This window comes from Ostrinia furnacalis, unplaced genomic scaffold (genome assembly GCF_004193835.3).
Source record: "Ostrinia furnacalis isolate ACB-3 unplaced genomic scaffold, ASM419383v2 OfSCF7454, whole genome shotgun sequence".
NCBI lineage: Eukaryota > Metazoa > Arthropoda > Insecta > Lepidoptera > Crambidae > Ostrinia > Ostrinia furnacalis.
In genome coordinates this window covers 543,497-687,675 of record NW_021137693.1, presented here as the reverse complement: position 1 = coordinate 687,675, position 144,179 = coordinate 543,497, and the positions used below count along the sequence as shown (strand labels likewise).

Here is a 144,179-nt window from a genome sequence, read left to right as displayed (position 1 = left end):
CGTTTTATAACCGGTATAGTAATAGAAGAAATGTGAATGAATTTCATATAGATGAGTAATAACTTTTAGTACTTATTTCTGGAGCCTGAGTTATGACTGAAACTATTGGAAATCGTCCAAACGTCAATAGAGCATGAATTACTACAAAAATCCGTTCAAAACGACACCCATTATGCACTTGCTTTCTTACGACCGACATAAATCATATTGGGACAGATCCGTTTCGTATCAATCATCTGAATAGCCCTTATAGCTGTATTATAGCTATATAACTGCTGTAATACCGCGGGTGGAGCGAAAACTTCGAATTTACATAGAAGAAGGCCAAGCGCGCCTTATTATGTAAATGCCTCACGTAGGAACCTCTAAGATATGGTATCCTAGCCGAGATTTCAACTGCTCAGTGTTGTGACTGCTTATGGTAATCTGCCGATACCGACCTTTCGGTACTATCTACGTAGGGCAGGTGGACCAGCTTATTCATATTTCCAAAATTCCAGTCTCTTGCTCTTGCAATCATCATCATTTCAGCCATAGGATGTCCACTGCTGAACATAGGCGCAATGATTTCCACAATGGCCGGTTGGTGGCGGCCTGCATCCAGCGCCTTCCCGCTACCTTTATGAGTTCGTCATAACACCCACCCACAAGGTGGACCGACCTCTGCGCTTTCCGGTACTTGGCCTCCACTCCAGAACCTTGCTGCCCCATCGGCCGTCAGTTCTGCGTACTATGCCCTGCCCATTGCCACTTCAGCTTGCTGGTTGCATTGCTCTTGCAATGGCTATAATTAATATAAATTATCGTCTAAATAAATAGTCATGTAACCATACCACGCACAAAACTGTACCAATTTTAAATTTCGTAAAGCAGTCTGTCGGGAAACGAAATGCCTGAAGTGTTTTACTTACTAGCTTGCTAGTAGTCTATCTTAATTTTGCGTTTAAATATAGTTTAAGAAACTAATATAAAATAAATATATTCTTGAACATTCTTTTTATACGTTGAAGTCCTAAATTAAACAAAGTTTATATACCTAGTAAACATAACAGAAAAGATCTATGAACATACTATTACCAACTTTTTGTCAACACATTATCTTTTACTTTACAAAGAAAACACTCAGGCCATTACAAACACACAATGTTTTCATTGAGGAATGATCGAGCCTTTGAAGTCTGGCGTTTTTAACCACTCTGTACCAAATCAACCGTAAACTCATTCTTTTATTTTTTCAATAAGTACACATCTTTATTTCCACAATTACTTCAAATAAGAATCTCATCAGAAATCAAATTCAAACACCAAATCTCTAGAGGCGGTTTTCGTTTTACTGTGCTATCGTTCATACGATCTTTGGCAAATATGTTAAGGGCATACGGAGTAGGCCTGTTTTGGAATTCGGGTTTTGTTTCAAAATCCCAAAGGCGCTTTTGTGGTGATGCATGGGAGAATATCATGTTTAAGACGTGGGCTTTACGCGTGGTTGGAGAGGATTATTGCTTTTACATCAACAGGAGGTTATTTTGATGATGTACGAGTGAGTTGTTCGAATTTGAGATCGATGGTTTATTTAACCCTTAACTGGTTTCGTAAATTGGACATACGTAACTGGCATCGTGGGGGCCGCGCGGCCCCCATACTATGTTTGCTTCTAGCAAGCATGTTTTACCTATATATTATTATTATTATTAATCACCCCCTGATAGGTATTTTGAAAATATATTTCATGTACAGAATTGACCTCTCTACAGATTTATTATAAGTATAGATTTGTGTACTGTCACTAAGGTAACATCTAATACTCTTATTTTATCAGTCTTAGTTTTGAGGCAACAATAGCCAGAACGGTGTCGATGTCGGATTGGCTCACTCGAGATCCGAGGGACGCGGGTTTGAACTCCGTCATTGCTGGACTATTGTGATGAACCCACTCGTAACTTAAGCATATTATAACTATCCAGAGTTCAAAGTAATGTTTATACTATGATCAAGTGAGAAGTAGTAGCATAAAGTATAATCGTTTCTCGTTGCGTATTACATAAATTTCTTTCCATATTTCAGAAAATAAACTTAAAATATAGACAGACGGGTTAACGTAGCTAGGCACTTTAGCTCATTGTTCTCAACTTGACAAGATCAACTAAAACTCATACAAACTTCCAGCTCTCAGCGAAACATTTTAAACTTTCAATATTAATTTCTACATTTTCGAAGTAAGTCGCCCGTTAAAACGGATTAAGATTTTTATTAAAAATTCCGACAGATTTGTTCATTAAAAAGTCAAGAAGTAAACTCAACTAATTTGTTGAGGACTCAAGATTACGTCGGCCTTTGGATTAAATACTGTTTTAATTTTACGTCAATTAATCTTTCTTATTTTGTTTTTATTACGTTTTAAATGAGTCATCTCGGCTGCGCTCGAATATAATTATGTTTATCAGAACAACATTTTCTCTGTCGGACCGTTTATTGTGATTGCCCTTTTAAAATGGACAATTTCACAGTCCCTTTTGTGTTTTTACTCGTAAGTCAATTTAGGCTTGGAAATCTCAAGTGCGGGAATAAAAGAATATGAAAAGACGAATAACACAAACAAAACACAAGCGCGTCAAGAAAATCAAATAAAAACAGCAAAATGTTTGGTTGCATTAGTATTATTTACTTTTCTGGATAAGATGAGCAGTGTATTATCTCGAAAATTCTGATTTTCAGGGGATGAATTTCAGAGTTTATTTTTACATTACTTCAGACCTATTTTATGAGTAATTTATTCATTTCATTGAGCCGTAAAAATAAAAAAAAAAGCAACTTATCGTAATAATTTATGTGTCGATTTTTTGCTCCGTCTTAACGTAAACTAAATAAATTATTATATTGTTAATAAAAAATATTTTCAACCGAGAGAGGATAATGTAAATCGTTTCAATATTTATCTGAAATGACCAATCCCGGAATGACAGCATAATTTCCTACGAACGTGTCAAAGTGACTAGAGACCCTTACCATTTCTTTTCGCGGAAATGTCATTCCATGTGTCCTTAAAATGTACGGCTTGACATTCTGCAAATGTGAAGTTGTTTGTTTTGATTTGGCGAATGGAGATGAATTATTTTAACTTCAAACTAAAGTGGCAAAAATACACCTTATAGTAATAATAATAAGCAATGTTAGGCTGAGTTGCACCGCCTAACATTAACCGTGGCTTTTTAACAATAACCGATGTTTTTAGTATGGAGATTAACAGATTTTTGACGTTTGTTATAGTAAAAGTAAGATGGTGAAACCCAGCCTTAAAGTTTTACAATAGTCGTTCCAATACATTCATTTTTTTATTTTCTTAAGCCACATCTCAAAGACGTAACGCATTCCACTTTCACTGTTTTTTTATAACACTACTAATGACTGGGTGGGTCTTCCTCTTGAATCACTCTATTTAATTGCTGAACTCTACATTAAAATTCATTGCTTTTTTTAAGCGCATAGACCGCGATAGCGTCTTTATTTTACTTTTAAGATGAAGTCAAAATTGGGGCATAGACTGCGGTTTAATTATCAGCAACTGGATATTGGCAAAATTATAAAATCTATACTAATATTATAAATGCGAAAGTGACTCTGTCTGTCTGTCTCGCTTTCACGCCTAAACCACTGACCCGATTTTGATGAAATTTGGCATAGATATAGTTTGAGTTCCGGGAAAGGACATAGGATAGTTTTTATCCCGGTTTTTGAAACAGGGACGCCGCGATTAGTTTTTCCGTGACAGACAAAATTCCATGCGGCGAAGCCGCGGGCGGAAAGCTAGTGTATAATAATTTCAATCGATCGAATCCATGCTAACAGTATTATCAAAGATAAACATGTATGTCAGTATAACACACAAAAAAAAATTCTGAGTGGGTAAAATTCCACGAGCTATGCCATTTCATTTACAAAAGAATAATAATCATTATGTAGCCTTGCGAACTGAAACACAGCGCTGAAAAACAACAGCAAAGGGGATTTCTGCCGTTTCCATTACCTTTGATATCCATCACATCACATCTGAAGCGTTATAAGGCTTAGGGTGCACTGCCGGTTAAGGCTAAACATTTTTTTCTGTTTAGAGACGGATTTTTTTATTGAATGTTACTTTTTCCGGACTAAAAACTGCAATAACTACTTGAATGACCGATTCGGCATAAAGGGTAAGAACTCTGCTAATATGTACAGTCGCGGAATGAAAAGGTTCGTCACCTTAGTGTCGGTTTTCGCTTGCACTAGGTACTGTAAGAGTCAAACCTGCCAACATAGCAGTGCAAGAAACAGTGCTGCTAACATTTAAATAAATATGACGTTTGCTAACGAATAAGGTTTTGCTTGTTTATTTTTCTATCTCATCAGTGCAATGCAATGATGACATTGACCAATTGACAATAGTTTTTTTTATTTAATAGAAATAATAATGGTAGGTTGAATCAATAAGAAGGTTTTAGTTTATCAATCATAACAATCTTCTTGGCAAGATAAATCGTCAAACAACTTTGATCTGGATAATTTTGAACTTTACTGACGAACAGTTAAAGATTATTTTCTCTAACTCGAGATTATTCTGTAACATAGTTTCAAAAGGTAATATGTGCTCGCGATTCGTTGAAGGAATCAATTTGAAAACTGACGAACCTTTTCATTCCGTGACTGTACATTGGATTTGGAGGTTCACTTATCTCCAATAAACGTTATTATGCATACGTACTTACTGCAGCAGATAGGTAAGCATAAGAGAAGTCTAGGTTTAGTGTGTTAATTGTGTACATATTATTACGTTAGGATATATATCTTATTATGTAGATTTTTTATTTTGAGACATCTTCGGTAGCCCTTCAAATATCAGCAAATCGAGACAATCGAAATCAATTGATACTACGGTCTCATGCAACCACTTAAGGTCCCACGAGATAAATCAATGAGGAATGTTTACTATCACATATTCGGGGTTTCAAGATGGATAACTACCTTTTACCCGCGGCTTCACACGCGTGAAATTTAGTTGGTCACAGGTCGTCATAAATTATAAACAATAATACTGTAAAACTAACCATTTTCTAAGTGCCTCAAAATCCTCCTAACTTTGCAACTTTTATGTGACCTCAGCCTAATTCTTTGTCTGGCTCACTGCAGCTGTCATCTGCACAGTCACTTTCAAACACTCAAAAAACACACTAAGTATGTAGATAGGCTGTTATGTGAAATATTGTGAGCAAGGTTAATCTCTTTATTTATTACACAAATATTAGGTAAACGGAAGCTAAAAGATGAAAATGTTACTAATAATGGCAATATTTAAAAAAACAAAACGAACGATTGGTAATCGTCGTTTCGGCCAACTGACGTCCACTGCTAGACAAAGGCCTCATCCAAGGATATCCACAACGACCTGTCCTGTACTGTCCGCATCCAGGCACTTTCTACATTAACCAGATCGTCGGTCTTCCTAGTGGGGGGCCTGCCCACATTACGTTCCCGGCCCGTGGTCGCCACTCGAGAACTTTTCTGCCCCAGCGGCCATCAGCTCTGCAAAAACTATTTGCCATCACTAAGCAGATCACAATACTACATAGTTTAAACATCTAAAATGAGCTACTTTAAACATTATTTCCCTTCCCAAACAATACTTTAACAAAATTCAAACTAACAGGGGACATCAATTTTTCTTTTCAGCAACGAGCCGCTGCTAAACGGACGAAATTGTTTTCTCGCCTTGGCCGGAACAAAAGCATTTTTGTTGCGCATCCCAAGAACCTAAGGAGGACATAAATTTTAACGGGATTTGTTGTTTGCAATTATTTAAGATCGTAAATAGCTGTTTCATTAAAGGTTTTTTAAGATAACCATTTTTATCTTGGAAGATAGCATCGTTATTGTAAGGCGTGTTGAGTTGTAATTATTTTAAATTATGACTGCTCAGGTGGACCGACGATCTGGTGAAGGTCGCGGGAGGTGCCGGTTTTTGTGGAAATCCTTGGGGGATTGGGAGGCTTTTGTCCAGCAGTGAACGTCTTTCGTCTAAAACGAACGAACGAAGACTGCCCAACATTATTTTTAAGGTTCCCTAAGATTGTACGTGGGACACTATTTAAGTTGTGAGCCTAACTATGAAAATAAAGTAGTTTATTATTAAAATGGTATTGATCGCGTTTATTGGTATTGTCTTTCATGATTTATGTACTTTTTAATGTGTCCGAAACACTTTTCATAGCATTTTTTCCACTCAGCTTGAGGCACCTCCAAAGTATGTTTTTTGACCGCACCGACAGTTGCTTCTGGCTACATAAATCGCTGTTCACGCATTTAATTTTAATATATGGGTACCAAAAGAAATGTTTAGATTCCAAGCAAGAAATTTGTAGCGTTGGACCTGTTTATTTCATATTTTAAGTGTTTATTTCATATTTTAAGTGTTTAAATAGTCAGTTGTTTGACGAGACGTGTAAAAGCTCACATTTTCGTCACGAATGGGGATTCGACTATGCTGGTCAGTTTCCCTTATTAAACTGAAGACTTTTGGAAAAAAGTGGCTGTTTACTATTAAGAATTAACCATTCTAAATTTCTCTACTGACGTTTCTGTCATATAATCGGATATTTCTGAAAAATAGGCGACCGTAAGTTTCAAAGTGTTCCGAGCGCAAGGGACTTTTGTTGGAATTGGTTCATCTTAAAACCCCTCCATATTCGATAGCTGTTTATTTTCAGGATCATTATGCATAGATCCTTAATTCGTCAACTGTTACAATTTTCAAAACGGGTTTTAAAGCTTTTTAAACGTATTTATCGAACATTTCCAAGGACTAAACGACACAAGCGTCCTATTGAGCGTTTGAAAAATTTTGTGACATCCAGCGAGAAAAAAACGTATTAACCATAATATGGTCATACAATATATTATTACTGCTAGTGGAATTAATGCCTAGGATTATCTCAATCATACGATACATCACATGACGAGGTTTCTCTTCCATTTTTCTGACAACATCAATGTGTTCCGCCACTATTAGTCATTTTGGACGACTTTCGCAAAGTTCACTGGTGAGCCAATGACACACAATATTATACTTCCTTAACTAGCGTTTTACAATGGTAACGGACAGATCTTTATCACCAAAAGTGAAATTTAGCTGACCGCTTCAGTTTTGTATTGATTAACCACGTCGAAAGTCATAATAAATCTTCGCGCGAAAATTGCCGCAAGTCAATTCCATGTTTTTGTAGTCAAGATAATTTTCAATTCAATGTTAATAGTACAAAACGTGCTCAAATGATAAAAAGTTTTGAATAAGGTTGTAGACAAAAATGTCAAACTTTTCATTAAAAGTATCAGATGTTGTCTAACAACACGTTATGTTGTCGAGGCTCACAACTTAAATAGTGCCCTAGTATTTGTAGAATTATACAATGTAAGTAATTTATCTGTTACCATTCTGTAATTATTCAGCGACACAAAATAACTTATTATACCCAGAGAAGAAGGAAGGGAAAGCTGATGGAAATACAATAATTCAATTATAAATTATGTGTTTGCGATGTAACCTTACCTTATAATAGAGCAGAAACCCTATTAAATCATTTTAAGCAAAATTGCATATGTGCCGAATTAATAAATCGTCCAAAGCTGTAGCCAGTTACCTAAAGCTTTATAAATGAAACAAAAACATATTGGAAAAGCTTTTAGCTCTAAGCTGTAAAGAAATTCCCTGCCATTCCAGCGCATATGCAGCGACCAGCTGTCACTGGCAGCTCATTTCGCATCCGCTGCAACCGCTAGCGTATGTGGATGCATCTTTGCATCTTTGTCCCTTTCCTCTTTGGAATTGTCCCGTTTAGTTTTGCGTTTGATAAAATAATTATGCTGTTACTGTCAGATTTAGATTAACTTCGTGAATGGTTTTAGACACAGACAGTTTTAGAAACCGGAACTTCGTACCCTACTTATGTTCATTGGAACTAATATAGGATCCTAATAGAGAAATTTATCAAATCAGTCCAATAGTTTTGGAGCTTATTTAATACAAATAATCAAATCTTCTCTTGAGTTTTATTTAGATACAAATAGTCCTAAAAATAAAACAATCAATATTAACTAACCATAAGCTTTCGCCCTTAATCCAAAAATAAACCCTTACCTTAGAAGAAGCATGTTTCCAAAATACTCAAGAGTCATGAAGGTTTTTATAACGACAAAAATGGCTTTAAATCACATCAAAATTGAACCCAATAAGATTATTATACGGATCTTTTTTACCAGCGATTCGTCAATAATATTACCCTCATTTTATACCACGGGAGTCTTTAAATCAAAATGATATTCGATTATTCTGATGCGACTTAAAAGCTTACGGGAGAATACTGAGGCTGGGGATGTATTGATACGATTCCAGCCTTATACCTGTTGGTAAGCCACTGACTGACGTATTTCTGTATTGTAAATAAAATAAGACTATAAATGAAGTCTCCTGGGTGAGGTCCGCGATAGTGTTAATTTCAATTAAGTCATTCATTCGATTAATATTTTAAAATTAGATTAAAAATTGATATTCAAATCAAACTTTGCTATTTAATTATGTAATTAACTAGCGGCTGCCCGCGACTTCGCACGCGTTTTCCCTAAGGGGTGGAGTTTCGTAAAATCCTTTCTTAGCGGATGCCTACGTCGTAACATCTACCTTCATGCCAAATTTCAGCCCGATCCGTCCAATGATTTGGGCTGTGCGTTGATGGATCACTATGTATTATTTAGATAGATACAAGGAACTAGTCAAAAGGTAGCAGGAAGGCGCTGGATGCACCGCTACCAATCAGCCAATCTGGAAATCAACAAACTGCTACCTAATATCGTTGATACGCTTTTATGAATTCACAAAATGATAGGAGTTCAAGGTAAAGGTCACCGAGAGATTTTATTTACCAACGTAGTTCGAAGCCGTACTTAAAGTTTTAGTTCGGTACTTTCTGTGTTGGATTTTTAATTCACTGTGTAAAGTACGTACTGCATTTTTTTTTACTTCTTTAATTTTCAATTCTTATTTCAGTCATACATAATTTACGTTTAATTTGATGATTCGTCTGAAAATACTCTTAGTAAAAGTACCTTATAAGATTTAGAAGCGAAAACTACAAAAACGAAGTTTCCCAATCTTACTTACACTTGTTTTTAAACAAACAACCAAAAACAGCGCGGCACTAAAAATTGCACAGCAAACAATTAAATTACGGGCTCTGTATAAATATACATTTCCGCCTCATTATTTATACTCCTTTGACATTCAAAAGGCAGAGTTGCAGACGGAATCGCGGAGTGACGGTGAATTTATTCGACTACAAGGAGAGCTGGTGGATTTAGGGCATCTTAAAGCTGACTAATTTTTTATAAGCCATCCCTGCATTGCTGGATAATTGGACGCAGTTTTTCTGAGGATCTCTTTTGGAAGTGAACTAAGTAAGAAAATAATGAGAATGCAAGGCAATTTTAGATGTTCGTTGTTGTGATCAAAAACTTTGTGTAGATATACTTATAACTAACAAAATAACTAGGTACTTAGGTAGGTACTGTTCATTTAAAATTATATGTAACTATTAGCGGCCGCCCGCGACTTCGTACGCGTGGATCCCGTTTTACCCCCTTCATATATCTTACGCGGTTTAGATTTTTCATACAAATGTTTTTTCCCGCTATCTGAGAGAGAATTTTGCAATATCCTGTTGTAACTAAGCTTTAAGTTCGTATCAATCACTAATCACCCCCTGATAGTTATTTTGAAAATATATTTCATGTACAGAATTGACCTCTCTACAGATTTATTATAAGTATAGAAGATATCGATAACCGGTGTTTTTTGTATGGAGTTTGACAGATTATTGACGATTCTGTCAAAGTTAAAGTAAGCTAGTGCAACCCAGCCTATGTGAAATGTTGCCAAAACGAGACTATAATGGCTTGCACTGTCAAAAAGTTATAATAATATCTCATGTAGAGCCAAGATCCTAACTCTAGAAATAACGCTCAACACCCTAGCCCTAACTTCACAAACTTTACACCTTAGTCAAAATATGTGTCTTAGCCGTTTCACTACACATAGACGTAAGATGAAAAATTAATGCTTTGTTCAGTAGTTTTCTGTTATACTTTATTGTAGTAACGAAAAGGCCAAGCCAGATATTTTGATTACGGTGTTGAGATATTTTAAAATCTTTTGTTATTATTAACCACGCGTCATCGCTAAAAATTGCACCAATTTTATTCCTATTTCAGGATTAACTGTCCATTCCTAATTGCCATTAGGTTATTAAAAGCAATGAATACTTGATTTCCACGTTACGTCGCGTCCATGTTGGTAGCAAGGCGGCAAAATGACATTCGAAATGTCCCCCATGGGACTGATATGGTCACGTAACGCGTCCGCGGCGACTCCGTGTTTATGACCGAGTATTATGGCCTCGGACATTTTGACAACAAACTGTACACTAAAAAATGTATGCAGCCCAAAAACGAACCGCTAACCGGTTTGAACTAGTTTTGACTAAAAATATGCGATGCGTATGAATCTTGGACAAGATGTGTGAATGAACTTCAATTCAGGAATAAGAAATTAATCTAAAAACACAAAATATGGACCAATAATTGGTCCTTACCGAAAACTAAAATTTTACATAGGTATTCAGCAATTCAGAAGGTTACGTTTAATGGAACGTTATGTTTATTTGAATGAAACAAACTTTTGCTTTTATAGTACACGTTTGCATCACGTTTGGCTGAAGTCGAAATGTCATAAGGGTGGGTTGCACCATCTTACTTTAACTGTGACAAATGTCAAAAATCTGTCATACTCCATACAAAAAACACCGGTTATCGTTAAAGTTAGATGGTGCAACTCAGCCTAAAATGACTCTCCGATGTTCCCGTTTTGTTCTAAGAATAGAGAGTCTGTGACCCGTTTCTTAAGTGATGGAAATTACATTCAAAGTTCTCTGGATTTTTGATGAAAGAAGACGGAATGATGCGTACGCTTCTCTGCATTTCTATTGGCTTTGTATTAATTTTAATTGAAAACGGCGATTGTCACGACCGAAAATGACTTCTTGCAGACTCATAATTTTGCTTCTATAAATAAATTTCCAAGAAGAAACGTCCTTAATCGTTTTTTAATGGAATTAGCTCAGTTGTGCAAAAAAAGCTTCGGCTAGAATATTTTCCTTGTTAATTGAAATTGTCGCAATGCTTAACTTTTCTAAAACATAATTTGTCACTTAAAAACAAAATGATGTTGATCCAAATCCCACGAGATCCCATTAGTCGATGTTTTAAAGTGAAAAATCGTGTCCAAAATATTAACCTTTATACACCACAGGGATTTAACCAGAGGGTTTGTTATACCAAATCTATTTAAGTAGAACAAAATCAGCTTATTTAATAAGCTGAAGTATACGTACACTAAACAATTATGTTGCGCTCATCATCTGAGGTGCCATTTGCCAAAAGGTTTCAGCTTTAGACTGAATATTCGAGAGTGGCCCGTTGATCGCTGAACTATTGCAATGAGCCCAATCCTATTTATTAGTTAAACTGGAGGGAGCTTAATTAAATGGAGTTATTGGAATAATAATTATCACAAACTAGGTTATCTAAAAAACACACATACTCGGAAACACAGGATTCATAGTAAAACCGATGTATTCTAATTTGAAACAATTCAAAACCTATATTTAAACACTAGATTCTGGTATCTGTTAATTTGTTCAACGAACCGTAACTTTAACGCGCCGTAACAAGCTAAAGTTAAACACAGTTATTTACCTCTAAAATTACAGTGGACACCTGCACATTAGCAGTTTGTTAAATCATTACTTTTGCAGACGTGTTCGGTCGCAGGGGACACAATACATTCTAATTTATTTTAATGGATAAGGCGAAACTTGGCGCTTTTTGCCGCACAACCCTTAGGCGAGGGCTAGACGTTGGGTAAATACTGTTGTACGCAGTATTACAAATAGCCAGTTACTCTGTGGTTGAGGACTCCGGGTAAAGTTTGCATTTTTGACCTGATCATCACTTTTTATCATGTGAGATGCAGGCCAAGATACACTCCGTTTCTTTTCAGTAATGTTCGTAATCTTTTGAATTGATATACATACGTCAATTTAATAAATCTATTCAGAGTAAGGCCTAGGTAATTGACGTTGTTGTAAATACGAGTTTCCGCCACATTGATCGGTCGTTCGTTCGTTTCAGCCAAATGACGTCCACTTCTGAACAAAGGCCTCCCCCAAGGATTTCCATAACGACCGCTCCTGCGCTGCCCGCACCCAGGCTCTTCCCGCGACCTTCACCAGATCGTCGGTTCACCTAGTGGGAGATTGTCCACATTGATCAGAAAAGTAGCTAGAAAAGTGGCAACCACGGGCTGGAAGACATAGCGTGGGCCGGCCTCCTACTAAGTGGACCGACGATCTGGCAAAGGTCGCGGGAAGAGCCTGGATGCGGGCAGCGCAGGACCGTGCATTGTGGAAAACCTTGGAGGAGGCCTTTGTCCAGCAGTGGACGTTATTTGGCTGAAACGAAGGAACGTACGAACACGATGGACCTTTTTTTTCTGATCGTGTAACCTTCCCTTTATGTTACGTGTGTACTGATTAGGAGCAACGCTAATGACTTTTGACACGAAGATGGGAAAATTGCTGCTTATGCAAATATCGAGTTATCGGGAAACTCCGTGAGCTGAAAGGTAGGTATGACGTAATTTCGCTCATGTTACTTTATGTTTTCGTTAAAAATGCAATTTTTACTTACAACATTGAAAAGTTATGACCGTGTGAAGAGAGATTGCTTAATAATTCAGGTCCTGGGAAGAGTAACTGCACCTATTACATTATTTGTAACTATGAAGTTCTTTAAAAATGTGTAAAAAATATTCTGATTACATTATAGAAATCAACATATTATTTGTTAAGCCACGTCTTGACAAAGTTAAATATAAGATTATTTTAAGATCGATAAGTACGATTTAGACATTAAATAGTCAGAAAAGACCAAAAAGAGAAAAACATGAATGTAATCATGATGAAACAATTTTCTTATACGAAATAGAATGCAATTTTTACAAGTCTTTGATAATCCATTTCAAATTTTTTTTTTCATCAGATGCGCGTTACTGCGTACACTACTTACTCTTCTTATCCGATAAGTAAAAATTCACACAAGCAGAGCCGCGTTAAAAGCCAACCATTTAATTAAGAAAACACACGCAAAAGGCAATATTGGAAGCTCAAAGGATTCCCAATTTACTGCCAACAAATTCACGCAGAACAAATGAAGAATATTTAAACGTAAGTGTACTAAATTGTTTTGAAAATGGCCTCGACTAAAATTACCGGTTCTCCCAAGGGCGCTGCCTTAAACTCGCTTAATTTTCTGATCAACATCAAAACATCGCTCGGAGGATTAGGGAATAAACTAGGCACTCATTAAACAGCTATTTGGAATACGGAATTTTTGGTGGAGTCAAGCGAAACTTTGGTAAATATTCAGAAACTTAGCGAATTAAGGAAGAAACGTCGAGTTATGCGTTTGTTTGTCAAATTAAGCTACGTGTCTGGTAATCCCAGCCTAAGTTTATGTTAAGTACACCCTACACACGGATTTACAAACTCGATTAGATTTTATAATTAATTCGCAAGAAAGCGTAAGATCATAATTCATTCATTTCCATGTTAGTCTAACGACCATGATGGTTGGGCGCCACTGAATTTAACAGTTTATTTTTAGATGTGAAAATCAATAGACTAATGAAACGATATGAGTGTGGAGTTTATTTTTTCTAATAGATTTACCTATCGGTATGTATAACAGCACCTACAAATAAAGAATAAAAACTATTTAACTCAAAAGAATAAAAACAAACATGCTTGAATAACTTGTACGGATATAACCCCACGTCTTATATTTCCACTTTATTCTCCTACATTTACGATTACAGGGCATCATTTTGCTTATGTCTTTTATTTCGAATAATATTATCCCAAGTTGGCGCATCTATTGGCAAATTTGCAAGTATATTGTGTTCATAAAAACAAAAGTGAACGGAATAATACAAAACAAAACGTAGCGAGCTTTAAGCTGCATCGTCAGGGATTTGCCGTTGTTAAACTGTGCATTCCAGGAGCTTTTGCATAATAAGTTTTATTAAGGAATTTACAGCTTCAAGACAGAGTGTAACTGTGCTATTTGCATTAATTTTATTATAATGGCCTGAAGGCTGCACATTTTTGTATTAAACGATGCATAAGTGAATGTTGTGGCACAATTTGCATGGGTGGTGAGTGCTCTTGGGGCATATGCGGGGAAATCTTGTCCTGGTGAATAAACAGCGGTCATTTGGCTTTGGTTACACGAATAAAATAAAAATTAATTAGAATAACTTCCCCGCATTCTTTTGTTTTTGGCTTCGTTTTATGTTTTAGTGTTCTAAATGTAGTAGTCTAGATTTATAGAACAATATTGTAAAGAGGAAGGATTTGATTATTTGTTTGATAACATTGAATATGCTCCGAAACTATTAGATCGATTTAAAAATTTATATTATTCCTAACGCACATAAGTGTAAAGTATTAAAAAAAAAGGATCCGTAAAAAAAACTTGGATAGTGTACCTACTTGTTTAAATAAATTAGGTGTTAACTTTACCATTTTGTGCAAAATACATCTCTGGTCACACATTAATAGACTGGGCGGTACGAAATTCGCCGGGGCAGCTAGTTAAGGATAGGAAAAAAACACTGCTATCTTGTGCAATTTTTACTTGTCATTGTTAGTCGCGTTATTTGAATTCTTTAAGAAACACAGCACCTCACCTTTTCTTTATTTTGTCACTGTAATCCTTCAAGGTTTTTCCCCTTTAATTTGTCTTCTCTTTTATTTTAAAACAACGACTTGATAACACACCTTTGTCTCTCAAAGGATATTTAAAAAACTATTTTTATCTAAACGGGACCTCTTTAATTACAAACACCATACCGTCTTGTTTTATATACAATAATAAAGTAAATGATTATTTAAATGATAAAAGTGCGTTCACCTTTTACAGATCTAGTTACATCTATGTATTAATTGAATAACCCTCCTTCTGGCGCAGTCGGGTAAAAATAGGCTGACAAAGTTGACTGAAATCAACTGGAATCAAACCAAAATGTTTAAGTGACTCCTATGAAAACAAAATTCCTGTTATGTGTTACCATAAAGGTAACTTAAAAATAGGAATTTATGATGAAAACGGGCTTGAGTTTCTTCCGCCACTTTCTCTCAGCATCAGCCCATATGTTGTCCCGAAATAGTGATAGGATAAGCTCTATTTGGGACGTGTGAAAGCGCTTTTTAAAAGCCTACTTGCATAAAATAAATTAGTTTTATGAGTTTTAAATATATTTTTATCCACAACGAGGAAGCTCTTGGCCTGTATCTCACCTGATGGTGGCCGAAAAGGTGGAATCGAGCTTCACCAGGAATCCTCAATCACATAGGAACTGCTATCTTACCTCTAACTGCTGAAACACAACATATTATTTCAATTCAATAATACATAACCACAGAAACAAAACGTCTAACTGAAATAAAATCCTGCTTTTCTGATGCTCCAATAATGCAATATCGGAACACAACTCAAGATCTGCCAGTCCATTACTTGCTCGCATCCCTTTGATAAATTGTTCCCGCTGGTTCTGCATTATCAGACTGGGCGTGGAATAAAATCCGCCGATGCATTTAATATGCCGTATCAAGGCGAGATATGCTGTCGGGACGGCGTGCTGCGCCAGTGCGATTTCCAGTGGGAGTAGAGTGGCCATGAGTTAGAGATACGGAATAAAATCAATGCATATTTAAGGCAGGAGGGCTTTTCACGTGGTCTGGTGAGCTGGAGTCTTGATCTCTGTACGCAATAAAGGTATTCAGGAATTCTACATACTGAAAACTTCTTCGTCATAAAGAGCCACAGTTCTGGATCTGACATGTAATTAGTGTTAATTGTGAAAAATCTAAAACGTTAAAATAGACGCATCGTTATAGCCAATGAGATGCTGTCGTAGTGACATTGACATGATGTCACACGAGCAAACGTGATAATAGAGCGACGCGCGGTGACGACTCCCCGCGCTTTTGTGCTAAGTGATGAAAGGCAATATAACGTGAAAGTTGAGTATTCAGTGTCTTATTTATGAGAAATGATCTACCGGCCTCTAACATTGGTTAAGTAATAAGCCTTAAGTCGAATATATTTATTTTTAACATCAATACAAACCGATGCAATTATATATCGGTCAATCTCTTAGTATTTGAGAACCGGCAAATAATAATATCACCACAACGCCAATGTGTTTTTTTTTTTCTACAAATGTGTCTACAAATTTATTTAGCCTGTTCTTAGCATGATTATACGAGTACTTCATCATACCAATTAATAATTATAAATACTGACAACGCCACTCTTGTGGCGGAGTTTTCGGCTGACGCTATGTGTGTGTAGGTTTGTTGTCGACAGAAGAAGAAGACACCAATTAATCTTCCTAGATTGAATGACTTCTGAGAAAAATGTTCTTCATTGACTTCATAGCCACCCTACTGCAGTGGGAATTTTTATTCAAGATCAGCGTATGCCTAAGTATGTGTACGTCTGAACTATAAATAGCTTTCAGCCTGTGATTCGCGTTGAAACTTTTCTCATGTATAAAATCACGGTAGAGCGTAGTGTTTGTTTCAATAAAACCATAAAGATAAAAGTTTAAGTACATGAGAAGTGTAATACTCTATGATATTGACATAAACCGACCGAGGTGGACCGATGATCTGACAAAGGTAGCAGGAAGGCGCTGGATGCAGGCCGCTAGCAACCGTGCGATGTGGAAGTCATTGGGGGAGGCCTATGTTCAGCAGTGGACGTCCTGTGGCTAAAATGATGATGATGATGATGATGATGATTGCCTAAAACGGAAATCATCATTTCAAATGAGTATCTCGTTTCGCTTTTATTTTTCTACTTACCTTCGATAACATAATAAGGCTGATTTGCACCACCTAACTTTGACCGTAACTTTGACGATAACCGGTGCCTTTTGTACAGAGTTTGACAGATGTTAAAGTAAGATGGTGCAACCCAGCCTTAGAGAGACAAATATTAAATAACTATATTGGATCATTGTATATATAGGTAATCACATACCAGTCTCGCGATCGATTTCATCATTGCTTCACATAGCGGTATTTATATACCAATATAGCGATTCTAAAAATAACTTATGTTGATATTTAACTAATAAAGAATGAGACATCTATAGGCTCCTTAAGAGCATTTGACGATTTGCAAGTACTAATTTAATTAGTCTAAACAAATAAAGATAATATTGATTTTGATTTTGAACTTATCGAGTGTGATGATAGAACTGACGTAAAAATATCAATTTTCAAACGAACCCCTAAAAATGTAAGTCTCAGTTGTACAACCTTAACTTTAACCGTAACCATAATTTTAACCGGTGTTTTAGTATGGAGTTTTATAAGCTTTTGACGTTTGTTATGGTTAATGTAAGATGGTGCAACCCAGCCTTATACATCTTAACCAGACAGAATAATTACGCTATTCTCTAATTTATTAACACCAGCTTGTTATACTGCAACTACATAGTACAAACAGACAAACGAACGCAATTTACCAAAGGGAATGAAAACAAAACGTTACATCTTATCGTGGAGGAGACAGTCACGCTCCCTGAGGCATTCTTAGCTAACTTTCCGATGACTCAACTTCAACCACGATCTAAAGTTAACATTGACGCACACTTAGCCATCAATTTCGTTCTTAAGTATGTATGTACTTCAGTTGGCTTTCTGCCTTTTGTTTTTATTGTAACTGGCAGTTTAGTGTCACAGAGAGTCTATAAATAAAGCATTGTGGCTATAAATAACGGTAAAACATATAGCCTTGAATGGACCGAAATATCAGAAAAAATCCTTACGTTAGAAGACACGTTAAACCCCTAATCCAATCTTTGGCGACGAATGGCGACCCATATTAAGGTGTAACGTCAGAATAAGGACAACAAGGAATAAGTTAATTCAAAGTTTCTTATTTTAGTTTTAAATAGCAATATTGCTTGGCTACCCAATATACCCATCGGCATCGTTTAATCCTTCAAGGCCCGCGAATCTAGACACAATAGATAAATCAATTGTTATGACATTAATTAATGCCGTCTGGGACTCAAGCGGTTAATTAGGTTTTCCTACGTGTTCAATCGGCATAAAATAAAATCCTTAAATTCTAAATAACTTTACTCAATTTTGGCTTACAAGGATAAGCTCACAAATCAGAAAGTACTTGGTAAATTCACTTCCGGGTCATCCGACCCGTCAACCCAGCAAAGCCTTAAAAGCACCGTAACGTAATCGGCTCAGCCCAGAACAATAGGCGTTAGAGGAGACAGTGACGTCAACATAATAGGTGTGCGATAACCTTTACCCACCTTCTAAGGCTAGGAACTCAAGAAGAGGTTTTCGCCCGCGCCTGCTGCGTTGAAGAAATTGCATGTTTTATGTAAAAACTCACAAGACTGGAATTCTTTTTTATTAATACTGCAATTGTTTATTATTAATAAGAAAATATATTGAAAATTTGACATGTAATGAACATTATGAATAAATTTCTTATTCTTATTCTTATTCTTATTCTATGCGGTTACGCAGCCGCCGCGGTTGCGATTGTCACTAGAGAGATATTGTCGCAAGATGGGTGGTTATTCACAGATGAGCCGTGGTCGCCCGCCAACCAATTACAGAGGCTAACTGGGTGCCCTCTCAGACGCATAACATTTTTCATCATAATTTAGTTTGGTATAACAGTATTTGCATAAAGTTTTTTCGCATAAACTTTGATATGCATAGTTTTCTAAATGCATAATGGTTTCTTAGGCATAATAATAACTTTCTCTAATTTTCAATACCATAATTTAAATAATCATAAATGTAAAGAACATAATTTTTATATACATAAAGTTTGTTTTTAATAAAATACTATAAACATAATTTAATTATTTATAACATTTAAAGTCATAAATGTTGTCTATAAGAGCAACCAACANTTACTGTTGCCATTAAAAGAAATTAGTACCATTAGTTTTCCGCAACATGGCGAGGGTTTTTATGTTCCTGGTCAGGCTATACTTTCCAACAGGTTGCCATTAAAAAAAAAACCAAACTTTGGTGTAAAAATTTTATAAAATTGTAGAATAAAATAAATATTGTACAGTCTATTACGATAATGATAAACTAGCAAGTGATGTAGAGTTAAGTAATTTAGGTGAATATACTTGTTAATAAATGGTTAAACGACTGGTTTAGGCGTGGCTTTACCAAATATTAAAATACGAAGGAATATGGCTTGAATTTGCTGTGGTACTTATAAGCGATAAATTGGTTATTGAATGGCACTTGCTTTTGGAAAATACGAGTATGTTAACCTTGCATTCTGTAATTGAGGGTTCTTTAAAAGCAAAATAGCAGCCACTAACAAGTACTAAATAAGTTTAAAAATTGCAAGATTTTAAAATATATTTGTAGTTTAATTAGGAAAAGTGTTGTAATTTGTGCAATCGTGAGCAAATCAATTAATTTGTACTTATAATAAGGAAGCCTATAATAGTTACATAAGGTACATACCATAGCTGGATGGACAGACGTCTGATCTTACTTTAGTAGTCTTATAGAAATAAGTAACTCTTTTCTTCCGAAACCTTTTCTAAGAGCTTTTTAATTATTCGTAAATGGTGTCATACCCAATTACAACTAAAATCTAAAGCATTTTTACTAGAACCTCATGTATTTGTATGGTAACAGAAATGCAATAAAAATAATTTTACATGTTTAGCCTCAAATCAAATCATCGCTGAGATTTGAGCGGCATTTTAGTACGAGGACCTTACTGGTTTACTCCTAGCAGGAGTTATTTCGGTACACGCCCACTGCGCATGACTAACAAATGCCCCAACCTAAAACGTCTATCAGCAACTTATTCACGAAGTTAGGTAATTACGTTATTTATCACAATCCTTAAATAAATACATTAGAATTTGACTGATCTGGAAGTATAAATTTATGTTTTCTGTATTTATTCGTAAGTTTGGTTTAATTAAATGTCGACAGCACATATCCTTCTATTTCTTGTAACAAATATCCTATTACGATAATATAAGATTCACTAGTGTCTAGCTTGATAAGCTTCATTAGTGTACATAGCCACGTCATATTTATACAAATCTTAAGTGCATAAATAGGTCAAGTTTGTTCTAGGACAAAGTACGAGTCAAAATTAAATTATTGACCGCTCAACGAAATTAATCAGATGAATATACCTACTTATGAGGTAGGTCTTCTTCTTCTTCTTTTAATGATGGCGATGAACTTGTGCTTTTTCGCCAGTGTTCCGCCAATGTCACGAAGAAGTAGGTCAAAGTTAAGAGCCAACTTCTCTCCTGTGGAAAGCGACAGTGACAGATGACATTACATATCTACAAGTCCTTTTCAGGTAGTAATTAGTAGAACCACATCAGTAGTTCTCTACATTCAACATCCGAATATCATGTTCTCTATTGTCAGTTGCATAATAGCAAACATTAATAACCACTTAAGTACAGCTCAGGTGTGCAGATCTTTGGATCTTTGTGGTCGAATGAGTAATGGCCGCCGTCGGATTTTCGACTGCCTCTATTTGTCATGTCATTAAAATGTCGGAAGGTTATTCTGTTGAGGAGCCACAAAAAATGCGAATGAATCAGTTAATCAGATTGGATTATTTAACAAGGGGTTTATTACGAATATTAGATGGATAAAGATAAGGTTAGACAATGGCAGCTTATTTTAATCGATGTGATGCTATTAACCTTCGGCAGGCAACACTTTTTTTGTATACGTAAAAGGCAACAGGGGTGACCAGTCACCCCACAAATTCAATGTGAAATAAATAGGTTTGTAATGAAAAATCAAACTAATTAATGATAAGATCTATTACTTTGTTTCATTATAAATCTAAAAATGCTTTCATTTAACAGTTTATATATTTTTAATAAATATTTTTTTAACATTAAGCACAGTTAAAGCAAATATCTTTACGATGTTGATGGAATGAGGTTAGTTGACATTTTATACGAGATGTCTTAACTTTTTTGTCCAGTTTTCTTTGACATAGCACTCACCTTGCCTGCTTCTGTAACTTTGCTGAAGGTGCACTCTCTGGAGGTCCCTAGTTCATATTTAGAATGTCATGTGTAATTGCTCTATAATTCTCGTATCTCTCGCAACAGTTACTATATTTCGTCGTGATGTTTGACTCCAAGGTGATGGAACCAAGAAGACCAAACATGTCCGTTCTTACATAGTAGCACGTTATGTTCGAATTGTGCTAGTAGAACGTCATCGTCGTAACAATTTTTCGATATTGGAAATAAAGTCTTCCTCCTCCGACTGAACTGAGATATTATCTTCAATTTTGGAAATCTTATCATCATCTGAGCAGCGTTTATCGTAGGAATTGACATCAACAAGTCTATAAATGTATTTTTCGATTTGACCATCCGAAAACAAAGCCATTTTTACTCCAAAACCAATCATTTACTTTAGCAACATGAAAAAATAAAGTATACGTAAAAGGCAACAGGGGTGATGAGTCACCCCAGCAGTGTCAAAATATCAAAAACAGGAACCTAACGCTATATGTTGACGAATGCCACTGATAGCTTTCCCTCCAATCAGAAAATAGACCAAACGACAGAAAGTCACAACATCAGCAACTAAACGTATCAAGACTTTTTTGAACTGGTGGGGTGACCAGTCACCCCTGTTGCCTTCCGAAGGTTAAAGGAGGATTGAATTTGAAATGAGACAGTGTCTGCGGTGTAGTGGTTAAGTTTGAATAAAAGCTTTATTTTAATTTTGGTACAGGGCATTTTATTTAACATAGGTAGGAAATCTAATCAAAGGTGACTGACTGACTCACTGACTGACATAGTGATCTATTAGCGCACAACCCAAAGCACTGGACGGATCGGGCTGAAATTTGGCATGCAGGTAGAAGTTATGACGTAGGCATCCGCTAAGAAAGGATTTTACGAAACTCCATCCCTAAGGGGGTAAAACGGGATCCACGCGTACGAAGTCGCGGGCGGCCGCTAGTAGATACATAAATGTAAATACACAAGTTTGTCTATTACTAAAAGGTATAAATCAATACTTGGCCTTATCAAAGTAACATTTGACCCCAGTTTTACTCGAATCCGCAACCGCAGTTGACAATGAGTCTACTACACGTACCACTAGGCCATGTAACTGTCACATAATATTTAGATTAGATTAGTCGCATCTTGATTCAGAAAAAAAATTAATTGATAATTTAAAAGATTTTCGCTATTAATTACGTAATTGGATGTAACATGTTAAAGTCTAGGAAGAGGACAGCGTTAACAGCGATTTTAACTATAACCAGAACTATTCGAATGGCATGAAGTGGTGAAACCTGCCCGCGGAAGCAATACCGGGCGAGTTAAGGTGGACTCACACTTAAGTATGTTCGCAAGCAGTACAGTGCGAGCGTTCTAATTCGACTTTCCGTGCTACATTCCTCCATACCATGTTCGTAAAATACAGTAACGGGAAACGTACTATTCATGGTCGAGCATAGAAGATTCTACTTGCACGTGAATTACTAGCTAAGTCCGCGCGAACATTTTAAATCAAATTATTTTTTTTATTTGCTAATATCTTCAATCTTTTGGGAAGACTTATCCTTTCAGCTTACCACCATCCACATAGGCTCGAATCGATTAAAGTTTATTAAAACTTTGACTGAAAAAGAGAAAATACTATTACTGAAAAATTGGTGCGATCCGCAATGTTCGTGCACCTACGCAAGTGTGGAAGCACCTTTACATGCAGAACTGGACCTAGTAAACTGTCCATAATGAGGAGATGCCTCGTCCGACCGGCCTAGCGTGTCACGAAGAGGGTTTTTGTATGAAATGTTGCTTCCTTGTTGCATAAAAATGTAAATGATAGTCATCCACTCTACTAAATAAGTTTTATGTGATGAATAGATCCTCCGTTCATAGATGATATGAGGAAGATCACTTTGAACATACTCATGGATTATTCAAATCCTACTGAGCGTTAATTTGGTTGGGATGAGCATAAATGAGTATTTATCCCTGAGTCAAAGACTGGAAAGCTTAATATTATGTGTAGGTACGAGATATGTTTTGACCTACATACATTATATTATACCTAGGTATTTATTTTGGTGCCTAGACCTCGTCGTGCAAGTTAACACTTTCCCGGACAGTAACCTAGACACAATAGACGTTTAATTGTTATGAATGATATAGCAGTTCACTGTCCATGAAAGTGTTAAGGGATGAAGGATGAAAAAAGTGATGGAACAATATAAAAGAAAATACTATCAATGAATTGCCTTCTTATTTCCTCACTGTTTAATTTGTCTAAATACTATTCTTACTTTAGTGTAATAGTAGTAACAGTTGTAAACCGTTCCCATTCAACTGCCACAGATCAAAACATCACGTACACAGCAAAAACGCCTTTTTTCATCAAACAGTCGGACTTAAACAATACTTAATTTTTGATGACAAAAAGACGATGTATTGGCCAGTCGTGCGTACATAGGCGGAAAGAGAAACTCGAGTATCTTGCCGGGAATCGAACTTGCGTAACGAACAGGTTGGACATCTGACAGACCAGGCGGGGACAGTTGTGGTTGGTAATAGAAATTAGTTTAGTAGGACCAAGCCCTGTATCTTAAAATAAGAGGCATAAAGAAGTAGCACAAAATCTTTTGTGGTGGTTCTATCGAGTCTTCCAGCGACTTGGCAATTTTAATCCTGCGACTTGGCCCGTGAACCAAGCTAAAAGTGGGTCAAGTAGCTGGAAAACTCGTTCTATCTAAGCATATTACCGGTGGCCTGACCTGATGGTCTTTAATTTTTTTCTGTTTAAGTATCTTCTATAATTTACAAATCATCTATGAAAAATAGAGGCGTTGCTTAGTATTTTGACCCTGCAGTACTTCGAGATTAGTATTGACATTGTCAGAAAAATAATGCGAGGCGCTCTACGCTTTTTAACGTAATAGTCCAGTAACAAAGATTAGGATTTGTTAGTTAGATGGGCAAGTCAGTCACCATTGCCTGCAAGCTTAAAAAAATAATAAAAAAGTCAAATAGTAACTATTACAGAGAGTAAACCTACTGTGTCTACTTCAATTAAGATTTCGGATTCTCAGTATGGTGTTGGATTAGATGAGGTGTGTTTAGCTTACGTTCTCACATTCTCGGATTTAAAACATGTGCACTGAGATTACGCAAAGTTACGTAAGTAATTAATTAGTCCTTAACTGATTACATTCTAGAGAAATAAATCCGGTTCTGGCTATGGGTGTTGATAAAACTTTTCTTTCTAGTTTCACCATCAAATAAGTCAAATCTTACACCAACTTTTTTTGCTTTTTGGTGTAATAATAATAAAGATTTACTTCTATTTCTTTCACTGTTTTACTTTTCATGGTGGTTCAGAATCATTGTATCCTAGTTACCCTTGCACTGTCATTAAGATACTGCTGGATATATTGCGACTACACAGTCTTACCCACTAAGAGTTAGAGAACTCTTTTTCTTTCCCCTATAATCAAAATGACAGAGTATTTCATATCGCATCCATCTTTAAAAAAACTTATTTAGCTTTCTATACATACTTGTAAAAAAAACGTAAACTTCCTTCTGGCGCAGTCGGGTAAAAACTATCCAAACCAAAAGGAGGTGATTCTTAAGCTCAAATAAAATAACTCTTTGTGTTGTACAGTCAGCATCAAATAGTTCGTGACTCCCAAAGTGGCCAAAACTTGACAACACAATCTTATTCCAATTGTAACAAAGACGTGTTACGAACTTATTGACTACTTTGGGTGTCACGAACTCTTTGATGCTGACTGAGCTAATCCATCCGTAACTAAAGTCCATAACATAGCGGCTAGCTACGCGTGGATCCCGTTTTACCCCCTTAGGGGTTTTCGTAAAATCCTTTCTTAGCGGATGCCTACGTCATAACATCTACCTGCATGCCAAATTTCAGCCCGATCCGTCCAGTGGTTTGGTGTGTGGTGTTGATAGATCACTATGTCAGTCAGTCACTCAGTCAGTCACCTTTGAGTTAGGTATATTTAGAAGATTAATTGATACAATTTGTCGTGCCATAGTTTTTTAACACCTTGTATCTATTACGCACATCAGTTTGGGTATGTAATGCCCCATGAAGCACCCAACTAACCATGACCGGAACTAATGCGTTCGTCGCATTGTGGCGGCAGTCGAAAACAGTGTAAGTGCTAATTAATCAATTTTGTATTCAGTTATTACGAAACTAATTGAGTTACACTGCAGTAACTTTGAAAGATGGTTGACAGAATAAACTTACTAGAATTAATCTATACCAACAAAAGTAGTGCAATCTTCTAACATGAATCCATATTGGAATTTTAGAGAAGAAAGCACTACGGCTTAAAACTTATTTGTGCATAATATAATGTATTTACAGGTATTAATGTATTATTATTTAATATTTTTAGAATACACATCTAATTGAGATACATAAGCATACTGCTCCTCATCTTGAACATAGCAATTGTCAGGATTGTCTGTAATTATCGTCTTTTTATTCTGATTTCATTAGATTAAACTTGATTAAATTACCTGTTTTTACGGACAATAATCCACAAGCAGTGTCTACTTAACTTCTCACGCTGTTAATTCCATAGTATTTCAAACAATCTAATCCAATTTTAATCTACAATCATTCAGTGCATAATAATCAAGTCGAACAAAATTCGCAAATAAGTGACTGAATAAGAAAAAATCTAATGAAGAATCATAATGCGTTATGTAAACGTAAGTAAGGTATTGTTTACTGAGAAATATCACAATCAAACTTGATCCAGTGAGACTAGGATAATGTATTGGTGCTTTTTAACTCGCCACTTACTCGTAGTTATAACTTATTCAAAAGAGTAACTTTTAAAATGGGATTTTAAGTTTATAGAGCTTAACAACTCCGGTGCCTAGCATATTATCACAACATCGTCCACTCATAGTTTTAATTCTGCCACAAAATAAAAATATTTGGTGATTTTGCTCACAGCCTATTACTAATGTACCTACTATATGGTTTGAGGTGGTGGGAGCTGGATGACCTGTAATACAGGTATTCGATAGCATAGGCATCAGACTCACACTAACATTGCTGACATTGTTTAAAATAATATAATTATTCTGTTTTGCATCATCTCATATGAAAATCAAAAATCAAAATCAAAATTATCTTTATTTGTGAAGACTAATTAAATTAGTATACATGTCTCATTATATTTTTGCCCAACCAACGCTTTGAGACAAACATTCAAATCAAACAAAACTGAATATTTTCAATGTATTTATGAGTAAATAAAGATTTTGATTGATTGTTTGACTTTGTGGTTCATGTGGATATTCTGTATCAACTTCCGCTGTATTATTGTATTAGAATAGCGTGGCTTATTACCCACAATAGTAACTATTCCGAGAAAGTGGTCGAATTATAACATTCGAGCGCTCGCCATCGCGACGTGGGAATAGAAATCATATTCACGTTACGTCACTTTACTACATTATTTTACGTGCAAGTTCATTACTGACAAAGTAATGGACTTTCTTACACTTCTTTATTGCAAAAATAAAACGTTGAAGCTTGTAAGGAAAGGCTTCAGACTAAAGACTAATGATTTCCGCAAAGAGGAAGGTTTGATTGAAATTCGCACGCTTAGAACATTTATCTATAGTTGACATCATTTACCAATAATTTACTTTTTTTTTGCTATCCCAACTAATATTATAAATGCGAAAGTAACTCTGTCTGTCTGTCTGTCTGTCTGTCTGTCTGTCTGTTACGCTTTCCCGCGTAAACCTCGCAACCGATTTTGATGAAATTTGGCATAGAGATAGTTTGAGTCCCGGGAAAGAACATAGGATAGTTTTTATCCTGGTTTTTTAAACAGGGACGCGCGCGATAAAGTTTTTCTGTGACAGACAAAATTCCACGCGGGCGAAGCCGCGGGCGGAAAGCTAGTAGAATATAAATATATGAATTAGTTGCTAAGAGAGTTAAGATATTTATTGCTATATGAAAGAAAGGGACTCTTGATTATTATTAATTTTCTTATGCAATATTATGACCTAAAATACTATCATTGACTCATTTGATTCTACTTGTTTTCCCAGAGCTATGTTTTAAGGGCAGTGTAATCATATTGTTACGTCTGTTTACACAACAAAACTAACTTTTAACTTCTGTCACGCATCTCAGATTATCTATCACCAACTGTAAAGCAATTTAAGGGCGTATCCACACGATGCGACGTTTACACTTTTGTATCTTTACTCTTATAAATGATTGAATAAAAACAGTACATTAACATTAGATACTCTTTAGTGAGATTTTGTGGGGGCCTGAGGCCTGAAAGAGCGTCTTCTAGCGACTTGCTTGACCCACTTTTACTTGGTCCACAGGCCAAGTCGGCAGATTGAATTAGGTGACTTGGCCCGTGGACCAAGCTAAAAGTTGCTGGAAGACTCAAAGAGTCACCCTTATGGTTAAATAAATTTCTTGAAGAAGCTCTATGTGTTTATAGCCTTAACTGTTTGTTGTTGGTGACCGAGTCAAACAGGGTTGCATCGTCTACATCTCTGTGACTTAGATAACCATCGTGTGAATTGTATGAAGTAAGCAGTGTGAGGCAATAGCAACGCATAGCGATGCAGCCCCCATTCAAAAGGAATATAGAGATGAATCGGTGCGATGGGGTCAGGGTCCTCGGCACTGAACAAACTTGCTGTGATGAATGGAACTTTGACTTAAAGACATTGTTATAGATTAATAGGTCGATAAGTACAATATTAATCTTACTGCCTGAATAGTGCGTGTTATATGTATTATGATACTAACTTAAACCAAATGCAACTTAACTAACATAGTAGTGTGTTAAATTATGCTATCGTTTCATTCGTGATGGTACAAAATAACCTTTTTAAGCAGTATGTAAGCTCTGTACGAGTTTAATAAAATATTTTTACGAGAAAATTCCTATTCCTCTTATCCTTACTTCTGAATATCGATCATCAGCGGCGAGCATCAGTTTTATTTTGGTTAAGGCAGTAGCTAAAGTTAAATCACTACCCATTTGCAACATGCACCGCATGCCCTTATATGATGGTGAACAGTCAAGTGCTTAGACAGGCAACAAAATTAATCAGATCAGTCAAAGTTTAGGATAGAAGTTATTTAACTACATAACTCTTGCCACAATAAGTAAATATACAGGGTGTTTCTTGTAAGGTGTCAAGCCGAAGGCAGGTGATAGGTGAGGACTAGACCTATCGATTTCACCCCCATGTATGTTTTACGATTTTTCATAGTTTAGAAGTTATCGTTAATTTTGTGATTTTTTCAAATTGTATGACCTTGGCTTTAAATTTTTTTATCTTTTTTTTGGGTCGACTTTTCTCAGATTTCTTTTTTTTGACAGATTCCCTATTAATTGCAGATTTTTGAAAAAAATAATCAACTTCAACTGTTTTTTGTAAATAAAATTTTAGTGAAGAATAAAAAAAAAAAAAAATCAACTTCCTATCTTTGATGCAAGATACAAAATTTTTGCTAGAAACATAAAAAATATGCTTTTAGCGGAACATTCTAAAATTTTCAACTTAAAAGTTTAAAAAAAAAAACAAAATTCCATAGGTCCAAAATAATTTTAAAAACTGCGCAGTTTTCTGAACTTCTGAATAACACAAAAAAACATGTACTTAATGAGCCATTATTTTCTGTAATCGCTCCACTCAAGTGGTAAGTCGGAGATTCCGTTACATGTTTTTGACTTTCTTAGAACTAAGTAATGTTTGCAATCCCTTAAGTTTACGTTATGTAGAACACATTTAGAGACAATAACTGAACAGAACATTGTTTTATCCACAACGAGGAAGCTCTTGCCCTTCATCTGACCTGATGAAAACTGATGGATGATCAGCGAGCTTCACTCGGAATCCTAAACCACAGAGGAATTGGCTGTCCTAAATAGGTGGCCTTACCACTAGACCACAGTGGTGGTTGTTACTTTACGATTAAATAGCATATTTTTTATGTTTCTAGCAAAAATTTTGTATCTTGCATCAAAGATAGGAAGTTGATTATTTTTTTCAAAAATCTGCAATTAATAGGGAATCTGTCAAAAAAAAAGAAATCTGAGAAAAGTCGACCCAAAAAAAAGATAAAAAAATTTAAAGCCTACTGGGTCATACAATTTGAAAAAATCACAAAATTGACGATAACTTCTAAACTATGAAAAATCGTAGAACATACATGGGGGTCAAATCGATAGGTCTAGTCCTCACCTATCACCTGCCTTCGGCTTGACACCTTACAAGAAACACCCTGTATATACAAGATTGCGCCGCAATCCCAGCTATACTGTCACACAAAACGGTTTATAATGTAGGCTGTGCAACACCTCCGTGTGCATAACGATTTCCTCTCGTCACGCTTGCTTCTGATGCGCAGTGATGCAATGCGTATGTGAAAAAGTTGTAAAAATGCTTCTGTGTTGCTTAAATGCAGTTTTTATTTGGAGATTACCTGCAAGCTTAATCCTTTAAGTACCAGTGAATCGAGAAACAAAAGAAGTCAATGAGGGTTTTCGCGATTGAAAAATCCGCCAGATGGCAATACGTAGACGCGAGGTCCAATTGCTGCATGATTGGTTATTTTTGAGATGACATTGACAGATATGTCAAAATCCACCTATCTATGGTAGAAGCAACTAGGATATGTGATGATCCATTAACTCGTGAAACCATAAGTGGTAAAGGCATGTACATGTACATGCCTTTCTTCTTCTTATTCGTTTCGCTCTTGGCAGAGCGGTCGTGGTCACGTTGAGGCGTTGTTCACATCGGTTGTAGAGGCGGATACAACTCTCCGCACGATCTCCCGCCATCTTTCTCTGTTGGTAGACTGTCTGGTGCAGTCACATACGCCTCCCACTGCCGTTTTCACTCGGTCGGTCCAGCGCATTGGTGGCCTGCCACGCGATCGTTAGATGCCTTTACGTTGGTTAAAAAATAACTAATTTGATTCCCTCTCTCTTCTTTTCTTTTCTTCCTCTTTGGTTTCTCTGTAGTTGAAGAATGACAAACAAAACAACCAGACAGCCTCGCAAGAGTATCTGTCACTTAATTTAGTAACTTGATACGGTAACCTAGAATCGAGTACAATGCTCCGATTGTGACAGACGATCTGTGCACTCGTAATTACATCTTATTACAGTAATTACATGTGATTATGCATTTATTACAATCTAATTTGACGTGATGACATTCTGTCGAAGTTATTGACGAGTTCGTTTCCATCGTGGCCTAGTTTTTTGATAACATTATGAAATATTCGGAACAGTTCTAATAATTATCATACGTTTAGCAAGAACTAATCTAGAGCTAATTACGTAAAATAGATTTCATACTTTTAGTTTCAAGCCAGCGATCTCTTAACAAAATAGGAACAATTGAGTCATCACCATCATCATTTCAGCCACAGGATGTCTATTGAAATAAATACAGGCCTCCCCCAATGATTTCCAAATTGGCCGGTTGATAGAAACCTGCATTCAGCGCCTTCATGCTACTTATAAGAGATTGACTGTCCACCTTGTGGGTTAATATCTAAATATATAAAAGGAGAAACTGACTGACTGACTGACTGACATATCAACGCACAGTCTAAACGGCCAAACGTAGGCACTTGAAATTTGGAAGGGACGTAGCTTAGGTACCGCAGAGGTGCACTAAGAAAGGAATTCCCGAAATTCCCACGGGAACGGGAAATAGCGGAAAAATCCTTTTGTATGAAAAATCTAAACCGCGTAAGATAGATGAAGGGGGTAAAACGGGATCCACGCGTACGAAGTCTCGGGAGGCCGCTAGTCAGTCATTTCTTATTTTATTTATCCCGAATGGGAGTCAAATCCAGAACCAGCACATAATTTCGAAGCAGTAAACATAAAGTGCTTATCGTACCTAATCTATAACTGCTTATCAAGTTCATCGCCTCACAATCGAGTTACGTCAACGTAATACACGATAATACTTAATATTTAACACCCGTGAATCAACAATTTAGTGATTCAACCGACCAGCCGAGGGTGACCGTGGCGTAACCGCGTATTTCAACCTTTACATACTTAACTGGTTCAAAGTGACTGTAAGGCTGAGTTGCACCACCTAACTTTAACGTTAACCGGTGCTTTTTGTAAGGAATTTAACAGATTTTAGACATTTGTCAAAGTTAAAGTAAGATGGTGCAACCCAGCACAAGTTTTACCACAGAATAATAATTTAAGTGTTAATAATTTTGTTTAGATTGAGGCTAGATGACTGTGTGTAAAATGTTCAAAGACATTTGTTAGTTTATTCTTGTTTATTTATTGCTCTTTCTAGCGAAAACAAACTAATTTAGAATTAAGCACATCGTCAAAGTCAAAGTCATTAAAGTCAAAGTCAAAGTCAAAGTCAAAATTTCTTTATTTGTTTAGACTAATAAATAGTTCTTACAAATCGTCATATGCTCTTAAGGAGCCTCTACATGTCTCATAATCTTTTTACCCTACCAGCGCTTCGAGACCATGCTGAGAAGAAGCGCCGCAACAAACTCAGTCACCACTGTCTGCCGGTTAATATAAATAAATAGAAATAGTAGTAGTAGGTACATTCGATTCAGGAGCAGTTCACTGAATTTACCATGCATTCTTGTATGGTGTATCTTATAAGAATGGGTACCTATACAAGATTGCGTGGTATATTAAACAAGGTAGTGACGTGCAAATATCTAGACTTCAAATGACGTCAAAATTAATTTCAAAGATATAGGATCATCGAGTAAGAAAAATTTCCCACTTTTTGATATTCTATAGAAATTAATCGGTCTGAAGGCTGTATTTATTTGTATCGAAATGTTTGTTTTAATTATGTACTTACTCGTAAACACAGTGAATAACTGGCACTCGGATGCACTATTTTACTTAATTTTAAACAAGCACTTTGTAAAAGAGAAACATTCGTCACTTAGTACTAAATATGTCGTCATAAAATATCAGTATACAAAACGCACTTCTCATTTGCAAAATAAAGAAACAAAGTGAACGCACTTTTTCAATTTTCATAACTTACCAAATACAGGGTGTAACGAACAGGTGTGCACTACACACTCTTTTTAATGTTTTAGTTCCTTTATCAGAATAGAATAGCTATAATAGAATAGAATACGTTTTTTTTGCTGCCACATGTAAAGACATATTTTGTGTTTATTATTGCAAGGTGTATATTCATAGATTGCGGCCGCCCGCGACTACGTACGCGTGAATCCTGTTTTACCCCTTAGGGGTGGAGTTTCGTAAAATCCTTTCTTAGCGGATGCCTACGTCATAACATCTACTTGCATGCCAAATTTCAGCCCGATTCGTCCAGTGGTTTGGGCTGTGCGTTGATAGATCACTATGTCAGTCAGTCACCTTTGAGTTATATTTAGATTGACTCGACTATGTATCATACAGCCTGTATAAACGGCACTTCAAAGTACATTCCTTCAGAACAAAAGTCTGTTATACAAACAAGTGACGGAGTTAATGAATATGTATTTAGTATTATGAAACAGTTAACTGGTTAAAATAAACAAGCCAATTTCAACTTTACGCTCCTCAACTTACGGTTTGAAATCTTTTATTATAATTTACAGTTATTAATGTCTACGAGGAACCAATTCGTCATAATAAGGTCGATTGTGGAGTGAATATTGAAGCCTAACGGGTAGTTATTAATTGCAGGCTGTCTATGAAAGCCCCGGAAGTCATTGTAAAGTAGAACAGCACATGACTCGTAGCAATTCCTTTGGCCCTTATAGAGGTTGCTTAGGAAAATTCAGGTTGAGGTTTTTAAGATTGTTGTGTTATCAAAATTGTTTTATACCTTTTGGAAAGTCCTTTAAAATGTCTTTTAAAAAGGTTAAAATTAGGTATGACTGTGGTCTAATACCTATCTTTTGCTGTAAAAAAACTCTGCTAGACTGCCTGCTTTTAAAAATTGTTTTGATATTTCGATGTGACATCATAGAATAAAGAAATGACCTATCAGGCCACAGATCACATGATGTTACAATCGTAAGTCTTTTTGAATACTGAAAGTAATATAAATATAATGCACGATTGGTTGACCTTTTGCTTAAATTGCAAACATGACGTTATATTAAATAATAATAATGAATAAAATTTCATTTCAGCTCTAACGTAGATGTCTGTGATATAAACAATTTAGACAATAATTATGTTCTTAAAATTATTTAATGGGACATCCTAGGTACAATTAAATACAATAATTAAAGCAAATTGTCATTCTTAATGAACTAGAATGAATAAACTCTTAAATAAAATCATTAGTTCAACAAAATAAGAAGTATAAATCTTGAAGCCATCGCTCGGTGTTACAAAAGACATCAACGCGCACAGTGCACTCGCATTGTAAATTCTTAGCGCCCGTAGTTACAAACGATGCTTGCTTAAGTGAAGCAGCAAATCGAACGCACAGCGACGAATAGAGCTCTGTGATTGGTTCGTGTGTGTGTGCGTCCACGCGTACTGTGGGACCTCATAGTAATGTTTGTGAATACGGGCATAAGTTTCATGAGTGATTGAACTGTCTTCTGGGGGCGTAATGTGAGTTTACGTAAAAAGCATTCGATATCAACTGCGTTAAAAAATATATGAAGATTTTAGTTCTTGAAAGTTTCCGCTAGAGGCGCTGTACAATCCGTCATACATTTAATGTGCACTTTTTTACGCAGTCGACATTGAATGCGTTTGACGTAAACATTAAATGTATGACGGATTGTACAGAGTGCTCCTAGAGGAAACTCTCAAGAACTAAAATCAAACATTATTAACGCGCTCACTAGTGAACTCACATTCAGCCCGCATTCAGTTATTTGGATTGGCATGGACTACTGTTTACCATATTATTCGACTAGATTAAGCTCGTGAAAATCAAGTGGCAGTGGGCGGGGCACATAGCTCGTAGAGACGATGGCCGTTGGGGCAGGAAAGTTCTCGAGTGGCGACCACGGGCTGGAAAACGTAGCGTGGGCAGGCCTCCTACTAGGTGGACCGACGATCTGGTAAAGGTCGCGGGAAGAGCCTGGATGCGGGCAGCGCAGGACCGTTCATTGTGGAAAACCTTGGGGGAGGCCTTTGTCCAGCAGTGGACGTATGGCTGAAAAGAAAGAAAAGAAGAAGCTCGTGAAAAGGCCAGAAGGTGTTGGGACCGAAATATTCTCCCAAACGAACAGCCGCAAGTTTGAAAGTTCTGTAAAAAAAAAACGGATATTTTATAAATCTATACTTATAATAAATCTGTAGAGAGGTCAATTCTGTACATGAAATATATTTTCAAAATAACTATCAGGGGGTGATTAGTGATCGATACTGATGCCAAAAATGCAATCAGTAAAATTTTTGTCTGTCTGTCTGTCTGTCTGTCTGTATGTTCCTTATAGAAACAAAAACTAATCGACGGATTTGAACGAAACTTGGTACAATTATTCTTCATACTCCTGGGCAGGTTATAGGATACTTAGGAATTCCCACGGGAACGGGCATTAGCGGGAAAATCCTTTTGTATAAAAAATCTAAACCGCTTAAGTTAGACGCTTGAAATTTGGCAAGCAGGTACCTTAGTAAACTTAAAGCTTAGTTACCTCCTGGGCAGGTTATAGGATACTTAGGAATTCCCACGGGAACGGGCATTAGCGGGAAAATCCTTTTGTATAAAAAATCTAAACCGCTTAAGTTAGACGCTTGAAATTTGGCAAGCAGGTACCTTAGTAAACTTAAAGCTTAGTTACAACAGGATATTGCGAAATTCCAACGGGAACGGGAGTTAGCGGGAAAAAACATTTGTACGAAAAAATCTAAACCGCGTAAGATAGATGAAGGGGGTAAAACGGGATCCACGCGTACGAAGTCGCGGGCGGCCGCTAGTAAAACATATACTTTTCTATAACCTTAATAAATGAACCAAACAAATTGACATAAAATTAAATAGCTCATCCCATAGATTATTTACATCGTACGAGCGAGGTGCGCACGCGTCGTTTTTGCGCGTTTCAAAAGCGCATTGTGTATGCAACAATGCACAATGGACGGTCTTTCTTGTCCAATTACAGGGGAAATGACAGTGTGTGTTTACGTCTTTTATTACGTTTGTGTGGGTATAGTATACAGGAAGTGCAGTATAACGGATACTTTTAAAATCATCCTCATTTCAGCCACAGGACGTCCACTGCTGAACATAGGCCTCCCCCAATGCCTTCCACATCGCACGGTTGGTAGCGGCCTGCAAGAAAGGAGATAACTTTTAAAATACTTTATAAAATTACCTTATTGAGAAAAATAGCAGAATTGTCATGAACCTTTTGTTAACTCAGATGTTTCCCATAAAATACTTACACTTAATCTCTAATTTGTTAATTTTAAAACTACGTAAATAATAAAATTTACATTCGTGCAAATGTGAATCGCAAAATGTGTTGGTAAGCGCATAATTCAAAAACGCTTGGACCGATTTTGCTAATTCTTTTTTTCTAATATTCGTTAAAGTCCAAGGATGGTTTTTACGGCGAGAAAAATTTGAATAATTTCCGGAAAAAACTCGAAACTTCACCCCTAAGGAGATAAAACGGGGTTTATGCGTAAAAAGTCGCGGGCGGCCGCTAGTATGAAATAGAAATGTTATAAAAATATAAATATCTCATTTTTGTTTTCATGGCATAATAAATCCTACTTAATATTATAATTGCGAAAGTTTGGATGTTTGGATGTCACGATGTCTGGATGTTTGTTACTCTTTCACGCAAAAACTACAGAACTGATTTTGATGAAACTTTACAGTATTATTGTTTACTAGCGGCCGCCCGCGACTTCGTACGCGTGGATCCCGTTTTACCCCCTTCATCTATCTTACGCGGTTTAGAATTTTTCATACAAATGTTTTTTTCCGCTAACTCCAGTTCCCGTGGGAATTTTGCAATATCCTGTAGTAACTAAGCTTCAAGTTTACTAAGGTACCTGCATGCCAAATTTCAAGCGTCTAACTTAAGCGGTTTAGATTTTTCATACAAATGTTTTTTCCCGCTAACTCCCGTTCCCGTGGGAATTTTGCAATATCCTGTTGTAACTAAGCTTTAAGTTTACTAAGGTACCTGCATGCCGAATTTCAAGCGTCTAACTTAAGCGGTTCAGATTTTTCATACAAAACGATTTTCCCGCTAATTCCCATTCCCGTGGGAATTCCTAAGTATCCTATAACCTGCCCAGGAGTATGAAAAATAATTGTACCAAGTTTCGTTAAGACAGACAGACAGACAGACAAAAATTTTACTGATTGCATTTTTGGCATCAGTATCGATCACTAATCACCCCCTGATAGTTATTTTGAAAATATATTTAATGTACAGAATTGACCTCTCTACAGATTTATTATAAGTATAGATAGATAGATAACCCAGAATAACATATAGGCTATAATTTATGACGATCCGTGACAAACGAAATTTCACGCGGGTGAAGCCGCGGGCAAAAGCTAGTGGCATAAAAAATACATAACGAATAAGAGATACTGATTGAACATTGAACTTAATAAATACTGTGGCTATGTCTCTGTGTGCGGCGAGTTGACAATGTTAGGTCATAGCCGTGTAATGGAAGTCCCAGGCATTGAGTTTTTTGAGCTTTGACAATGGGTAATAAAGTGATAGTAAAATAAGAGTGGCAGTAATAATTAAAAGCCATTCATCTATCTATCATAAAATATAATTATTATTACTGACGGGATTGCTACCATGTACCCTAATTTTGAGTTTCCGATATTTCGGCACTGCTGCAAGTGCCATGGTTACGGAGTAACTGAGGAAACTTGCGGATGAGATGTTATGGGTCTGCCCATAACATCTCACGGTACATGGTATGTTAGCAATCCCATCAGTTTTATTTTATAGTAATTAAATTAGTGACCATGAAAGTTTAAAACAATATATTATCATAAAACTACAAGAAGAAGAAAATAATAGAAACAACCTATTCTGTTGTTGGGATCCATTTCAGGTTAACCATTATACAGAATGTTCCGAAATTAGTCACATTGACAACGGAAATAGCTGGACCTAAGACACATCCAACAACCTAATATTATGGCATAGAAAAGTTTCATGAGGTTCTGGATTGGAGGCCGCGTACCGGAAAACGCAGCATGGGACGTCCACAAGGTGGACAAACGACATCATAAAGGTAGCAGGAAAGCGCTGGACGCAGGCCGCTACCAACCGGGTAACATGGAAAGCATTGGGGGAGGCCTATGTTCAGCAGTGGACGTCCTATGGCTGAGATGATGATGATGATGATGAGAAATGACTAAGGCTGAGTTGCACCATCATACTTTAACTTTAACGAACGTCAAAAATCTGTTAAAATTTTACAAAAAGCACCATTATAGCTAAAATAAGTTGGTGCAACTCAGCCTAATTTTAGTTATTCATGTTAATATGAATGTTTGATGAGTTTTTAATAAGACCATTTTAGTGAATTCTTAAAATGGAGCTGATTGAGTTGATCGATGCGTCTTGAGTCCATATACCTCCGTTGTCAGTTTGATGTACTAATTTTGGGACATTCTGTGTGTATTTATTACCCAAATAAAACTCGTTCTAATAAGAAAACGCTGAAAGAAGTTCATACATACTCGTAAAACTGTATGCATGTATGGGTATGTATTAGGGTGGTCCTTATTCCTAGGAAAAAAATTTTTTTTCTTTTATTTTGCGGGGCACCACGTAATTTGAATATATATATACCATACGAAAGTCTTTCATTATTATTTTTTTAATTTTTAAAAGACATTTAGGGGTCGCTACCAAGGTTTGAATTTTAAGTAAAAACACAAAATCTGTATTTGTTAGATTCATTTATTTTTAGCCAAAGCCAAATAAAAATATTACAAAATTTTTTTGTTGCTATGAACTAAGATATTATGTACAATGTACATTTGAATCAATTATTTTTAAGATATAAGAGTTTACTTGTTAGTATCTCGACGCGTCGGTACCATGGTCGGTACAGAAGAGGGATTGAGGGGAGAAGGGGACAAGAAGCGATTGTCTATTCTATCTATGCGATGTTCATTTGCACCTAAAATGTGATATAAACACTTAAATAAAACATTTATGAAACCATGATTTAAGATCTTCAAAGCTTTTTGTAAATATTTTGACAGCTGGTAGCGACCTCTAAATCTTAACAAAAAAAAAAACAAAAAAAGCTAATTTCATATTTAGAGGTAGGTATATAATCGAATGAGAAAGTGTCCCGGGGAGAATTCAAAAGTCGAAAAATAAGGACCACCCTAGTATGTATGGATGGGTCTGCGGGTGTCTATGGGCGACGATAATCACTTACCATCAGTGTACCTACCATGAGTTTACGTTAGGTGTGCTTGATCTCTATGAAGATTTTGTTTCTTGAAAGTAGCCGCTAGGGGCGCTGCACAATATATCATACAATTAATGTCATTTTTTTACGTAGTCGCTAGCGAGCTCACCTAACGTAAACTCATGGTAGGCACACAGGTGATCCGTCTGCTCGTTTGCCTCCTGTCACATAAAAAAAACACTACTTGTAACTGTTAATTACAATTAAAAGCAATCTGAAATCAGGATGGCAGCTTGACAACTTGATGACGCAACCGTGACGAGTTTCGTGTGCTTAATTGAACGATTTGTTTTGTTTGCTGTAAGATTAATAACTTTAATTGATGTTTTTGTACTCTACTTTTTAGTTACAAAATGTGTAGCACATAAATGTTGTTAATATTATAGGTGACCGCAATTACGAGGAATAGATATTATGTATAGATAGATAGATTTACTTTATAGTAGGTTACTGACATCTATAAAATAAATACCTATATTTTAAGTAGCTAATTTTAAATTTTGTAACATATGGAGCACCATCTAGATTTTACAGATTATTTAGGTGAGAAGACAGTTTATTTGAATTATGTCTGTTTTCACCATCAATCCCTAATTTTTAAGTGACCCCTATGAAAACAAAATTCCTATTATGTGTTACTTAAAAATTAGGGATTGATGGTGAAAATGGGCATTTTAAAAGCTCTTCAGGCTAATCATCACTTAATCTTATACCTATGTTAACTGAAATCCTTATTTTTTACTTACATAATACTAAAATATGTTTTTTTGTCCACAGAATATCACAACATGGCTATCATTAGTCATAGCCGTCATCGCCCTAGCAACACCAGGTAAATACATAGAATAGTATTATTTATTTATACCTAGTTTAAATAGTAAATCCTTTCACTACGCTACATAGGTCTACAAGACATTGTCTTAAGGTCCCTTGATGAATCATCTATGATTTCATCAATGATTCATAGGGTAACTATTATATTGTTTAAAATTAATTGTCTGTGACTTATTTAGAATGTTAGGCTACTTGGCAGATAAACAGTAACTTAAAATATGTAAATGAAAATAACATAATTTTATTTAAAATAAGCAACATTGCATTTTCTATAATCGTAGTTGTATTATGTGTTAGTTTAATCTTATAAACTAACACATAATACAACTACTTTAATCTTATAGTGGTTAACACTATGGAATCTTATGTTTATTACAACTTACAACTATGATTATACATACATTAAATGCATTATAGATTGCAACAAAAATATATAGTTTGACCTACGATTATTGTCTTCGGCTTTGATAGCATTTTTGATGTAAAACTAAAAAAAAACTTATACATATTTGCATAGAGTTGTTAGAAAAGTTCTCATTAACACTTGATCAAAGTAACCAAAACAAACTTTGATACCCGTGTCTAATTATCATTAATTAAGAGGCTGCAATAAGGCTGCGACGCGAAACAAGAGAACACAATGAGCGATTGTGAGCCCACACCACTACTACTACTATGGCCTTGGGTTGGTAGTTTGTGCAGAAGACATGCCCACACGCACGGTGCGTTGTATTGTATGTAGCATCACAAACGAGCTGCATTTTGTAACACCACGGCACACATTGGGATTAGAATTTCAGGGTAGATTTATACATTTTTTGAATTATCATTTTGAAGCATTGTTCCACAAAAGGCCTCGGTTGTATGTACAGTCTAATTTTTTAGAAATCAGCAGAAATGTCATCAAACATGGCCAACTGACATAAAAATATTTTTAGTCTGTGAACTAGTGATGCGACAAAACCTCTCGTTAATCGCGAAGTGAAATGTTGTAGTACTTGCGTATCATCACCGGGTGATCGTCAAAATACTAAAAATATGCAACAAAGTCGCAACATTGAATGTGANTTAGGTTAGGTTAGAACAGTGACCCTTAATGCGCGAAGGCGAGCGAAGCGTGCCGCGGCAGCGGCCGCCGAGCGCTAGAATCACCTCTATTGTTAATGAATCATATGGAAATTTCGATACAAAGATTGAAATAAGGTAATTAATGTATAACAAATTTTATATTAACTACCCACTAAACAAAATAATAACCACAAGCTAATTTGTATACCATTCTATGCACCAATCAAATTATTTTATAATAGTTTATCGTGAAATATTTTTGCCTAATGAAACATTTGGCAAACCATACTTTGCCAAAAAATAATTTGCTAAACAATAATATGCCAAAAAAAACATTTGCGAATTAAAAGTTTGCAATAAGTTGCTTTGCCAAATGAGAATTTGCCAAATGAAAATTTGCGAAACGTTGTTTGCGATGTGATAATTTGGGAAACGTTTTTTGGCCAAACATTAGTAATCCCTTCAAATCGCCAAAAGGATCGATTATTTAAACATTTGTTGTGTAAAAATTAATAATCTTCGCCAATGCCCATTGAGTATTCTAAATTCTTTACTGATTGACTTTAAAAAAATCATTAAACGAGGAAAACTAGAACAATTCAATCACTACGACTATCTGAAGATTTTTACTTCCGTAGTACAAAAGACATCAACGCGTTCTGCGCAAGCGCATCTTGTTTCTCTTCCGGGTGGTTTCAGTTTTTTTGCTTTTTTTATTAATTCTTAAAATATAAATAATTTTAAATTAGTATAAACTAGCTTAATTAAATTTAATTTTAACTTGTTTTTTTTACGTTTGCCATTTTAAAGTAGAAAACGCCATTTACGAGTAGTTTTTCCTTAATTCCTTCTTATTCAAACGTGGTTCAAGCAATAATTACATCTTCTTTATCCGTTTATATCCGTTGTCTAGTACCCATAGTACAAGCTTTGCTTATTTTGGGACTAGAAGCGTAATGTAAAAATATTCTTTATTTATTTATTACTAGCTTTCCGCCCCCGCGGCTTTACCCGCGTGGAATTTTGTCTGTCACAGAAAATCTTTATCACGCGCGTCCCTCCGTCCTGTTTCAAAAACAGGGATAAAATCTTTCCTATATTCTTTCCCGGGACTCAAACTATCTCTATGCCAAATTTCATCAAAATCGGTTCAGTGGCTTAGGCGTGAAAGCAAGACAGACAGACAGAGTTACTTTCCCATTTATAATATTAGTATAGATTTTATCCGTCCATTATCGGTAAATTCTTTAGCTATCTTCTGTTCTCAGTATTTATGATAATTTCATAAGCATTTACAACACTTCTGATATCTGATTGCTACATCAGATCAGCCGGTTCACCGCTCAGCAGCTGTAGCGAACGCATCTGTTCGGGTCATTACTTCCAGGTTTCGCCTAAATTTGAATACGTGCAACTATATTTGTCACACTGCAATCATTTGGTGATGTAAAGCCTTCTGTTAGCAAATTAAGGCGTTTTACGAAACTTACTTATAACTCTCGAACATAGGATTGATCCATAGTTGGTTTATTTATTTCAACCAATATTCAAATTCAAATTCAAATTCAAATTCATAGGTTAATTAATAGGGATGTTTCCTGGGTCAAAAAGCAAGAGTTTTAATTAGTCCGTCAGTTAACTTATCAAAAAATACTCTACACGTATTTTTCACTTTTTCAAACTAATGAAAATTTAAAGAGAGAAAGCGCGCCAAAGTTCATAAGAAGAGGCCCGTGACGTCAATGAGTGCATAAAAGTGCCGCACGTTGTGACGTCGTGCGGAACTTCAACGCACCATAACTATGTAATTATTTGTTAGATTGACAAATAAAAATATATGTGTCCAATATTTTTTGATATTAAACATTACGGACTAAAAAAATTTTTTTAAGGAAACTAGCCTATTATAGGCTCAGTGCAAGAAATAGTATTGTGTTTTGTGTTTTTGTAAAAGCGCCCTGACATACGCCCGTATTTACAAACGATGCTTGCTTAAGTGAAGCAGCAAATCGAACGCACAGCGTTGAATAGAGCTCTGTGATTGGTTCGTGTGTCACCCTGTGCGTCCACGCGCACTGTGAGACCTGACAGTAATGTTTGTGAATACGGGCGTTAATGTTTTTACATTACTAAGCGAACTAAAACACCGAAAATATATTCTCGGTGTTTATTGCACTAATATTTGCCCCTCCCTATTGAGATTCGAACTCGTAAATATAAGCTGGTATTGTATTCTAAAAAAAAATATACTGATGTAAATAACAGCTTAGCCGTGTGGTGACGGCAGAGTAGAATACATTTGTCACCAACCCCTACTCTTCCCGCGGGTGTCGTAAGAGGCGACTTAGGGACTACACATCAAACAGAGAATGGGCAGCAGCGCTCTCTGAAAAACATCAATCTTTTAAACTGCGATCTCCAACCCGCCTGCCAAGCGTGGAGATTATGGCAAAACCCTCCACTATAGTGGAGGAGGCTCATAGTCCAGCAGTGGACTGTAAACGGCTGTTGATGATGATGATGTAAATAACACACCAATGAGAGCGAAATTGATCGTAAATAATGATGAAAGTGAGAACGATGACGATGTCGCCGATTTCACACTTATCTTGCGTGCCATTTTACGTTACGATTTACATTTTACGATCCTATTTCTGAACCAATTTGAACGAAATATGGTACAAAATTTGGCCTAATTACCCCCTTGCAATTGCATTCCTTGATTCTTTTATTTTAGAAAACTATTTATAGAGCTTTTAGAGCAAACTTATCGTATAGATCGTTTCATCCACGAAGACACGCCCCACCAATTTTTGGTCGAGGGAAGCGCGGGGTGCGGGGAGATTGATCCGAGCAATCCGAGCGTCATTATTGTAGTGTGCGTATGCACTCATGGATAATTTAGCGTGTACCGATAACACTCAAACATTAGTGGAAGAATCTTCGTGGATGAAACGATCTATACTCGTAACTCGCTTTTTTGTACTAAGTATGTACTAAAATATGAATAAGAACAAAAAATGGGTCGCAGATATTTGACATTTAATTTGAAACTGCGCAGTAGTTATCTTCTGTAAGGCCCAGAACAGACGGTGAAACGCAACTGCAACGAAACTGCAACTGCTAGTTACTTTTGAGTTGCATCTAAGTTTCTGCCATAGCGTCCGTTGAGAGACCACACATGACGCGCCCAGTTTGAAACTTTCAGTTTCAGTTTCATTCATCAGAATCTTCAGATAGTTGCAGTTTCGTTGCAGTTGCGTTTCACCGTGTGTTCTGGGCCTAAGTGTAAAAACAGACGTGATCTCATTATTTGACTAACCAAACTAATTTGTCTCAACCAAGAAACTTTAAATTAAATACCTAGCCTCTATTCTATATCATGATGTATTACATCGATAGTTATAGTAATTTTTAAGTAACACCAAAATCTAGTTTCTGCTGATATAATAACAGGCGATCGGTTTAAATTGACTAGCTATTACTACATACACAATACAGTAAGTTTACTACGAAACACTTGGTTATTTACTTGCTTGAATAGTGTAATTGGTACTACCGTTTATTCATAAATAAATAAATATTTGCTATCACAGACGTAAAACTATTTGTATCAAGTATAGCTAAGTAGAATATTTTAGCCACGAAATAAAACTCAAAAATCAATTCAAATCCAAGGAAACTCTTGCCTTATGGTTGCTGATTCTAGTCATAAGTGTAGCCAGTATGTGTTAAAAAAATAAAACACAAAAATTAATTCCAGGATAATTCCAGCCTTTATTTGGTACTAAATCTATTTAAAAGTAATAGATTAATACTTAAGTTCAATATTATTAATGGGACTTAGGTAAGCCCCAAAAAAGTGATTAAAAAAGTGAGCCTTCTTACACGCCTTTATTTGTAACAATCTAGTGTTACAAAGTTACAGGTGTGTGATAGGTTACGTGAGTCCAGTGAAGATTGCGCAACGATTTAGTTATGCCACTGAGAAATTATCTTTGTTATACCAAATTGGAGCATTTCAGCAACAAATATCCAAAAGAAAAGACCTAAGTTTCGCCGGGTTCCGCCGAATTTACGCGTAATGCAGCATGGAAAACGATTTGTTGCATTTACATTGCAGTTAACTGGATTGTAATGTAATCACAATTTGTTTATGACAGTTTATTTTTTTAGACAAAACAAAAGATAATAATAGTTTGTAGAAATAACAATCTATTGGTGTTGGTAAAAAGTTAAATGTTTGCATCACGAGCATGAACTTTGTATCTGGATGAGTAGATCAACTTAATGCTTGTGTGAAGTTGTGTGTGCCAGCCTTTCGGATATACTACTTAAATACATACATATTATAAATAGTAACACCCAGACCCGTCACAGAAATTAAAATTCATCATTTCAATTTCTGCCCGGCCGGGAATCGAACCCGGGACCTCTCGGCATAGTAGTCCGTTCTGAACCACTACACCAAACGGCTGATATACTCGTAGATGTTTGAACATTTTCCAGCACATTAGACTATTCTTTTTTGTGGCTATTACAACTGCATATAATAATATAATGCTGTAGTACCTATTTACTTTAATGTTCTACCGTTAATAAAATACCCGCCATCTTGTATTGGTGGATTGAACTCGAACGTTTGATTAGTGACAAGGCTGAACACGTTTTATATGTTATGATAAGTTATTAGTTGTTCAAAACTGTAATTGTAATTTATATCTTGTGTTCACTGTGAAATACAATAAACTATTGAGTATGCAGTACCTACGTAGTATATTTCCAAATATATGGCTTTAAGGCCAAATTCCTTCATGTGCGAATCCAACTGGCTTTTGTCCGATTTATGTAACAACTACAGTCTGCTCGCCGAGCACGTAGAATTTCGTCCAATGACCCCAAGCTCCATCCTTATCGCTCGCGCGTAATTATATTGCTGTCGCGACTGTTCGCGACGGGCGCCCGCAGTGAGTGTGCAAACGCGACAGCAACATAATTACGCGCGAGCGATAAGGATGGGTAGCTTGGGGTCATTGGACAAAATTCTACGTGCTCGGAGACCGGGATTTAGCGGCCGCCCGCGACTTCGCACGCGTGGATCCGTTTTGGAGTTTCGTAAAATCCCATTAAATCCTTTGTAACAATGAACCCTTTTCTTTCCAGCACGATCGGCCGAGCCTCGAGTGGTGTGTTACTACACCAACTGGTCGGTGTACCGGCCCGGCACGGCGCGGTTCAACCCTCAGAACATCAACCCCTATCTCTGCACCCATCTGGTCTACGCCTTTGGGGGTTTCACCAAGGACAACACACTCAAACCCTTCGATAAGTACCAGGATATTGAGAAAGGTCAGTATTAACTACCTACATCATCATCATTTCAGCCATTTACAGTCCTCACTAGACTTTAACTGTATTCAAAGAGTCACCATCTACGAACATCATCTCATTTCATTACCAGCTGTCTCCTTGAGATCTTTTAGAACATAGGAGACAGAAAAGAGGTGGATCAAGGAATACGCTTCGTCCACCGTTTATGGCCAGTAACCCCAGTCATTTTAACCAACTATATTTTAGACTAGTTATTGTCAATTTTTTGGTCTTGTGCTGAATGATTTCTTTCCGGATTTGTCTCTTAAAGAGGTCCGAAGCAAACCTTTAAAGCTTTCACTGAACTGAAGTTGACTTTAGGTGTTTATTTCAAAAATAAAATAAAGTCATGAACAAAATCACATCTTAGATCTCGTCCATACGACCTAAGAATTTGTGACTTGTTTACTGATTGAACTTTGTCCACAGGTGGCTACGCCAAGTTCACTGGCCTGAAAACGTACAACAAGAACCTGAAGACCCTTTTGGCCATTGGAGGCTGGAATGAAGGCTCCACGCGCTTCTCACCCATGGTGGCTTCCCGCGAGCGGAGGAAGGAATTCGTCAGGAACGCCATTAAGGTAAGCCAAACTACGTTTATCATCATCATCATTTCAGCCATAGGACGTCACTGCTGAACATAGGCCTCCCCCAATGATTTCCTTAATGACCGGTTGGTAGCCGCCTTTTAATTGTAAATAATAACGATTTTAAAGATGTACTTTTCTGATATTAGTAGGTAAAAGGCAATTTCTACGATGATTGCTACAGAAATAATCCAATACAGCTAAGTAGATACGATTGAAAATAAATTGGACTGCACTTAAGCCACCTTTCCATAGGTGTCGAATTGTATCGGTAATAATTACCGGCCATTAAGATAGTATGACTTTTGTAAGTAGTATCTAAAACACTTTTATGAGTAAACCATAACTATGAGTGTTGTACAGACGACAGCATATTATGCTAAGTACGCAGCATCTTATGTACTTGCAATATATTCTATTTTGCAATAAAAATGTGTATTCTTTGATGTGCTTGGTTTAGGACTACATTTGTACTTGACGAATCACTAATAGCTTTGATTTCAATTATTTGAGAGTATGATATAATTGCCAGAATTCATTTTAAAAACCAATCAAAACTCTTTTACATAATTATTATTTTCGTTGTTTTGATAGAATATAACTTATATCGTTGTTGTCTCACATAATGTCGACTCCAATGGACACAAACACAATTCCGCGGTCCTCCACGGAACAACTTCTTATCGGCCCAGCACGAAAGTGGCTGCACTTTCCCTGCACTCGTAGACAGGCCACTTATTGCGTCATCACCGAATGGGCCCTAAATCAACTAGATTTATTTACTCGCTAGTAAATAAGACAAACTAGACCAATTATTATTACTGTCTAGCTTTGGTTATTATTTACTGAGCTATTCTGCAAAAGCTTCCTTAACGCAATAATGCGTCTTGATATATTGATACTTAAAACAGAAATATGTTCTATGAAAACACTTATCTACTCTAATTAATGTAAGTAGTTGTTTCTTCAATAATTTAACTAAAGGCACATGATTTTGTATTTCATAAAATAGACCGCATGCACTCACATGGTTAATCATAGAAACAACAGCATATCAAGTTAAACACAATAACATTATATATCACTTTTGAAACAGACATATCTACACAAAAACATGTATAGTTTGATGTACTGTTTACTATATTTTTTTAATAAGTAGGTAGGTAGCTGAAAAAATTGTTAGTAAAAATAAATTTAGACAATAATCCCACACACCATTGCTGACTGTCAGTATTACACGACCAAAAGATTCTCAACTATTCCTTCTACCAGAATCTTTAGCTATCATCCATAACTAACTCATTCCATTCTCTTCCACAGTTCCTCAGGCAGAACCACTTCGACGGTCTGGACCTGGATTGGGAGTACCCAGCCTTCCGCGACGGAGGCAAGCCGAAAGACAGGGAGAACTACGCCAAGCTCGTGAAGGAATTACGTGAGGAGTTCGAGAAGGAATCTCAGAAGACTGGCAAACCTCGTCTGCTGTTGACCATGGCGGTGCCGGCTGGTATCGAGTACATACAGAAGGGATTCGACGTGCAGACTCTTAACCAGTAAGTATTTAGTTCTTCTTCTTGTCGTGTAGACAACAAACCTATACAGTGTCATTCCAAAACTCCGCTACAAGAGTGGCGTTGTCAGTAGCGTTCATTAAATCTTCCTGCATGCAGTTGTTTGGGCACACAGGGCACGACACCATGTGCTTCATCGACTGGGGAACACAACCACACTCGCATTCCAAGTTTGAGCCATTCCAAGAAATGTTAGTGAAGTATTTATTTAAGCTCTATATTTTAAGATTATAGGATTTCGTTGAAATGACGTCGAAGAGACCAGGAATCTCCGCTTGCTCGTATCAGGTACTGCCGCAAAAGGATACAGAAAGTATAGTCTTAACTAAAATACATACATAAATACTTCAAGCGACATAGCCAATGGTGTGGATGTAGGACTGATTGAATCCAGATCCCTCGAATCGAGAATCGAGATATGTTCAAACCCCAAAAATCGTTCAACAAGAATTGTTTAAAACAATGTTTTAAATTAAGGACAAGTTTTATTACAACCAGTGTTGTAACTTACATGAGAATCTAAATTACCGTAAAACCAACGAGTGATGATGACAGCCTTGCAAAGCACATTCTTCTCACGACACAATACATAAAATTAAGGGCCCTAGTTGAGTTATTGCTCCATATTAATTTTCTTTTGACATGCACAAAATAACAAAGAAAACGTCATTAACACGTACAGTATGGTAAAATGGTTAAAACTTAAGCTTTAAAATTATAAAGATCGATATACTCGTAATTAATTTTAATTTTAAGGAGTTTAGAGCTACAAGTTATATTACAGCTTAGATACAATTTATACGAGTATTGCAAATAATTAAGTAAGATAAGTTAAACTAAACACATCAAAACTCAAAACTTGATGCAATCTCAATACTCAATAATTTATTGCATCCATCATCTCAAGCAAAGATAGAGGCTTTTAGTTGAAATTAACTTTCAGTTAATTTATGCCAATTATATAGTACTAATCTACTACTGAAATTAAATCGACTTTTGAGCATGGCGGTCTTGCTCTTGATGAACTTAAAACTGCATCTTAAACTTGAGTGTGACTGTACGCGTATGAATGCGCACGAGTTGCGAAATCGGACGTATTAGCATCTTAGTTGCCCAATCTACTAAGTCAATGTCGTGTTGCTTCATTTATTTGGAATGGTACAAGGAAGCGACTATTGCGATTGATTTAATTCAAATTCAAATGTTTTATTGCGCACAGATGATCTTTGAAATCACGAACATGAAATGATTTAGAACTGGAACTTTGACAAGTATGATTGACTAGGATATTGTATACACTCCAATAATAAAAATAGGGCGTAATTTACGAATACTCAATATCTTTATTGCTTTTAAACTTTCATGGTCACTAACATAATAATTATTATTGACGGGATTGCTACCATGTACCTTAATTTCTCGAAACTAAGAAAAGGAAGGAAACACGAAATTAAGGTATATGGTAGCAATCCCGTCAATAATAATTATTATCTTTATTGCTTCCATAATATTTTAATAATTTCAATTTATCAACTCTTCTCGTTGTTGATAACAATGCCCCAAACTTGAGTAGGTATAGTTTCAGTTTCATAACTTTTAAATTAAGAATTATGAATCATAATAAGTGATTAAATAGGTAATCTATAGTATTAAAATATCATTTAAGTTGATCTAAATGAATCAGCATTCATTTTGTCAATTAATTTTGCGTCATCTAAATTAAATTAAATATGTATTTAAAGTCAGATGGCATTATTCTTCCTTCGTTAATTAATTATACATTATAAACCACAGCTACATATTTCACGCTTAAAACTAATTGTCATTTAATTCGTATCAATGTTCAATTAGATAAAATTGGTTTTAGATTTACAAAAATTAACATACTTGTTTACAGACCATACAAATATTTAAATGATACGTAATACAAATATTATTCTCATTAAAATATCATTAATAACAATATAATATGATAATTCCAAGTCCACAACCGGTATAACACTTTATAGACCATATTAAAAGAAATTAAATATATTATGATAAGAACAAAATAGTTTAAATGTTAATTTTTATTACATATTATTAACTCTTGATACCTGAGTGTACGAGTAACTAAGGAAATTCCCCGTCGTGTAACACGTGCAAACCCAGTGTTCATCAAATCAAATCAAATAGTTTATTCAGTACATAACCCCTTTCCAGGGCGCTTATACACGTCCCAAATATAGCTTGCCCTACCACCCCTCCGGGACAACATATGGGCTGGTGCTGAGAAGAAGTGGCGGAAGAAAGTCAGTCACCTTTGTCAGCCTCTTTCATCAAATCCACAGATCACAGAAACTAAAGGGAGATGTGACAAGGGAGCGGGGTCTATCGCAGCAATATGCCCAAAAACAGAACACATTGCTCGTGACAGCAATGATGACAGCAGCGACCTCATAATGTAAACAGTTTACATTGCTTGCGTAGTACTAAAGATTATTCGAACGTTGAGTACTGATAACGCAGTGAATAATGAGCACATATTTTGTTTTCTTTGTGTGTGTGAATTTCTAATGCCACACTGAGTTTCGAACTCAGCGCATTAGTTAGCATCTCTCTATATCTCTATGATCAAATCGCTACATTATTTTTGTACTACACACAAACTAGTAAGTAACAAGTGGCCAATGTCACCGTGATCCCCATCGGAATGTCGCGACTAGTTGGTGCTGGACTAGTCGCTAACTGCTTCCAGTACCACCTGATAGTTGACACACTGCTTAATAATAGTCTAGTATTAATGCGCTCTAGTTGGCATATTGTATTTGAATAAATTACTTCAACGAGTTCTAGGAACTCTATCTATAGTGATATCGATTCCTTTACAATGGATTTCGCTTACAAACATGATATTTTCAGAACTTTTCATGATACACTTGATGTTTACAGAACCTCTATAATTTTATGAAACTTCTGTAAAAGTGACGCGATACTCAGGAGTAAAGATATTTCATATAACCGACGTCAAATTACGAGCTGCAATTTGACCATTAGGTCAATTTTATCAATATAACTAATTATCTTCTTTCTGCTAACGATTTCGTCCAAATATTTCGATGCACCTAACATGCTTTTGTTAAAAAAGCAATAAATTACTTTCCATCAAAATTCGTCCAGTAGTTTTTGCCTGAAGGAATAAAAAAATCCATCGATCTTAACTTTCGCATTGCTATTAATTAAATTGTTATTTAAAAGAGAAACCTACCATCCATCATAGTGTTATAATCCCAGCAATATTGTATAATGGTATGTGCTCCAAACCGCGGTAGTAGTGAAACAGTGGCGCGATGACCTAAATAGCGCGCACGCGCATTGCACGCCTCACTCGCGCACGCCACGCTATCTAGACGCGGTGCATCTTGTGCTAATCTTCTCGTAAAATTTACTACAAATAATGTTTAAAAAAACAATTGAAGCATCAGACATAATAACCTATTTTAAGCCGGCGCCACACATGTATATTACCACTAGGTCTATTAGTCTTGGATTCAATAAATCGTTGTGAAGAACGGTTAGTGGCCTTACGTTTATGTCCAAAAACCGTTTACGTTTATGTCCAAAAACCGATATTTATACTGGAGCCAAATGCCCAATGTGTGGCGCCGTCCTAAAAGATACAATAGACCCTGTGACGTTAAAATATTTTGGTTTAAAAATCTTGATTTCTTCTTCTAATCTTCTAATTAAAATCTCTTTCACAAACTGACTGCTCGTTGTGAGATAATAACATAGTTTTAACAAACATAATTCACGATGCTGCTGCTGAAGCTACAGTGGCCACATATCAAGGTTTTAGTGGGATTTTTATGCTCTTTTGTGATTTTCAGTCAGGTATAATAAAATATATCTTTAAAGAAAATTCCAATGACATACCTACTTACCTACCTATTTACTAATAAAATATATGGAGTTCAAGTAGTGCCTAGAAACAGGCCTAGACAGTCTAATTTTCAACTCAAGTCATCAATTATAAAAATAATCAATTAGAATCGCAGAAACCGAAGCTCATATATTAATATTCTATTCAACAAAGGTTTAGTTCTACAAATAAGGGTGTCCATGCAAATTAGTTTGCAGAAACACACAAACAACCTCTAATTTCTATTTTAAATGTGTTTTATTCAAGGTAAATGAATTAAATGAGCATACGATTTTGCAATAAATTAAAATGCTAAGTTCACTTGCGGATTTTACGGCCCTTTCGTAAACAATCGGCTCATTTACATGTGAGACAATGGCGGACGTTAGCCCATTGCACTGAATACACAATGACTGCATAGGCTAAAATATTGCTACTGACTAGGCTAGTTCCCTGCAGGCTATAATCTATATATATAAGGTAGGCTGTTACAATGCAGCCTAGAAACTGAACACATTTTAGAACAAGTCACTTATTTATTGTTTTTTTATTTTTGCTTATGCCCAGTTTTTTGATTCATAGTTAAAATAACTAATTGTTAAATTTTGCTATTAATGGTTAAATATTAACAAAACGTAAACTAATAGTTAAAATATATACGAAAAGTCTAGCTAACCATTGTTCCAAAAATTTTTTTTCTGTTATTTAACCACTTGTCATTTTTGACATCTGTCAAATTTGACTATAGGTTATTTTAACTACGAATTTTAAAACTGGGCCTTAGTAGTTATTAATTTCCTATATCAACCTTACATCAAATTCTTTATTTATTAGGTCACACTTAAGTATTAATTTGTCTAACTACATAACCAGTTCAACTAGTTCCACCTACGTTCAAAATACCTTACATAGCTTAAAATCATTATATCGTATATCTATCACATCGCGTTGTATCTCATCCTTATCTCATCATAATATAGTCTCCATTGCAGAAGCACAAGCAACCCTCTCTATGTCTATCACCAGAGGCCATTGGAGAGTTGTTCTTAGTAGGACTTAAAGCTACAACTTTTAGTTTTTTTTACTGCTCTGATAACAGGGTTTTAGCGGCATTAGTAAGCTTCAAATGACTGTCATTGCATTGATGCTAAGAATAAAACAGCAGGTTGTGTATTAAGCAATTGCTTACTAACTACTTACTGGATAATCCATAAATATTTCGCGCTCCATGGTCACTTCGTAAATAGTTACACACCTGCTAATAGTCCTACTTATCATATTTATCCGTGCAGCATGGTCACCCTACGAGTACTAAACAATGCAAATGTTTCAATCTGCTTATCCGCTCTGTTTGCGATCATTTCGGAACCTCTTTGTTCTAGCCACTCTTGCGCAATATGATAATCGCGCATTTCATAATTATCTTCTTGACGAGATAATGTTGTGGTTAAACTCGCGAGTCGACACATTATTGTGATGTTTAAATAACATGTTCACTTTTGTGGTTGCACCATGAACCATATTCTTTAAAGAATACACACACATTGTAATTTATAAGTATACAAACCATACCGAATTATGTAACCAGTAAATGTTTGTTCAAATGTTTGTCAATTCGATACTATTCAATTTTCTTTAATCAAACAGGTTCTGAACGCTGAGGTTAGGTACGAACTGAGCTTTTACGAACCGCCTAATGTTACAGACATGTCTTTTCAATTAGGTATATTGGCTAAAAGATTGCTTAGTGCCCTAAAGAATCGACGGGAAACATTAGGTATTACTCAAACTGACTTTATAATTTACTTGGAAATACCCAGGACTTCTAATGGACACTCCGCTCTCTATCTACAGATGCGTAGATAAAAAAACCTGTTTAAACACTATACCGGATTATTAGCCTCACTCCTTGACCTTTGCCACAGAATACATTATGTCTACTGTTCCTTGGTCCACTGCTTGTTAAAAATAACAAATTATACACAAACGATACGCTAAATGCAAATATCAACCCACGCGGATCTTCCTACATTATTAAAATACAGTAACATTAAAATAATATGTTTCGCGAACATCAAATAAATATGGACGTAGGCTCGAAGCGGATTCTTTTCATATTATATAACGAATAACGATGTTACGAAGCGAAAATATATGCTAATCTGTGTAAAGATACCATTAATATTTATAAAAACTATTATACGTGACTTAATAATAAAAAGTTGTTGATATACGACAGATTTAAGTATTTTTAGTGTAATAATAAAATAATGAAGTAATAAAACACTTTAATTATGCTACTTAGTTTTACCACTCTCTCCCATTCTATGCCCGTATTTTCATTTTCATTATAACTTATATGAGGAAAGTATGAAACTCCAACTTTCCTCTACATGTTAAATTTTTAATTAAATAAATATGAAGGTAAAAATCTGTATGTAACGTTTTTAGTGTTACATAACCAATTTTTACGAATATTGTAGTGTAGAATCTAATTGGTTAACTGGCAGAGAATGGCCAATGGCATTAAGTACGCCTTATGTACCAAATATATGGCATAGATAAATAAATAGAAACTCAGCACCAACCCATATGTTGTCCCGAAGTGGTGTTAGGGCAAGCTATAACTATTTGAGACGTGTATAACTAAGTGACCTGTAGGCCTAAGATGCGCGCCGTGATAACTTTTATTGACGTCAAAATGTATGGGCAAAATCGATAAAGTGGCGTGATAACCGCTTATCGCTGCGCGCATCTTAGGCCTATTGGAAAGAGTCTATGTACTGAATAAACTATTTGATTTGATAATTTTAGAATCTAAGGCGTGGTATAAAATTGTGTGAAATAATAAACTTACAAAGGGGACTTTCTATCTAAGATAGAGATGGGACAGGGCTTGTCTAGGAATCTTTTTTATTGATTTATCAAGATAGGCCATATTTCTTAAAAACTCATGCAAGTTCCTTAGCTTAGCGCAGGTAGAAAGAACAAAACAACTGCTATTGAACGAAAACCATTTTTATATGTAACTTCAGCTTGGTCCACGGGCGAAGTCGCTGGATTGAATTTTTAAATATTTTCTTCCTCCTGCTACAGACCGTGTCATCCACGAAGACGCGCCCCACCATTCTTCCGCTAATGTTTCAGTGTAATCGGTACACGCCTACAATAATGACGCTCGGATTGCTCGGATCAAACTCCCCGCGCCACACGCTTCCCTCGACCACAAATTGGTGGGGCGCATCTTCGTGGACAGGATCTATACTCTATACCAGTGTTTTTCAACTTGTGGGTCGCGACCCCCTGGGGGTTTGCGAAGCCCCTATAGGGGGGTCGCGAGAGGTCGTAAAAACTACCTCAGTAAAGTTTTAAAGATAAATTTATAAGAAAACTAATTATGTAAATGCATAAATGTTGTAGGGATTGAAAAATTCGGTTCCTACAACATCCATGAAACCTTAAAAACGCACGAAAAAAAAGCGAACGGTCGGGGGGTCGCAAAATATTTTTTCATACTAGGGGGGTCGTGTCATGAAAAATGTTGAAAAACACTGCTCTATACTGAGCCATAAATTAAGGAATTCCTCTCTTTCTCCTCAGATACCTGGACTGGATGAACCTGCTGACGTACGACTACCACTCGGCCTTTGAACCGGCAGTCAACCACCACGCGCCGCTCTACCCGCTCGAGGAGCCCAATGAGTACAGCGTTGATAACGAGCTTAACATCGTGAGTATCTATCTACCTAGGTCACTGACTGACTGACTCGCTCACTCATCACGAAATCTCGGAAACTACAAGTGCTAGGAGTCCCAAATTTTGCATGGGGGTTTCTTTTAGAACATAGGCGCTCACTAAGACGGGATTTTGCAAAATTAAACTTAAAGGAAGTAAAACGGAATCCACGCGTACGAAGTCGCAGGCGGCCGCTAGTACACTGTAAATACGAGTGAAATGCAATGCGAGTAGTCTGAATTTCTTAAAGAAGAAAATAAGGGCCAATGCCGCACCTTACTTTTTAAGCACCTTATTTTAGAAATTGAATGTAAGCATCAGTACCCCTGGACCAATAGCGGTATTAAATGTTTAGAAAATACCCAAATTCAATATTTTTAGAATAATTACTATTACTAACGGGATTGCTACCATAGTTAGTGTTGTGTGAGTGTGTCGAGAACAGTTGCGAGAAAATAGTGAGTTGGTGAACAGTGGTACCAGACGTGATCGTAATAAAAGACTGCGAAAGAGGGTAGACCGATATATCTGAAAATAACATCTCACCCGTTAGATCTTCAGTTATTCCGTGATCAAGGCGCTTGCAACAGTGCCGAAATATCGGAGGCTCGTAAATAAGGTACATGTTAGCAATCCCGTTAATAATAATTATTCTAATATTAATGACCATGAACGTTTAAAACTATAACCAATATCTTTCTGCTACTATTTGATACGTGACTTCAAATATTAAGTACTTCGAATGTTTATTACCTAGCGGTCCCGTTTTCTAAGGACCTACTGTCCTAAGAATTATTGTAGCAACGCAAACGTGGGAATAATCACATTGTCTTTTGTGTAAGGTATTCAAACTCATAAATAAATAATTTCAGTCCACGAAATACAAAAACACTTTTCCTAAACCACTATTCTCTAATTTCAGGACTACACAATCAAATTCTACCTCGAGAACGGAGCGGACCGCGACAAGTTGGTGCTTGGCATCCCGACTTATGGACGGTCGTACACGCTATTCAACCCTGATGCTGTGGAGATTGGAGCGCCCGCTGACGGCCCGGGAGAGCAAGGAGACGCCACTAGGGAGAAGGGATACTTGGCTTATTACGAGGTGAGTTAATTTATAATGAATAGGATGACTCTTGATAGTTTAATCCGAAAAGTTTGCCCAAAAAGATTTCACGTACCTTGAAGTAATAAGAATTAGAGAATTGTATGCCTATAAAATACACTAAACTTGCAAACTGTACACAGAAATTATATCAATAAATAAAATTCTATTCTATTCTAAACATAAGAAGTAGCACGTTGTATTTCCATTTGCAAGTGGGAATCCTTAGTGCTAGCATCAACAAGATGAATATTATGAAAAAAAAAGGTGCCAAGGATTTCTGGATTTAGGATACTTTGAAATATGTTACAACTGTTTTTACTAATTTAACTAGTACCCGTCCGTCAAAACGTCCTAGCAAATCGCAATGTGAAATTTTTGTGATAACATTATCTGCATTTGTTGTGTTAAATTCCATCTAGAACTGACTAACAAGGTTACCTGTTTACACTGGTTTTACAGATCTGCGAAGCCCTCAAGTCTAAACCGAACAAAAAGCGGAGCACATCTGACGAGGAATCTGAGGAATATTCGGATGAAGAGGAGGAGGACTGGACTGTGATGCACCCGAACCCCAAAGCCATGGGCCCCGTGGCCTACAAGGGCAACCAGTGGGTCGGCTATGATGACATCGATATTGTGAAGAAGAAGGCCGAGTATGTCGCTGAGAATGGACTTGGAGGTAAGATTTCAATCTGTCTTACGTTAGTCATACTACTAGGAGTTCTCACACCTTAATTAAATACATTTGTTTCTCATCATCTTTTTGTACACAAAAACGTTCAGATGTTGTGATGTATAAAGCCAATAGAAAAAAGTATTTAAAAAGCCTAAAAGGATGAATCGAATGAGGAGGATTTTTGTACAGGATATCTGTCAAAAGTGTTTAAAACAGCAATGTTGACGTTTTGCAAGTTATTGCTAAAATCTGTCCCATTTATTTCACTTAATTTAGCTAATATGCGTATATTTTTACTACCTATCCTTATTAACATATTTTATGTCTTTCACAGGTATTATGTTCTGGTCGATCGACAACGACGATTTCCGCGGCAACTGCCACGACAAGCCCTACCCGCTCATCGAAGCTGCGAAGGAGGCGTACATTGTTAAACTTGGGTAAGTAGTACAGTCACGGAATGAAAAGGTTCGTCAGTTTTCAAATTGATTCCTTCAACGAATCACGAGCACATATTACCTTTTGAAACTATGTTACAGAATAATCTCGAGTTGGAGAAAATAATCTTTAACTGTTCGTCAGTAAAGTTCATAATTATTCAGATAAAAGTTGTTTGACGATTTAACTTGTCAAGAAGATTATTATGATTGATAAACTAAAACCTTCTTGTTGGTTCAACCTGCCATTATCTATTAAATAAAAAAAACTACATTTTGTAACATTGCACTGATGGGATAGAAAAATAAACAAGCAAAACCTTATTCGTTAGCAAACGTCATATTTATTTAAATGTTAGCAGCACTGTTTCTTGCACGGTTATGTTGGCAGCTTTGACTCTTACAGTACCTAGTGCAAGCGAAAACCGACACTAAGGTGACGAACCTTTTCATTCCGCGACTGTACATCAACCAACCTCTAAGAACCAGCCCAGCACCGCGCAACTATCGCTGTGTCTGAACCAGACCTAGAGCCTAGCCTAGCACAATAGACAATTTCTGGGAAAGCTCGCTCCACCATAAATTGCATCTACACTCCTCTGAGAGTGAGATTGTTATCAAGAGCATGCGTAATGTAGAAGCATTGAATAGAGCTAAGTGATAGGTTCGTGTGTCACCCTGTGCGTCCACGCGCACTGTGAGACCTCATAGTAATGTTTGTAAATACGGGCGTGAAAGTTGAGGAAACACCTAGAAATGGGCAACGCAGGATAATTCGCTGTGGAAATTCTTGAGGATTACCTTGGTCCAGCAGTAGACGTCTCTTGAAACGTAACCGACAAACGATGGTGAACCTCAATATTTACTAATTAAGGTATCTTTTACAGTGCGACGGACAACTCCATCGTGACGGACCGCCCGCAGTCGGTCACTCGCGCCAGCAGCAGAAGGAGGAACCGGCCTCGCGTCACCAGCACCACCACCACCACCACCGCCAGACCTTCTTCTTCCAGGTATCTAAACTGCTTATGACAATAATAAAGCCTGGTCTGTGAGCACGTAGAATTTTGTCCAATGACCTACCCATTCTTATCGCTCGCGCGTAATTATATTGCTGACGCGACTGTGCGACGGGCGCCCGCAGTGAGTGTGCGAGCGCGACAGCAACATAATTACGCGCGAGCGATAAGGATGGGTAGCTTGAGGTCATTGGACAAAATTCTACGTGCTCGCAGACCAGACTATAGTCGGTGTAGGGGAAAGTCGGGTATATTGATAATACTCGTATGAATACGAACGAAATATTAAGGTGATACAATTTAGCAGCCGTTCGCTGGTTGAAATAACACGTAATCTGATTTTCTGTCAGATACGATTTACTGCTGCACTAGCTTCGTTGAATTGCTAAATCTGAATACCTAAATTTCTTACCCATCTTCGACTACCTCAGTCAATCAGTGGATCAATTTAGACAAATTTTGGTAGGTACACAACGTGTTTATACACTTTACAAAAAAGCCTTATCCTAGCAACAAATTACATAATGTAGCACCAAATTGCATCTAGGAAAAGGCTTTTATAAAGTGTAATCTCTACATATTATTATTATCATTGTGACAATATGATGCGCTTACACAGGTTACTATCTTTTTTGTAAAATATCCTTCTATACCAATAATGATGCCTAAGTTCTTTATCGGTTGCTGAGGCTCTAAATAAACACTAATTATTTTTTGTTTCCAGGACCAAGAGCAGCAAACGCAAGCCCTCACCAAGTGTTGTGAGCACGACACCCACCTGGAACATCGCCACCCCTGAGCCGCCCACCACGCCCGATCCTGGAGCAGGTACGAATACTTTTGAGGTCCTAAAAGCCAAAACTAAGAGCTGTTTCACACTAGTTAAATTCGTTTCAAATGCGATCCGAGTCCGTGAAAATACGGTCTGGAAGCCGTAGAATTTTTTAGTTTTTTTTTATGGACAGGACGCAACGAGCATACGGTATTTTATGATAAATCCGAGTTCGTCGAGACAAGATTCGACAAATCAGTAATTTATTTTCTAGATTTATATTTTTACGGATTCATATTTATTATGGGTCCAAAGGGTACATAACCAAAATCTAATACTAAAATACACTAATAATGTTCAGCAAATTAACAAAAATATATTTTTTTCCAGACTTCAAGTGCACAGACGAAGGTTTCTTCCAACACCCGCGCGACTGCAAGAAGTACTTCTGGTGTTTGGACTCCGGACCCTCGAACCTAGGCATCGTGGCCCATCAGTTCACTTGCCCTTCTGGTAAGAAAACCATTTATTTTATGCCATTATAACTTCAGTACCTACATTTCTATGAGCTACCAAAACACTAGTCAATTGACATACTTTTTACATGAGCGTTCACAACGCGATGCGTCCATTACATTGATTTTGTATGGCATATTCGAATAGGGTCAACTTTTCGCCAACTAAATATACGAGTGGATTACATTGATCTGTTAAGAGACTTTTGCCCGTTTTCACCATCAATCCCTAATTTTTAAGCGACCCCTATGTTAACACATAACAGGAATTTTGTTTTCATAGGGGTCACTTAAAAGTTAGGGATTGATGGTGAAAACGGGCATTTGTGTCCTGAAAAGGGAGTTAACAACAACTAAATTCGAAATTTATGAATAATATCATGATATTACTAAGTACCTACCTAGTTACTTAAATACCTGTACGGAGAACTGTAACCAATTCCTTCTAAAGAATCCACTATTATCATTATACCACATACACCACACCATATTCCGTCGTTGGCTGTCAAATGGCAAGTTAACCACATGTGGTATGTACCATACTAAAATCTGTCTTTGGCTATCAAATGGCATTATAAAACCCAATTTCAATAATTAAATTGTGTCCCAGGTCTATTCTTCAACAAGGCCGCCGACTCGTGCGACTTCGCCCGCAACGTGCTCTGCAAGAAGCCAGCGGCCACCACCAAGGCACCCGCCACCAAGGCCCCGTCCACCACCACCACCACAGCCGCCCCCTCCACCACGAGGAAACCCATCAAGCTTAGTACCAGGAACTCGCTCCTGTTCAGGACTACTACCACGACCACTACTACTCCTGAGCCTGAGGTAATTGGAACATTTTTTTCTTTTTTAATAGCGTTAATTTGAAGCTCACTTGTTTCGCCAATGTCAAGCTAATTAGTTGAGCAAAATCAGGAAAACAGTTTACGAAACATTTAGCTTTGAAACTGACAAGAAATAAGAATTTAAAATAATTGTCATTTCGGTAAAGCTTCTGTTGCAAAAAATATGAAAACACTATACCTTTCTGTTAGTTTAAAAAGAAGGGAACTTTCATCTTCCTCCAGCCTTCTAAGCAACTTATTCATTTTTGGACATTTTTAAGCAAAATATGTAATATTCTTTATTTTCAGAGTGAAGAAGAATACGAAGAAGATGTCGCAGAAGATAACGCTGACATTGAGGCTGAAGACCCGAGGGTTATCAAGGAGTTGATTGACTTGATTAAGAAAGTTGGTGAGTATTCCTTATTCTCTTATGCTAGATACAAAGCATAACTTTTCCCATCAACATTAACCTTTGATAAGGCAATGGGAATAATAGTTTCCATCATGTTTTTGACCTTGATATGCTCGATTCAGGGTAAACAAAAAGCTTCGAATTTTTATGAAGTCAACAATAGAAGTTTGGATATCACTGCAACGAGTTTTACTGTAATAAAATTACCTGTAGGATTCAGTTCATATTTAATCCCTACACATAAATTATTCCATCACTTTATAACTATTTAATTTCTACATAGCAATAATTTCTTCTCAGGTGGAGTGGAACAACTAGAGAAGCACTTACATTTCGGAGAGACGTCCGCCAGTACCGACGGTGCGATCACCACCACGCCATCCTCCTTCAACAAGAAGCTCTACCAGAAAGTCTTAGAGAGAACGAGGGGCAAGAGCAAGTGAGTATCTTTAGCTATTTTATACACCTAATAGGTATTTGAACCTCATTACACGAAACCAGCAGATGAAGAGTCGAATTTGAAACGAGGCTAATTTTTAATATGATCATGAACATAAAATCCACGATGGATGAACTTTAAGATGAAATGACGCTATGTAAAATGTCGCTTGTAAAAGTTTTTACTAATTTAGTAATATTTTTTTTCAGGTTTGGTAGCAACAGTATATCCGATTCTGGAACAGCCCAAAACAGCCGAAGAGGACCTCAGAATGCTGGTTTGGAACCGACAGCCGACAAAGATAAGCTATTGAGAAAAGATCGTCCACAGTAAGTTATTTGTTCCCATCCATCATTCAGCTAATACATTTATTTAGCATTTGTAGTGTAACAGTTGTGAGCAAATACTCGTAAGTATTTTATATAAACTATTATATCGTCCAGATATACAACAATCAACCGGTCGCGGCCACCAACAACAGCAGCCCCAGAGCCTCAAGAGGACAGTGACGAGAGCGAAGATGAAATCGAAGAGCCACCACAGCAGCTGTCTCGAGCCCGTACAGTGGAGGAAGACATATATGTGAAAACTTCTGCGAAGCCGCTTCAATATGTTAATATCCGTCGAGCGAGGCCTACAACAACATCAACTTCCGACACCGCTGATGATACTGCTTCAAGGTAACTAAGACTCGAATTTGAATACAAAGCCTCAAGTATTCTTAAAATGTCTACAAACGTTAGTGTAAATTTTAACTAATCACCTATCCATTTCAGAAACGCACTGTTTGAACGAGTAGAGAATTATGTCTCGGTTTCCGAGACACCAAACACACTGGATATCCTGAGCGCGAGACGAGAAAATGTACCTGAGTATGTCACTATTAGAAGGCAAAGACCGACAACAGAAGAAACTACCACTGCACAGTAAGTAAAGTTTTTGGTGAATTTTAAATAGAAATATTTCTTATAATAAAGTTATACTCACAGAAAACGCTATTTATTTTCCAGGTACGAGAATACTCAGCAAGAGGTAGAAACTCAGAACACTGCGCTTGAAAGAGAAATCTCGACTCAGCCTCAGTACACGTCAATCGTGAGAGTACGCTCCACTACTGAAGCTACCATCGAAGAACCGAGCAGTCCTGAACCTACCACTATACTTGCCGTCCAAATATCTTCCCTACTAAACTCGCCCAGTTCAGCTGAAGATGAACTGGAAACTTCTCCTGCCGATGAAGAGATTACGGAAGCTGCTACGACTACAACGACCACGACTTCAAGACCTACTACTACTACGACTTCAGCGCCCTCTAGCGCACCAACCCGGCGCACAGTTCTTCGCAGACGAGGCTCCACCTCAACCACCACCACCACGCCAGCGCCATCCACGTCCACACAGGTGAGTACTAGGAACTATTCATTTGTAAGGCGCCGTCGACCTCTGTCTCGACCAAACGAAATATCTTCAGACTCAGTTGAAGCAGATGAATTGTCCCGTAAAATAAGATCAACAACTCCAGACAGTCGGGAAGTCAACGGTGTTAGGACTGTAGAAACGAGCCAGTTCAGAAGGAATAGGATCAGAGTTACCCCGCAAACAGAAGACTCAGAGCCTGCTGCAGCATCGCCAGTCACTCGAGGAAGCTTCAGACCGCAGTTGACCCGGGACGAGATAGCCTCGTCGTTGACGCCAATAGTAAATGAAGAAATAGTTGAAGCTCCCAGATTTGTGCCTAGAGAAAACGCCGCTTCCAGAACCGAAAGGCGATTCCGTGGTAGGACATCGACTACGGCAGCTGATAAGGTTGAAGATAGTGAGGTTTCTGCCGCGACTGTTGATGTTAGGCGACCTAACATCTTGCCTAGGGGACGTAGTAGGTTTACAATTAGCACACAGCCTCCGGCTAATGAACTGTCTGAGGCAACTGAAGCGGCACCAATTCAGAGACGACCAGCTTTCACCAGGTTCCAACCCCGTCCCTTCACAAGAAGTAGTACCACGTCTACAACCAGTGACGATAATTTAGATAATGATGAACCAGTAGCTACAACCAGGGCTCCTATTCGTTTGCCTTTCGGTAGAAGTAGACCATCTTCCACCAGTTCCCCTCTCATCCAGCCTCGCAAATTGCCATTCCCTTCACGCCAGTCCACAACTGTACAAACTTTGACTAACGAAGAAGAAGTCGAAGATGACGTAGAAGAGAAAAATGATGACATTTCTCTATCAGAAAGTGCCATAGAGGAGAAAGAACATGAAGAAGATAACGAAGAAGTACAAGATATACCAAAACGGCGTGTGGTAATAAAAAAGATAAGGCCTTCTACCACTGCTCCAGAAGACGTTATTTCTACTGAAACAATTCCTATTCAATTGGAAGAATCTGGCAAGAAGAAATTTAGAGTCATAAGACGACGACCTTCTTCCACTTCCACTACGGAGGCACCAGAGCCAAGCGTTCCTTCTACTGAAGCCTCTACTCAAGTAGTTCCAAAAATACGTAGAATCATCCGTAAGAAAATCAAACCTGTTGAAGAAGAACCTTCAATTATTGCAAAATCAGTAGGTTCTCTCAACACTGAAGCCAAGGTCAGTTCGACAACAGAGCAGGTAAGTAACTATGGTGAAAAGACTAGAACCACCTTCTTGCCGTCTTCATCTGAAGCTCCAACAACGATTGCAACTGATGAAGAAGAATTAGTCAAATTCAAAGACACGTTTGAGGTACAGAAAGAAGTCGTTAAAGAAAGCGAAAATGATGATAAAGATGAAATCTTAGAACCAAGTGACAAAAATGCAAATAAGGAGGAAAAATCTGAGCTCGTAACTGAAAATGAAGTTAAGCCTACGGAGAGTGAAGTTGTACCGACTGAAGTAACAGCCCAAAATGACGAAACAGAGTCAAAACCTGAAGTAGTAATTGAGGGTGAACAAAAAACTTTGGACCTGTCAGAGAATCAAGAGAATGAGGCTTCTGAACCACCTGTAACCGAAGCAAAAGAATCTCAACCTGAAACAACTACAGTAAGTACTACCCAGGCAACATCAGCACCTACTCGAGCTAGATTGCCCTACAGGCCTCCAAAACGACTATTTACTTCGACGACTGAGTCCTCTGTACCCTCAAGTAGCAGGGTTTTCAGCCGTAAATACAACCCTGGAGTCTACACTAGTCCTGCTTCCGCTGATAAACCAGATTCTTTCAGACCTGCGGCTACTAGACGACCTCTATTCACATCAAAATTCACAAGAAGACCATTTACTACCGCCAGAACTACTAAGAAAATAGAAGAAGAGGAGTATTCAGATGAGGAAATACTGGACGAAGAGCCAGAAAATCCCTTCGTTTTTGTACCACAAAACCAATTATTTACCCGCAAACCTGATGTTCAGAATGAGCAAGATGTTGAGGAGGACTATGATGTTGAATCGGAAGAAGAACCTGAAGATGAACCTCTCGAAGAGGAAGAACCACCGAGCAGGTTTGTGCCCACAACTAAAAGACCAGGTTTCAAACCCAGAGTTGTTAACTCCAACACTTTCAGGGCAGCTTCAACAACCACCGAATTACCTAAGCGTCAATTCGGAGCAAACCGTACGGCAATATTCAATAGATTCGGAGGTAACAAACCCGTCAATGATACTAAAAAGCGAGTTCAAAATGTGCCTCTTGGGTATAACGTGCCAGTTGGTGCAAGCTCTAAACCAGGCATTGGGTCACAAAAGACCGAAGCTTCTACAACAACACGAAACAAGGATGATGATGTTCAAAGCACAACTACGGACTCAGAGTTTATGACTAATGCCGATGATGACGATTATCTCTCTATGACCGAATCCACTTCAACGTTATCTGATACCACAAATACTTCTGAAGATGCGACGGCCACTAACACCATTGAAGATAACGAGACTACCACTGAAATGGAAATTAGTACTGACGATTACTTAGAATATACTGAAGGTACTACCAACTACCCCAGCACTCAAGATTCAACAAGCGCTCAAACTGAAACTGAAAATAATACGCCTTTTGATATCAAAACCGAACAAAATACGGAAATCACCACAGAATCTTTACCAGAGACTACTTCAAATGCACCACAAGTATCACCAATAGTAAAAACACAATTTGATAAATTATTCTCTGTTAGTAGAGTCGTTGAAGTTTCCTCTAAATTAGACAAACACCGTCTCAATAAAAACAATGAAACTACTCTTATAGAGGAAGGTAAAATTATGGTTGAGAAGAAACCAATGGTAGATAAAATCGGTGAAGTCAGTCGATTTAGTCTTATTAAGATTGTTGAAGATGAAATCCCACTGTACCTTACAAAACTCGGCCACGTTTATCCTGTAGAGAATCCTCCTGAAAACTTGATTGTTATTGACGAAGCTAGAAACGCTAGAGCTTTGACTAACTTCGCCGATGCTCCACGTGAAAATTTAGTGGCTTCTGAGAGCATAAATGAAGCATACAGACATATAAAAAATACAAACAAAAAGGATGATGAAAGCAAGGATCACGTAGAACATCTTCTAAGTGATGATTTCTTAAGTTACATCAACGATGACAAAAAAGCTGACAAGTCTACAGAAGTGCCCGATTCCTATACTCCTGAATGGCAGTTCGTACCAGCAGCTTATGAAAATGAGAAAGTAACTCAACAAAAAACTGCAAAGAGCTTAGAATTGGTAACGCCACGAAGTGTGCAAACAAAACCATCGACATTACCTTTAGAAGCTCTATTTAAAACCGAAACTCCTCTAATGGCAAGAAAAATTAGCGATAATAAAGAAAACCAACCATTCCTAGTATACTCTGCATCAGTACCCACCCAAAACGAGGATGCTAACATCGTCAAGCTAGAAGTAATAAAACCTGAAGCTGGTCGAAGCATTGTAACATTCGCTAAAGGCCAAGAATTCCAAGGAGCGCCTATGGTTGAAGAGGCGACTATCAAATATCCTGTTAACATTTCAGTCATTCCACTAACATCAGAAGTCACAACTGAAACAACTGCTACAGCAACATTATCTACGGACAGTGTGACAATGGGCCCAGTCATGGATCTTTTGACCACTACCCAAGCGACAACTATAACTACCGAAGCTCAAACGACCACAACCGACATTCCATCGACGACTGAAACGATTCCCGATGAAACTACCACTCAAAAGATATCCCCAGTTGATGCTAAACGATCCAAATTCGCATTCCCAAGAAGAGCGATCATAAAGTCTTCTAACTTCACCAGGCCAGCACCTAAGGCTCTCAAAAAGCTCAACGCTACAGTTGTCTCGAATTCGAACCAAAAAGCGAACAAAACGACAGGATTCAGTCCAAGCAAATCCCGGTTCACTGCGCCACGGGCACAGAACGTCCCAGTAGACATAAGAAAAAAGGCAACCACAAAAGTCGCCAAAACCTTTACAACTGAAGCTCCAAGAACGACAACCGAAAGAAAATTGTATGTAAAACCTATCAGGCCTGCCTTCCGCCCAGCATTTGTACCTAGAAAATTATCAACAGCAGCACCACAGACTAATGGGGAAACCTAATAAGATATCCTTAAGAAAGCGGTTCCTTTGAACCTGGTTCACCTGGCCATATACATACTCTGATCGACTGATAAAAAGTAAATTATAATTAGTTCTACACGCTTCACTGAGTCTGAAGAAGACAAGCTTGCAATGTTCTTAGCGCTACCTTCAGTAGAGACACTCAGTGCCTAAAATAACTTATTTCTATATACGTAATCACTCAGGCATATTGTTGTACATAGCATCATCTCAACAACTCCTTTTAGTCATACTTTTAGAGATTCATAGCTTTAACTAAGGTATTTTAGGTTTTATGGAAGTTCTTTTGTACCAAAAATGTATATTTTATTTTGTTAGTTAATTTTGGTATAGCAAAGACTTTCAGTTACAAATTGTGTTAGGTTAATAATTATTTAAAGTAATAATAATATTAATCGTTACCAAGTTATGTACATACGAGAGTTAGGATCGGGCATTTTGTATTATGTGGATGAAACAAATTGTATTGTAACATTCAAAAAGAAAAGGTTTGTAATAAAGTATTAGTAATATACGACATCTCTATGATTTTTAGGATTAAGAATTTTGTGTGACTTATCCAGCAAAACCTAAAAACGGATTATTTTTATCTTGAGTTTCTACACAATTGTGAAAGAAGCTTTTATTTAGCAAATAAGCTGCATAAGCAGCTGTTATTCAGCTTTAAGCTATATAAAGTTTTAATCGTTGTTTTTGCTGCAAGCTGCTTGCCAAGACTGAAAGAAGGTAAGTGCAATTTCTATACATTTCGTACACTTCATACCAACTCCTTTATGAATTCATACTATGGTATCCTTCCGTTTGGCCAAATTACTTTTCGCCAAATTTCACTTCGCAAACAACTTATCGCCAAAGTTTCATTTCCCAAATGAACTTTTAGCAACTGTACTTTTCGCAACTAATTCATTTGGACAAATTATCATTTGGCCAAATTTTACTTGGCAAATGTTTATATAGCAAATGTTTTATTTTGCCAAATATTATATCCCAAATAATTTGTTTGGTCAAATCGACACTTCCCCACAAATCAAACTATAAGGCAGAGGCAGATGATCATGGTTTTCACAAGAATGTTATGTAAAACAAAGAGATTGCAGAAAGTAGGTATTGCAGAAAATAGTAGGTTAGGTTAGGTTAGAACAGTGACCCTTAATGCGCGAAGGCGAGCGAAGCGTGCCGCGGCAGCGGCCGCCGAGCGCTAGAATCACCCCTATTGTTAATTAATCATTTGGAAATTTCGATAACAAGAATGAAATATGAAAAATTTATATAGAACAAATTTTATATTAACTACCCACTAAACAAAATAATAACCACTTGTTAATTTGTACTCCATTCTATGCACCAATCAAATTATTTTGTAAATAGTGTATCGTGAAATATTTTTGCCAAATGAAACATTTGCCAAAACATACTTTGCCAAACAATAATTTGCTAAACAATAATATGCCAAAAACGGCATTTGCGAATTAAAAGTTTGCTATAAGTTGTTTTGCCAAATGAGAATTTGCCAAATGAAAATTTGCGAAACGTTGTTTGCGATGTGATAATTTGGGAAACGTTTTTTGGCCAAACATTAGTAATCCGAATTCATACTATACATATTTTTTCCATTGTGTCTCATTTATAGACATAGGTTTAAATAATGCGTTGTCTTACGAAACCCCCTCATATTTCCAATGACTGGAGTACTAGGTAGATTTAAATGCAATAAAAAAGGTTATTTTCTTCATCGTTTTTATGACTGAAAAAACAAACAAGTCTCAAAATAATCAATTAATGTCCAACAATACGTTTTACAACAATAGTTTCACACGGCTCATTACGGCGTACAAAAGCTGTGAACTTTCAAAGACTAATCTCTAGACATCGAGCTATTACTAGTTTTTGCTAACAAAGGTCATGAACGAGCTATTCTTAAACAAGAACAATGTGGTAAAGACATAATAACTACTTAGGCTACGTTTCTGGCATTTATAAAACGCTTATAAGATTTCACGGCTGTTATAAGATTCTTATAATTTTATTAATATTGCATTGTACCTAAGTAAATGATTGTGCTGAAAATGCGGTATATTTTCTCAACATGAAGTATTGTGTCTAGTTGGTTTCTCGCAAATATTTTGATATTTTACTAAACCGAGCTTTTAAGCTTTCAACAACTTTCTCTCAAGTAAACCTCCTAATTCTGAAATCCATTCTCATGAATAAATATAAATTGTTACCTATCTAAAAGTCACGTCGAGCACTAGTTGTATTTTCACTTAAGCAGTAGGCAGTACTTGCAATTCTCTAAGCTCTGATTTTCATTAAAAAAAACACAGTTTTCAGCCAGAAAAGCACTGCTTAACTGCCAATACGCAGTTATAACGTGTAGATACACGTCCCTGCTGACGTAATTTGGTCTTACATAACTTATTATTAAAGTCCGAATTCGGAAACCTTTATATTATCTAGGCATCAATTATGGAAATTTTATGATACCAAAATTAACCGGCTTTACGAAAATTTGTTGCGAGCTCTGCAATTTAAGGCACTTATAGCTATGAATATTTATATTTTGATGTTTTTGAGTGTATTTAAATGAACAATTATAAACAATAGTGTCCGAATAACCAATCTTTAAAATTATACAACTTATTTCAACAAATGGTTCAATTCGTTAGTAAATATAGGTCATTAGGTCATTAGTGGTTGAATACTTACAAACGAAAAAAACATTAATCTCATTGTGTACGCAGTGTGGGTTGTGACACATAAATATAGTGTTGTGACAATGAAGTCACGACCTTGGTGTCAGACTAATGATACGTTACAAGTGTATGACATCCCAATCAGTGGCTTTGCTTTCTCCATAAAATATTTACTTGTAACCTCTGACTAAATCATAAGAAACCTCGTGAGAAACCAAACCATTAAAACCTTACCTTATTAATAAATTGATTCATAAACCATGTTTTTATGTATTAATTACATAACGTTGGAAAAACACCCATTAAACGAAAGCTCGCTCAGTTACATCATATTCGGGTAGATCACCGGCAATCCATATACAAGTTGATTTTCCATGTAGAGTTATGTAAACTTTTCAACTAGGACACACGTGCGAGATACATGATGCATGGCTTTTGGTATGGATATTAAAACTACAACAGTTAACCATCAAATGAACCGATTTTCTCACCATTAAAGAAAATAATGTGATTTTTACACGCAATTGACAGAAGTACCTATTAATAATGCTTTAATTTCAATGAAGTAAGTCTCTAATAGTATAAAAACTATGGTGTAGTGGGTAAGGAAACATATCAGCACAAAGTTAGACTCATACAACAAAATGTCCTATACCTTACTAAATACATTAATTTGACCGATGTTGATTTATCAAGTAAGATTTTCCCATACAAATAATCCAGTGTGGTTCTCACAGGGCACTTTATACGACCTAAAATGAAATAAGTCTGTAATTACCTAATTGTATACTTAAATACTATAATTATAGTTCACATGTGGCCGGTAAGAAACAGTAATGACCCAGTTGAACCGCACATGTGGTTATGTGGTATATGTATACTATCATAGTACGGATGTATATTCTTACGTGGTATACATACGTCCCTGAAACCCCTTCCCTTTCGCTCACCGTAACATTTAGGCCGTTTAAACCCATTCATCAGTTTAGCAGAGGTTAAATCTAACAGCTTGTTAGATTGCACTAACATAGATGAATCATAGATTCGTTTGCTTGATCTTTGTTCCCTTTATAAGGTAACTTATCTTTGTATTTTTCACATGGAAAAAATACTGTTTCATGTCTTTTTAGTTGCCCGAAAGTTTTCTGGGATAGCTAGCCTATTTCGTATAAAACAGCATACAATGTCATACAAAGACTAATGATTCTTACTATTATCATTTCTTGCCACTTAATTTAGTGTGGTGTACAAAAAAGGTTCTATACATCTACCACAGATAATATACTAGCATCTACCTTCTCAGTGATATACTATTCGTAGTACAAATAAATCTGAATTAAAATTGTTCCGATTTAACTGATACAATCGCTACGTGCAATAATATCTCCAAAAAAATACTGTATTTTTGTACTATTCTTTCTATGGTTTGCCTCTTACCCAATACCAAACCACTATTTATAAACAAACCATCGCGCAGACATCCTAACTGAAGTACTAAGAGCTAGTCGTGACAGATGCGCCGGCGCAGGTCGTGATATGCCTGGGACATGATCACTCAATGCACATATTACGCAGTTGTAGCTACAGTTGTACACTATAAATGCAAGGGGCAATAAACTTGTAGCTTGTGTATTTCTTTGATACTTCCACAATCTCGTTATTTACAAAATATCAGTTCAAAAACTAAAACCCAACTACTGAAAAATCAGGCTACAGAATTATGAAAATATTTTTGAAACCGGAAAACAACGGGACTCTACCGTGAAAATGTATTATAGTATTTAAAAAGTAATGAATTCAACGTGAAAGTTTCAACCCTTTATGAAATACATAAGTCTTAACATCTAAATCGCGTAATATAAGAATTTTCATGTTATTAATGAATTTTTGTGGTGATGTTAAAAACATAGCCATGGTTTTAAGCCACCTTCTACAAGTAAACCTACTCAAATAACCTGTAATTACCCGTGTGTTGATGAACTCGACTCTTAACCGCAAAGCCATACAAATCTTTGTTTAACATCCATTAAAATACCTCGTCTTCATTAGTAACAAACAGTTAAGACACACATTCCTGATCCAAACGTTTTGTTGCACAACCCACATTCAGGGGTTACAACAGCTTACATGTCATTAGGGTATTGACATCGGAAGCCATTATTTGAAGGCATTGTGAAATAGAGCTAAATGACAACAACGGATCGTAGAGCTTAATCTGTTTGTGTAAGCTATAGCAGCACTTCTCACTCTCAAACTTTAAGAGGCGACTGACTTATCTATAATCTTCAGATCGATTTATACAGAGTGTAAACAATAAGTGATCTCACTCCATTCGATTTCTAAATTATACCAGATATCTGTATAGTAAGCTGGAAACATTAAATTTTCGGACAGTTCCAGTTTATTCTTTAACCTATTATTGGTACCATTTGAAAGAGCTTGTGAAGCACTTTTAAGCTCAGTAACCAGTTTTTCGATATCTTGTATAGTTTAGAAATAATCGAGTGAGATCACTTATCGTTTCTACCTTGTATGTATACATGTATAAACAAAGCTTGATCACTATAAGTCACTGGCAAATGATTTATATCAAGGGTCTCATTACTTTTACCCAAGTGAATATGTACTCGTACAATGCTAAAACAAATGACTACTCTTTTCATGATTGATTTAATTTTTGTTTGTAGCTGAAAACAATCTTAATATAGTTTATTATGTTCTTTGTGGCCATAAATACGGTAGGGAATATTAAATTGTTTAAGCCTACGGAAGTTTCCATATCAATTAATTAAATCTGTTGAGTTCGAGAATATACAGGTATCTTTAATAACCGAGTAGTAGCCACGTAAAGGGCATCAAGATCTACGCAATAGTAGAGTCATCATATACAGAAAATATACGATATAATAACCGTTTTGCGACAAAAATGGCTTGTTTAAGAAGCGCCTGCATAAGTATATTAAGAGACTTCATTTCTTTAAACATTTGCCCTCACAGCCACCAGTCTTTTTGTAGCTATTAAAAGCTTAGTTATAGATAAAACACAGCCATTAAAGTTCAGTCTTGAAGTTTTGAGAATATTTCATAAATATGATGAACATAACCACCTAAATTGTACCGTCTCTGTGTTTTCTTTCCTTCTTTTTGTACAATAATTAAGTCTTAACATTATTACTTAAAGTTGAGGAACCTTTTAATTTGAATGGCTTGCGATTAATAAAAATAAACAAGCACGCCTCATTCAACCACACCTAAATACGCGTACCAGCTACCTTGTACGTTTTCCTCAATGACTTGACAGATGGTCAGATATGGAAAAAAATACCTTGACAATACCTGTTTCTGCGGACGATACTGTGTTTGGGATGGCCATAAATATCGTGTTGGATCATCTTTGTTGCGCATACGCACCGGCTGGAAGGACCGGTTGGCCCTTATGTATATTATATACATATTATACTTTATAGCCATGTGGCGTTGCATAATGGAAATGCTGTGTTTCTTAGGAGATTTTAGCTAGTATTAGTGTTAGAGTAATATAGGTACTCGTAGAGTATTATTTTACTCTAAGTTTGAGATTTCTTACGCCCGTATTCACAAACATTACTTTGGGGTCTCACAGTGCGCGTGGACGCACAGGGTGACACACGAACCAATCACAGAGCTCTATTCAACGCTGTGCGTTCGATTTGCTGCTTCACTTAAGCAAACACCGTTTGTGAATACGGGCGTTAACATATTTTCAGGCGCTTCATAAGCAAGCCATTTTTGTCGCAAAATTATTAAGTCTTACATATAAAAGATGAATAACTAAGTGATGCCTGAAATAATTTAGATAATAGACAGCCTCAGGTGGGATTCGAACCCACCACCCTTAGCGTTCTGGATGACAGCTGTTTACTCTGATTCATAGAAACATTTGGACCTTCCTTCAGTTGTTTTTTGTTGAAATGAAATATTTAGGTGTATTTAACGTTATCAATTCAGAAATCTCAATAACTAATCTAAATATCGAATAAAGTAATAACTAATCATATTCGTTAAAAGAAACTAATAAGTAAGACCGTCTTATACCGTTTTAACAAAAGAAAATGCTTTCTCTTCGTCACAGTAAAATCAACATTGACCAAAACTGACATAACGTAACTTAAACCAGGCAGTGTTTAATTGTCTATGATTAAGATTTATTAATGTTTAATCATTCTTTATTCAGTATTACGTACGACAAAAGGAATTTAAGCAAGTAGGTGACTTAATACGGTCTCTAACGCTATTAATGATCAAGTAACCATTCTTACGTCGTGAGTCACTATGTCGCTAGTCAAGTGTTAAATTCCTAGATTAGTTAATCCACTGTTTAACCGGTAATTAATTGATAGAACTCGTGCTAACATTGTGTTTACAATTAGTCTGGTTTACACGCCCTATTTGAGATTTTGATTTGAAAATTCTACTCGAAAATCCTGTTCTATCGAAAAATATATACTTACTATCGATAATGTGGCTTTCTTTTTCCTTTTCACCATTTCCCGTTTTTCTTAAGAAGTTCTGGGCTAAAGTGGGTAATAAATGAATACTTATAATTATCACTTTGATTGTAGAGTTACTTCTAAATTGATCCATCCGGGAATCGAACCCAGGACAGGACATTTGAAATCTATTCTCTTCATGATATTAGTCTAATCTTGTTTATGTATCATTCAAATTGGTTGGAAAAAACCGGTCCTATTATTTTTCTATCGGTTGCCATTTTTTAGTTTCAAGCAAGAAGGAGCATGAATATGACTTGAACATCGTAGCTCTAATCTGGCTGAATCGATTAGGAGTCTAAAATTAATTAAGGTCCTAAAGATAGCAGTGTCAGGAGGAAAACTATAGTTGTACTAGGACGAGGGTTTAATTAAGGAGACACAAGAATAAACGTTTTTTATTTTACAACTTCAATTGTCTTCAGTGTACTTCTTTCTTCGATACGCGATGTGTGCTGGCTCGGTTAGCTGCTTCTGAAAAGAAAGAAAATAATCTTTCAGTATGAAAATCAAACGTACCATTAAAAATCTACACATTAAAAACTTAACTCGAAGGTTTCTCAGGTTACTTGAGTGAAAACCATTTAAATATTTAGGGGCATTCTCAGTTTATATATTATTTAAACCGCTTAAAAAAAAGAATGAATTTATTTATTCTAGAATTATACTGACACTTAAATCTTACTCTACATTTTGCCATTAATATCGAATCTCTAACGCTCAATAACTGAGCAACAAATCTCTCTACAAAATGACCATTAATCTTAAAACGCCTACAATCAAATTGCAATCAAACAGAATAATAACAGTTACATAAATTTGATTCAGAAGCATCGCGTTCACGGCAACTCGTGCGCAAAAAAACAATAAGCGATCGATCCGCACAGCATCCAAAGGAGAAACCCGCTTTCTATACGCGCGCAGCTATGCTCAAGTTGGAACTTCTAAATGAAGACGTTGGTTACGTAATACTTTACGTTTGTTTGTTTTTGCTTCTGATTCGGTGGGTGAGCAAAATTTTGGTTTATAGACACTAATTATAAAGAGGAAATTTGATTGTTTGTTTCTAACTTTGTACTGAATAGATTTGTAATAAATCTTTCACCAAATCCTACATTATTTCTGATAAACATAGGAAGTACGAAGTTCGCCTTGGCAGCTAGTATTTAATAGTAAGACTTTTAGTTGGCCGATAGTTGTGTCCGATTTTAAATTGTATGAAAAATCGGCCAAATCAAATCTGTGTAATGTGCGCACTTCCATACATACTCATACCGATCAACTGCCCGACTAAACTATCGGCCGACGAAAAATCTATGGTCTGCGCCTAGGCTAATAGCTACACAAATTATAGTTTTTTTATTTGTTGATTTATACATTATTTAAGCTCGACAGCTGAAAGCGTGTTCTGCCATTATTTAGAGAAAGTTTATTTATTTTTTTATATAAAATACCACGTAATAACCTAGGTTCATTATTTGTAAAATGCAATTTAAATGTAGATTATTTTTCAAGCACACAATTATTGTTTGTTCCTGATTTATTTTAATTACAAATAATGACTATTTTTATTTTTTTCTTTTTAAAGCAACACTGGACTTAATTAATACTATTTTCAAACTCTACTCGTACCAACGTAATAAATCATTTAACAAAGGAAAAAAAATCACTGAACATTTCCTGAAAACAAACACTTTCCCCTATTGAATGTAATGGACAATGCCAGCATCCATTATGTATAGTTCAACGCTTGCACAATACACAATGCTGTGCGCGTGGGCACATGTCGCGGTGGGCGAACGATTATGGTTTCGTTGCCATAAACGTAGATGAAAAACAATCGTAAAGAGTAGTTTTAAGAAGCCTCGGCTTTAAGCTAATATTGTGGGATGATATGATAACGTTTCTAGCTACAAAACTACACAACTACGCCACGTCTGAGATAAAGTTTTCGATACAAGTATACATAAATCCTTTTAATTGTAGGTAGCTAAATATAAGAATAAGAAAGAAACTAAACCTCTAAGCTTTAAGAGCTTCAGAATGGCTTTAAATAAGTTTTTAAAATTCAAGACTTCTCTGAGAATTAAGACAACATTGGATAAATCACTTCAATACAAAATACTTTGCTAAATTCTTCTGAGTTTAGTTAGGATTTCGTGTTTCGTGTTAGAGGGACCAGGTCAAACTATGTCGGTCCTTTGACCAAGTCAGACACATAGAGCAGCTTAAAATAGGACACCAGGGTTATGACCTCAATTATTACATCCCACACATAGCTGAACAAAATCTTCAATTAATCTTAGTCTGTTTTTTGCATCCTTTTCATTAGTTCAACCTTCATAAAACATACCTAACTGTTCTTCGCCAAGCAAAATAGTTATAACATGAGTCATATAACTAACAGAGTAGCTTAATAACGAATTGTAAATGCATGTTACCACATAATGTACGAGTAGAGTCAATCAGTATCACTCCCAAATTAGATGCAGCCTTTTAAGCTGGTTGCCGACAAGGTTCGGTCGATGAGTGTACTGAGTGGGCGTATGACTTATATGACCGCACGTCAAGGTACATATTGGCATCTTATGCCGTTGTAATACAGGCTATTTTGCAATGAGAATGTATAGCTTCAACTCCTGTCAACTGTACAACAATGAACGAATAAGCATGTATGACAAGAGTTACTTTGAATTGGTCTTCGTTAGGCTAAGTTTAAAGTAATTTTATTATAATGATCATTTAACTGTAGTAATTGTATGGGCTAGATTTTGATTATACTCTTAAAGCTTTGGTAAGCTACGCCCTATTACGGGCTTACTTAATAATCCTACGCCACGTTCCATTTTTATCCCTACAATACCCTTCTATACAATGATAGAAATATTGCTACCAATTAGTTTGTTAAAATACAAGTTAATTATTTAAAAAATAAAACGCGTTTTAATTATTCTTCAGTCATCACTCTGATGATATCACAATATAATTTAATTACAACTTGTATAACGTTCGTTGTTATTATACAACAAACTCGATTTGCTAATCTATCAAAATAGTTGTAATAACTACTACGAATGCCTTGTTCAAACATTAAACTAATGTTCCGGTCGCATTCTTTTAATTAAAGAAAGCTAACTGTGGTTTGCCTTAGTTTCGTGTAAAATAATGTATGCCTAACATAATTTACTTTAGTCTTTAAAACATAGTTCGTCAAATGCTTTATAATGTAGCTTTTACATCTGAGCTACTTACAATAGACTGGGGATCAAACTTTTACAATTATTCAAACCTACGATTGATTGAATTTCATGATTTACGTAGGTATTTCATACCTAGTAGGTATCGTGGAAGCTTATAAATAGATATTAAATACGTTTTCCCATTGTCTAGTTGCTATTAACATGCTCTACTTGGTTTATGGTTAAGAGATGTTTAAGTAGAGTTAGTTAACGATTGAAACGATAAGTAGATAGTGCCTATTGATAGGACAATAACATTCAAAATCAAATAGGGCGGCGCCTGATCGAGAAAGCCGACCCGTAGTACATAGGTAATAGATTTTATTTCAAATTGTCGGCTATTTTTTGTTATTTAATTTAAATCTTGCTTGTAAAAGCCGAGCAAGTATCATATACTCATTGTCAACTTTATATAAGAGCCCACGCCCTTGACGGCCTACTCAGTCAACCTGTCAAGTGGTTATATAACACAACAGGTATTTGAGCGGGAAATTAAGTCGGTGAAGTCGGTGAAACATTACCCTCTTTGGCGCAGTCGGTCAGGAAGCGGATATGTCGCGCAAAATGTCAGCTAAAGTAGTAGCATGTAGTAGTAACGGTATCAAAATGTCGTCTTATTGAGTAGTTTAAAATGAAAGGGCATAATTATAAGATACATGAAATAACACAGTTATTAAATATCAATAACTACGCCTAACACATTGATTTTCATATTTTTCATGACATTCTTTTCGTATTAAAGAATCACATAATTGACAAATTCTCACATAATATTATCATGTTTTAGAAGTGATATTTTTTGTTATTAGGTATAAATCGATGCTACAAATGATTAATAAATAATAAAAAAACTTTCAATAATCTGAAGTACCGAGCACAGGAACTGAATATCATTTTGGAAATTCCTACTTACGTGAAAACTTCCACCAAACTCGAATTAATATAATATGTGCCACACACTTCAGTTCACCACAAATCTTTTATTATGAAAACAAGTTAAATCTGTATAAAAAAACACTCTTCATCACTTATTAAAGAATAATAATATTTTTATAATAATTAAATACTGCGACTTGTTGCTTCAAATAACGGAAGTAAATTGGAAAACACCTAAAGCCACCGGCGTTCAATAATTAATTAGATATCCCGTTTAGTTACGCAAAAAGTAATTAGTTAATACTTAAAAGAATATCAAATAGAAAGTAAGTTAAGTAACTTAATGTTGTAACGGGTAAATATATTATGTGAGTTGTGTAAATAGTTTTTGAGAGCCAAGTAAGGTATACGCCATGTTCAATATTGGCACGCCCAATCTCGTAATCTGTGTACTATGTAAATAAATTTATTGGTGTTAAAAGGAAAAGTGTGAAAGATAATATTGATGTATGATTTTCACGAAAAAAAAAATAAGCGCAGAATACAATTTTAAAGGAAGGAAATGTTATTTTATGTAGCATAAGCTATAGTATTCCTTTGATAGTTAATTAATGTTTTGTTCTTTTGTTTAATGGTCATGGTTTATTAGTTAATGTTTTACCAAGTCTATGCCCAAGTTGAGTCTAGAATAATAAAAGTTAACTCTAGACAGAATAGCTAATATTTAAAATGAAGTTCAAAAAATCATTAATTTACATTAAATAAATATACAAAAAGCTGCTCAATGAAATAACAAACTACTTCAAATGAGTGACAGGCGACAGCTGTCATTCTGTGACATAGTTAATATCAAACAGTAAAGCAAAAAATGTCTAACATTTGACCTACTATACCTACTTACATACTGTTGCTTACTTCAAATTCCACTGTTCACCGTGTCTCTCTAAACACTCGACATTGGCAAAACCAGTGTGCTTTAAATTCGCACCATTGAAGCTATTAGACAGAATGATTACTTCACATAGCTTTATTGAATTCCAGAAACTCGTTTTCCTCATTCGATCACAAAAACCATCGATGTCTATAGAAATGCTAATTCTCGATATAAACCAAGTCAAGGCTATGAATTCCACACCTTAACAATGTGTTCACACCTTCTGTCTTGAGCAATAAGATTGAATTTGAAACGGTGTGTGACTGTTAGTAATACGTATAATATGGAATTCATAGAATTTATGTGTTAATGGGAAACATAGAGCTTTTGCTAACCAGTTCTTCTAAGAACTTTACATATTATACAAAGAGTTTAAAATGTTACAAGATATAAAAAATATGAAGCCATATTAAAATACATTTAAATTGTCAGTCAAAATCTATGCTATACGAACATTTTCAAATCGTGAAGCTTACATGTTCAACAACATTTTTGGTAGAGCCTTAATTGTATGGTACAAACACGTTTATAGTAATTTATATAGAATACTGATGGATAGGCATTATAGTAATAAAATTATTCGAGTCGTGACTGAGTTGTGCTATATTGGGAATTCAATAAAACAGGTTTTTTGTTAGTCTGCAACAAACGTACCTAACTACTTATTTATAAATTATTTTAATTAAAGAAGAATCATAAGATTTATACGGAAAATCAAAATATGTTTAACAATAGTGTTGCTAGAATCAAAAAGACGTATGACTCATAAGATAATGACAATTTAAATGTTAAAGGACAATGTAATATAATTTTTGTCCGGAGTTCGCATTAAATGCACTGACGTTTTTATCAAAAGATGTTTATCATTCTACACATTGCAAATACGACGGCACATCGAGGTAACTATGGTATCTTAAGCAGTTGTAATAGGGCATATTTTTTAATACAAAGTGTCTGATTTAATCTACAAGACCACATGAGCATAAAAACTCTTCATGGTCATCATTGCAGTCATACTGACAGGGTTGAACGAAAACACGTATGGTTAAAAGTTCAAAAATCAGTCAAGAATTTTGCCAATTACTTGAAAATGTCAGCCATTATAATTATTATTCCTGTGAATGCAAGTTTTTCTTCTTCGTGTGGGTTATACAAGTAAAGTCATAAACTTCATATAAAACTATCTGGTTAATCAGACAGGACTTATAAATAGGTAATTCTATGAGCTTTCCTAACTAAGAGAGTGGTGACTGAGTTTGTTGCGGCGCTTCTTCTCAGCACTTGCCAAATGTTGGTCTCGAAGCGCTGGTAGGGTAATAAGATTATGAGACATGTAGAGGCTCCTTAAGAGCAAAATGACGATTTGTAAGAACTATTTATTAGTCTAAACAAATAAAGATATTTTGACTTTGACTTAACATTTGATTCACTTAAATCCATTCAAGCTCTACACAAACTGATTCATCTAAATACCTCAGACATGATTCAACTGTAAAACAATCTGCACTAAAACCATTTCATAGCAAGGCCCTCTACGATGGGCCACGCGCGCTTGCGACACGAAAATTGGCGTTATTTGCCTTATGTTTTTAACATGCCGCGCAGGCTGTCGCAACCGCAATCAACTGTGAGAAAAATATATAAAATGAAGGCAAAAAACCATGTAGACATCATAGAGAACGGCTACCTAGGTTTCTACGTTGAGGCAAATGCATTTCTTGCGCGCGATTGAAATACGTTTCTAATTCACCGATATTATTAGCTTCAAAGTAAATTGTAGAGAAAATGTTTAATAAACTGAATCATTCTAATAGGTATCTTCGGACATTTTATAGTGCCAGTTAATTAGTCCTAAAAACTTGTACTTTATGAACCAGACAATACAATCAGATAGGTATGTACATAAATACAACAAAGTTTGTGTTAATCAGTGATCCGAAAAAACATAACACCAAATCGATTTTCGATGCATGATAATATACATATTTGAAAGCTAATTATTAATACCGCAAGCTCCAAGTAGGTAATATTAATTTTCCAATCCGCTATGTTGAATAACTTAAGTTTAAAGATGACGTATACCTACTTTCGACGAATCACACGGCTGCCTCGTGTGACATTTGAATACGCACGTAAATGCATGAAAATTAATTTTATAGAAACTTTATCAACACAGATAATTCTAGAGATGCGCTGTGTCACCAATTAACATATTTTTAATTTACATTTCCACAAGATTGTGCTAAAAAGTGAGCAAATGTAAACAAAGGCTACCTTAAAATTCCGTTCGTTTCTCGCTCAACATCGGTATTCCGCACAATCGTGACCTTTAACTCGATTGCTGATCGATTCACAATCGAATCACGTGCGATTGAGTGGTGTCACTCCTTTGTAGGTTTTTACTCGATTAGGCAATTAGGTGTGTAGGATATAACAAATGGCGGCTGCGACCTTGGAAAATTCTTGTATACGGAATAAATAGGGTTGTACACGCATTGAAATGTGTTTCAACAAATAGATAATTGAGGTTTCAATTGCAAAATCAATTTACAAACATAACAAGTAATCGCTCGAGGTTTCAATTGTATTATTTGTACAACATTAGGTAGTTATCTGTACTTGAAAAATTACATTTAAACGCTTGCTCTGTTAGGTGTAAAATATAACAACACATCAGGTTATGCACTGTGGGATCCTGTCTCATTATACAGCTGTTTTTTTGAAATAGTAATCTTATATGACATTTAGTTTCTCTCTTCAATCAACATTAATTAAATTATGGATGACTCTACAATTTCCAGAAGAATTCAGATTCTGGATTCTGGATTCAGAAGATCGAATAAATCATAATTACATAATTGAGATTTATTCGATGACATCAGCATAATTAAGATTTATTCGATCTTTTTTCTTTAACGACTAAGTAGAGGCTTAACGCATCACATAATTAACAGAACTTAATAGTCCTTTTTTAACCACAACCTACAGATTACCAGGAAGGCTTGTGGGCAGTATGTAATCATGATCGTTTATTAATACCTTACAGCCACCTGTTCGAGGCTTCGCCGAATTCCGACACAAGGGCGACCGGTCGATCACAATCCGGAACACTTAATTCTGTATAGTTTACTACCAATACTACGCAGTTATTTAATTAAAAATTCGATTTTTATCAATGAAAAAATTACAAAAAGTTTTCTATAAAAGAGATGGCGGTAAAACTTTTGAAGTGGTCATAAAAATGCCTACCTACCCTACACTAGTTACCTAGCCCTAAAAAAATCTAACCTACATTATATAATACATAATACCTATGTATTATACTACACTATAACGTCGAAGATTAAGAAAATGGTCGCGCCTAATCACATTAGTTAGAATGGATAAAATATGAGTAGGACCTATACTTTATAATAGTATACCACACAAAGGAGACACATGAAAGAAATACTAAACGAAACGGCATAGTTTAGGCAGTCTTATGATTAGGAAATTATCTCTTTCAGAGGCTTATTCCCAAAGGTCCCCAGCTCTGCTGTTTAGTTCATACTTTGATTCCCAACGGGTCCACCTCATTTAAAATAAAAAAGCATTTTCTGTGAAAATTTTAAAATTTCATGCTCCTGGTGAGAAATAAGAACAATAGAGTCGTGGACCTTTGGGAATAACCCCTTTCAGACAACCCGTAAGTAAGTAACTCTCCTTCTGCCGCAGTCGAGTAAAAACAAACCTAGTACGTAATTTCTTACTCAAATCGATATAGTATCAAGTTAGATACAGAGTCCAAGTCATCTTCAAATATTCAATAACCATCATCCATCACACCTCATCACGTAATCAATAATTATGTCACAAATTATGCAACATGTAGATCTCGAACTCGAAGTGACATAACGGATTCAGGTTACTGACCACATTTAAACCAAATCAGCTAGTTTATGCTTCCTTTTGCAAAAGATATCTACCTACTTTGCAAGGATTTTTTTTATAAAAGAATAGTAATCATTTAAATGGTAATTTTTGGTACATTTGTATACCTACTAAATACACCTAAAATTTATTTCAAAACCCTTTAAATTGATTTCTACGCGTCTTATTTTGAAAAAAAAAAGACAGTTTTGTGTAAGTTGTCAATTTAACTCTAGCGATAATTTACCCTTTATAGGATGTTACATAGTATTATTACTAATATCAAATCAATCCACCTAGTTTCTGAGAAAATACCCCGTAACAGAAGACCAGAACAAACACATGAGTGAACGTAAAAGATCATTTTAAATACGTAACTATATATTCAAATGTGACTGAACCAGTAATATTAATTTAATTCCTACCTTATGTTTATTAGATATCGAATGACACTCGTGTTCTAATACATAATATGCCTATTAAATATTCCTACAAGTTCCTTTATAAGTACCTACACCGATCCACCTAGTTCACCTTGAATTCAGAAAACAGGCAATTTCAAAGCCGTCATTATAATATTATAATATTATTTCTACGCCTACAGATTATCAAGTTAACGATTTTAACTGCCAATTATAAAAACGATTAAAGGTTTAGAAACATTTTGGCAATGATAACGTTTCTGAAACTAATTGGCAAAATGTTTCACAAAAGATACCACTGTTGACCAATAAAAAAGTTCAATAATTGAAGGATAAAATCATTATTCAGTAGGTAATCATAAGTTGACCTAGTGGCAATGACATTCTCACTTAATATTAAATTAAAATTAATAATACGTACCTACAATATATCACTTATTGATTGATTCATTTGAACAATACAATAGTATTGTTCAAATGAATCAATGATATATCAATATCTTGAAACTTAGAGCACAGGTTAAAGCTAGCGTTGTCTGTTATTTAAGTAGTACGCTACTAAGGTATATTGATGATGAAATAATACAAATCAAATCTTTATTTGATCACAAAGTTTATTCTGATTGACGTAGAGCAAAGTTAAGTGAAATGTATGTAAAAGCTCCATAAGCGCAAATTCTTTGTCGTCGTGTAAGCACCATTGAGCTCTGAACAAATAAAGACATTTAACTTTAAACTTTGTGTGTTTATCTTTGTCTTCATCAATATTGGCCAAGTTAATTTCAATCCCTATTTAATAATCCTTACACTACGCATTTGCTCCTAAACTAAACAAAGCTAGAACCATGGGTGCCTGACATATTACTTAATATCCATTCATAGTCACAAACTATTTTAGACCTCAATTTACGAGACATCATTTGAAATTCAGTCCCCGTCCGTAACACCTGCGTTACCACCTATGAGACTCGTGGGCAGAATTGAAAGTGACGGCAACTAGTGGCGTTTAATGTCATCTACGTCAATAGTAGTCAGTCGTTAGTGCTAATTAGCTGAAGCTATAACTAATGATAGACTTTTGAAATGTCAGTCTGAAGGGCTTTAGCGGGGGTTTAGATACCAGACGTGCAAAGATAAACGGAATGATGAGATAGTGGGCAGTATGAAGAAGTCAAACTAGTTTTGTACATGAAGATTGGAAATCGCTTTAATTTATTGATAAAAGGAAAAGAAAAGTCATTTCAATCCTCCTTATTCAATACCTTTATTACAACACAACTACCTATAGAGTTTATTAACTTACATTATGTAATAAAAGTTACGAAAAAAGGAAACAATTAAAAATCCAGTTTTTGGCAAAAACAAGAGAGAACCAAGTTAATAACTTCATGGTTTGTTTAAAAGTTTTGCAAAAGCTTTCAGAGATGGCAAGTGTAAACTTGAATTAAACTTTTCCCTTTATAATAAAACGAACTAGTACACGTGTATCCCGTTTTACCCCCTTAGGGGTTGAATTTTGCAAAATCCCATCTTAGTGAAGACCTACGTTCTAAAAGGAACCCCCATGCAAAATTTGAAACTCCTAGCTCTTGTAGTTTCTGAGATTTCGTGATGAGTCAGTGAGTCAGGCAGTGAGTGACCTTTCGCTTTTAAAGATATAGATTAAAGTGTGTAAATCTGAGTGCTGCATTTTATTCATGTAATCACTACTTAAGTATTTACTAGTAAGTTGTAATAAGGAAGAAATACTCGATCGAAGCAACGCCATTCCAGCTTCGCTTCTGTACAAGGCGAAGCGCGAAGGAAGCGCCGCGTGCGCAGCATATTTCCGTGTAATCTGACGTGTGCAAGCTAGACTTATTTAGTCACTAGATGATTACTACGTAATCAGTTTGAGGTATTTAGTGGATTGGATGATTGCTGTCGTATTTAAAAAGTAACTTACTATTGACGTTATGAAACCGCGCTCAAAAGTGAATCAAACGACAGAATATTAATGTACTTCGTATCAAACTAGCTAGTATCAAACATGAGATTGATAGTTCAAAATTTGTACCAACAACAAATTATACTTTTCTGTCACAATTCTTGACTTTGTAACTGAATAAGAAAGCCTTCAATCCACAAACTTTTGAACGGACATCTTTTGGGCAAGCTTGCTCTATTATAAAACTAATAACACCAAGTAATATTGCTTAAACTTCTATTATTACAAACATGTAATAACAAAAAGATCGTGTTTCCTGTTAGATCAATTCAAATCCAGCTATGAATGCAATTAAAACAAAAACTATATGCATTATATATGCATTAGTGATCTTAAAAACTGTATTACGAGTATTCTGGCATTTTGACTCGATCCAACATCAACAAAACATAGAAAACAAACGTTTTTGTATTCAGATTCCTCACAAAACAAAGATCAAAACCAGTTTTGTTCAAATGCTCTGGACCTCGACTCTACGCCATTTTCGTAACAAAAACAAGAATTGAATGCAAAGTGCAATATTTATCACGCATCGCTGTATGTAAATGTTTGAACTCTGCGAAATAAAAACAATGTGGGTATCTGACCACAAGGTTCATATGTCATCGATAATAATATTATTAAAAATAATAAATACTTAAATAAGCTTATAAACAGCTGGCTGCTTAAGTAGGTACTTTAGGATGAACAGTATAATTACAGGGAGAAAGATTTCTTCCTAAAGAACTACATACATTTAAGAAGGAAGGTTGTATGTTTACTTTAAAAGTAGAGTGCCTAAATCATACGTCTGGTTCTGTCTAGCATGTTTTATAAAAATCAAACATATTTATTAGATATTTTAATGAATTTTCATATAACTACGCATTTTATCTTCCCTTTAAAACCTTCTTTTACTAGTTTGTTAATAAAATTCTTATATTAAAACGCTCCCGCCCCGCTCATACCAACTACCGCAATTGTGATCCGGTCACGCGCATTTTGATCTGCAAGCGCCCGTGGTGGTCACGCTTCAGGTCACGCCACTGCCTCTACATCCCGCTGTACAGTGCGCCTCAATAGAACTGAGCAAAAATCGCCAAAACAGCTCAAGAAAATACTCCTTTTACAAATAAAATGTAACAGTTATTGGCTTAATGTGAACGGCATATTCGACACACCCTGAATCTGCCTGATAAAGGTGAAAGTCATCCAGAATGATGCAAGCCCCTTTCATTTCAATCAGTTACACAAAATTGATATAAGAAAGGGGTAAAACGAGAAGCTTTAAGATTAACGATACTTGCTTAAGGCGATAGGTGAGGCAAAACTGCAAAATAGACCTCTCTTTGAATCCCTACTCCTCCTAAATGGATGATCCAAACAATAAAAAAAAATATGTGTGAGATGTATAATATCTTAAACTAAAAAATTGTTGTTCGTTTTTTTTGTTACAACTATTAGTTTTGACAGGAAAAATTCTTAACTTTCTTCTAATTTCACCAAAGAAATTTCCTACTACTCCTAAACGGCNAGAATGAGGATCAGTACTGTTGTAGAAAATTCAATAAAACTAGTATCTACGTTAATCTTTAAGACATAAGAAAGATATATCTTTTTGAATTATCCAAATCGGACCATTACTTACGAAGATATTAAGTAATAAACATAGGCCGTTTTTGCCGCTAAAAGTCAACGTACGCAGGACCGCGTGACGTCATTATATCCGAATCGAGCGCAGCCGGCGTACTATTGGGATGGAAAATATTTTTTTCCAGCTAAACTATCAGTTTTAGAAAAAACTTTTTATAACATTTATTCATCAAAATAAAGTGACCTCTCGACCAGTAATTTTTAAAAATAAAAATTATGAAAAATAAGTATCGCTATGTCCAAAAACCACATTTTTATAGTATTCGATAGAATGCGGAGACGCGGTTGGGGCGAGCGTAACTTTATGATTGTTTGTATTGAACATAATATGAGTGCTAATACCCAGTTTCTATAGCCTGGGGGGAGGGGCAAGCCTTACCCAGCTTCTGGCCTTGGTAAGAGGGGGGGAGAGGCATGTCATACCCAGTTTCTGGTCTTGGGGGTTAGTCATACCTAGCTTCTGGCCGAGGGGGAGTCATACCTAGCATATGCTTATGGTTACCTATCGATAGCTTACTTTATTCTGATGAATAAATGTCATTACAAGTTTTTCTCTAAAACTGATAGTTTGGCTAGAAAAAAATATTTTCTATCCACGCAGTACGCCGGCAGCGTTCGGATCGGATATAGTGACGTCATCGGTCCCGCGCCGGGCGGTCAGTGAACTTTTTTAGTAATTTGGCCATAACTTCGTCAATTTTTGTCGTAGAACAAAAATTTTTGGACTGTATATTAAGGATTTCTTAGACCTATAAATCTGCATTCACAGCTAAAAATCGAAATGATCCTCATTGGCAGCGCTTCGCATCTGTATTCTGAGCGCACTTTGGTATCGGGCAGAAGCGCGGGCGCGCGGCGAGAGGCGCGTTGTCTCGCTCTAATGCTCAAGGTCGTTCGGCCATGTAATCGCCTTAAGTGAAGCAGCAAATCGAACGCACAGTGTTGAATAGAGTTCTGTGATTGGTTCATGTACCTACGTCCATGCGCACTGTGAGACCTCATAGTAATGATTGTGAATACGGGCATAAATCCAGTACTGATCACTTAATAAGAGAAGATTTTTGACAAAATCATTTGTTAGAGTGGTTGCCGAATTTTTTTTAAGCTGCCTGTACAATCTCATTGTATAGATTTCACCTGCTGATTGAATGTACGTCGACGATTGAGATAAAATCAACGTCAATCAACAAGAATAGAGCTAGCAGAAATTAAATGAAGTGACACACTGAATGATGTAATATTTAATTAAGTAATGCTCAAACATAAATATCAGCACGAATAAAAATATCAATATGCCAGGTGTTGAATGCATCTTGTCTCTCTCTACCAATCAAAACTATTAAATAATCTTAAAAATCAGACTAATTCTTCTGTATAATATAACCGTTAAATCAATTATGTAACTGTTACGTTACGTGTAACACAATGTAATAATGACCATAAATAAAATGTAACACGCGGAATACAATATTATGTGTTTTTTTAGATACAAGTTCCAGTTATGTTTCGTTTAATGACTCTTGACTAAACAAAAAAGTACGAGGTCACATAAAAAGTTACTAGTTTTATTGCTAATATCAATTTTATGATTATTATCAATTTTATTTGTAAAAATAATGTAAACAGCGATTTAAAAATAAAAGAATCATATAGCGCAATAATTTGAAATTCGATCACTTTTTTCTTACTTTTTTTTTACCAGCCAGTAGTAATATTGTCTATGTCCTCGAATATGTTTTTAGAAACAACGCAATGACATCGAAAATCACAGCAACCATATTATTTCTCTGTGGTTAGAGTCATGGAACTAATCCTGCTCAGTTTACCTTCACCGTAATTTGGGCTCATTAGACTGGATTTAAGTTTAACGAACCATTGAGCATAATTTGTGAATTGCTGTCATTTGCGGTGGGTAGAGCTTTCGTTTGAAATTACAGTTGTTAGAATGTAGAGACTGGTTTTATATCATCACTAGCTAACCCGGCGAACTTTGTTCCGCCTTAATGGCAATAAATAAGCAGACTTTTTTTTTTAATTTCGAACGGGATAAAAAGTATCCTATGTCCTTCTCCTGGCTCTAAACTACCTCCCTGACAATTTTCAGCTGAATCGGTTCAGCCGTTCTTGAGTTATAAGTGGTGTAACTAACACGACTTTCTTTTATATATATAGATTTTGTACATTTTAATTAACTGCGTCCATTTTTGAAAAGTTACTGTTACAAATTTATGTTATTCGTTTTTTATAATCGACAATATACATTATTTATCTATTAGTTTGCTATCGTCTAGAATGCTGTTTTATTTTTAGTCTTTGATTGAGTTGTTACAAAGTAAGGAATGTAATTTTAAGTGTATTGCATTATTAATTAAGTTAATATCGATCAAATGGTTTTCATTTGTTGTTGAGATGATGCTTAATGTACCGCAAATGGTTCAAAATATTTATTATTGTGTCGTTAGCAAAAAAAACTGTATAAAGTTTTATTTCGTTTAATTTTCAAAATGGTTACAGCAGGACAAATAAAAAAAAACACATTACTAACCGTATTTTCCTCCGCAGGCTCTCAAAGATCGCCGGAACAACTTCTTGCGTCGCACCAAAGCGACCGCTCCACCAGACACCACAGACACAGAAACTGAGACCACAGACAATGTAGAGACCACCACGAGCATAAGCAAGTTCACCAGGCGCGGCGGTTCCAAATTCAAGAGCCGAAAGGAAACCGAAAAGGCGCGAATTGAGAAACCGGCGAAGAGTAACCGGACCGACGAGCGGCGACCGACCGCTTCGAGGACCAGTGAGCGACCGACGCGAACGTTCGTGCGGAGAAGGCCTGGTGGGGCGAACTGTGAGTAGGGCTGCCGCCTTTTGTTTTTAACTTTTAGCCGGCTGTGCAATAAGTGGTCATGGTTTTATTTACAGAAAATCGAGTGAGGAGTTTGTTATGTGATTGACGTGTTATTGATTTCAGAATAGGGTCACAAGTATATTGATTGTAGGTTTTACAGGATTTCCTAAATATTCACAAAAAGCTAGTTACGAAGCTGCAAATTGAATTCGTTTAGGTTTGCCAAATATGAACCAAGTCTAATACCAAACTAAATTAGATTGTACTACACTTGTTCAGATAAATCCCTCTCACCGTTTAAGTATTTCGAAGTAGGTAACATCCGTGCGAAATTCCGCAAATTGGCATACAAGCCAGACGCTTGCGCAACCAACTGGAAGTACTTTCGTAAGAGTCGTTTAAATTGTTTTTAATTTTCACGATACACGAAGCAGCTGCCAATGTGTTGAAAATATTTTTCGTCGATTTATGATTTAATTAACTTCGTTAGCTCTTTCAATCTGAAGCTGAACACTGTTACATACTACTTCATTTATTTCTTATAATTCGTTATTATTTTAACAACTTGATACTTACAATGCAATTATTTTTCTTGTAATATTACTTTGATAAAATTATACATGATCAGTTCCAACATATTAAAACAATATCTTTGGAAATCATCAACAATTAAGTTACTGTATTTAGTAACTGACAAGTGCCAGCCCTACAGAGTCCGGTTTTCGCGCCAAACAGGCATTAGGCCTATCGCGGTCTATACTCTATGGAAACCGAGGGAAATCGCTAGTCTTGCCTGAACTTGTCCGTTTGAAAGTTAAGGTCAGCTGGACTGGGTCTGGATGATTTTAAAAATATAACGTAGCGCCTCTGTTAACTCTAGAAATAGGCTATGGCAAAAATCGGCGAATTTTTTTTTAAGCATTGAAACCTGCTCTAGGTAAAAAAAATGTTGATTCTACTTCCTATATTTTTTTAAATTATTTTTCAAACATTACTCATTTTGATTAAACACTTTATTTTTTAACTGTACGGAAAACTTGTATTTCTTATTCTTAGCACAAAATAAGTTTCTCTACTAATAATGACTGACAATTAATTGAAAAAAGTATTTTTGGATGTTCTTATTTTATTTTTTCACAAGTTTCATTAATCACACAAATAACGTATTCATATTCATATTCATTTATTTGCTCACTAAGTGTAGGCTGTGCAAAATATTGACGCCTTTTCCATACATCATTCATTACCCAGTTAGTTATTTACAGTTAAAAACGAATAGACAGATCAATGTTAGAATACACTGGGTGTTTTAATCCAAAATAATTCTTACCAGATTTATAACATGGGAATTACCTCTCATTTACTCGTATTGATAAATAAGTTTTCTATGCTCTACCACCCCGTATAGAAGCTCGCTTCCCACGAGAAGAAAGCTACAAGCCTGTAGGCTACGTTTCTCTCGGTTTCACTTCAATAGCTTGTAATTCGTGTAATATTATAGTGCATCGTAATCGCAGGCAATAGTCTGGAAAATCTGAGAGAACGTCAGTAGAAACGCGTAACCACAGTTAATATTACATCTATTGAAAGGAGAGACGGTTAGCAGTCCCCTTGACAAGGATGAAACACGTAAATTGGTTAAGGCACAAATTAACCAACATTGTTTATACACTTTACTTATATTTAAAGATGCGATGGCTTTTCGTCAGTCGCCAAGTTTGCTAAGACCTTTCGTTCTTAAGGAACTGTGTGTTATTGAGGAATCAAGGCGTAACTAAAATATACAGTCGACATAAATTAATGTGTGGTAAAAATAGCAAAGAAAAAATTAAAGTCTCTTTATGGACTCAAATAGTGTGCCATACATATGATTTGAGCCTTTAATTGACACGTCAAAAAAGTGTTTTTTAAGTATTTTTTTTTCTTATATGCCAGTTAATTAGTTTTTAAAACCACAAAAAGTATTAATGTCTCCGACCCAAAGAAGTTTTTTTTGTTTCGTGTGATTTGCACATATTATGGCCAGTGTCAAGTATTTATAATTTAAAAATAGTATTCAATAAAAAAAATATAAAAATAGGTAGTTTGCCATACGACCACTCTTCCAAGAGTTTAGCGACGAAGAAGAAGAAGGATATTTGATGAAATAATGAATGTTGATGGTAAATGAGATAACATAGATGATTGATTATTGAAACCTGACGCGGACTTCTTGAGAGAACTTGAAAAGTGATGTTGCACTGATTTTTTTCATTTGCCTGCTCATGCACGTTCACGAACACAGAATGGTTCATAAACTACCATTATTTATTTACTTGTATCAAGCATACAACCTCTGTGTTAATTGCGATCTCAATAGATGCTCGACCTAGACATTAAAATGCGTCGTCCTTAGTAAATATTGAACCTCTACCACACCTCTACTAAGGTCGTCCGGTAGTACGTAAGCAATAAAATGCTAGTATTCAAATGAAACAATTTATCAAACTCAATAGTTCAAAATCTATTGATAAATTATCAAGTTCATCATCATCATCATCATTTCAGCCAAATGACGTCCACTACTGGACAAAGGCCTCCCCCAAGGTTTTCCATAATGAACGGTCCTGCGCTGCCCGCATGCAAACTCTTCCCGCGACCTTTACCAGATCGTCGGTTCACCTAGTAGGAGGCCTGCCCACGCTACGTCTTCCAGCCCGTGGTCGCCACTCGAGAACTTTCCTGCCCCAACGGCCATCGTCTCTAGGAGATATGTGCCCCGCCCACTGCCACTTAATGTCGGTTACTTTGGTTCTCCTGCGGATCTTCTCATTTCTGATTCGATCAGGGAAACTCCGAGCATAGCCCGCTCCATCGCCCTTTGGGTGACCTTGAGCCTTCTTATGAGGCCCATAGTAAGCGACGAGTAAATTATCAAGTTAGGTACTAGAGTTTATTCCATAGCGCACCAACTAACGCCCATATTCACAAACAGACAAACAAACTTGAGTTCTGACGACCAAACCGTCTCTGACAAAAGTTCCCAACTAAGAAAAAGGAAATAATATCTAAGATGAGTTAAGATAAGAAGTCACAGGCAAAAAAAAAAGAAAAAACTAAGCATTAACATTGGATTTTTTAAAGGCTACCACTATTATCTTAAACAAATTACATAACTACGAGTATATCCCTGTTAACACGCGCTGTCAACCCTTTCACGAAAGCTAAATAAATAGGTATGTTATTATGTATTTTTGTGTTATGTTAAGAATACGGTTCACCAAGCGCTCCGAGCGGTCAACAGGATTAAAATAAAGCAGGACTGTAGATTACGTTTATGCCATGGGAATCCCATGCTAAAGAGAAAGGATGAAATAGTGATCGCCGAGCTAAATGTCGGCAATGAGTTGCTGGTTTTATTGGAATTGTCACTGGTTCTGAATGATACTGTAGCAACATTTTAAAAAGTTCAATAACTGTAGTTAATACTTAATTTAATTTAAGGTTTTTTGTTAAAATACCATATAATTAATAAATATAATACCTAATATTGCTAGATAAAACAATCTAACAACCCTAACCTTGGTTCTAAATCAAAACGTATTTCACAAAACATACTCATACACGCACATTGTGAACTTTCACAAACTCATAGAGTGATAACGAGCAGTGATAATGAAAACAAAGGCTACGGGATACAGCGAGTTAGCACTTACGATGCCGGTGGAAAAACCACGGCACACCAACCTTAACTCTGTTGCTCCTTAAGTAGTATGATGGTGCCATTTTGCAATAAAAATGTAGAGTCTGATGTGCAATTAACTGTATTTAGAAGCTGTTGTGGTTAGTTTAAGCTTCAAGGACATTGAAATTAAAGTTTTTCAAAAATTTTGTAGACTCCCATTTCACGATCACGAATATGTCATTTTAACCTCATCATTCGATTTAAGCTTTTTTAGTGTTTTTGTATGTATTTTTCTATTATTTTCTGAAAATTGACTTTTCAAAAGCGTTTTTTCATGTCCTAGTATTACTTTAACCCTGCCACTGCTTCGGGACAATAAATGAGTCAGATAAGTAGCTATTGTTATCAGTTGATCTCCAAAGAATGTTTAGCGCAACAATAACCGGCGGCCACGGCCATATCAATTTGCGGGTAGTTGCCAAACCCAACGTTTCAACACGCGATCATCATCAATCGCCACTGTTTGCTTTGGCAGATCATGTGGTAAGAGCAAGAGTCCTGCCTGATGGACAGACGATCTGATAAACGTTGCAGAAAACTAATAGATTGTTGAATCTATGATTAGATTGATCGATAATTAGTAGTCTCGTTAGTTGGTTCAATAGAGATCTATAAATCAATGAAGATACCTATAAACTGTTATGAAACACTTGAAGATCTATAGATAACACATAACTCGCATACAATTGTTTGTATTTGAAAGATATATAGTTCTACTAATTTTCCCACAGTCAATAAAATTTTAATTGAAATAGAAAAAGCTTTTCAATAATGTTTAATATCACCCATCATCCGCAAATCACCGTGCCCAATGACATCTTGAACATAACTTTCGGCTTCCGAGACTCATGACCTCTATGTTGCGCCAATAGAAACTGGTACTTCTATGATAAAACTCGACTCATACAGAGTTTGAACTTTCATCGTTAACATTCACTTTGCCATCTAAAATATTTTTTTACACACCACGGTTCTCAGTTGAGAGAATGCTAGGTTTATTTTCATAAAAGTCAACTTCGCAAACAAATAGAATCAAAAGAATACAAAAACTTTTCATCGACAACAACACAGGTTTTATTACAAAAAAATTGCCACTTTCCACCGACGCGAACTCTACTATGAAATACTCGTACTACATCCATTCATAAGTCTACGACACGTGGCTTTTGCTTAAATCAAAGCCAATTAGCTTTTCAATTGAGAAATTTCTCAAACAACTAAAATCAAAACATTTCGGCACCGTTCGGAATTAATAATTCGGCTTTTGAAAGAAAAAAATCCATTTTCCACCGAACTCTACTACGAAATACGGCATCCATTCATAGTTCACTCTTCGACACGCGGCTTTTATTATAAAAGTCAATTTCACAAGCATTTGATATCAAAAGACTCACTTCTTATCTACTTATTAATTGAAATAAACTAAGTATATTAGCCAAAGCTGTGTGTACCTGTTATTGGCATGCATACACACTAAACTTCTATATGTAAGATTTGTATGTAATTACTTTGTTGTAATGTTGTTGGTATACCGTAATAAATAAAAAAAAAGACCATGAACCGTTCGGTATCAATATTATTCGGCTATTTTTTTAATTGCCAATTTCTACTAGCTAAAACTTTACTCCATCCATTCATAAGCCACGCTGCGCACTGCTCCCGCGCAGCGTCTGAACAATGCGTTGCGCAACAGCCGTAACGCCAGCAGTTGGCACTGGATGTTGACCCAGAACTTTCTCCGCAGATAAAACAACGCTCTGAATACAATATGCATGAAATTATAATTCAATAAAATCCAGTTTGAAACGGATATTATTATCCTGAGAGTCGGAAATGCATAAAAATTATACTAAGAGGCATATGATATTTCTGTCCAGATCGAGACGATATGTTTCGTCTCCTTGCCTTGTAGATGCATTTTTACCAGTTTTTCAATCATTATTTCCATGTGGAATTTTGACCGGGACACGACTTACTTATTTTCGTTTGGAACATTGACTGGGACAGACTGTCATTGGCTATTAAGATCGCCTTTTGTAGCCTTCTTTATGTGTGTCTTAATGATTTTAACCAATTTTCAAAAAATCCACACTGATTAAGGTCTATAACTTGTTTGATCGTACTGCGAGTATGGTATTATTACGTGTATTATAACATACCGCAAGAAACATTAAGTAAGTAATCGGCGATAATATACGGTAATGCTACTTGTTTACTCTCACCCGGTACAGACAGCAAAGGCTAAGTTTAAAGGCTTTAAAAAGCTCATGATCTCTATGAAAATTTACTTCTGATTTTAATATAGTCTAGAAGATAATGCTTTATTTAAAATGTAAATCAAATTAAAATCCACTATTAGATTATTATCTAGAAAATCTAAAAATAACTCTTTTTGGACCTGGTCTTTACTTGAATAAAGAGTTATTTTTATTTTTTAGTTTCTGGTTCTGAAACCCGAACCACATGAGCCCAAAACACAAACAAAACACAGTCATTTTTAAAGATGCTGAGATTTTGGGCTCATGTGGTTCTGGTTTCAGAACCAGAAACTAAAAAATAAAAATAACTCTTTATTCAGATAAATACCAGGTCCAGAAAGGTCTTTATTCAGATAAAGACCAAAAAGAGCTATTTTTAGATTTTCTAGATAATAAATGTGTGGGTTTTCCTGTTAACAATTACTCGAGAGTTAATTGTCTATTGATGAGCCCTGGCTTACAGCATCAACTAGCAAAAATATATTTTGCACTTCAAAACAAGTGAACAATGGCTCTCACGTTATGCAACGCTATCGCTGGGTGTTGACCCAGAACTTTCTCCGGGGATCAAGCAGGTTGCGATCCGATGACATAGCAAATATTTCACGCTACTACCTCTTACATACAGGTACGCTAGATCGGGCCATCATTAAAGTTGAGTTTTTTCCGCCATACGGGACTATTCCCACCTCTCGTTCCCACTGCTGCAACTTCTGTGTAGCCAGGATCTACAGATTGACCACCAATAAAGACCCAACCAGTTAAGATCAAGTTTGTCCCGGGGAAAATTAAATTGTCATTTGACCCGCAACATTTAATCAGAAGAAGATAGGAGAAGTTCAAAGTTAAGGTTCGACGGTTTTTCCTCCATAGCGGAAAACAGAGGAGACGAGAGATGTGTTTTAAATAACCGACCAATCAGATTTCGTAATTTTTCCTCATCATCTCTCCACTCAATTTTGGATCGATTCAGAAATGGAAAGTGGGCCTTAAAGTCGAGTTTCTTCCGCCACTTCTTCTCTGTCGCTCTTGTCCCGAAGTGGTGGTAAGGCATATTATTTGGAATGTGTATAAGTGCCCTAACATCTAATTCTAGGGGGAGGTCTTGGTCCAGTAGTAGGTAGATGCTTTATGGCTGAAATAACGAACAAAAGCCGTACTTCTAGTATTAAAATAAAACTATACCTTTTTTAAATACCCTAAAAATTACTACATTCAAAATTAATATTTGAATTTGTATTCAAAAACTTTTAAAAATGTATCGTGAAAGTAAGGACTTTATGTAAGAGATTTTAATTGCAGATATCTTTCTTTTTAATTAGGTTTCCTGTAGCTACTCTGATTGAATGAACGTTTCCAAGAAAAACATTGAAGTTAAATCTCAAGAAACTACGGAACTTGTCTTTACTTTATTTTATATAAAATGATGCGAATAAAATGGATAAGACACGTTAAAGATACTATTTATGATGTTTCTTTAAGCGAGTGAATCTTAATCTTGCGCTATGTCATGGTAACTTACTACTATTGCGTAGTGTCAATAAGAGTAGGCGCACACCGTTGATTTTTAGTTGGCCGATAGTTGTGCCCGATTTCAAATTGTATGAAGAATCGGCCAAATCGAATCGGCGTAGTGTGCGCACTCCCATACATGCCCATACTGATCAACTGCCCGACTAAACTATCGGCCGACGAAAAATCAACGGTGTGCGCCTACTCTTAATCTTCATCGACAAAATGTATATTTTCCAAATATAGCCTATTAGCATACTGGTGCTTGCTGGAGATGAGAGAAAGCGCGCGCCATCTACCGCGTCGCTTTCCATGTTTCGTAACCAATCATTAGGGTCGATTATAAAACACCTAATCCATAGACAAATTGGTTGTATTATTAGCTTTGCTTGTGGATGTTTTTCAGTTGTAATTTGGAGAGATTGATGATTACGGCTCCATTACCTCACAGTGAAGTTATAAAAGACGAACATAATTTTGGCAATAATTGAAGACCTATTTTACTTTGAAAGTGGTGTGTAACTAGATTTGAATTTGTCAGTTTAGAATAAAGTGCGGAATAACAAAGTTATTTATTTTCAGATATAATTTCGTTCTTCACACTTCTTCATTATTGACTTGTGCCCCAACAAATCTAAAATCGCTTGCCTATAAGCAAAGCTTTGCTCTCCAAGTTTACTTTTAAGTTCAAACTAAGTTAATCATAGTTGTGTAATAATTTTCTATCGATCGAACAAGTTGGACAAGCAAAATACCTTCGCAAGGTGCGGCCCTTTCTATTGCTTCGGCGAGACGTGTAAAAAGTTTCTATGGCATGTAGCTTGTAACACTGAACTGGTAAGATCGATACTTGAGCTTTCTCAATGTATCGTGAAGCCGTGTGGTGACGGCAGAGTAGAATACATTTGTCACCAACCCCTACTCTTCCCGCAGGTGTCGTAAGAGGCGACTTAGGGACTACACATCAAACAGAGAATGGGCAGCAGCGCTCTCTGAAAAACATCAATCTTTTAAACTGCGATCTCCAACCCGCCTGCCAAGCGTGGAGATTATGGCAAAACCCTCCACTATAGTGGAGGAGGCTCATAGTCCAGCAGTGGACTGTAAAGGGCTGTTGATGATGATGAGGTACTTGAGGTTTGAAATATTGAAAACTGGCAGCAACGACTGGAATCAAGCGTATAATTTTTTTAATGAGTAGGTAGTAGGTAAGTACCTATTGCAGCTATGGAATACCAAGGATAGGTTAGCTTCCACTGAAAATCAGTATTAGGAAAGCACATAAGCAGAGCTTTCGACGTACATTTTTAGTTTTTACACNATATTCTATTAAGAATTCATAATTCAACTTTTTGTGTTTTAATGCCAGTTTTCTTTAATCAATCCTTATCAAAAACAACTGTCAAACATCATTATGTTTTTGGTCAAAACATTAACGGTTTTCAATGTTTTTACATAATTTCAGATTGAAATTTGAGAGTTGAAGGTAATTTTCGTTTTCGTTTTCGTTTTCGGCCGAAAATGAGACTGCAGCCGAAGCTTCGTTTTCGTTTCCGTTTTCGGCTGAAAATCCATATTCGGTCGGACACTACACATATCACAACTATCACGTTGCCACATTGTGGAGCTAGATCCATACAAGAAAACGCACACGTCACTCTTTTGTTGGCCTATTCCTATGACGTCACACATACACCGGGTGATGTTTCGGGTAATTCCTTTGTAAGTGACACGAGTGCCTATGACGTTAATCATTAAGAAAACAGAGCTCGTCATTATTTTGACGAGAATTCCGCCAATGGTATGTTATTATGACAGACTTTAAATCCAGAGTTGGAATCTCTGTAGATGACCCACGCTGAACTGTCCCACCAAACTCAATGACAGGGGGGCGCTACCATGGTTCAACTATATGGTTTCTAACATGGCAAAAATCGGAACCAGCGATCCGGTATTGACGGTGGCGCCCCACTGTCAATGTCATGGATAGGACAGTTCAGTATTTTGGAACTAATACCTCCACGCTTAGACCAAGACTTTTTTTTTGGTGGACTTTTGTGGTCAATCTTATGACGTCACTCAAGCATCGGGTGATATGCTTGAAGCAATTTCATTGTGAGTGACAAACAAACAAATGTTATTCATCTTTATTATGAATCACCGTCTGCGCGGGTGATAGTCGCGTATGCAGTATAATCAGTCACTGTTATTGGTTACTACGTTACATAATTATTAATACATTAAAATATAATATTATCTATTTGTATTGAGTTCGAAGTGCATTTCATGGTACTGTGTTGATTTTGTGTACAGCATAAAATATAACTTTATGTTTGCCAAAGTAGTTTTAGTCATTGATCGAGAAAGAGGTGATGCTGTAAGTGTATGAACAATAGTATTTATTTTAAAACAATATTCATATTTTGTATAGTTAAATCATTTTAAGTTTTAACACACGAGCTTTTTTATGTGTTGCATATTATATTTTCTTACATTTTTGGCGCCAAATTATCGAAATGTAGGTTTCCATTAAATTAAACCTAATTTTGATCAAAAGATCGTTAAATTTCTGTAATAAACAGTCAAGATTTTTTTAGCGTGTAAGTATCAGAGCAATTGATATGTTTTTTTTTCTTTATTGTATAATATACCCACATAGCTTTTGTAGCATTATTTCATTTTTTTTCACAATTTATGTAGTAAATAGAATTATCCTTTAATATTTCCTTTAAAGAAACTGCTGCCATTATCAATGCATGTTGAGTCACACTCCAAGCGAACTGGCCTAATAATATTATAGGATAATAATATATTGATAAACATTATGTAAGTCATGCATATTTTAATGTTTCAATTAATTTGCGAGTAGACTACTCAGTGTAAGCTTGTCCTGTAGTTTGTCCCCTATTGTTAACTTTTGCTAATTGTGTGTCAAAGCGTGTGCAAATAAATGATTTATCTATCTATCAATACATACACAGTATGTTATTAAAACGTTTTATTTACATAGTGTACATATTTTAACTTTCCCCCGGGACAAACTTGACCTTCACTGGTTGGGTTTTATTGGATGTCAAGCTGTAGATCCTGGCTACACAGGAGTTGCAGCGGTGGGAAAGAGAGGTGGGAATAGTCCCGTTTATAGTGAAGTGATGCAAATATGATTTGTGAAGCTACACGTAGTCGAGTGAGTGTGTAAGTAATGCCCTTTAGTTTTTTAAGTGCAGTTTGCTGTGTATTTTTGGTTTGGCAAAAATAAGTCACGTTAGTAACTTAGGCTGGGTTGCACCATCTTACTTTAACTTTGACAAACGTCAAAAATCTGTCAAACTCCGTAAAAAACACGGGTTATCGTCATAGTTACTGTCAAAGTTAGGTCGTGCAACTCAGCCTTAGTTCAGTGACTTCATTCCGTCAGTTGATTCTACGAAAGTTACGTATTAGCGGACCAAAATAACTTTGCGATGACAACAACCTACTATTGAATTAAATGTAATAAGTCGACCGAAATATTATTGTACACTTAAGAATAGAATAGAATACGGGCCATGCAGTCGAGTTATTTGACAGATCTTTATTGAATTAATAATCGCATTTCTATTACAACAAAAAGAGATTGCGACTGATGGAGATAAATAGGTGATAAATTGCAATTTGCATAATTTATAAAATGATAAAATCTGTGATTATTCATATTTGTAAGGGAAGTCCAGATAATTATAATTTGTTATTGGACCTATAGTCATAGGACTCTATAGAAAAGAGATCAGTTGCATTGTTCCCGGTTGTAAAGAAACCTTAACAATATGGTTTTATTGTGTGGTGTCCAATGACTAAAGGTTTCCCCCTTAGTAAGCCGTCCAAAATTCACGTGGTGTAGTAGACCGTTGTTCTTTTTTATTTATGAGGCGCTTTTTCAGTCGTCTGCTTTCTTTCGTTTGCAAGCTTTTATTTATCGATTTTACGCTATAAGTCCATACTTTTGTCGACTAAAATCATCAATAAGATTTTACCACGGCGATACACGTCCTAGTCCGGCCTGGAAGGCTAATTCAGTTAAATCCTCTCTTCCATAGGATCGACTCGTCGTGCGGTCTGCTGACGCTGCAGATCGGAGACCGCATCCTAGAGATAAACGGCGCGCCCGTCAGGACCACGCCTGCTGACGAGATAGAACGGGTGCTGGCGCGCCCGGCCGCTGTCTTACAGGTATAAAGGACAGAGCACGTACAGTACAGGTCGACAGTTGTCCTTAATACAGGGCGCGTAAGGATCAACTCATCGCGTGGACTGCTGACGCTGCAGATCAACGGCGCGCCCGTCAGGACCACGCCTGCTGACGAGATAGAACGGGTGCTGGCGCGCCCGGCCGCTGTCTTACAGGTATAAAGGACAGAGCACGTACAGTACAGGTCGACAGTTGTCCTTAATACTGGGCGCGTAAGGATCAACTCATCATGTGGACTGCTGACGTTAGGACCACGCCTGCTGATGAGATAGAACGCGTGCTAGCTGCTGCGGCCGCTGTACTACAGGTCGGGTACCATGTCACTTACAGTACAGCACAGGTTGGCCACTGTCATAAAGGTAGAAGGCACGTACAGTACATACAAGCATTGGCTTACTAGGGTGGCTCATTAGTGAGTACTATCAACTGTCATCTTCGAGTCAGTAGCCCAAATCCTGGGAGGGCGCCAGACCATTCCTGGGGGAGACAACAGGACTGCACCGAACATTCTGGGGTGGGCACGGCGCCTCCGGCCCCCCTGCTACGCGCATGCCTACAAGTAGGCTACAAGCTGACCTGGCTCAATCTATGCAAAAAATACATCCACTTTGGGCTAAAAGGGAGCTGAATCTTAGCTTCAAAATCCTCTTGTTAATTTCTTTGCGGATTACATATTCGCCCTGTTTCCAGCACCTAAGATGTTTACCCCATTTGGTGTTTAGACTGTATCCTTTACCCACTGATCTTTCCTCAGTTTTCTATTGTGCTTATAAATCGTTTATCTTTCCAGTTAACCATAGAACACAACCCCGAAGCAACAACCCACAGCACCAACAACAACAACAATAATAACAACAAGCGTACATCTGACTCAGAAGAAAAGCTGAAACACGACACAAAATCGCCTGTTGAAAGGAAAATCCTGAGGGAAGACTTAAAGAAACACACAACAGACTTGGACATTCCGGAGCATAAAGAGGGGGGAGGGGGGAGGAAAGAGAGGCTGTTTAAGAGGAAGGGGGAGGATGGGGGGAAGGGGCGGCAGATGAGGAAGCGGCAGACGCCGTCCTCGCCGCTGTTGGGCGATAAGGAGAGAAGCAGCAGCATGTCGAAGTTACTTGATGTGTAAGTGTTATTAAAACTATTCCACTACATTTTATGGAAAAAAGTATTGTTATTTTGACACTTGTATGTTTATCTATTTATTTATACGTTTCTGAAAAGCGTCTCTTACTATAATTTAGAAATCACTCTTTCAGCGAGTTTTTTTTAAATATAAATGAACTTATGTTTGCTTTGTTTGGAGACATTACATTCAATATTCCCGTGTAAAGTTTTCAGCGTTAAAATCATAGCTAGTAACAGTTTAGGTTAATTTTTAAGAACAATAAACTGAAAGACTTGCAATGTAGGTAATCCTTGGTCAAGATTAAAGGCGTGTGTGGATACGATATAATACGAGGCTGCTTGCAAGGTTGCTGACTGATTTGAGCACTAAGTCAACAGGTTAACGTTCAAATTAGTTCGCAATGTCGATCCGCCTTCACATCAAGATTGAAAAGGCAGGAATTGCCAACTAACGTATAAATAATGTGAATAAACCACGGATACTCTCGGCGCACTTAAGGGACTCTTATCTAGGTTTAAATAAGACGTCAATATCTAGGTGACAATTTAATGCTTGACACAGGTTGTCAATGGTTCACAATGGTTAACAGATGTCAAAATACTCCAGGTATATAAAGCCGGGGGAAAAAATCTGGACACCGCGGTACAGCTTTACGCGCCTCAAAGAGCAGTGACATCTCTCGGCAAATAATACAAACAAGTTTCATGGAAGGCTTATACATAATGTATTTGAATGTGAATGTAATTCCCGCAGTGTGGAAGGAGGTGAGGGGTGTGGAGGGGTGCTCCGAGACTTAAGCCGTGCGCGTTCCTTCCGCGCGCACCCCGCGCCTGGCCAGACTGTATTCCGCGCCGCTGACTTGCTGCAGGTACTTGTTTTATAAAGTTTTTTACAGTCTATCAAGGTATTATACCTGTTAAGTAAATACATTTTAATTTAAGGTCTATGGTTTGTCTATGACTTTGACGTCTATCAAATGAATGTCATAGTGAAAACTCATTGTGGAAATATGAAGATATTTTAAGTGATAATAATAAACTTTAAATGTCGTTTCTTTTATTTTACAGAGCAACACATGCGTTTATTTTATCTCTGAGAGAGAGTACATTATACAGTGTGAGTCACGTTAAAGTGTACATATGAAAATAGATGAAACTAGACCTATTTTTATCGACAAAAAAGAGGTCAAAAATTTTTTGAGATTTTTTTTTAATTTTTTATAGAATTTTTTTTTCCAATTACTTGTTGTAAATAAAACGTAATAACTTTTAAACTAAGCGGTATATCCTGATAAAATAAAAACAGTAATAATGCAAAATAACAGGCGATACTAAACTAATACATAAAATACACAAAAAATGCCAACAAATAATAAAAAATGATACTTTTTGAAAAAAATCTGCTTAAAAATTCGTGTTTTTTTGGTTATTTGATAAATTTCTCCAAAAAATGCCCCTATAACCGGTAGTTTTTATTACTTTGTATTATTCTCTATCGTATTACCTTCGTAAAACCAAAAATCGCATGTCTCTATCCCTATCACAACGTTTGCAATGATCGTTTGAACTAAGCCTCTCCGGGCGCGCCATTCAACGCTTCGTTAACAACAAAACTGAAAATGGCTCTAGATTTGTAATTTTGATAAAGACAAGTTAGATTTCAAATAAAAACAAAAGATTTCGAAGTAAAATAAGCATTTTAGTTAAAATTAAAATTGTCTCTACCTGTAGCGGAGAATAATGTTGTGGCAGGCCTTTGTTCAAACGATCATAGCAAATGTTGTGATAGGGATAGAGACATGCGATTTTTGGTTTTACAAAGATAATACGATAGAGAATAATACAAAGTAATAAAAACCACCGGTTATAGGGGCATTTTTTGGAGAAATTTATCAAATAACCAAAAAAACACGAATTTTTAAGCAGATTTTTTTCAAAAAGTATCATTTTTTATTATTTGTTGGCATTTTTTGTGTATTTTATGTATTAGTTTAGTATCGCCTGTTATTTTGCATTATTACTGTTTTTATTTTATCAGGATATACCGCTTAGTTTAAAAGTTATTACGTTTTCTTTACAACAAGTAATTGGAAGAAAAAAAATTCTATAAAAAATAAAAAAAAATCTCAAAATTTTTTTGACCTCTTTTTTGTCGATAAAAATAGGTCTAGTTTCATCTATTTTCATATGTACACTTTAACGTGACTCACACTGTATTATTTTAAGAGATAATAAACTTTAAATGTCGTTTTATAATGTACTCTTTCTCAGAGATAAAATAAACGCATGTGTTGCTCTGTAAAATAAAAGAAGCGACATTTAAAGTTTATTATTATCTCTTAAAATATACCTTTACTTTTTCTTGTCGTGTCGACAACAAACCACAGTGTCACCCCAAACTCCGCTACAAGAATGAAGTTGTCAGTAGCATTCATTAAATCTTCCTGCGGGCAGTTGTTTGGGCACGCAGGACACGACATCATTACTAACTTAATTGGTGCACAAAAGATGTATTAATCTTACCTTAGCTGGTTGATTTTTTTGACAAACGGGTTATAAATCTTGGCAACACAGAAGTTGCAGTTCGGACGAGAAGTGCGAATAGCATAGGTTCTTAATCTGAGGCTAGAGTAAGGCTGGCTTTCTGGTGACTTCGTACGCGTGGATCCCGTTTTACCCCCTTAGGGGGGAGATTCGTAAAATCCGTTATTAGTGAGCACCTGCGTTCTAAAACGAACCCCCATGCAAAAGAGACTCCTAGTACTTGTAGTTTCTGAGATTTCGTGATGAGTGAGCGAGTCAGTCAGTAGTCAATGCTCTGTAAGCTATAAATACATGTTTACAACTAAGGCAAACTTAACTCTAAACAAAATAAAAATATAAATTTTCGTCGTCGTCGTTTGGCTAACTCAGCCGACTCTGCTGCAGCCCCAGCTTTAGCAACTGATGGGAAGGAATGGCCCTGAGGTGGGAAGGGGCTAAAGTATCGACACATGTAGCGTCCCAAACTATGTTTACTAATTTATTTTGTCGTAGGGCGAGCTGCTGGGCTCGGGCTTCTTCGGGCAGGTGTACAAGGTGACGCACCGCGCCACCAACGAGGTCATGGTGCTCAAACAGCTCTACCGCGTCGACGAGGCCGCGCAGAGGAACTTCCTCAAGGAGGTACTGTTGACTCGGCAAACTTCCTACCGCCTATGTTCATCAGAAATCATGTAGGATGCTCAATANACGGTTCGCCTTGGTGTAATCTAGTATGATTTCTTTTTAGTTCAATGATCTTTATGCAGGGTGATTGTTACATTGAGTTTCTTCCATCCTTTCCATCAGGTTTTTATTTCTTCACTATTTCGTGGATATTTTTTTTCCGTGGATATTTTTAATTTCTTTCAGCACTTAAGTTATTTTCCGATGTCTTCAAGATATCCATGAATTGTCTTCTTGAGGCATAAGACAGTGCTAACTGTCTCGTTGGATTAGGTTTTTATGCTCTTGGTGAAAGAATGTATTCTCATTGAAAAAATCTTATTAGATTCAAATTTTCTGGTTGAAATCCGTTTTCCGACGAGGTTATAGAGCAGAGCTTGTTGAGCTGTATGTGTACACTGTAGGTTCACCTTACATTGTTTGCAATCTGTAGTTTCTTATTGGAATACGTAGTTTCTGCAATCGATTTGAATATTTTGTGGTTCCTATAGGATTTCTTCATTAAATAGTCAATGGCAAGGTTTTGGTTCCAGTTTTTGAGTTTTCTTGCTATTAAATAAGTTTTTTAGGCGGAGTATCTTTCTTCTGTCTATGATGAAGACCTTTTCCAAAATTCCTTGACCTTCTCTGTGCATTTAAGTCTCTTAAAACTGTACTATGTTCGGTTACTCTTTCAATTTTCCGATACCGGTAAGCTGATGTTCTGTTGATAGTATTTGTCTACGCATGTGTAAATATGGCAGTAATCCTGATTCTTTTAGGCTCAAGATTTCTTTGATGATTTTCCAGGTACCTAGTCTGCTATTTGATTGCTGATTCACTTGTTTCACCGCAAGGTTTATATTTCTCGTTAAAATGTAAAAGATCTTGTCTGGTCGCTTTTTGATCAATATCTAATGTTTCTTGTGCTGCTTTTCTTATTTCTTCTTGTGGTGGGTTAATTTAGACTTCTCTCTTTCGTTTCTTGGATAGTGGTTGATGTGGTAAGCTCTTTCTCAAAGTAGATATTTTCCATCGTCAGGTAGTTTGAAAGTGTATGCCTTTGTTTTTTAGCTGTAGAAAGGGGCTTATAACTAGAGGGTTAGTGAATTATGACTAAGGTGTTATTGTATTTTGTATTGTCAAAGCGTCAAGTCTTTTGTTTTTAACATGCTTTCAACAAAATGTTAGTCGGGCCACCTCTTTTTTGTATGGGTTGTACTTTTGAATGGTTTACGACATGCACATGTGACTATTAGTTTTTTTTGCAAAGCATAGGATCTCTGTTGTTTCAATTTTTTTTTGTGTACTTTGGCAAATGTGTTTAAAGTGTCCATCTACTAATGTTAGTGCAATAGTGAAGTTAAATTTTATTGCTTTTGGAAACTTTTTATGGCGACCAGATGTTGACCTTTCTTGGTATTCGCTTTGAAATTTTGTGCAATAGATGTCTTTATAGAATGTGTTTGGTGAAAGTTTTGTAGGGATCTTTCTTTGTTATCGATTATTATTTATACCTACTATAATGACATGCAGGAAGCAGAATACATGTAGATAATAATATGTAGAGTACATGTAGAATCTGTATGTATCAAAATTATTAATAAAAAAGTAAAGTTTATGGACCAAAAGTTAGAGCTTTTCATTTGACAAACTATATGATATATGTTACATAATATTTTTAAAGTGAAAATACTAGATCATAATTATGCGTTCGCTTTGGTGCTTTTTGGCAAGGTAATTGACACAAAATATTTATAAACAAAGAAAGATAAGGAAAGATCTCACCGGATTTCGTCGGATTAGTTTTATATGCTTAGGCGCTGTGCTGGTGACTGTCACCTACTCGATGCTTTTTTCTCACCTACAGTTTTTCTCACACAAAAAAATGATCTATAACCACAATTTTTTTGCATATCTGACTATGTTAATAGTTAATCGCGACTATGATTTCGGGTAATTCACTGTTAGAACATTTGGGTTTCACCGTCGCGTCGGCGTCAAATGCCATTGGGCTTTGTAAGTGCCCATTAGGGTCGGACCGTCTGGAGCGCACGTGTTGCGCACGTCCACTCCCGAAGGCTGCCCAAAACGAACTCAACACTCAAATTATTTTTCAGTTCATATAAAACTGCTACAATTCGCAGCAAACCAGTTAATGATACGAGACCTTTTGTCACAGTCAATATAAATAATATTTCTTTTACTGGTCTACTTGACTCAGGTTCCGCAGTAACCATTTTGGGTGACAACTCTCATGTTTTATTAGAGAACAACGGTCTTAAACTGCTTACTGATACCTGTATTCTTGTTACAGCTGCAGGTGGTCAGTCTTTACAAAGCATAGGTCACATTAATATTCCTGTACATTTTGAGAACCAGTTTCACATTATTGACGCTGTAGTTGTGCCACAAATAGATAATAAGTGTATTCTAACCTCTGACCAACTACTTATTGCTAAACTATTATATTATTTTTCAGGTCTGCAGGAGAATCATATTATGGTGATGATGCAATTGGTTATGTTCAACTTAAAAGGGAAAGTAAAATCTACAATGTGAAATGTAAAATGTGTCCTGAACATAAGGTGCACTCTAAGCAGTATCAGTTTCAGCAGTCATTGATGAAGAAGAAGAGATTATGTTGTTTGTCAAGATTGTCCAGCTGCAGCAGGGGGCTGCAAACATGCTGTTGCATTTTTAATGTAGTTGCATCGTCGCAGTGAAGAGACATCTTGCACATCAGTAGAATGCTACTGAAAAAAATCCAATCGTTCAAAAGTCGGCAGCACAAAACATCAGGTTCCGGAACCAGATACCAGTGTTATGGAGGAATTTGTAATTGAATGCAAAAACCGAAAAATTAAATCATGTCAGTTTATCAAGCATGTTGGAGATTATGNTAACATTATTACGCTACAACGCACGAGCAATGCAACTGTAACGGACGTGGCCGCGACACTGAGTAAAACGACCGAAGCGGCACCTCCGCCCGCGCGCCGCGCCCCCGGCGTGACTTCTCAGCGCTGTAGATGGGCGAACCGTGTGATTGGGCTTTATACGTGACGAAATTTGGCACATACGCCTATTTGCCTAAAATTTTATTTTGTATTTAATCGAAAAAAAATTTTTTTTTTTTACTGAAGTTATAGATTAGGGCAAAATTAAATCATTGCTTAAATAATTGGAAAAAGGCGTAAGCGGCAGTTTCGCCCATATTCGTAGGAGCCATCGAGATGACAGGACGCCAACTATATAAAAACGCGGGAAGGAACGGAAGAAATGAATGACCTTTATGCACTTAGTGGCGAAACAGAATAAGTCCATCGCCATTAAAACAAGGGAAGAAGTAAAGAATGATGTCCTCCGGAAATAGCGCCTATGTTCACCTCGTTCTTCTTGTTCGTTCTTCATTTGTTCAATGTTCGCTTCTTTCTGCGCCCAACTTCATGGTCTTGCGTTTCGGCGGGGAGACGGCATACGTTCAGCCATTTTGATTCTTCACACGACGAACTTGTATTTTGATAAAATATGATGACTATTGGCACCCGGTCGGTAGATTGATGACGGCACTCAGGTTGTAGTGGGATGACCACCAACGTTCAGTTTTATGAGTAAATTTGCAGCACACCAAACTCCATGTAATATTGTAATTTCACGATTTCACTTTTATAGAAAGCTCGATGACCAATACAAATGTTCACTGTCCTCTTCGCTTTTATAGAAGGCTCGATGGACTTAGATTAATAAAACTCGATGGACCAAAAACAAATGATCACTGTCCTCTTCACTGTTATATGTAGAAGGCTCGATGGACCAAAAACAAATGTTCATGGAAACACTTGTTAAATTTCAAATTGCGTATATTGACACATTGGACACACGTTAATTAATTGTAAAACAATTTTGGGGTGGAGGTTATAGACTCCAACGTGCAATCCGTCCGATTCTCTCCAATAGAATGAATGTCAAAAAGGAACGAATGAATAAGTATGAATGAGTGACTGATGTTTGCATTGAACAAAATTATCTCTGAATAGATTTACTCTAATTTCATCAAAAACCTAGTTTTATTGCTGCTACCATACTGTGCCTAAACACAATACATAAATAATATTTCTTTTACTGGCCTACTTGACTCAGGTTCCGCAGTAACCATTTTGGGTGACAACTCTCATGTTTTATTAGAGAACAACGGTCTTAAACTGCTTACTGATACCTGTATTCTTGTTACAGCTGCAGGTGGTCAGTCTTTACAAAGCATAGGTCACATTAATATTCCTGTACATTTTGAGAACCAGTTTCACATTATTGACGCTGTAGTTGTGCCACAAATAGAAACCTCTCTTATTTTGGGTGTTGACTTTTGGCGAAAGTTTCAAATATGTCCTAAGTATTTGGGTAGCATCTCGTTCGGTACAGTCGGCGACGATGACGATACTACTAATGAAACTCTAATTCACGGCTATGACAATTTATGTGAGTCTGAAAAACTTATAGCGGATAACATCATAGATCAATTCAAAGACATTTCATTTGAACGTAGGGGTCTAGGACAAACTTCTTTGATTACCCATCGAATTGATACCGGTGATGCTCAACCAATCCGGCAACGTTACTACCGCATGTCTCCGGAGAAACAACGAATCCTGGTTGAGCAGGTCGATGAGATGTTGGCTCTTGATGTGGTTGAGCCTTGTGAAAGTGCCTGGTCTTCCCCAGTCCTTTTAGTAACAAAAAATAATGGTCAGCCGAGGTTTTGCCTCGATAGTCGCAAGCTCAACTCAGTTACCAAGCGTGATGCTTATAATTTGCCATACATTTCTGAGATCTTGGATAACCTTAGAGACGCTCGTTATCTTAGCAGTATCGATTTATCCAAATCTTTTTGGCAGATTAATATAGCTCTCGAGGATCGTGATAAGACTGCATTTTATGTTCCGGGTAGAGGTACACTCAGGTTTAAAAGAACCGCGTTCGGTTTAACTAACGCACCCGCGACTCAACAGCGTTTAGTAGATCTTTTGTTCGGCGAGTTTGGCCTTAATGTCTTCGCATATTTGGATGACATAATAATTGTAAGCAATGACTATAATAGTCACGTGACACTCTTGTTAAAGGTCTTAGATAAATTAAAACAAGCTAATCTCACCGTGAATTTAGAAAAATGCAAGTTTTTCCGTAGCCAACTTAAATATCTGGGTTATGTCGTCGATAGTCGTGGACTGCGCACAGATCCCGAGAAGGTCGAGGCTATATTAAACTATCCAACACCTACTAGCCGAAAGGACCTTAAACGTTTTCTTGGCACAGCAACATGGTACCGTCGCTTCGTACCAAATTTTAGTACAATTGCTGGCCCTTTAAATAAATTGACTTCTAATAAAAAAGGCACACCTCCATTTAAGTGGACTCCGGAGGCTGATGTGTCCTTTTTAAAACTAAAAGAATGTTTAGTTTCTGCTCCTGTTCTAACGTGTCCTGATTATGCTCAGCCTTTCGAGGTACACACGGATGCGAGTAACTATGGGGTAGGCGCTATGCTCACACAAACAAAAGACGGTAAGGAGCATCCTATCGCTTATATGAGTAAGTTTTTATCTGCGGCTGAGAAAAATTACAGCATTACTGAGCGCGAAACTTTAGCTGTGGTAACTGCTCTAGAGCACTGGCGGTGTTATTTAGAGAACGGCAAAACTTTCACTGTCTATACAGATCACAGCGCCTTAAAGTGGTTCCTCTCTCTGAGTAATCCTACTGGTCGCTTGGCTCGTTGGGGAGTACGGTTGTCATCTTTTAACTTCGACATTAAACATCGTCGTGGTGTAGACAACGTTATACCCGACGCCCTATCGCGGTCTGTGCCAGTTAGTGCTATCTCCTCCTCCGATATAAAGGACACTAAAGACGTGTGGTACAAAACAATTTTTAACGGTTGCCTTAACAGACCATTTTCCAAATTATTTAATTAAAAACGACATTTTGTATAGGTTGACTAAAGTTAAATGTAAATTGCAAAATGAATTTTCGTGGAAGATCGTAGTTCCTTCTGAATTACGTGAAAATGTTATTTTAGAAAATCACTCGCAACCAACAGCTGCACATTTGGGCATATTTAAAACTTACCATCGCCTCATGTTGCGTTACTTTTGGCCAGGAATGCACAGTGATGTAGTTCAGTTTGTTGGTTCTTGTCAAAAATGTCTTGAATATAAAACTTCTAATCATCAAATACTGGGAGTCATGGGTCGTCCAAAACAATGCTCTCGTCCTTTTCAAATGGTCTCAATTGACCTCATGGGCCCTCTGCCTGTTAGTCGAAAACAAAATAGTTACATTTTAGTTGTCACCTGCTGTTTTTCAAAATTTTGTCTGATTTATCCAATTAGAAAAGCAACGAAGATATTAACAATTTTTTTTTCTTTTCGATCAATCTGTTTCCGTATCTAATGTTTACTAATAGTATAAATTATTTTATAGAAAGATGTTTGTATGTGTATGTATGTATGAGATGAATAAACTTAAATCATGGGAAAACCAGTAGTATAAAAGAAGAAGCTACCTGACTGGCTGACATATCAATGCTATCAAACATAACCTCTTGCCTCATGTATAAAAGGGTAAGAAACTTGAAATTTTGCACAGCAGTTCCTCTTACAACGTAGTAGGGAGACTAATTTTTGAATAATTACCCCTTTAATAATGTATGAATATACGAGTATAACCCATAAAACAAAGCTATTTTGTACAATAGACTGATATAAAAATAAAATACTTTATGTATGCATCATTTAATTTATTGAATGAAAGAGTCTTGTAAATTTGCTATCCTGAAGAAGGTGTGTATGATAATCACTGTCATTTATTTTTCCTCACTTGAAAAAACTAATCTTCTTGTTGACAATTTACTTCTAAATGTAGATTTGTTGGGAGATGTTGTAGTTGATTGGTGGGACGTAGACTTTATTGGTGAAGATAATATGACATCTTTCAGAGTTGCACTAAATTGCACCTTCTTACTTCTATAGTGTTTCATTATTGATACTTGAGTGACCTTGTGATCATAATTTGAAACTACTTGGCAAGATGCATGTTGATGTTCTGGCTCAACTTGCACTGCCTTATCTCTGAACTGAGGATTACATTGTTCTGCTTGCATTATTTTGTCACAAATCTTATCCTCAACAGAAGAATGGTACAGCATCCTCCTTAGGCAATTCTGAAACGAACAAATTACATGAATAAATCATTTAAATGATGATCAACATGCAATTAAAATTGACTGACTTAGTATATTTTATAACCTCACCTGAACGTTTAAAGTGAAAATTGAAAAAATAATCTGCTGTTAGTTTATTGTACGTACATTAAAGTGAGCTTCACAGAAATACACTGCAGTTCAACTGGACAGAGTTACGGGATCTCTTTTAGCTAGTTGTAACCAGGAGTTCCGCATATTCTCATCACTGGGTACTTTAATTCACAACTTCTCTGGGNAGTATTTCAATGTTTTTTATAATTTATCACTTCACTGCACTTTAGAACACAAAATAACACCAAATTTGTACACTAAAGTCCATTAAATAATAAATTGAAACCATTAAAACAGATCGACCATGCTTCCCGTTCAACTACCCTCCACGGAATCGATAAAAAGGTTATGTTATTCACGCGTATTGTTTACAAGAATAGTGACGTCACGGCACAGATAATTAATAGACCATCATGGCGGACGGCGTTTATGGCTGTATAGATAAAATATAATTTAAAATTTAAAATATATTAGGATAGGTACTTCAAAAAAATTCATATTTTTTTTATGGTGTAATATAATCGTAATGAACCGTTTTATCAAATAATAAAAATAGTGGCAACTAGCCTATTAGTTAGATACTAAACGTCACAGCTTATTTTTAAACATTGACTTCTTGTTTTTAATTATGTTCTAGAGTTAAAACTCCCATGTCATATCTCATTCAGACCATTGCTATTATAAAGCAATTCGTCACAAATTCTAATCTCTAAATCCATTGAGCAAGCAACATTTTAGGTCTGGCGTTTCCCAAGAAAACTGAAAAGTATGATGGCACAACAACACCGTGGGACGCACAATAGGGCTGCATTGCGATCGGCAAATGGGCTGCGTTCTCACGCGGTGCGGATAGTCGCTGCGATTAGTCGCAATACTTAGTTATCTAGCAGGTACATTGTTATTTTTATAAAAACAAACACTGATCATAAAAGTTACGAAATTAATAAAATACAAAAAATATATAGTTCTTAGTATTGGCTAGGGTAGGAACCCCGATAGGATTCTTAAGAGTCGATGACAGATACATATGTATGTACTCGTAGGTTATATGAAAATCATCAAAACAGCTCGCCATATTAGACAGGTAATTGTATCAGATTTCAAGCATGAACCAAGTCCTGATTACTCAATTAAGAAAAGGTGATTACGAAGATTGTCCCAAATATTTCCACTCCGTTACAGTATTTTGGCTAGGATAGTAAATTCAAACCTTTAATAAAAAAACCACGACTTATTTCCTAAATCCTATATAGGTATTCAGAGAAGTAATTAAATTCACTACGTCACGTAAATAATTAATTAAGTAAAAGAATGTAATAAACTCTCTTGAAATAATTAAAAACGAACAGTAAGTTTTCTCTTTACAGGCACGTAATTACTAAACTCCAATCAGTATAAACTCCAGTTAATATTTTCCCACGTCCATATCGACAGAACTCGGTCGCTTTTTCCAGCGCTAAAGAGTTGCAAAACGTATCAAAGAAAGAAATGAGTTCAATTTATAATTATTCAATGTATTCTGTGCGGTGGAGGAGGTAGATTCAGTAAGTACGCTTTATCGAGCGGGTAGCTTACCATGATGTAGGTAGAGTCACTACTAACCAAAATAGATAATTATATTACGAACTTACTTAGAGTTATCAGTTTTGTGTGGAAAATTGCATACTATTAATACGAGTAATATCGTCATGTTTATTTAGAATGTTTACTATTTTTGTAAAATTCTCTTCATCCAAAATTGTTAGCGATGGCTTGGCTGTAGGAATAGCTATAAACGATAGCCTTTAGGATAGACAATGTTTCAACCTACTTGCAATAAAAAATAATTTGGATGAATAATTGAGATTCTTCTCTTTTCTTTGAGTTGGTTAAAAAATGAATTAAAATTTTAGAAGTAGAGATGAGACATATAATATCAATAATCGAGTATCCCTCACCTCAGAAGTACATAAACACCACATTTATTAGTTGTTCAAAATGAACCTACTGACGTTTGCTGTATATCCACTCTTGCGCAGCCTACCTGTAGCGCTTGCATCACGGATCATTGGGAATAATCGGTCTGAGTGTTGATTTGATAGCCGAGAATTGGGCTACGGAGAATGTAGATCAAGCTCGTGCGAATCGACTTCTCACGGTATCCATGTAACAACTTGTTTGTATACTAGCTGTGACCGCGACTTCGTTTGCGTGAAAATAAATAGTTAAAAAACGTGCAACATTTAGCGATAATAATCTAACGGTGAATCGGCGACCGAATAGTGATCCGAGGAACGCGGGTTCGAACCCTACCACCTCTGGGCTTTTGTACTGAACCCACTGTAACAAGCCCGAGGGATACAAAAAATCATTGCTGCTCCGGTAACAGCCATATAGGCTTCCTCTATAAATGGACTACTTATCTAATACAAAAATATTTTTCCAATTCAAAGCAGTAGCTCCTGAGATTAGCGCGTTCAATCAAACAAAAATACTCATCAGCTTTTTAATATTAATGATATGATAGATGAGTTTCTAGTACATCCATGTCGTGTTGAATCTAGTTTTGGTGAAGTGATTGTGGAAGTATGAGGTTTGACGTGATATAAATTAAATATATCGAGGTTAAGTTTGACTCTTCCGCGCTTTAGGTCAATGCTTCCACTTTCATGCATAAAGTCATTGTATTGTGATCGTTTTAACGTAATCGTATTACGTAGGTACTGTATCACTGGATACCGGTATTCATTTAAAAATATTTCTTCTTTTTAAATATTATATTGACAGCAAGTTCCAGTTACACATTTCCGTTTTTCCTTTCTTTCTTGTCAAATGGTAATTCTTTACTATAAAACGAGATCATGATCGGAAATGGGTGGCGGGAACTGTGGCTCACTGTGCATCAAAGAGCAAAATGCAGATAAATAATCACACTTGTGGGCGTTGACTGAAAATCTGTGTAGGTGGTATTATTTGTGTGAAAGTCACGAAATATCAGCCGATCTCTCTAACTACCGTCCAAAAACGCTAATCACATAAATTACACACTAAGTGCCATAAACCAACTGTAAACCACTGTAATGATATAACCGTATTGTTGATACTGTTTTACTGTTTTTAATGAATCATTGTCTATGCTTCCGTTCCACGGTCTGTGGTTTGACAAACAATGTGTGGATGCGTGGTATTGATGCTGACGAGATGAGCCATCCATCATGGCTGTTTTTTCAACTGTTTACCATGGAGGGAAGTCGAACCATAACTTCGAACTCCTCTAAAGTTCTTCTGATTAAGGTCCAATGACAGTTTAACTTTCCCCCGGGACAAACTTGACCTTCACTGGTTGGGTTTTTATTGGCGGTCAAGCTGTAAATCCTGGCTACACAGGAGTTGCAGCGGTGGGAACGAGAGGTGGGAATAGTCCCGAAAATGTTTATCATCAATCCATTCAGGTAGTCCCAATCACAAAACAAATGAACTGCCAATGGTGGGACTTTAATTCATGCTACAGTATGTTCGTAGGTGGTAATATCTACAAACAAATTATAATGTTGACTGCTTTGATTTTCGTAGCTTTGTGGCCAGAAAAGTTCATCGTTTTTTTCAAGTGTAAAATCACGTTTAATCACTATCTTTATTGTGAGCTACAATCGATGTAGACAGCTCGTAGCTACGACTGCTACGAGCTACGGATTCATTATCCTTATTTTGAAACCCTTCAAGTATTTTTTTATGTTTATGTTTAGGTACTTATTAGCTTGTTAATAACATTTAACAATCCTGTAATATCTTACCAACTTGAAACATGTCTTTTTAACATCTACGTTTTTTTACATAAAATATGATCTAACTAAATCGTTAATCATTAATACAATAAAGAATAAGAGGCGCGGTGCTCAAGTAGGTAGTACAGTTTCTGCCAGCAAAAAAATGTTATGAGTTCATTATATCGTTATGATTTAAATAAAGCCACTGGTATTTTCTCATTATTAAAACTTTTCGATTGTTGCTTTGATTATGTAGAATTGCAAAATGGCCGTTAAAATTGCCACCATCGTATCAAAATAGGTTTTATTTCGTAACTATAACAAACGCATTGTCTGTCTGTTTGGCAGCTGTATGTGGGTTAATACCGAATAATAAGGCCACCTCAATGCCAAGGTTTGATTCCAAGACTTGTTTGCATATTTGCTGTGTATTGTGTAAATACTTCCTCTAATTAAGCTCTAATGAATACAATGAAATTGTGTTACGGATGTTAAACGCGTTTGTTTTGTATATTAGAACTTTAAACTGATAAAATTAATAGGTACGAAATGAACTTAAAAAATAGCTACATAGGTACTTGGTAATCATAGCTTTTTATATGTTTTCGTTTAGGCTTAAATAAGTACAGAATTCAAGGTAATACACGCAAATTTTGAGTAGGAATCCTTTTAAATTGGCTCGTTTCTGAGTTTTCAGAGTTATTTTCCTATTTTACGAGACACAATTTAATCTTTTTATGCACTGTATTTTCAAGGATCTGTGTGATATTTTGTTAAGTGCCACTGCCCAGACGCCTAATATGTTTTCATACCTATTTCATGACTTTTTCCTAAATATGTAATCGTATGTACTTTAAATCTAGCCCAATAATCCTTCAATATCTTCATCATTAACCTTGTTGTTACAGCGTCAACCACCACACCATTGCCTTCTTCATCTTCCACCTCTGCCGGGTTGACGCGCCGCCCCTTCCGCGTGGCCAGTCGCCGAAGACCAGCCTCTAGTACCACCACCACCACCACCACTACTGAAGCCACCACCAGCACCGACTCCACAGCGGGCCTGGGTAGCGAGGAGTCGCTGCAGGAGATTGAGGATACAGGTCAGTAAATTGACACTGCCAGCCAATTCCTGTTCAAAATTAAGGACTTTGGAAAGCTTACGTTTTTTTTGGAACAGTGGCGTAATTACCACAGTCAGAAAGAGTTCGGTGTCTAATTCTTGTAGGTAAGGATTTGTATTGAAAAAAAATTGAGCGATTTTTTTGAAAGATTTACTTTGGGCCTGGGTTCCCTAATTTATTTGAGACGCGCCCCCTTCCGACCATAAAACTTATCCGCGCCCTCCATCCTCCAGTCCAGATTATTTATTGGTCGTATCAGTCTGGAATGTATTCTCTCAGCGGTCGCATGTTTTTTAATACATAACTACACAGATGGCCCGCGCCCCCCTTTGAAGGTCTTAGCGCCTCCCCCGGGGGGCGGGGGGCGCCCCTGCTTTGGAGGATTAGTACCTATTTTAAAGCTTTTATTGAACTTGTTGACACTTTACATGCTAGATATATTTTAAGAATAAGGATAAAAGTTGATCAGGCACGGTCAATTAACAATACACGATCCTATGACTTACTCCAGTTACATTTTGATTAGAAATACTCTAAGTATATACGTTTTAACAGACATCATTGAAGACCCAACCCTCGAGCCTCGCCCGGCCACCCAAAAGAAGACCTTCAAAGTCCAGCGGCGTCCTCTAGTCAACCTTAAAGACACCGCCAGCGACCAGAACCCCTCAGCCACCAATGAGGACGAGACCAAACGCCAGAGCAAGAAGTACAGCGCCAGCTTCAAACAGAACCAGCTGGACGAGAAGTTGAGGCAGCTTGCTAAGAGCCAGGAGAGTGGAGAGACTACGGAAGGAAAGGGAACTACTATTGATGGTAAGCATTGACAAGTTTTTCAACGTAAAGTTCTTGATGGACCTTTCCTTTTATTTGCGTCAAAAAAGGTGTTATAAATAATACCTAAATCTAACTTGTGAATAGAATTTCAACTCAATTCTAAAGAATTGAAATTAAAGAGCCTAAAGGCTCTCTAATTTTAATCTAGAATGTTAACGCAATATCTAATCTAATAGAATCAGTATATCAATCTGATATGACCACGTTGTTTTTATTCTGGAAAGTTAAATATTTTTACGAGGTATTTTGAATAAGGAACATTTACAAACATCTTTTATCTGCGAAAGTCATATTACTAGATCTATAACTCAAATACGGTCTTCTTGAACTAAAGAAAATATTTGCTTCTCAGCATTCAACGCAGAAACTGCAGTAGCTATCGCAGCGCACCAGCTCCTCGCGGCGCCTATCCCAAGCATCCCAGTCTTCGAAGAGGACACCAACCCCACGAAGAAATCGCCCATCACCACAACCCAGCAATACTACACCAGCTCGGAAACTGAGCCGTACACTGTCAGCAGAAAGACGGAAACAGAACCATACACTGGAGGCAGAAAGACAGAAACTGAACCGTATACTGACAGCAGAAAGACGGTCTACTTCGACGAGTATACCAGCACCCCAATTTACCAAACGCCCGCGTCTACTCAAGACTACATAGCTACTGGGCAGGTCTTCACTGGTCTCTCAGAAAACTTTGACGTCCCAAGAGTTCCGCCAACTACCACTTACATTCCAAAATCCACCTTCAGGTCCAGTACTTTCCCTGTCAAAGATGTAAGCCCTTCTGCTGTCCCTACACCGACAATCATCAACCCTGGCCTGACAGGTGTGTCTCCAACGAACTCCTTAAGACGTGTGCCTCCAACTAATCCTGGACTATCAAGTCTACCACCTCCTATAGTCTCATCGTCACCCAGATTTGCATCAACCACTCGAGGGTCTTCAACTCCTAGATATGTATCGTCCAGTGAGAAGTTGATCCCTGTTCCTGTAGAAGACTACGCTTTCTCGACGGGAGAATACACTGGAGTGAGCCAGGAGCCAGCTTATTTCACAAGGGAATACTTACTGGAGTCCCCCGTTACCAAGACCTATGATGGTAAGTAATAAACGTAATTAATTTAGGTATTACAGTTATGACAATAATGAGAACAAGTCGACTTTAATCTTTTCTCACGCACCTTAATTCGTTTATTTGCGGACTAGTTATGATAATTGGAGTAAATTACGCTATGAATATTAAAATACCGTATAATTGACGATAGTTAAGTATATAAATATATATTTACTCGTTATCTATAACAAAACAGATACAATCTAGATTTTTTATTAAGATAAACCAAAGGTTACCTACTTTTGTTTCGTTAAGCTTGGTTAGGTCTAGGTCAAGAATATTGTTTTGTATAATATTAATCAACTAACATAGGTAGTTTATTAATATTGCTATAAGTAGAATCGTAGCACTATAGATTTCTAGGCGTAATCCCAACTTAATCTTGACTTGTTTTTCCCGCGGCTTCGCATTTATAAAACTAACAAAATCCAATAATTACAGACGAATACCAATACCTGTCACCTGTCACGACCCCACAAACGTCCACGCGCAAAGTCCTCCGCAAGAAGCTTCAAAGGAAGATCTCCACCACCATCAGGCCCACCACGCCAACTTATGAAGCCCCGGTGACGACCCCCAAGCCTGCGGTCCGAAGGGGGCAGGTCAGGGCAAAGCCCTTCGAGAAAATCAAGCCAGCAGAGCCTAAGAGGACCTACAGGCCGATAGAGAATTATGACTACTATGATGACGGGGAAGAGAAGGTGGCGGAGAAGTATATCGAAGGAGCTAAAGTGGTTCTGCATGGAAAAGGTGAGAAGAGTCTTTTAAAATAAAATTTTACTCGTCATTTTTGTAGATTCAGTAGATTCCTAGACGCTAGATGTTAAACTCCTACTACTTACCTATTGGCTATTTTTTTTAAATTTATCGTTGAATCTATATTAGAATGGCAGTGTCAAAGAATTTTGGAGCAACCAAAATCTTTGGAGCGAAAAGGTCTTCTGAAGCCCAGTATTCCAAATAAAGATCTCTACGAGGTTGAATCATGTGCGGTGAACACTAATCATATGTGTTGTTTATCACATTATTTTTCCGCAAATGGAAATCATGTATCCCAATTTTTTTTTGTAAGGGGAAAAATATAAAGTCGCGGTCAGCAAGACGTCGTTTTGCAAATAAAAATAGTGTGTAATCTAAACCAATATTTCTTACAGGTACAATCGAATGCCTAGACATCGGCAACTTCCCGCACCCGACGTCCTGCAAGAAGTTCATCTCGTGTTCCCGGCAGGAGACGGGCAACCTTATCGGCTGGGCGTACATCTGCCCTAAGGGACTCAGCTTCGACCCCGTGGGGGGCATTTGTAACTGGTCGGCGGGGCTTGGCTGCGACGAGAAGGACGTTTAAGTGATCCTCTTTAAAGCCGCCTTAAAAATAGATGCGGGCGCAGCTACACTTCTAGAAATTGTAAGAAAAATGGTGGTGTAGCAAGCGCGTCGTTAGTGACACCACTATACCGCTCCTTGCGCCTCTAATTTGAAGGCGCCTTAACAGTTTTGATTTGAGCCAGTTAATTGACATTTTGAATCCATAGACAACCGATTTCATAAAATAACCAGCCAAAGGTAAAAAAATCGTTGACTTCTGAGGAGGGCAGTTGAACGGAAAGCATGGTCATTCACGGTTTTCAATACATTGAAATCGAACGTACATCGAGTGTCAAGCGACTTATCGCGTGGACAACTTGCTTTAGACCCGATGGCGTATTCAAGTCAAGCTCAGTAACTTCATCTCTACAGAATCCGCATAGACTTGTCGACATAGAAATGTCATTTAAGTGGCTCTTATTGGATTTATTTATATTTATGTAGCTGGCACGGATAGTTTCCAAGTATAGAAAGTGTAACTTATGGGGCTACTGGCGAATGAGGTCCTCTTGCTCGCCAATGCATTGCAATGGCGACAACTGATGAGCGTAAATATGTTACGGTCAAAGTGATAAATGTGAAAATTATGAATAATCGCCGGTTATTATGAATAATTACCGCATGATTTGGTAAATGTGATTAATATGAGGTCATTTATGTGTGTATAAAACTAAATAGGCGGCTTAGGGGTGGCCCAAGGGCCACCCCCGCCGCACCTTAACCTATTTTTCACTTTAAATCAAAACATTATGTTATGGGCATCATGGAAAAGTAATATTATGCAAGAAAAATTCCAAACTCATTATGCCAAATTATATTAATATATGATATCAAAACGTTCAAAAGTTTGGTTGTACACGAGCACGTACACAAGATGTTGTTCACTTTTATGAAATTTGTTACCTACTAAGGTTGAATTATTAAATAATCACTGTTAAATGTGATTAATTTATCACTTTTACCGCGATTGTCGGTAATTATTCATAATAACCGGTTATTATTAATAATTTTCAATTTATCACATTAACCGTAACAAATACAATAGTGAACATTAATTTTATTCACATAAAGTGACCGTATTATTCCAAATTTCACCCTACTCATCCGTGCCAGCCTAAATGAATCATTAATATGGTTCACAATGTTTAGCCATTAGCCCATGATACATACTGAACTAGTGGAATGTTAATAAAAATTATGAATTTGGCCCTACCGTTTAAGACAAAACTAGGTAAATCTCATCTACTAGTTCAGTAGACATTATAACATTCATTAAAGTTTACAGATCAGTCAGTATCAGCTGATGGCCAAATAAAATGGCTCCAACAAGAGCCTCTTTTAATGGTTGGCCCATTTATAGAGATTTTTCATGAATTATGTGTATCTAGTAAGATGTGTTACCACAATCCCATAAATCTTTATAAATACTTTTGGAGTGAACAAATGGGACTGTATCCTGTTAACGACGTTGAAGACGTAGGAAATCTAATTCGCATCTTTAGGGTTTGGGAGAGTTCCGTATTAGTTTGGTGTGAAAATCCCAAATAATCTGGGTCAAAATAATTTCTATTTACTAATTTTATTTATTGAACAAAAACACTATAATGGAAATAAACCATAGTTATGCTTTCAACAATATAAAAAAGTACTTATAAAATGCACGCTAGTTTTCTGAATTTTTTCAACCACTATTGATTAATATACGTTTTATACTGTGTGATAAAGTGGGTTTTGACTGATATAAAACATATTTATAATAAGGTGCAAGATTAAAATGATTTTGTACATTACTTATTTTATTTTACTTGTATTTGTTGCACTGGACAATCTTAATACTTAGTTTAGTTACGTTTCTGTAGTAAAATTGTATATTCTAAGTCAAAATAATATTTTACCTATTGAAATCGGTCACTGCCAAATGTATAATCTATCTTTTTATACACTTTTTGTAAGTTTTACTTTTGTATATCGTTACTTTCCTCGACTTTCAGTATCTTTATTTCCTTTTTCCAATAATATTATTGTTACCTAATTATTATTTAAGTCGAGTAACGAAAAAGGAAACTTATTTCAAAATGTGCCTTAATTATTTTACAATCGTTAGTTTATAAGATTTATGTGAAATTATTTTTAAGTAATAAAAAAGAAATAAATATTTTGTTGTTTTATTCAATCGTTACAACCTTATTATCATTTTCATTTATTAATTAACATATTCAATAATTCATCAACAGTAATAATGAGTAGTCGAAAGGCAAACGGACTACCGTCATCTCATGGTGTTGGTATTATCTCGAGTACCAGGAGCACATAAATGCAAGAGTTTTTTCCTTACCCGATATCTTTCGTCTCTTTCTCACTATTGGTAAAAACTATCCGTCTCGCTTTCCACAAAAATTACTAGCAGAGTTTTGTCTTTTTCCCACTAATAGGAAATCCGTTATAGAGCTGTCTCACCATGCAAACATATTGTCCATTAATGTGGGTACTCGAATTATTTCCTACATAAACACAGTAGGCCATCCTTTTCTTTCACCACATAAATATTAGCCGTCTCGCTTTCGTCATGCAAATAATAATGACGAACTTGGTTTGTTTTGTCTCCTTTCCGCTAATAGAAAATCGGCTCTAGCTGTCTCAACATGCAAACATATTGTCCATTATTGTGGGTACTCGAAATATCTCCTTGACATTTATGCGGCCCTAGTACTTTTCACAAATTCTTGTTTAGCCATTAGCCTATTTTCCTCACTCTACTCATGATAGAAAAGGAAACAGTGTGGGTAGACCTAAACCACCTCTTTAGTATTTATGGGTTCCTGGTACTTTCCAAGAATTCATGACTTACTGTTGAAGAAAAAGAGCACAACCGGTTGGTTGATTGTTAACGGTAAGGTTTTTCATTTAACCTATGAATACGTTTAAAGTGCCAGGAATACATGAATACCAAGGAAGTGGGGGGTAACCGCAGAACTGGTGGACTGTTGCTGCTGTTGCGGTTGTGCCAGTTGTGCTCTTTTTCTTTCAACCGTAAGTCATGAATGCTTGAAATGTACCAGGAACCCATAAATACTAAAGAGGTGGTCTATGTCAACCCACATTTCCTTTTCTCATGAAAAAGGCTATTGGCTAAACAAGAATTTGTGAAAAGTACCAGGGCCGCATAAATGTCAAGGAGATATTTCGAGTACCCACATAATGAACAATATGTTTGCATGGTGAGACAGCACTATAGACGATTTTGTATAAGTGGAAAGGAGACAAAACTAATTTCGTCATATTGTTTGCTTAACGAATGAGAGATCTGTGGTGAGATAGATAATATTTATGCGGTGAAAGAAAAGGATGGCCAACTATGTTAACGTAGGAAATAATATTCGAGTACCCCCGTTAATAGACAATATGTTTGCATGGTGAGACAGCTATAGCCGATTTTCTATAAGTGGAAAGGAGACAAAACAAAAGATTACCATTACTTATGTACGCGTACCCACAATAATGGACAATATGTTTGCATGGTGAGACAGCTCTATAACGGAGTTCCTATAGGTGGGAAAAAGACGAAATTCAAATAGTTATTTTTTTAAACGAGACGGATAATGTTTACCAACAGTGAGAAAGAGACGGAAGATATCGGGCAAGGAAAGTTATAGTCTTGAATTTATGTGCTCCTGGTACTCTAAATAATATCGAGTACCGACTCGAGCGATATTCGACACGTTTGTCAAACATTGGAAAAGTTTTTGTGGGGAGATTTACGTTTTTCCCGCCATTTTTTTCCAATCTTTTTCTTTGAACCTAGTTTTATTCCTGAGACAACGAATCTATTTTGAAAATGTTCTCGATTTTCGCGATTTTATTTATAAATAGGTAAATGAATTGATGTTTGCAGGACTGTTTTATGTGGATTTTGTAATAAAACCAAACTGTTTTCTTTAAAGTATATTTACAGCGTCCGCTTGCTAATATTAACGTATCCTATCCCCACACAGGTCATCTTGATCTTATGAGCGGTTGCGACGCCGTCTTCGTCGTCCGAAGACTCGTCGGCGTCTGACCTCTGCACTTCCAGCTTGAACATCACGCCGAAGAACTCTTTTAAATGCTGCAGGAAGGTTATCGTGTAGTCTGACAACGGGCCGACCTGGAAAATAGATAACTTTATGGTCGCGACTTCTTTTCCAAAATGTCGTAGAAAACAAAAATGTCTTAGACAAAAGTTGTAGAAAATTTTATGCTCTCCACTCCAATGAATTTTAGGAAGCGAAATGTTTGCATAAAGTTGACATTAGTGACCTTTGACCCTGAATTTATTATCATAAGATGGAGACATTTTATGATACTTTGGGTCATCTATTATGATCTTGCCAAAATCTCTCCATCCAGTGTTGACATTTAGAGTGGAATTTGTTTATCGTATTTACGCATTAATGACTAGGCAGCATGGTCGCCTCGTCGCTCGTAGTCATTGCCTATTGCAGTGACCGGCTACAGTCAAAACCTTAGGCTGTTCCAGTGAGCGGCTACAGTGAAAACCGTAGCCTGTTCCAGTGACCGGCTACAGTCAAAACCTTAGGCTGTTCCAGTGACCGGCTACAGTCAAAACCTTAGGCTGTTCCAGTTAGCGGCTACAGTCAAAACCTTAGCCTGTTCCAGTGACCGGCTACAGTCAAAACCTTAGGCTGTTCCAGTGACCGGCTACAGTCAAAACCTTAGGCTGTTCCAGTTAGCGGCTACAGTCAAAACCTTAGGCTGTTCCAGTGACCGGCTACAGTCAAAACCTTAGTCTGTTCCAGTGATGGCTACAGTCAAAACCTTAGCCTGTTCCAGTGAGCGGCTACAATCAAAATCTTAGCCTGTTCCAGAAAGAACATACAGAATAAAAAAATAATTTTACGTATGAAATCCGTACTCACAATGCACTCGCTGACGTCTTTCTGTCCCAGTGCCATCCACAGTGCCAGTAGCCACTGGAAGGCGGAGTCGACGGCGCCGCCGCGGTACACTTCATCCAGCAACCTTTTGGCGCACTCCCGTCCTATGTCTTCAGGGAGGGACGTCTCGCCGCTACCGGGCTCTAGGGATTTCTGGAAAGAATATGATTTTGTTGATATCTTTGGATGTCATAGACAGCGCCATCTAATATCAAAAGTGGACGCAGACAAACCGCAAGAAGTAAAATGTTGCGTTTGCGTTGGTCCTTGCGCTGCTTCTTCTCAGCACTGGCCCATTTATTAGCATTCATAGCCACAATAGCCCAACGGTGAAGTGGTCGGAGTGGCCGACTCGATCTCCGAGGAACGCGGGTTCGAATCTCACTGCCGCTCGACTATTGTGGTGAGCCCACTCGTAACACAGGCTATCGGAACTATTAGTAATTTGGGCAATACAAATTGCTAATAATCTTTAAAAAAATGTCCTGAAGCCGTGGTATAGGTTAATACTGGGATGTGTAAAAATGCTTTTTAAAAGCCTTCTAGCATAAATAAATTTTTATAAGTTGCAAAAATTCATTTGCGTGCGAAATATACTAGACAACAGAAAAATAACACATACCACGAAAATCAACTTAAAACAAATGTGCTCTATTGTGGAACAATCGAAATTGCGATTTTTATTTTTATACAATGTACACAAACCATCAGGCAAAGTGAATAACAAATATTTTATGGTTGAAAAACGTTGGTCATATGTAATCCTACTAATATTATATTGCGAAAGTTTGTGCAGATGTCTGGATGTTTGTTACTCTTTCACGCAAAAACTATTGGACGGATTTTGATGAAACTTTACAGTATTATTATTTATCATATAGGCTATAATTTATGACGATCTGTGACAAACTATCAGGTCACCAATGCGCTGGACCGACCAAGTGAAAGCAGCAGTGGGAGACGGCTTATGTGACTGCACCAGACAGTCTGCCAATAGAGAGAGATGGAGGGAGATCGTGCGGAGAGTTGTATCCGCCTCTACAACCGATATGAACAACGCCTCAACGTCACCACGACCGCTCTGCCAAGAGCGTAACGAATAAGAAGAAGAAGTGACAAACTAAATTTCACGCGGGTGAAGCCGCGGGCAAAAGCTAGTATTATTATAATGCAACTTACAGCTTCAGCACAGTAGTAGGTCTTCTCATTGGTTTCGGCGACCAGACTGACGCCGAACCCGGAACTCTTGCCGGCGTTGGACCCGCGGCACTGGTCCGTGTTGATGTACACATCCGGAAGAAACTTGAGCATCACCTGGAAGTAAAAATGGTTACTGTGATTAGTACATTCTGATCCTGCTCTGTTAAATAGGTAACAATTTTTAACTGTCTTCCATTCAACTACATGAAGGCTTAGAGCTTTCACATTAGGGCGTCGGAAGCGCGACAGCAGCGCGGCAGAAGCGTATTCCAACCTTCACATTATAAAAACGCCGTTGCCGCACTGTTATACAGTATGAAATTATCGACAGCGCATCTGTCGTGCGGTTGTCGCGCTGCTAAAGTCACCTAAATGTGAAAGCTCTTACATACAGTACAATACTCTTGACTGTGTCATAATAATTATACTAAAGATGAAGTTAGAAAGAATGATCAAAGATATGATTCTCTTATTAACATTAATAATTAGGAAGTATGCTGCAGTAAGGGACAAAAGATTGTACTAAGACTACCATTGCAAAGCTGTATTTAATCTCATTAAATAAGAGCACTCACCCCTTTAGCTGAATCGACCACCCTGTTGGCCATGGTAGGTGAAACTCGTAGTGCGTAAACTACTCCTCGGATCCTCTTCACAAGCCCCCATTTGGTCCATTGCAGCGGCCTGAGGTGTCGCCGTACTGGACATTTGAAGACTACTTCACCACCTCCAAGAGGAGGGGCACCTGTTGATAAAATAAATTTTTATGGCTATAAAACTTGTAAGTTGGGATTAATCGCTATCCATCTGTTAAAGAGGACACGTGAGATCATTATTTGGTTTTATAACCATAAAAATTGGTCTAATTGATCCCAGAGATGAGCCCAAAGTGAGGTCTTTTTTCAAGTCACATTAATTTATGGTATATGTTAATCATTTATTATGAAATTAAATGTGTTTTTCTTTAAGGATATTTATTGGGCTTTCAAATAACACCAATATTGTTGGGGCACCATGATTGTGTCAGAAGAAAATCTTTAAAGTTCGCGTCGCGGAAGGTGCGGTTTATTTGATGTTAAGTGTAGTTCTAAGCCTAGAGGATAGTTATTAGAAGCTTGACTAGTAGATTTTTTAAAATATTATTATAATAAAGCTAATTTTGGGAAAGATGTATTGTTATTGAACTAGACTGATAAATAACTAAATAGTTTTATTTTAGTACATAAAATAAACAAGGACACAAAAAAAAATTATTTTACCTCTTCTCACAACTTTGAGTTCCAACCCATCATCCACTAATATGAATTTCAATAATATAGGCAGTGCTGCTGTTTTAATTTTGTCCACCGATACATCCAAGTTGCTGTGGGTCACGCCTTGAAGGACTGCGTTGAGGGGCTCCTTGCAAAACGGTCCGAGAGCCAGCAAGATTTCTAAGTAATATCCTGGAATGATATTATTAATATTAGGATGAGAATTAAATCGGAATAAATCGTAAATGAACTTAATAAGATCAGTAGCAGCTTTGGCAAATAGTCAAAAAGAACTAATTAACATTTGAGATGGTTAAAACAGAGAAACTTTTAAAAACTAACCTATGCCCCTTTGAGGACAGCAATTGTGTGTAACTTGACCGCCAATCAGAATTCCCGGCTGAAAATACAAAGACGTGCCGGTCTCGCTGAGCTCCACCCTCGTCCCGTTCGTAACCTTATCTAGCAACCGGATCAAATTCACTTCATACTCCTTGAGGCCAGGATCGTCGTGGGTACTCCGTATTTCGTCAATTTTAACAGCACGCCCACTCAAAGTCGCCAGAAGTAAGCGTTGCCGGAAGAAGTTACTTCCTTTGTAAGTGAGGACATCGTTTTCCAGAACTGCTGGCATTTTAATTAATTTTTAGAAGTGAAAATAACCAAAAAACACCATCTCCAAAATGAAAATAAACACACTGAAATGTCAAAGTGACAGCTGTGATCCACCCCACGTGTGAATGGTGGTGGCTCACGGTGGATCGAAATGGCATTAAAGTGGACATAGGGAATTTTTCCGGAAAATCGAATTTTAAAAATTGCCAATCGATAGTCCTTTGCTCACTCATCACGACATGTCATATCACATTTTTCTCTCAACCTGATACTTTAGCTTAAAAAAAATAATTTGTGTTTTTTTTGTATGAAACGAGACATAAAGTGCTAATTTTCTCCGAAGACCTGCTAGATATTGACTTGAAACCACCTAGGTCGGTATAACTGCATTATTTATTAATATTCTAAGCTATTTGCAGCTGCTCCAAACCGCAACTTAGCCTGTTAAACGATTCCGAAAAAAATTAAAATTGACTTTTCTTGTAATTGTATTTTAGTTCTTTTTTTTTAGAAAAAGCGTCGATTACGGTACTAGGAAGTGATTTTATCGTTAGGTGACATTGTTATCTATTCTCAGAATCTGTTAAACCCTTTCTTTCCTATCAGCACATGACTTTAAAACAACAATGAAGTTACTCATACCTCGTAAATAACGTGTTTTGCGAATAAGCAGATAATGGTAAGGGGTGGGGTTAAAAACAGATAAGGATTGTTTATTTGTTTTAAATTTAGTTTGGGCTGTGTAACGTCACCAATAACATTCAACTTTAAATGCGGTTTTTAACATGTAATTACAATGGAAGCTATTGTGAATAATTAGGCAATTTCGTCGTCTAAATAGTTAGTTGAGAAAATATTTCGATTAGTATAGTATTTAAGAATTCTATCAAGATAAGTCCACACAGGTTTTCAAATTTCCACTTTAGCGTCAGTAGTATTATATTATCTGTGGCGTCAGTTAACAAACTAAATTTTTTATAAAAACACTGTGAAAACGATATAGCAAACATTTATATCCTATAGCATAGGTCCTTAGGCAAATAGTTGAGAAAATTCTTAGATTTAAGCATTTATTTATTTATTTAAAATCTTTATTGCACACATAAAAAACAGTGGTACAATAAGAAATCACAAATTCAAAGAACGTGAAATACCCAAAAATCAAAGTGATTTTTACACCATTATTCTTCTTTAATTCAACATAAATAAAATAGCTTAATATAATAAAATAACATCTTTAAAATATTTGCTTTGAAACGATATACATATAATTCATTGTTATTGTTTTGCTATAAACATTTGAAAACTATTAAAAAACGCCGCGCGCGAATCATTTCCAATGATGCCCATTGAAACGCCGCGCTTCGCGTAAACGCTCTTAAGTTAAAAAAAAGTTTTGCGGAATTTTTGTATTAATCTTAATGGACGATGGACAAACTGTCATCTATCTCTTCCCCAATTTTTAAGAAGAATCTCCAATTAACTGGGTCTGGCAACTAGTTTTTGATAAAGACAAAATTGAGGAAAATGTTCTGTTTCTGAGTTAATTTATGTAATGTGTAATTCATCTTTTTTTTCTGTTTCTGAGTTAATTTATGTAACGGTTTCCTCGGGATAAAGGAAGTAGTCGAAGCATGTAGTGTAGAAGTTGGCATGTTTTCGGTAATTGCATCTATACCTTTTGGACGTTGTTTTTTCATTAGGTTCAGTAATTGAACCAACATTTTCCTCAATTTTGTCTTCATCAAAAACTAGTTGCCAGACCCAGTTAATTGGAGATTCAAGCCAATCACTGTTTCTTCTTAAAAATTGGGGAAGAGACAGATGACAGTTTGTCCATCGTCCATTAAGATTAGTACAAAAATTCCGGCAAACTTTTTTTAACTTAACACTGTTTTCTTCTGACAAATGTACCATTTTCTGCTAAAGGTGATTATAAAGTTCCTCACTGTCCATGAAAGGTTTTAAGGTATTTCTTAAGACTACGAACAAATCTATATTATTCACAATAGCTTCCATTGTAATTAAATGTTAAAACCGCATTTAAAGTTGAATGTTATTGGTGACGTTACACAGCCCAAACTAAATTTAAAACAAATAAACAATCCTTATCTGTTTTTTAACCCCACCCCTGACCATTATCTGCTTATTCGCAAAACACGTTATTTACGAGGTATGAGTAACTTCATTGTTGTTTTAAAGTCATGTGCTGATAGTAAAGAAAGGGTTTAACAGATTCTGAGAATAGATAACAATGTCACCTAACGATAAAATCACTTCCTAGAACCGTAATCGACGCTTTTTCTAAAAAAAAAGAACTAAAATACAATTACAAGAAAAGTCAATTTCAATTTTTTTCGGAATCGTTTAACAGGCTAAGTTGCGGTTTGGAGCAGCTGCAAATAGCTTAGAATATTAATAAATAATGCAGTTATACCGACCTAGGTTGTTTCAAGTCAATATCTAGCAGGTCTTCGGAGAAAATTAGCACTTTATGTCTCGTTTCATACAAAAAAAACACAAATTATTTTTTTAAGCTAAAGTATCAGGTTTAGAGAAAAATGTGATATGACATGTCGTGATGAGTGAGCAAAGGACTATCGATTGGCAATTTTTAAAATTCGATTTTCCGGAAAAAATCCCTATGTCCACTTTAATGCCATTTCGATCCACCGTGTGGCTGCTGCCATTAATCGGTATTTGGTACCGGTATCACATACTCTCTAATCTGTGACCGGTATTGACGGATGATTCGTAGGGTTCGATTCGGACCGTACAAATCAATTTTTATTGGTCCGAATCAGACTATAGTGAAAATTTTCTTATCTTGTCATTAGTGTCATTTCTGACAAATGCCAAAATCCAACTAGCAAAGGGTTTGTTTTGGTTTCTTCACGTGTGTTTAATTATTTTTATAAAATTTGTTAATCAACCGAGCCAGCAGTGAGTATTTCCAGAATGAAAGTTGCAATTGACGACGTTGTACTGCCAGGTGACGTTTGTGAAGACATCATAAAAGCCGGCGAAAAGAGCAGAGTGATCCTCGGGCCTGGCCTGCGGAAAGAACTAGACAAAATATTTATCACAAAACCTGGAGTTCTGAGGAAACGAGCGCCAAACACTTACTGGGTGGACAGCTACCAGAAGCGATACGTTCCTTCGCGAGGGGAGAATGTTATAGGTGTTGTTGTTCAGAAGGCTGGAGATGTGTTCCGCGTTGATGTTGGAGGCAGTTGTACGGCCACACTTTCCTACTTATCCTTTGAAAATGCCACAAAAAAGAATAGACCAGAAGTTCAGATAGGCGACATTGTGTATGCCAAAATGCTAGTGGCAAGTAAAGATATGGAACCCGAGATTGTGTGTGTGGACTCAAATGGGAAGAAGGGTCGTTTAGGAGTTCTCAATGAAGGCTTTGTCTTTAAATGCTCCATAAATCTAGTTAGAAAAATATTAAATCCAAATTGCCCATTACTAAATTCTCTGAAAAACGAATGGCCGTTTGAACTGGCCGCAGGCATGAACGGGAGAATTTGGATAAAAGCAAACTCCATGAGAGAAACAATAGCGGTAGGAAATGCTATCCTAGGATGTGAATATCTAAATAGTGATGAAATCAAGAGCATGTGTGTGAATATTGCTAGCATTCTTGCTGGACATGTCTCATAAAATGCTTGCAATAAATGTTATTTTACACAATTTTATTATTTTTATTTAGAAGATTCCTTTTCTAATCAATTGAAACATAAATCTATTCTTCTGGTATCTATATGTCACCGTAAAATAGTGAATTCCGTCACATTATAATCTCACATAGTTAGATTACAATCTAACCTAACCTAACCCACTGTTAGTTTACAATCTGACGCGTTATATTATAAACTGACGGAGTTCACAATGTCACATTGACAATTATACACATTTTATGTGATTTTTTATACATCACGGTAAGTCAGGTCAGGGTAAGTGCATTTTGAGTGTCTGAAATGAAGTACATAAATGAAACAACAACAAACAGTGATTGGAGATTTATTTTGGCAAATGCAACTAACCTATTCACTTGAAACCTCAATACATTTGTAAAACTACAACTGATTGCAATCCGATCATTATCCTGTACCTATTGAATAAATATTTATATAATACAATTGATCAAGCCATGCCACTTTCACATATATACATATTATTGTGGCAATGTCACTTCAGCAAATTTTATAATTTACAACAACTAACTATTAATTTAATAGGAGTTGAGTGACCAGAATAATTTCCTTTCGATAAATTTAATAATAATTTAGTAAGTAAACAATAAAATAACAATAAGAAAACATGAAACTATTACTTATCATTTTATTATGTAATGAATTTGTTTTTTTCTTTTTTTATCTTATTTAATTTTATCAACTATTTTATGTTTGTGATCAATAATACTTTACAAAACAATTGACAGAGTGGCTAAGTCATAGGACTTATTTTTATCAACAGTTAGAAGAAGAGCAATGTTCTAAACAAATAACATATTCAGTTACAATTTCAGTTAAGTATTTGTGTGCCAAACATGGACTTAAAATGAGAATGTTTCATAATAATAATTGCTATTTATTTACCTACATAGATACAGTTTCAATATTTTTTAATAACTGAAAGATTAATACTTATTTCAATGTAGACTTTAGTTTGAGAAATTATTTCTACAACATACATTCCATTTTAAAGTCCCTGATGTCCAACAATAATACAGATACATTTAATTACTAATATTATTTGGTTTTCAGTTAAATGATACATTTAAATAACACAAAGACTAACGGCCGAATACTGAAACGCCATTTAAATATTTGACGGCTTCTCAAATAGTTAAGCAGCTCCTAAACTTACATTTCGCATACTCAAAACAATATCTGAGCAGTTCTCAATTTTTAAGCACCTCTCAAATTAAGTTGCACTCAAACTCCACTTAAATGAATTTTCGCATACTGAAACGCCATTCAACGCTAAGCATTACTCAAACAACTGTCAAATCGTCTTAAGCAGCTGTTAAATTTGAGAGTGCTTGCGCGGTATCTTAAATCCTATTCTTATACCTAAATCGACCTAAATAGTGGTAAATAATGTGTGTCATCGTTATCATTTCTTTCGAGGCTCGAGGAAATACCTAGATCTAATCGCAGGAATGCAATAAGGCTGAACGCTATTGAAAAATATTATTATAATGACATGCAACTCCGAGCGAGGTTCCGCGTCTCTAAAGAAACGGTGTTGTTTCTGGATTCATAATTTGGAAGCTCTTTGAAACCCCTCACCAAATGCCATACAACCAGTGGACCAAATACTTATTATAACCCTACTGTTCTACGCAACGGGAAGTTATGAACGTGTACTAGGTGATATCTTCCACATCTAACAGCCAACTGTGCATCGTATAGTGCACGAAGACACGAAGTAACAACCAAAATAGCTGCTATGAAATCGCTTTACATAAACATGCCTATTTCTGAGGATTAAGGGGACATCGCATAGCAGCATTTCCAAGAGTTGTTGATTTGTCAATTTGATGCTCTGTCAGTCAACAATGATAAATGTCAATTGTGGTTACGTTTCGGTCCACGATCGCCACTTAATAGATTTCAACAATAAAAAGTATCACATTTAAAATTATTTTTTTAATTAAATAAAAATGCAAGCATTATTATTTTTATATGATAAAACGAGATTTATATATAATAGAAACTAAAAATAAACTGTTCTATGTTAAGTTGATTGAGTATATTTCCATAAAAGACAATACATAACCAAACGATGCTGCGTGTAATGGATAAAAGACGTAAAGTTATCATTTGTGTAAATGAAAACATACTTTTTTTGGTAAATGTTGCCATTATGTAAACATTTGAGAGCTGCTTAGCTGATCACGGCTTCAAATCCGTTGAGTAGCGTTTGAGAATACCATTTAAAATTGAAGGATACTTAAATTTAGGAGCCCGTCAGCTGAGTGACAGATTTGAGTAGTGTTTCAGTATTCGGCCGTAACAAATACAAAAAGAAGTATTATGTTCAAAAGATATCTAACCTTTACATTACTGCAGAATCATTCATGAATATTATACTATAGAATATAATAATGTACTATATTAGAAGAAAGAAATTAATTAGATAGAAATGAAATAAAGTAATAAATAAGTAACCAAACAATACAAGTAATAAATGTATCACGTAAGTGGTCAATTCAGCCTAGTTCTAAATTTAAGCCTCTTTAGAAATATTATAGAAAGTGGTAACTCTTTAAAATATTATACAAACAAATGTACTTAGTTCGAAATAGTAACTATCAAGTTTTAAAACTTCAACAACCTACAGAGAGGAATGTTCTTATATTATTTACAAATTACTCCAAAGTAAAATTATTTGAATTCAACGCTGTTATTAAGCTGAATTTTGTTTGTGATCAAAATCGATGCTTTCGGAGTGAAGTATAATCTGTAGTAGGTATTAAAAAGTCAACTCTTATCCTAATGTGACATCTTTTCTCACAACTTGGTATGCACTGACCTCTGTACACTATACAAAGTAATTGCAAGAGTTTATTATGTAAAAATAGTTTTTATTGACTACAAGAGCATGTTATGTTCACCTGATTATATACACTTCCCAAAGCTCAGTGCACCCAAGGCTACCAATCACAGCAAAATCCGTAACACTGTACAAAATTTACATTATCAACAAAGCAGTCAACTTTTCACATTTTAAAAATACGAAAATATAATTTAATCTATCGATTAATCGGAGATCAAGATTTTACTTACAATAGTCGATATTTCTACATAATTTTATAATATGAACATAATTACATTTTTTTTGTATTTATAATTGTTTTACTAAGTAGCGATTACCCGTTTGCTATATTAATTAAAATATAACAATAAGATTTATTAAATTAATTATTGCACAAAATGGGATGTCAAGATTGCCAGCTCTGAATTTTTTATAGACTACGAAAAAAACTGGGAACTAATGAAAATAACTGGCAACATTGCCTTCCCATGTTGTTTATAGCGCAAAAATATTGAAATTTATGTAACTATAACTTTATTATAGTAACACATTTCAATGCAACTCGAAGTAAGAGCGACGTTCGGCGTTGAACGTTAAAATGACGATCGCATAGACGAAAACTAAGCACGTCTGACCATAGACACTAGTTAGGTAGACGAGACAGTTCTGAGTCTCTCATGACATTTTTTGTAAATGAATTTGGTCGCAAACTTTTTGATAGTTTAAAAAATAGGACCGAGTAATACTCATCTAACAGGCTGATGGAAAATCAATCTATTTATAAAGCAACATTTGTCTATGGTTTTTAGGGACATGTCTAAAAAATGGGTTATTTTATGGGTGATCAGACAGACCAATGAAATTTACGAAAACCGGGCCACTTGTTACGACTTCTCCACTTTATTGCGCTTTCCGGTCCAGCGTGCATTTGCAGTGTGTATTTGCTTGTCAGTGTTGTCAGATAGCCAACTACGCGACGCTCAGGTATTATGTCGTCAGGGATTGGATGACACTGGTGGACGATGCAGCTGGTATTGCTTTTTATTATTATAATTTCAAACTCCTGGTTATCACCAATTATGTTTGACAGATCATATAGCAGATATCAATCATTCGCCAGGTAGTCGCCTCATTTCCTGTACAAACTGCATACCTATTTTCAACCGGCTTTCCCACACGAACCGCCTACGATCCTCGCGTCTAGATAAACCACTGGATTTTCCCACTGGCAACACTGGAATTTTAACTGGCACACTTCACTATTCGAACTTCGAATACGTTCCAAATCCGAAGCACAGATATTCCCGCTTAGGCACACTCCACGGGTACATTCGCACTGGTTTGTTTAGGCTTCCGGCACGCCTTAGCGCGGGCTCAGAGCACGGAGTCGGCAGAGCGAGATAGATGCACCGGGTGGGAGGGAGAGCGCGCTAGGCGCTTGCGGGGCAGCTTCTGGAGGGTAGTCAGTAGCCGCGGGAAATCGGCTCTCTCGCTCGCGCGGTACGCCCAGCATACCATTAGGATGTCCTGCAGATAATGAAATTGAATTAAAATGTCTTTTATTCAGTTGCGACCAAGATTTGGCACATATGAATGTCAAAATAAATACATTTTAAAAAAAACTGAAATCCGACTACGGAAAAATGTATGAAAAATATACAGTATACGTAGCATTCGACTCGTTCGGTCCCAATAAGTGTGCGTTGACCTTAAAATGTTGCCATTTACTCCGGCCACTATAATGAATCGATTGACATCTTAATCAAAATCAGACAAATATTTTAGACGCTACGTAAGAACATACGTAAATAAAAACATACATACATGACTGCTAAAATGATAACCCCTTTGGTTTTGCCGTAGTCGGGTACCAAGTTAGTAAATAAATAAGGTAGTTGATTCTTCACTCCTAATTGACGGAATTTCTCTACTAAAGCTTCAACCACATCAACGCGTGCAAATCGCCATCGCGATCATATGCCAATGAGCGGTCGCGTGGACTATCATGGACTGTGATGGCAGAGGCGGGGCAAGACCTAAATTTGATGTGGGCAAGACAGATTTCGCGAGGCCTTGTTCTGTGGCGACCTGAAGACGGATTTTATGAAATAATAAAAAAAAAGGGTCAAAGGTCTATACATTGTCAGTTTCTGATTTCAGTGATTATTTAAAGAATAATGTCCGTCACTTAAAACCGTGTTGTTGCTTAATTTTGTGTTTGATTATGGCTGAATTTGTTTGGAAAAAAATAAATTTTTATTTTTAACTACATTGTTTAGCTATCAAGAATTTATATTTAATAGTCAATGTTTGCATTTATTGTCGTATTGTGATATAGTCATCTCCACCTTGTATACATTTTTTCAAAATTTTTGATGCGCGAGGCCCCTTGTTCCGCGAGGCCGTAGGCGGTGGCCCACGTCGCCTACGCCTTACGCCGCCTCTGTGTGATGGGATGGCGATTTGCAGGCCTTGGTGTGGTTGAAGTTTAAGTTTATCTGTAACAACATCAACACAAAGTCCACTCACCTTAATATCCCTAGAGGCCTGCATGTTAGCGAGGGACTGCTTGACGCCCTTGCCCACCTGCCAGATGATGGCTTCCGGTGGCTGCCCCTTGAACGGGTACTCGCCGCACAGAAGCTCGTACCATACGGTGCTGTGACGAACAAAATTTTAACATAAAAATATTATAGATCAAGTAACGTACTATGTTGTATGGTCGACATCAAAATTTCAATGTTGAATCAATGTGACAGTGTATTTTTTTTGGATTATCAATGGGGGATTTGTAGAATTTTTCTTCGACAAATCCCCATTCTTTTGTCCCACCAAATTTGACTGCCACCGATGATTTATGTGACGAGTTACGAGTGGCCGCTACCGGTAGCTTGTCGCGGCCACTGAGTCGCGAGTGAAGGTCACTTCCACGTTTCCACGTTTACGGCGATTACATAAAAAACGTGTTAAAAACATGGGATGGAAGGTAGTGAGGACTCAGTGAGGAGAATAAGGTCAGGTTTACACCGAAGCGGAAAGGAAAGATGTGTTTGAATGAAATCAATCAGAGGTTGAATTGTGTAAAGCAATCGTAATTATTTGACAGTTCATAACATCATAACGTACGATTATTCTGCTTCAAACGTACGTTATGAACTGTCAAATGATTACGATTGCTTTACACAATTCCACCTCAGATTTCGGAACCGAAGCTGAGCGGAGAAATGATGCGGAAATCGGATCTAAATGACCTGATGATAACGTACCCGAACGCATAAACGTCAGTGGCTTTAGAGAAGGGCAGGTGGAGCGACGCGTGGGGGCGGAGCGCCCGCACCAGTTCCGGAGCTAAGTAGCACAGCCATCCCGCCGGGATGCCCAGGCTGTCGCCGCGCGCGCTACAGTCAAACAAAACATTTATTTAATGGCGTCAAAATACGGTCTTCAACAAGATAGCAGCACGCCAACGCCACCTAGTGGCACGCAGACGCCATTTAGTGGCACTAGACAGATTTTACGGCACAAAGATCTGCGAGGAGATGCGGACTTGATGCCGATCCGTTAACCTAGAGGTCGTCCTGGAAACTGTCGCGCGTTGCCGTTTTTGTAAAAGCGGATTATAAAAGCAGAGTAAATAGGAACGCACCGAGCGCGGTTTGTATGTGAGCGCGCCAATACGTATGCGGCGCGCACGCACACACTGACTTTATTTAGCGTGGATTAGCGGGGAGCCAGTCGTGGTTGCGCCGAATTTTGTCAGTGTGTGCGTATTGGCGCGCTCACATACAAACCGCGCTCGGTGCGTTTCTATGAAGATAACCTACTCATTTGTATTTACTCTGATAAAAGTTTAATGTGTTCAAAAACTAAAGACACTTATAGAATGGCAGACATATAAATGTCACGTGACCGCTGTAACGTCTATGGTTCGCAATTAAATCAAACACTATGGTAAAAACAAACGACTACTAAAAAGATGAATCAAAACGTGCACTATTGACTTACTTATTCCCGAAGCAAAGTTTGGTGACGCTGAAGAGTCCGAAGTCGGTGATGACCACCTTCCCGTTTTCCAGGAAGATGTTCTTGGTCTTCAGGTCCTTGTGGATGATGCCGCGCGCGTGGAGGTAGCCCATGCCCTGGAATTAAGGAATAAGTACATTAAATTGATTTTCGACCTTACGAAAGGACGATAAGGCGACATAGAATATTATGAAGAAATCGAATTAACAGAAACTTTTACACCGAAACTTGGCAGATCCAAAGAATTACACTGACGAAATATTGCTTGACACCACAGCTTGTTTCATTTGCTGCAATAGGATAATTTTTGTATTGTATAAATATTTTTTTGTTGAAAACCTATCACAACTACTGCTATCGTGCATATTGAGATGCTGTAGTCTGCATCTACTAGGTTCCGGCAGAGTAAATAGAAACATCCTCGCTCTTCCCGTGGACGTCTGAAGATGCAACTAACTTTAAAATTTTTGAGAACACCAAGCTCCTAAACCTATAATTTGATCAACATGAGAAATGTAGTCCAAATCTTTCATTTATCTCTGGTTAATGAGGGCTATCGTTTTTATACTTAACAGTTGGCACCCCTGGCGATTGACAGGACCTTACTCTACAGTGGCGCCATCTTGATGAGTGCAAATGCGATAGTCCTCCTACCACTTTAGCGCTCACAAGTTGGTGCCACTGTCTTCGCTACTAGCAAGTGACAGGACCTTACTCTACAGTGGCGCTAACTGGTGAGCGCTAAAACGATAGCCCTCATTAGAGAGGGTCTTCCTCCTGCAGTGTACACTAAAAGATAATCATGTTGATGATACACACCTGTGATATTTGCTGCGCGACTAGCACACTCTTGTTAGCCGTGAATTTGTCCTTCCTCAGATGGATGTGTGTGTACAACGTCATGCCTTTACACAGTGACGTCACGATGGCCAGCCGCGGCGGCTTCATACACGCGCCCATGAATAGAACCAGATTCTCGTGCCGGGTTTTTCGGAATGTTGCCACCTGGAAAAAAGCAAAATTTAGAGTTTAGAGGCAACTAGAGCTACCATAGTAACTTTGACGACTCCGGACGGGAGTTTCAAGTTTGTGCACTAAGATCATACACAACCAAGATTAAAAAAAAACTGTTTTAAATCTATTTATCTCTGAAAATATGCCAATAAATACTCAACGTAGATTGTGACCTTATAGAAACATTTGAGGGAACAACAACAACAACAACAAATATATGAGAGAACTCGCCTGATATATCAGGCTGATTCCTTTTTTTTACCAACATTTTTTGATACAATTTCCAACAGATCAAATTTTCGGACTTTTTTGCCAAACTGCCAAACATAATACTTTACTTTCCCGGCAAGATGTGGCTCGGAAGGATAAATAAGAATGCTCATTCTTGTCAGCCAGGATGACCCATTCTTCTTACAGTCGCACGTACCTCGTGCTTGAAGGTATCCAGCGGCACGCAGTCCGAGTGAAGCGAGTGCACGTGTAACAGCTTGACGGCGACGGCGCCGTGCCAGCTGCCGCGGTAGACGGTGCCGAAGCGACCGCGCCCGATCACTTCTAAAGCCTGGTCCGTGAGCACGTAGAATCCCGTCCAATGACCCCAAGCTGCCCATCCTTGTCGCTCGCACGTAATTATGTTGCTGTCGCGCTCGCACACTCACTGCGGGCGCGCGTCGCACAGTCGCGACAGCAATATAATTACGCGCGAGCGATAAGGATGGGTAGCTTAGGGTCATTGGACGGGATTCTACGTGCTCACGGACCAGGCTTTAGTATAGCTGAGGTACTAGTCTATCATACCTCGTGCTTGAAGGTATCCAGCGGCACGCAGTCCGAGTGAAGCGAGTGCACGTGTAACAGCTTGACAGCGACGGCGCCGTGCCAGCTGCCACGATAGACGGTGCCGAAGCGACCGCGCCCGATCACTTCTAGCAGTTTCAGCTCGTCGTATGGGATGTCCCACTCTTTCATTGACAGCTGCAAATGATATAAGCAAATTGAATAGGTTACACCATTAACCAATGATACTATGACACAAAGCCTTTAAAATATCAGTTCAACAGAAAAAAAAATTATAAGTATGTTATCGACACAGTTTGAAAAACTTTGAGAACTCATGATACCTCAAAATGGTAAAAAAATCAGTTATTTATTACCATTTTCGTTCAAATCTTTACTCTCACTGAAGTAGTAACAAAAATTTTTGTACTAAAGGGAAAATTTTAAATGATTAGCTACTTGCCATATCTGGAAATTGAACTTACGACAAACTAGAGACAAAAGAATTAAAAACTATAAATAAACTGATTTATTTTTATTTCAGTTCATCTGTGATTATGGCGCATTATATTGGCCTAAAATATAAAAAGTAAACTGGCAACTTTAAAAACATTTATATTCTTACTTCTTCGAACAACCTGCGGCGATTTTTAAAGTCTGTCATTATAACACAATCTTGAAATTATTTCCAATCACAGATGCACATGTTTCGCTCACAAAGACCGCACTGTCACGAGAGATCAAGGGCTCAGCACGATATTATTATCACGCCACTGACTCAGTATCCCGCGTCTGACGATGTCCGGATAGTGTTGGGACAGCATCGACTACCGATATCGATATTTTCTTTTCAATTCGAGACTCGTGTTTCTCAATTTTATGATGTTTTAAGAACACTTCTCTACATAAAGGTCTAAACTTTTATACCATTTGATCAAATAGTGATATGAAATCGATTTTTGTATACATTTTTATTTTTTTAATTAAAAAGACGAAGTGAAAGCCCCAATTAGTTTACGATTAGTATGTGGCGTTAAAGTTGGAAATAAAATTAACTTTATTAATTTCAGAATTTACTTTCTCATGTCCCATATTTTCAAAGTTTGCCTTTATCCGAATGCGAGTTTAAATACATACTCCAGCCAGATTAAATATTTTTTTTTTAATTTAATTCATTTATTTACAAAGTAACACCAACAGTACATGTATACTTACACTATTCAAAAAATTTAAGCAATTCATTCTATTCGTCATGCTACTTTTATCGATATAAAGCATGCACTCGAGCATCCCTAAAAACCGAGTTTTATCTGTGCATGTTATCGGCGTAACGAGCGCTTAAGCACAATTAGTGCAGTCATTAAGGGAACAATTCGTGTAGGGCTTCGTCTGGAACAGTATGCGTCATCGACGTCTAACATTTGAACTTATTATACTTGCGATTCGGAGTTTAAATTGTTTCCTCTAATCATTCGTAACTGGACTACTCTTCGCTGTCTGTTTGTGCAACTACTAGTACAAAATTCTTCATCTCAAGAACCGGGTAATTAACAGTACGTAAATATAGGTTTTTTGTCGTTATTTTCATACGTTGAA

The 144,179-nt window shown here is 36.6% G+C and overlaps 4 protein-coding genes, 1 long non-coding RNA gene and 1 other non-coding gene across 6 annotated transcripts in view; 3 read left to right on the top strand and 3 right to left on the bottom strand.

Annotated features, from left to right (window-relative positions):
• Nucleotides 1-39,516: 39,516 nt before the first annotated feature.
• On the top strand, nt 39,517-122,764 carry Cht6 (Chitinase 6). Its single transcript, XM_028320846.1, has 24 exons — nt 39,517-39,571; nt 45,805-45,990; nt 46,441-46,592; nt 47,919-48,151; nt 55,671-55,800; nt 56,729-56,914; nt 57,377-57,596; nt 57,928-58,033; nt 58,918-59,043; nt 59,774-59,877; nt 60,212-60,334; nt 60,947-61,164; nt 61,473-61,575; nt 61,879-62,017; nt 62,227-62,346; nt 62,461-62,697; nt 62,794-62,943; nt 63,028-63,418; nt 90,387-90,675; nt 118,678-118,872; nt 119,449-119,709; nt 120,083-120,832; nt 121,289-121,597; nt 122,002-122,764. The coding sequence occupies exons 3-24, from the start codon at nt 46,542-46,544 to the stop codon at nt 122,193-122,195; spliced, it is 4,635 nt and encodes a 1,544-aa protein (XP_028176647.1). The 5' UTR covers nt 39,517-39,571; nt 45,805-45,990; nt 46,441-46,541; the 3' UTR covers nt 122,196-122,764.
• LOC114364646 (U6atac minor spliceosomal RNA) lies at nt 92,252-92,341 on the top strand. The gene has a single exon (XR_003656864.1). It is a non-coding gene; the product is annotated as a U6atac minor spliceosomal RNA (small nuclear RNA).
• On the bottom strand, nt 113,521-114,201 carry LOC114364624 (uncharacterized). Its single transcript, XR_003656861.1, has 2 exons — nt 114,021-114,201; nt 113,521-113,930 (listed from the first exon to the last, which is right to left on the bottom strand). It is a non-coding gene; the product is annotated as an uncharacterized LOC114364624 (long non-coding RNA).
• A 3,380-nt stretch (nt 122,765-126,144) lies between the features above and the next one.
• On the bottom strand, nt 126,145-130,338 carry Rtc1 (RNA terminal phosphate cyclase 1). Its single transcript, XM_028320820.1, has 6 exons — nt 129,945-130,338; nt 129,609-129,794; nt 128,925-129,094; nt 128,329-128,463; nt 127,132-127,302; nt 126,145-126,359 (listed from the first exon to the last, which is right to left on the bottom strand). The coding sequence occupies exons 1-6, from the start codon at nt 130,234-130,236 to the stop codon at nt 126,162-126,164; spliced, it is 1,152 nt and encodes a 383-aa protein (XP_028176621.1). The 5' UTR covers nt 130,237-130,338; the 3' UTR covers nt 126,145-126,161.
• Nucleotides 130,339-133,084: 2,746 nt separating this feature from the next.
• On the top strand, nt 133,085-133,916 carry Rrp40 (exosome complex component Rrp40). The gene has a single exon (XM_028320827.1). It carries the CDS (start codon nt 133,176-133,178, stop codon nt 133,884-133,886), a length of 711 nt encoding a protein of 236 aa, XP_028176628.1. The 5' UTR covers nt 133,085-133,175; the 3' UTR covers nt 133,887-133,916.
• A 2,548-nt stretch (nt 133,917-136,464) lies between these two features.
• The window catches only part of ksr (kinase suppressor of ras), a 29,399-nt gene continuing 21,684 nt past the window's right edge, over nt 136,465-144,179 (bottom strand). The window contains exons 14-20 of the mRNA XM_028320830.1: nt 142,731-142,781; nt 142,234-142,359; nt 141,612-141,797; nt 140,775-140,908; nt 140,036-140,167; nt 139,299-139,428; nt 136,465-138,296 (exon numbers count right to left, since the gene is read on the bottom strand). Coding sequence (XP_028176631.1) covers nt 138,144-138,296; nt 139,299-139,428; nt 140,036-140,167; nt 140,775-140,908; nt 141,612-141,797; nt 142,234-142,359; nt 142,731-142,781 — 912 coding nt within the window. The 3' untranslated portion in view covers nt 136,465-138,143. The remainder of the gene's footprint in view (nt 138,297-139,298; nt 139,429-140,035; nt 140,168-140,774; nt 140,909-141,611; nt 141,798-142,233; nt 142,360-142,730; nt 142,782-144,179) is intronic.

Excerpts from the sequence above, each read along its gene's own strand:
- Rtc1 (XM_028320820.1), bottom strand. The coding sequence starts at position 130,236 with ATGCCAGCAGTTCTGGAAAACGATGTCCTCACTTACAAAGGAAGTAAC. Across the intron at positions 129,795-129,944 it reads CTGTCCTCAAAGGGGCATAG|GATATTACTTAGAAATCTTG; the intron begins GTTAGTTTTTAA and ends ATATCATTCCAG. Across the intron at positions 127,303-128,328 it reads CCTACTACTGTGCTGAAGCT|AAATCCCTAGAGCCCGGTAG; the intron begins GTAAGTTGCATT and ends TATTCTTTCCAG.
- Rrp40 (XM_028320827.1), top strand. The coding sequence starts at position 133,176 with ATGAAAGTTGCAATTGACGACGTTGTACTGCCAGGTGACGTTTGTGAA.
- Cht6 (XM_028320846.1), top strand. The coding sequence starts at position 46,542 with ATGGTGGCTTCCCGCGAGCGGAGGAAGGAATTCGTCAGGAACGCCATT. Across the intron at positions 55,801-56,728 it reads TTGATAACGAGCTTAACATC|GACTACACAATCAAATTCTA; the intron begins GTGAGTATCTAT and ends CTCTAATTTCAG. Across the intron at positions 63,419-90,386 it reads CGCCATCCACGTCCACACAG|GCTCTCAAAGATCGCCGGAA; the intron begins GTGAGTACTAGG and ends TTTCCTCCGCAG.